The sequence below is a fragment of the Peromyscus maniculatus genome, chromosome 5 (assembly GCF_049852395.1).
Source record: "Peromyscus maniculatus bairdii isolate BWxNUB_F1_BW_parent chromosome 5, HU_Pman_BW_mat_3.1, whole genome shotgun sequence".
In the NCBI taxonomy this organism is placed as follows: Eukaryota; Metazoa; Chordata; class Mammalia; order Rodentia; family Cricetidae; genus Peromyscus; species Peromyscus maniculatus.
The window spans coordinates 61536874-61680532 of NC_134856.1; the positions used below are offsets into that span (position 1 = coordinate 61536874).

The window sequence follows — 143659 nt, forward strand, 5'->3', positions numbered from 1 at the left end:
GAACTCAGGAGGCCGAGGCAGGAGAATGCTGCATGCTTGAGAGCAGACTGGACTATTCAGGGCTTCCAGGGCAGCCAGGGCAGAGCGAGACTCTGTCTCGGAACAAAACAAAGAACAGATCAGCAAAACAGAAACAGAGACTGAGACTCAGTCAGAAAAGTGTTTGCCATGTAAGTATGAAGACCTAATTTGATTCTAGAACCCGTGTGAAAAGCCACGTGCGGTGGCCTTCTCTTGTAACCCAAAAGCTGGAGAGGCAGCTTCAGGATTCCTGGGGCTTGCTCACCAGCCAGCCTAGCCGACTTGGCGAGTTCCAGGCCGGTGAGGGATACTTCTCAAAACACAGCCAAGTCAGTACTCTCTGAGTGTGCCTGGGTGAGCTGGAGAAGGAGGGAGCTGTGGGGGAAAAAGGCTTCCTGAGCTTAGTGTTAGTGGAGTTCATCTCTGCTCTTTAGTCTGTTCTGATAAACGACTGCTGTTAGGGTTCTCTGTGAACAGGAACAGGGAAATCAGAGCCCAGGACTCTTCTCCCCAATTGCCCGCCCCCCACAGTGACCCACACTCAGAAAGAGAAGCGGGGCAGCATCCCCCTCCACGAATCATTTCAAAGGGATGATGCCATGCAAAACTCAAAGAATCAGAGCTTCTGAAAACAGAGAGGAGATGTCACCAGAAGGAGTGGGTTGCAAAGAGCTTTCCACGAAGCACTCGGCTGCCAGTGGATGTCTGCTCCGCCATAGGTTGTCCGTTCAGACTCACCCCACTGGCGTCTACTTGGAATCCCTGCCATATGGGTGTATGACAGGATGCGAGGGAACCAAGCCAGCCTCCTGGAAATAACGATCTAGAGGGGAAATGGAAAATGACAGTCATTCCAGAGAACGGCTCTGCAGACCGGATGAATAAAGAGCTCAGTGGAAGAATGTTCAGTTCTGCTCACCAACAGGGCTCCTCATCAATGCTCAAAGCACCACAGGTGTTCTGCTCCAGGCCAGCCAGCTCAGCCCGGAATGTCTTCCCTCACAGCCCCCAGTGTTGACGTCTCCTCTACCCTTGGCATACCGTAGCAATGCCCCTGCTCCAAGAAGCCCTCTGTCTTCGCTGTGCTTCATGCTCTTAGCTAGTAGCTCCTCCCTGGCACCTTTGATTTCACCACAGTTACTTCCACACTACCTGCCTTGCACGGCCCCTCACGTGAGAGTGAGCGGTATGTCCCATACCCAGTAAGTGCTGTGCGGATTCGATCTGCAGGCTTTAATTAAATCCAACTGGAAAATGTTATCAGACAGAATAATGAAAGTATGCACTTGTATTTGCTGGCATGGAAGGAAGGAGTCCTAGAGGAATCACAGCTACTCAGGAAGCTGACAAAGGATCAAAAGTTTGAGACCAGCCTGGGTAACTTAGACCTAATCTCTAAACAAAAATTATAAAAAAGGGGGGGAGACAGATGGCTAGGTGGGTAAAAGCCAAGGCTGGTGAGTTGAGTCTCATCCCCAGGTCCCACATGGTGAAGGGAGAGAACTGACTCCTGCAAGTCGTCCTCTGACCTCCACAAGTGCGTGTCCGCACATACAGAAAATAAATTTTCAAAACGGAAATAATAGTACGGAGGAGTGTAGCTCAGCAGTAGAACGCTCGCTGAGGACAGAAGGGCAAGTCAGTTCTCAGCGCTGAAAACTACAAAGATCTTGTAATGGAAACTCTTCATGTCAAAAAGCAGGCTATGAACTAGAATATTCAGGAAGGACTATTTGTGTCCCTGCGGATGTGTCTGTCCTAGTGACAGTCTGGCCAGGAAGTACAACTCATCAAAACAGTCCATTTAAAGGTGTTTAGGTGAAAAGGGGGCCACTTGACGCCCAGTGGCAGAGGTCCCATGTGCAAAAAGAACAAAAGGCAGGAGTGTTTCCAGGCCTCGCATAGGTTTGCATCCTCCAGTGGAGACGGAAGCCAGGGCGAGCTATCCCTGGGGCAGAAACTCAGGGAGGGCTCTGCTGAACTCCTGACCTTCATCCCATGCTGGACATACCGAAAGGCAGGCGGTGGTACCACAGAGGGGTCACCTCTTGGGAGACCAGAGCGGGTGGAACGTGGTTCCAAGCGGGAAGTAGGGACCTCAGAAGGACGTATTCTACAAGGTCATGGAGAGGTGACTGGGAGAGACGCTCAGCTCTTGTCTTCGTCCTTATCACCTCGTTTTAGTTTCACAGTGAGTGGGTGTTATTTCTATAACCAGGGAGAGGGAAGGTGGGCGTTTCACTTAGTTCTCTGACCCCCCAGAAGTCCACGCAAAGGGAAACACAGAAACGGCGTGCCTAACAAACAGTGCCCCTGCTCTTTAATGACTTCTTGTGTTTCTGTCTGCAGCCTGCACGATCAGCCAACAGTTCTGTTCACTGAACACTTCTGGGTGTGTTCTAGGCAAGGCCCAGGATGTGAAGCCGTTCGCTAACGAGGTAGTTGCAGGCTTGGACCCAAAAAGCCTAAAATCTTGCGGAAAGCTCAGGCACAGGGCAGAACATCACATGACAGAGAAAAAAGGTTTCCTGTGTCAGGGAGGTGGAGCAAGGGGGGTGTCCTAATACCCAGCATGTGTGGCCTCTTCCCTCTGCTGAGAATGCTGGGGCTGCTTTCCAGCATTAGAAGAGGGGTGCCACCTTTCTCACTGGACAGGCAGACCCACAAACGAGCCAACACCCCCATTTAGCTCCCCAACTGGGAAACTGAAGATGGGACTCAGTGGTAGGACACTTGTCTACATGCTTGAGGCCCTAGGTTCAATCCCCAGCACCACAAAGCAAAAACAAAAACAAAAACAACAACAACAAACAAACAGAAAAGAAAAAGAAAACTATCAGGACTAAATTAACATAAACATGAATTTTGGTTATGTTTCAGTCTAAAGACTCAGTCAACTGAATGAGCGTTTCATAGTATGCTATGGTTCTGAGTCCTTATATGTGAATCAGCTGAGTTACTACTGTACCCTTGACGACAACGCCGCTTGGAGATGTGCCTTGAATTCTGCATAGTATCAACTGTGGCTTTCTTCTCTATAAATGGCTCTCATATTTCCAAATATGGGGGATCCTTTTATTACCCCCCCCCCAATAGGTCAGACTCCCAGGTGTCAGTGGTTATTGCTGTAATATTCCTCTAGATCGAGCTGAGGAGATGAGAGCACAGATACCGCAGGGCACCAATGATAACAGGGAAGCCTTCCTGGCCTGAAATGAGGCCACTATTTTATACAGAACTGCAGTCTTCAGAGTGTATTTTGACACAGGTAAACATGTAAACTGTTTCTTGATTCAAAAATGTCTGCTGCAGGAAGAAGAAGACCAAATGTATTCAAGGCTGGGGAGCCTTCTGCTTCCGAGGAAAAATTGGCTTTCTGGAAGTGCGCCAGGTTGGATGGAGTGTGGACACAGCCTTGTCTGTGACTGGGAGGATTTGAATCAACACAACCAGAACTAACGGATTCAGCAGACCCCACCAAGAGTCACCCCCTCCCCAGACCCCAGGAAGATGTTAGTTTGGATTCTGAACATGAGCCAAGTACGCTCTGCATGGGTTTTCTGTATCCATCAGGGCAGTTAGGTGCTGGCTCCTTCTTCTGTAAAAGAAGGCAGCCGGGGCAAAGGACCTGACTCGGTGGGGGATAGTGCTTGTTGTGCAAGTAGGAGGACCTGAGTTTGAACCCCTGGTACCCGTGTATGAGTAAAAAGTCAGGTGTGGCCACACGCACGCCTGTAATAGCAGTGATGTTGGGGGCAGAGATACGAGGATTGCTGGGACTTGCCGGCTGCCAGCCCAGACCTGGGTTCAGGAAGAGACCCAGTCTGGTGGGAATAAGAGGGTGATAGAACAGGACAGTTGACACCCTTCTCTGGCCTCTGTGTGCACTGAGGCTCATGAACCTGCACCTATACATGCCCACGCACTCACACGGCATAATAAATAAAGGGATAAATAAAAATAAGGAAGGCAGCAAGTATTGGTCCACAGCCTTCACGGTTATAAGATCTGGAAGGACAGCACCTTGCCTGGCTGTGCCTCCAAGTTCACATTCTCTTCGTTTTTGTGTGAGAACACAATGTAAGCCACCACCGCCTGCTGCAGTGTTGGCCTCAGCTTCCCAATGGAGTCAAAGGGAAAAGATGCTGAAACACCCATAAAGGTGTGCTCTGGACCAGCAAGAGAGAATGGTGGGTAAGGTGCTTGCCAGCAAGCCTGGTGACCTGAGTTCAGTCCCAGGAATCCACATGCTGGAAAAAGAGAAATAATTCCTATGAGTTGTCCTCTGACCACTACACATGCATTGTGGTGCGTGCATACACTTGTGTGTGTGCAAGGGCATGCTGTGTGTGTGTGTGTGTGTGTGTGTGTGTGTGTGTGATTGCATGCACACCCCTTCCTCCTACACACACACACACACACACACACACACACACACACACACACACAACAAATAAAATTGTAAAGTACATTCTGGATCTAAGATGAATAGCAATGCTTGAAGGTGTAGCCAAGAAGGAGGATACACTGGGGTAAAGACTGTTGACCCAAGATGGAAATGTGGCCCAGTGGGATCCAGTAACACAGTCCTCCATCTTCCACCCACCAAGATGCTAAGTGTCAGCTTCTCCTCAAAACTAATTGCAGAGCCACCAAGATCCCCAAATTTTCACTATGACTGCCAAGGACGCCAAATGCATATCCAAGTACTTCTGGATCCATCTCAGATAATCTGTCCTCTGCTGCCCAAGCCAAAAAGGAAACCTGTTCACAGACCTAGCAGGGATTTTTAGAAACTAGGTAACTATTCACCAAGGAGACATTGAGTGCATTCGGCCTGCCTGCGAAGTAACTGTGACAGAAAGGAATCAATTATGGCCCATCTGCAGTTCGTTAATACGATCTGTTGAAAAAGAGGCCAAATTCACCAAGTCAACCCAAAAGTCTAAAAATAGGCCCGATGTGAGCCTGGCCCGGAGCATATTAGGCAATAAAAAGATCCCTACATCTGCAGGAGGGAGAGTCCCCGGATACTTCCTTGGTCTTTACTACTCCACAGAGGTAATTGGGAATGGAGACATTTTATTTTCTTTCCAGAAAAAGAGAAAAACATTCCAAGAGGATCACTGTGGCCAAAAATAGCATCCTATGTGCATGAAGACTCGGCTCAGAGGCAGAGTTCACTCACACACATCGTACACGTTCCAGAGATTGCTAGTGTCGCCTCTTAAATCATGCACAGCGCGTATGTCCTCAAAGAGAAGTAGAAGGTTCTAGGACAGCAATTCTGTTCTGGGACAGAAGTACTGACTGTAGGAGTTCCATCCACGGACATCTTCCCCCTCCCGGGGCGGGGGGGGGATGTTGCATGTCTTGTCAAGAGTACCCGAATAAAGCCTAACTAACTAGCTCTGCACCTGTGACTCCAAGACACTATTCAGGGTGAGGACAGACCCAAGACACACTGTGTTTTCATATGTGCAAGTAACTCTCATTTTGTGTGTGTGTGGTGTGTGTGTGTGTGTGTGTGTGTGTGTGTGTGTGTGTGTGTGTGTGTGAAAGTGGGGAGGGAAGAGGGAGAGAGAGCTAGTGCACACACAGGAGGAGAATGTCAGGTGTCCCACTCTGTCACTCTCCACTTTATTCTCTAGAGACAGGGTCTCTCACTGATCTAGATTTCAGGACGGCAGCCAGCAAGCTCTAAGGTCCTCCCATCTCCCCCCCCACACACACACACACACTCACACAGACAGACCTGGGGTTACAGACATGTGCACAGCCGTGCCTCGCTTTTTACGTGGATGCTAGAGACTTGACCTCAGATCTTCATTCTTGGTCAGCAAGTACTCTTACCAATGAGCCATCTCCTTGTAAGTGCACTGAGCCTCCCCCTCCCCCCCCTTTTTTTTTTTCGAGACAGGGTTTCTCTGTTTAGCTTTGGTGCCTGTCCTGGATCTCGCCCTGTGGACCAGGCTGGCCTCCAACTCACTAAGATCTGCCTGGCTCTGCCTCCTGAGCGCTGGGATTAGAGACATGAGCCACCACCACCCGGCACACTGAGCCCCTTTTGAGTGCAGTTCTCCAAACAAACCGATAGATGTTTAGGTGGTGGGCAGAGATACTAAACAGAGTATCGGAAGGTGGCCCACAAATAGTTAAGAATTGGAAAACTGTATTCTAGATCTGAAATCAGCTGGTTCCCGTGGCTTGGAAACAGTGATGCTGTTCACAAATTCACTTTGGCGGCCCCAATGCCCCCATGACAAGGAGTTGTTGAGGACATACACATGAGGTAACTGAGGAAAACCACCGCGGCATCTTGGTAGCTGTGTCTCCTGCAATCCAAATGCACCTTCATGGTTAAGGTGAAGCCTTGGATAGGTTCTTCTTGCTACATCTAAGACTGAAACATCAGGGACACGTGTACAATAAGGGTCTGCATCTTCAGAAGTCCTGACATCAGTATAATATCACTTGCATTGTGGTCTTGACACCCCTTTTTGTGGGATTCATGAGGGAAAAACCTACTCTAAAAAAGGCACTTGGTCTAGCCTGATTTGGGAAGGAAATCACCTTGTCATGAATATGGCACCATCTCTTATAATATTCATTAAAAACTTCCTTTAGGTCCATGAGACAGAAGGAGGTGCCACCCTCTATCTTGGGGCAGCCCCCCCTCTTTCTCTGTCCCCTCCCCCCTTCCCCTCTACCTCTGAAGTGTTTGGAGTAAACTTCTTAAACTGATTATGTCACTTGACCAAAGTCTTAGTCTTTGTTCTATTGCTGTGAAGAGACACCATGACCAAGGCAACCCTTATAAAGAAAACCGCTTAATTGGGGACTGGCTTACAGTTTCAAAGGTTTTTCTTCCATTATCATTATAGTGGGGAGCGTGGCAGCATGCATGGCAGGTGTGGTACTGGAGGAGTAGCTGAGAGCTACATCCTGATCTGCAGGCAGAGAGAGAGAGAGAGAGAGAGAGAGAGAGAGAGAGAGAGAGAGAGAAGGAAGGAGGGAAGAAAGGAGGAAGAGAAAAAGCTCAAGCATCTGGGCCGGGCATGGGCTTTTGAAACCTCAAAGCCCACCCCCAGGAACACACTTCCTCCAACAAGGACACACCTCCTAATCCTTCTAATCCTTTCAAATAATTCAACTCCCTGATAACTAAGCACTCAGATATATGAACCTATGGCAGGCCATTCTTATTCAAACCATCACAACTGAATTATTTCCTTCAAGAAGACAGGAGAGAGTCCCCCTCACCACCACCATCGCAAAATAGTAATTGTATCTGTCCAAAGTCTCTTGATGTTGCATAAGCCATTGATATTTGCCATGTTGGGAGTCTAAACCTGAATGGACTGCAGCCCCCAAAAGGGACTGCAGCCACGCCCTCGAAGGGGGACCAAGTATCTTTGATGCCCTGTTTCTCTAGGGAGCTGAGGCTACAGGCACACGATAGGGCTGTGTGACCCCTTGTTTCCACCCATGACCTCATCTTCTGTGGAACATGCAGGGGCTTTGGGGCCAAGCTTGTCTACTTCTTCAAACCACAACAGGGGTCTAATGAGAGGCAAGTGAGCTCTTCACATGGGTCTGTGATTTGAAGGTACCTGCGATAGGGTAGGAGCAGGTTTAGGGAGCACACATTTGGCTCACAGAAAAAAAAAGAGAATTCTGGTACCTTGGTAATGATCCTTAAATGTCCTCGTCTCTGGGGAGAAAGAGTGCAGCCGTCCCCACTGTGGGCTTCTGCGTGGCTGTTAAAAATACTAAATTAGACCAGACACCAAAATAGTGGAAAAGAAAAAGGAGTCACAAAATAACATTTCAGTGTGATTTGCTTTTGTGCAAAGTAGAAGCATTTATATAGCTTGTGTCTGAGCATGGAATATTTCTGGAAAGATTTAGCCAGACTGTTCACAATGGTTCCTTATCCAAGCAGGGTGGAGGGCAGTAAAGTGGCTTCTAAGTCCCACTTTATTGTTGTCTGTGTGTTGACCATTTTTGCAATGACCTATATTACTTTTATAACAAAAGATATTTTGAACAATGGCAAACAATGAGGGCACTATTTAAAAGCTTGTGTCAATGCCCCAGCAAGACTGAATCTATGAGACATATGTCTGAGTGAGCTATTCATTTGCATATACATAATAATCACAATAGATAATACATATCACACTGTAATCACTATGAAATAGGCTTGTATTAGCATAATAATCAAAACACAGAATGCATATTGCATAATGGTCATTATGAGGCCTATTTAGGCAGAAGCGAGGCATGGACAGAGAACTGAAAGCAGTTGGGGTGGGATGTATCTGGATTCCCCTGACTCCAGATGGTGAGAGAGCCCCCCTCTCTCTCTCTGGCACCGGTCACAGCCTTGAATGTAGTGCCTACAGCATTGACAGTGGATCAGCAGTGCCTCCATGCTGGTCCTGGTGCTCCCAGTAACCCTCAGAAGCAGGCTCCATGTCTTCCATTTGACAGATGCAGAGACTAAGGCTATGGAGGTTCATGCCATTGTCATAGCAATGAGACTGACTGCCCATGCACACCCACATAGCCCTTTATATAGTGCAAAAATGCATGGGGTTATATTTCCCTATTACTCTGAGATAAGATGGCAACATGTACCGTCTCTATCAAGTTCCACCTCTAGGCAGAGGTCTCTAAAAGTATAGGGGATACAGAGCCACAGTGTAGAAGGAGCCTGGGTTCTTGAGCCATCCACCTACCTAGACAAGGCATACACACCGTGCCATGGCTCTGATGTGATGGCTGGAAACTGCTGCTAGTTTCCCTAAACAATGCAATAGGCACAACATTGTACTATTAGAGTTGTTAGATTTTAAGGGCTGGGAAGTACCACTGGGACAGAGGGGTCATTATTTGTATTGTGGAAGCTCCTGTTTACAAACCATACCACAAATCTGTTGTTTACTTATGGTCCCATTCAGCTATCAGCTCTGTGTGGGACCCTGGAGCACAGCCAAGTGTAGAAACAAACAAAACATGGGCACACATGGCACCCGTCCACCATGCTACCTCCTCAGACCCTTCTTTTTATAGGACATGCTCTGAGAGTGAGGAGGGTTCCCAGCCAACCCAATCTGTCATAGGAGCAGTGGCCAATAGTGTCGCCAGGCATCTTTGGGCCAGGAGGTACTCTGAGTGCCCTGGTTCCACCAGCGGCCCTCCTCCACCACCCACCTGGGCTGACCTCACCCAACCAAACACAAACCTTACTGTACCTAAACTACTTCCATGAACTTTTGGCTTACTGGTGGCTTCCTGCCTGCCTGACACAGTGGCCAAGGTTAGCCAAGCTCTATCCCATAGAGATGCTTACCTCATGGACCTTGCTCTAGTTACATGGCCACCAATAAGGGATGTGAGGAGAATCTTGATAACCCAAGATGGTGACTGTCTATTAGAAAGGAGCTGGAGATGGGTGGCCAGGGGCCAGGGCTGTAAAAATGGCCCACACCTTCAAACAAATGGGGAGTCCCAGTTCAGTGAGAGATGTTGTCTTAAAAAAATAGAGAGCAATAGAAGAAGGTGCTCAGACATGATGTGGACCTCTGACCTCTATAGCACACTCATTAGGCACCTTCGATGACCTGTACTGTTCCCAGTGTCTCATACCTGTGACCCTGTCAGATGGATAGATTGGAGCTGACAAAAGATCAGCTAACCCAGTGTACCATGATCCATCTTTAATCCCCTGTGGGCACAGGGTGTGTAGAAATATTCACTGTGGGGCTGAGGAGATGACTCAGGAGACGAGGAACTTGCTGCAGAAGAAACAGAAAGACCAGAGGTAGGATCCCCAGCACCTACATAATACAAGGGGGTATGGCCTCCCACCTGTAATCCCAAACCCAGGGGCCCAGTGTTAACCTCTGCTCTCCACGTGCATGCAACACATGCACACACACACACACACACACACACACACACACACACACACACACACACACACGAAAAGAAATGCTGAGTCTGCTATCTAGTGAGTGTTGGCTCTGTGAGAGCGGATGTGGGGTCTGTTTGTTCATTCTGCTGACCCTAGACCCCAGCACCTTCCTAAAATTTTGTAGTATGGAAATCTCGTACAGAGACAGGAAGAAGTGGGCAGCCATCACCTTATAGATTAGGTACCTAGAATAGCAAAATTCACAGAGAAAGCAGAAAGGTGATTGCCAGACGCAAGGAAGGAGAGCACAAAACTCTTTTAGAACCATAGGCACAGGCTTTGAATTATCGGATCAGGCACAGACTCTGAGAATTAAAGGATTTATTCATTATGCTTGCAAATACTCAGAAAGATACCAGGAGTAAGACTTCAAGCATCCTGGAAGAGGAAGCCTCAATCTTTGGGCTTTCTCTATTGATCCCTGGTCTGCTAATCTTCACAGCATCCCAGCACCTTCTCTAAGGAGTAACATGTACTTGTGGTAGGTATCACATCTGTGTGAGGCCCCCAAAGGGTCAAAAAGAACCATGTCATCTCCCACTGATGGCTTTGGTGAAGATAGTGAGACTGGCAAGTGTCAAAATACAGAAGTGAGCCTGAGCCCCAGGGTAAATGAGGAACTGGCTGGTTGGCGCCAAGCATGGGCCGTTGGAGGATGAAAACCATGTACTTATGTGGTAAGCCTGAAGAGAAGCCTTTGCTGATGTTTTTTCCATGACCAAATTCCTACACTAGAGAGCGTTACATAGAGGCCTCCAACAGCAGTGCTTCACCAAGTTCTGACAGTTTGTGGAGAAATATCTGTTGATGCGAACCAGTGAGCTCAAGAATCAGGGAGTGGGGGTGGATCAAGTGATCCATTTCCTTTCAATTGCAACTTCTTGGTTGATACATACATGAGACTATATGAGACACACCAATGCCTGCAGAAGAAAGGTTTTCAGTGATGTTACTTTGAGACAAAACTATGAATTAAATTTGCTGAGGGAAAAAGATGGAAGTGGAATCCTGAGGGACATGTCTTATTAAGTGGAATGAGGAACTTCATTAGTGGCATCAGCTTTTGGTTTCCAGCATGACTTTGTTCTACTCATTTATCCAAAAGCTATTGGTATGCTCATTTCTCTGCCAGCTGCAGATGTTTGCCCTTGGTCCTGGACTCTCTTCCCGATCCTGGGGATATAATGATGAACATATAGTATTCATGCAGCTTACACTCTAACGAGATGGGAGTGAACCAAAGGCACAGAGCTCCCTCGTTCACAACTCAGTGTAAGACGCTTATTTGTTAAACCACGCAGCCTGTAATCTACACCTTAGAGTGCAGAAATGCAGTCAGAGACCTCTTTCTGACTTCAAACTTTTCCTTAATCCCAGTAGAATAAGTCAAGGCATTCACCTCCCAGCCCAAGAGACTTGAAAGTTACTGGTAATGCATTGGCCTTTGGGGGTGAGAAGCTGGGCAGCCCGGAAGAAAGGTTTTTGCCAGTACAGGTCAGTGCACATGTCTGGAAAGGATTCTTTTGGGCCTGGGCTTCTTGAAGCACAGGACTGCAGGAAGAGCAGGGCTTTGTGGGTACCTATAGAAATAGTTCATGCTTTCCACAGCCCCACAGTTAATCTCATCTGTGAGTCTCCTATTTCATCTAACTGCCATATGCCACGGGAGCAGGGGAGGGTCCTCAAAGAACAGCTTCTACTATCACGGTCACATAGTTGATGAACATCACAGGACCAGGGCAGAGCCTTCCAAGACAGCCTCCAGAAGGGGTGCACTGTTGCCAAGCTGAAAGCTAAGGAGAGTCAACCAGGTTTCCCCGGGCCAAGCCAAGAGGTGAATCTGTCCGAGTGTGCAAGGATCAGGGCTGCAAAAGTGCCCTACTGCTTGCCAGTGCTGGGGAGGCAGAACTGGATCTGCGGGGCATGCTGGCCAGCCAGTCTAGCCAATTGGTGAGTCCCAGTTTAGTGAGAGATGCTGTCTTAAAAATAAGGTAGAGAGCAATAGAGGAAGATACTCAGACATGATGTGATCCTCTGACCTCTACCTGCATCGTCATTAGTGAGTGTATACAACACACACACATACACACACACACACACACACACACACACACACACACACACACACACACCCTTCACTTCACTCTCCCAAGAAAAAGGGATTTAAAAAAAAACACACTGCAGATGAACCTCTTCAGTCATGTCTATGGGCTTAGATGTCCCCTATCTGGAACACAGAAGCAGTCTGCACAAGGAGGTCTTGCAGTCCCTGGAGGGGAACAGGAACCATCTACAGTGGTTACAGCTCTAACGTCCTTTTCCTGGGTACCTCCTTCCTGCAGGGTGAGGCAGGAAGTGGCCACCAGCTGCCATCCCTGCCGACTCAGCTGTGCAGCCCTCCGCAGTCCCATGTCCTCACTTCCCCACAGGCCCTCTGGCTGAAGGAAGGTGTTCTCCTTTCCTGGTAAAGCAGACATTTAAGGGGCAGGAAACTCAACAGCAGAAGAGAGGAACAGAAGAGTGGTCTGTGGGCAAGGTTGGAGGCAGAGTGAGGGCAAGGTACAGGGAACTGAAATGTCTCTCCTTCTGTTTTCTCATCATTGATGAGCAACACCCTCTGTGTCCACAAACCCCTAAGTGTTTGTTTTTTGTAACATCTCACATTTTGCGCTAAATCAGTACAGCCACTGCGCTCCAACCATAGCAAGGCTACACTGGCTGTTTTCTTTGCAGAACAGAACCCGAGTTTCATCATATAGAAAGTTCCATACAAACAGAGGTGACATTTCCTGATCAGTCCAACAGGCCTGCCATGAGTTTAGACAGGACCCCTGGCTGACTTCCTAAGAAGTCTGAAACAGCTAGGCAGATCTCAAAATACCCAGTCACAGTGGGATCAGACATGCAGGATGACAGGAACTCCCGTTTGTGGAAGTGCCGTGGAAGAATAGAAACCTCTGGCTGTGAAATACCTAGCTCTAGTGCATCAGGATAACAAACATGGCCCTAAAGGCATAGTTGGCATGGAAGATGTCCCTGAGGGTAGTGAGCATAGATCATGGTGAGTACCAGAGAAAATACCAGCCCTTTGGGCTTTGGGGCTTGGCTGGAAGTGTTGAAGGGAAAGGTCACCTCCAGATGCCTAAATCCAGGCCATGCTCCACACAGTTTAAAGATTAAATTTACTCATTTGTACAGTTTAGAAACCCCAAATCAGTTAAGGAAGAGTCTCAATCTGGTAACATCCCAAGGCACTTGGTAGCAAATGGAAAAACTCCCTATAGAAACCGATTCTCAACCTCTGCACATAAGAAACCCAAGGTGAGCCATTTCTGAAATATTAGCTCACAACCCAAATCTACAGAACATGAGTCCACTCTAAATGAGTCAGCAGACACAAGGGTGTAGCTCAGTGGGAGAGCACCTACCCAGCTTGTGCAAAGCTCTGGGTTCAACCTTAAGTCAAATACAGCAGCAGGTCTAGAATAAATCCCCAAAGGCATAAAATACATCCTATGAAAAGCCAGCTATCAGAAAGAGGTTATGAATTGTGGTCAAAATAATTAGAATTGTAAAGGAAGGGAATTAAAATTATGAGAAACGAGGGCTGAGTCAGTAAAGTGTCTACCACTCAGCATGAGGACTTGAGTTTGGATCCCAAGAAGCCACAAAAAAGTTGGATGAGGTCACTCATGTAGGTAACACCAGTGCTGGGGTCAGGGAAGGCAATAAGTAGATCACTGGAGCTCATTGGCCAGCCAAACTAGCTGAAAGGATGAGCGCCAGATTCAGTGAGATACCCTGACTCAAAACGTAAGGCAGAGATCAGTCAAGGAGGGCTCCTAACACAGACTGCTGGCCTCCACAAGCACACGCACATAACACATACATGTGTAGACACCCATACACACCCCCACATGATCATGTACCTACAATACATACAAAAGAAAAAAAACAACAGAATAAAACAAAAAAATGAAAAAGTTATAAGAAAAGGAATTCATTTTAAAAGACCAGAAGTGTTTTTAAGGGGACCATATATAACTCCTAGAAGTGAAATATGCACCAATTAAAAACTTAATATGTAGGTGAAAGTTCAGACTAGAACACTTAAGCGAATTTAAGCTGGTGTGGGAGAGGACAGAAAGACAGCGAGATCACCGAGACAGAGGGGAACCTTGGTGTGCTTCACACAGGAGCTCAAGAAAGGACGGGGGTGGGGGGTGGGGGGGGGTGTCAGTGCTTCCAAAGATAATGCCTGGGACTTTTCTAGAACAGGGGAAAAAAGAAATTAGGGAAGCATTGTTATCAAAGGAAAAACATGAAAATCTGGACACATTGTAAGAAAAAGCTGCCAAAGGCAAAAATCAAAACAGAAAAGCAGAGGAGAAAGACAGATGAAAAGAAACAGCGGTTCACTCAACGGCAGACTTTTCAACCCCAACAATAGAAGTCAGAAGTCAGTGGAACATGGAGGCTTGCAGGATGACCTCATTTACTTTGCCAGCTAAAAATAGTGAGGAAACAAATAAAGGCTCAGCCACAGAGCATGCCTAGGGGCTAGTCCTAAGTTACAGAGACAGGAAGAGCTGGGCTCGCGGGGCTGTGACCCAGGCAGTCACTTGGAGCCAATCCTAAACCAAGACTCTGATGTCACTGACTTGAGACTTTTTTGAACAGGAGGTTCCATGGCTGCTTTTCACGGGGTCTTCCAAATCATGTAGACAGTCCTATAAGTAGGGTCTGAGAAACCGGTACAAGTCAGAAGCAAGTGAGCAAGCAGCCTTCTGCGCAATGTGGGGATTGGTTCAGTAAACAAAGCCATCATGCAGAAGCATTAAAGACAAACATCCTTGATGGACTTTTCCAGCCGATAGTGTTCTGATTCTTTGTCGTAGGAAAGGGAGAGCAGACCAAACACCTTTAGGGACAATGCCTGGAAGAAGGGAGCGTCACCCAGAGCTCACATCTGTTAAGCCAGATGTCATGAACAGTGCTCCCAAGACCTGAGCATAAAAGAGAAGGCAGAGAAATGGATGGTGTCACCAGAAAGAAAAACCTCTTTCTCGGGCATGTTGACACACACACTCAGTACTGGTGTCACCGTGGTGTCTGAATGTTAGCGTCCACCAGGCAGCCAGAGACACAAAATCACCAGTAGAAAAGGAATCCCTAGGAAATCACCCTTGTGCTACTTCAAATGGGACAAGGAGCAGGCAAGAGAAAGCTGCAGTCAAAACGTCAATGATGGGCCCTGGGGAGACGGCTCAGTATGTAGAATGCTGACTGTGCAGCAGATCCCCAGCACCCAGGTGCAGGAGGTGGGTACCTGCCACCCCAGTAGTGGGAGAAAGAGACAGGAGAATCTGGGGCTCAGTGGCCAGTAAGTCAAGGCGATCAGTGAGTTCCAGGTTGGGTGTTACCAAAAGAATCTGGTAATACCGAGAAGGTGTCTTTAAAAACAGTATTAGTATGAAGCTCTCTGATTTATTATTTTTTCTAAAGACTTAACCTGGCCTCGAATGATGATGGGGCCCATCCATTCACTTAAATTTTTTCTCACTATAATCCTAGCTTATAACGGGTAGTTAATTGGTCTAATTGTATTATATTTGCAGGTGTCTTGGTCCATCGGGCAGAAAGAAGTGTTCACACAGCAGTGAGTGAGTGAGTGAGTGAGTGAGTGAGTGAGTGAGTTAGTTAGTTAATTAGGGAGTGAAAGTTATTTTTTGGACACACCATTCTGAGCCGTATAGTAGCCTTGAAATATCAAAGCTAAAACAGAAACCTCTCACCTTCAGTTTCTGTGACTATGGGGGGGATGTGTGTGATAAAAGCGGGTGACGAATTAAGACAGAGTGGGAGAGAAAGACAGACAGAAACTATGAGGGTCTCTGGGTTGTAGTTGGTGTCAGGGTCCACTATGTTGGAGCTCTGCAAACCGCTGTTTTTAGAACAACCCACGAGAGCCGCATTGAGGGGGAAAGTGGAGACTTCCTAGTGAAGTTAAGGGAAACTAAGTGAGAATTTATAAACAAATGAATTGGTGGGCTGGAGACATAGCTTCCTTGGTAACATGCTTGCTTTATAAGCACGAGGGCCTGAGTCTGAGCCTCAGAACCTATGAGAAGGAGCTGGGGATGATAATGTGGGGTGTTTGCAACCCAGCACTGGGGAGCTGGCAGTGTGCTGAGGCTCTTGGCAAGCTGATCTAGCCTAGACGAGTTATAGGCCGGTGAGAGACCGACCCTTTCTCAAACAGCAGAGTGAATGGTGCCTTTGGAACAACACCCCAGGTTAACGCCTGGTCTTCACATGCACGTGTACACACAAGCACATGCACACACACATGCGCGTGCGCACACACACAACTGTCAATAAGTAATGTGAGTCAGTTTTGCACATGTAAGCAGGACCTCTTCTTTGAAAATCTATCAAAATCAATTTCCCCAGTGGACCCGGGCTGCCTTTTCTCATGAGGCAGGACGTGAGGAACAAACAATGTTGTAGACAGAAAGGAGATGGTCAGACAGAAAACCATCTTCAAGCTAGCTTCGCGTGAGCATGGCCTAAGCCCTCTTCTTCTTCCTCTGCTTCTTCCTCTCATCCCTGTGGTGAGATCCGCTGACCGCCTCTCTCCTGCTGGAACCAGCTGTGGTTCTCAGAGGTGAAGATACACGAAATGTTTCAGTAAGGGACAGAGGAGTGGAGCTTGCTAAGACGGAAGAACGGCCTTTGCCTCCTGCACATCCCCCTGGATCCCTCAAGTCCTCCTCCTTGGAAGACTCCTTTGGATGGGCTCTCACGGCCAAACGCCCGCTCTCTCTTCCTCCAGGCTCTGCTCAGCACCTTGAGTGAGCCATGACGGTCCTTCCCAGCGCTGTTTCTCCCAGTGCTTTAGAGATGCACATTTCGGGGAAATAAAAAGGAGAACAAACCCCTTTCTTTCCTCTGCTTCCCAGGAGAGGAGGCTGACCACAGAGGCTGACTTGTTGGCCGATACCCAGTGCTCCAGATGAACCACATGGATGACTGTTCCTTCCACTTCCAGGAAACTGAGCCCCATGAAACAAGAGTCACGCTGCAGACATGCTAGGCAAGCAATGGACCGTGAGGACTCTGGAGAGAAAGGGGACAAGGGGAGACCATTGGAGCACTGGCTGCTGGGAGTGACAAAGACGCGCCTCTCATTTTCTCCACACAGGGTCCAATCATTCCGAGGGAAGACCTTCGTATTCAGCTGGGAGACGGTCTCACTGGACAGGGAGGTCATTTCTCCAGCTGTGACAGATGTTGGATAGGCTGGGACATCTCCAGGTGATTGCAGGTAAACAAATCAGAAAGCAATTTTCCTTTTGCACCTACTGCTTGCTTCTGCTCTGGGCACACCTGACTAGGAATACACAAATCCCAGGGCCCTGTCTGCAGGAAGAATGGTCATTTGTTTGTATCATTTACTTATTTCGAGTCAGAGTCTCATGTAACTCAGGGTGGCCTCAAACTCACTCCGTAGCCGATAATAAGCTCGGCCTTCTGATTCTCCTATCTCTGAGAGCTGAGATTACAGATAAGGTCCACTGAGCCTGGCTTACTGGTGCTGGGAATGGGGCCCAGGGCTTCCTGTATGGTGGGCAAGCGCGCTACCAACTGAGCTATACCCCAGCCTGTTTTTTTTTTTTTTTTTTTAAGTAGAAGAAAGTTCTTGATACTTGGATCTGAAATCCACCCCAGGTTGTTTCAGGAGATGGTAAAATGTAGACACAAAAGCACAGAATTAACCCCGGTCCGGGCCCTCCTGAGTGAGGATGTGTGACTAGAGAGGTGCTCAGAGCTACAACCAGCGCCGCCTTCAGGATCTGGTGGAAGAGACTCCAAGAACACTGCCTCTGTCTGCTCCAGCTCTCCCACTCTCTGAGAAGGCTCCTTGGAGAAGCTTTTCCTTGAGAAATCCGCACATGACTCCTTACCCCAAAGTGGCTACTGAGGGCTGGATTTCAAACAAGACTGAGGACATGCCGCCTCTGAAGCTTCTTCATACCTGAGCCTCCGGCACTTGTAAGATTGGAGCTGTTGGGGGATTCCAGGGTGAGACAACGTGCAAAGGGTTTAGTGTCCTAAACCCAGCATGTACAATAGTTAGCAAATACTGATCAGTACCTTCTTACAGTCTCCAGACATTGAATATTGCCGCAGCCTGAAGGCCGACAATAGGGTTCAGTGGTAGAGTGTACAAGGCTCTGAGTTCGATTCCAAGCTCTGTCAATGAGAGGGGCATGAAGAGAAGGGGAAGGGAAGACAAGTAAGTGGGGAGAGGAGCTCACCTAGTTATAATCTGAAACTCACATTCACGTGTGGGAGTGGCCTTCAAGATCAGTCAAGTCATGTGCTACCACTGGCCAGTGTCCCTCTGATGATGGGCATACTCAACTCTAGCTTGGAGTAGCTGCAGAACCTGTGAAGACTTCACCATATGGGGAGGTATTCTTCCCCCAGTCCCTGATCAAACTGTGAAAACCAGTTCACCAACATTCAAAAGAGGAGCCGAGCTGGTGGGGAGACACAGTACACACTCAGCAGAGAAAGAGTCACCAGCAGGCCATCCATCTTCATTTAAAAGTTTAGTGTGACCTCAATGTTAATATAAACTCATTTTTAAGGGCTGAAGAGGATGCTCAGTAGATAAAGCCCTTGCCATGCAAACATAAGGACCAGAGTTCAGATCTCAGAACCCATGGATAGGCCCAGTAGGTATGGAAACTCTTCTATATTTCTAGTACTTGGAAAGGTCCAGTTGGCATGCCAATTCTTCTATATTCCTAGTACTTGGAAAGGTCCAGTTGGCATGCCAATTCTTCTATATTCCTAGTACTTGGAAAGGTCCAGTGGGTATGGCAACTCTTCTATATTCCTAGTACTTGGAAAGGTCTGGTTGGCATGCCAACTCTTCTATATTCCTAGTACATGGAAAGGCCCAGTGGGCATGGCAATCTTCTGTATTCCTACTACATAGGAGGTAGAGGTGGAGATACGTGATCCCACAAAGAAGCTAGCCAGCCAAACTTGACAAAATCGGAGCTCTGGGTTCAGCCAGAGACCCTGACTCAATAAATAATGTAGAAAGCAATCAAAGAAGACTCCTCATGTCAACACGCGTGCAGGCACACACACACACACACACACACACACACACACACACACACACACACAGCTCAATCTTACTGAAGAAGAGTAATGCAAACTTAAGCTGTGATGAGTCTGAGGTGAGAAAGTGGACCGTGCATCGCATACAACTCCTCCTGGGGTGACTGGAAACCTTATCAAAAGTATAAATACACTTACCCTTTGTCCTAATTATCCTGATTATTGGAATTTGTCCTTCAGTTGCAGCTGAAACATGGAGGAAGTGCCCTGGTTTACAGTTTGCAGTAGCAAAAGATAGGAAGTAAACCAAACACCTACGAGTAACCGGCGAATTTATTGTGTGGCCATAAATAAGATACTCTAAGGCTGTAAAGATGAGTGAGGACATCTTTATGTGCTGTGCTGATTTGAAAGATGTCCAAATTAGGCAGCTCAGTGAAAAGAGCAAAGTCCCCCAGCATTCTTCACGGAACACTCACTGGTGTCAGCCTTGACAATGGTGACTCCATTCTGGTCTTCACTTACACTCCTCTGAGTACAGCGAGACTGAGCCTCCTTCCATCATCCTAAGAGCCAGTGAGTCTCTCCATTCCTGTCAAAGAGAGGAAAAGAGAAGAAAAGATTTGTGTGTGTGTACACACCACACACACACACACACACACACACACACACACACACACACACACACACACAGTCTTGCTTGTATTTAATAAAGACATCCAAAAACCTAACACAAGTAACCCCATTGGATCAGAGCCGATAGGAGCAAAGATAAAATCCATGTGTCCTATCTTTCTGAGCTATGAGACTAGAAAGTGAGTTATTGGTTCAAAAACCAAACCGAACTAAAGTAAGCCTTTCTCCACCAGTTTCTTCTCGTGGTAAGCAGATCACCATCACCCTTGCCCAGCACCAGTCCCTGGACTCCACTCCTGGAGGAAGGAGGCATAAGTCAAGGAGGAGTTCGTAGACAGGGAGGCCCAGAGGTCCAGAAGGATCTCTGCACACGGACCAACTTCTGCTTGTTTGCAAGACCTGAGGCCAGAGAGGGATTGCTGTGCTTCTGCAAGCGTGGCCCCTGCCCGCTTCCTAATGACACCAGCCAGCCACTAGCAGGGACATCTATTCAAACCAGCTTCAACAGACAGCAGGTCCCTGTGATTGGCTGAGGAAAGAAAAGACTAGCCGCCCTAGAATATTCCTCTCCGACCGCCAGTGTGACAGCTGAATCCGCCCTGACCTGCTGCCTTCCTTGTGGGCTGAACTTTCCCTGGGGTTTTAACTGCTTCCTTCCATCCCCTGTGGCTCTCTCAGCCTCAGGCCTCAGATGTTTCACCCCAAGGGCCCTCTGGTCACAGCTTTGCTTCTCCGTCTACAGAAGAGCAATGCTTTTCACAAGATGAGATGATGCTCTCTCTGAAACCCACAGAAAGAAAACAGCTGCCCCTCCCCACCCCCACCCCCCACCCCCGCCCCAAGCAGGTCGGAGCGCTTATAGCTTCTCCCTAGGATTCTTCCAAAGCTACCCACTCAGAACACCTGTTGGAAGTTAGCAAGCCACTGCCTCGGGGAAGAACGTGGGGACCATTGTAGCTGACTTAAAGGGAGAGATCTGAACAGCACAGGTATGGGCAGGGAGGGAACAGGCACCAGGCCTCTCCAGAGCCTCCAGTTTGCACCAGCCTGAGTTCTCCAGGAGGAAGCAAGCTGAGTCGGTTTGCTGACACTCCAGGTCCAGGGCTCTTGCAGTGATCTGGAGAGAGTGAATTTGTGGCAGCTGACGGAGGCCTTGGGTTCAGCCTCCAGTCCCAGCCTGCACTGCAGAAGCGAAGCAAGGGCCACCATCCCAGGGACCCCGGCAGCATGGCTACCCCCTTGGAAAGGTTTCTATGACAAAGAGCTACAGGTTGAACATGACTGTGACATCACAGCCATCACCTCTGTCCTCTCCCAACCTATCTGCCCAAGGGACATCTGAATTCCTTCTGTGACAGTGTCTTAGCTTGCGCTTCTGCAAGGCCACTTTTTTTTTTTTTTTTTTTTACAATTAAGAACTTCAGAAGAAATGACTCGGGGTGTGACTCACAAGATCAATGACCAAGAAAAGGACACAAGGACCTCTGGTACCAGTGACTCACACGCTTCCCAGGAGTGGCAGGGCTCTGTGATATTTTTCCTGATCTTTCAAAAATGTTAAATGTCCATTATATCAAGTAAGACATTGCCATTTAGAGTAGGCAGACCACACACAGAACAGTCACAGTGAGCTTCCTGGAGGACAGGATAGTCCCTCACCCAACACACTTGACCTTCCACTCCAGGGCCACCGCAGAATACAGCCTCTGCAGGGCTCCTGTGCATGTGGCTCATGGACCAGAGCCACGGCCACTCCAAGAGGAACGATTGGTTCCACACATGAGCCCCTATTTCACATGGCTGAGACTGAAGAGCTCCCGAGACAGGCAGCACATGCCCTCCCAAGCACCATGACCTGCCCTAAAGCTAACAATATCCTCCTCCGGGTGGAGTTCACATGTGTTCACCCAAGTCCCTCCTCCCTCCTCAGCACCTTGAACCAAAGAAGGGGAGCTAAACCATTCTAAGCCAGGAAGACCCTGCTGGTGACATCAGGCAGGACATGCCTGCAAGTCCCCACTGCAGAGTATCAGTCCCAGCTCCTTCACCTCATCTCACAAGTCAAAAGTCCCTCGTTAGCCCTGGCACTCACCCCTGAGGCCTGCTCCAGTTTCCCTGTGCAACCGAGTCAGAATCACAGGGAAGCCCTCCCCTTGAGTTCCTCCAATCAGAGCAGAAGGTAAGAGATGCCTACCCTTCAGGCATCATGTGTTCAACTGATGCTCACACAGCACTGGCTGCCTGCAGATCGTGCTTTCACTGTGGCCACTCAGTAGCTCTCAAGCACAGTAAAGCTCTGCTGGTTCTCAAGGGTGACTAGTCCCATCTCTCTGACCGGAAAGCCTGTAAGTCAAGGACCCTCATTAGCGACTGTGGAGACCTGCCCCTCATAGGTTAGATGAGACCCAGAGAGCTCCCCCCAAAAAATCCTTAGCAAAGGGGAGCCCCATGCCACCGTTTCAGTCTGAGATGCCCTTGAAGGATCTTAGGGGCTTGGTGGCCAGCAGTGAAAGTTAATGTTGGTTGTCAATATGGTAGAGCTAGACTCACTTAGGAGACAAGCTCTGGGCATGCCTGTGAGGGATTATCTAGAGTATGTTAGCTGCGGTAGGAAGAGCCTCCCTAATTATGAGTGGCACCCTGCAAGGGCTGATGTCCTGGACTGCTCAAAAAGAAAAAGCGAGGGGTGGTGATATGGCCCAGTGGGGAAAGGTGCTTCCTGTGCCATCCTGACAACCGAGTTCGAGCCCCAGAACTCAGGTGAAGCTGACAGGAGAGAAACTGCTCCAGGAGTTGATCCTCAAACCTCCACATATGTACCGTGGAGTGCGCATGTGTGTCACGTGTGAGCATGCGTGGGAGTGGGCACACACAATGACAATTATAATGATAATAATAACAACAACAACGATACATGTTGGAAGGGGGAAAGAGAGCTGAGCACCAGCGTTCATCTCTCTCAGCTTCCTGACTACAGATGTGGTGTGACCAGCTGATTCAAGCTCCTACTCCTTCCCCTCCACGATGCCCTTGAACCGTGAGCCAAAATAAATCCTTCCTGCTTAGGTTGGTTTTTTTGGTTTGTTTGTTTTTTAAAGTATTTTGTTGCAGCAATGAGAAGTAACTAATACACCAGCTGATGGACTCTGGGGAAGTGACTAAGGACTCTGGCCTAATCAATGATTGATCCCTTCATGGATTCATAATTTTTTTTTTCTTTTTTTTGGTTTTTCGAGACAGGGTTTCTCTGTATAGCTTTGTGCCTTTCCTGAAACTCACTCCGTAGCCCAGGCTGGCCTCAAACTCACAAAGATCCGCCTGGCTCTGCCTCCTGAGTGCTGGGATTAAAGGCGTGTGCCACCACCACCCGGCCATAATTTGATGATACTATTGGATGGTGGTAGAAAGCAGAAGGTGGGATATATTGGAAAACATACATCACTGACAGGTGTCTCCTCTCCTGCCCCATTTTCTCTGCTTCCTGGCTGCCACAAGGTGAGCAATGTCCCTCCACTGCATCCTTCCGACACTATGCCTGCCCTAAACACACCGCTGAAAGTGATGGATCTGGCTGTGGACTTTCAACCATGAAACCATGACTCAAAATAAACTTTCTCTCCTTTCTAATTGTTTGTCTCGGGCGCTGGTCACAGAGTCAAAGGCTAATACTTCAGATAGCGGTGACAAGACTCCAGGAGCTGTGTGCTAATGTAATCCTCCTGACAGTGTGCTGCCCCCCTCTGCCAAGTCCCACAGTGAATATCCACTGCCAGAGGGTTCCGGTGCTGCACCAGCTCCTATTCTACTCCGGTGGGAACTTCAGAGCCTGGGAAAGAACTCCCCAGGTCCCTGCAACGACTCAGGTGGAAGGGATGGCCAGGCACTGAGGGCCTCTGTGAACCTGCGTGCCAACACCAGCATCACGGGGTAGGGGTGGGGGCAGCGAATACAACACACATAGCATGAAAACACCAGAAGTGAGAACCGTAGGTGAGTCCAGGCTGAGCTGTACCTCCTGGAGCAGCTTTGCCTGGCAGGTCAGACTCAGACTCTTCTGTGTGCTGCTGTGAGTCCAGGGTACCATCATCTCAAGGTTTGGCTGGGACTGGAGGATCCACACCTAAGATGGCTTCATGGTTGCCCATCTGACAGGTTGGTGCTAGCCACTGGCAAGGGGCCTTAAGTCCTTCCTACATTGGACTGTCCATGTGGCTGACGGAGCGTCCTTCTAAGGTAGCAGCTAGCTTCCTCCACAGTGACCCAAGCAAACAGAATAGAAGACACCATGTATATGTGACTCAGCCTCAGAGGTCACACATGGTCATTTCCACAGTATCCTGGTGGTTACCAGGGTCAGCCCTCCTCCATGGGAGAGTGGGCTCACAATCTGAGTACTAAGAAGCAAGAACCTCTGGGGCCATCTCAGAAGTACTAGCTACCATGGAATGTGCCAGAACAAAGACCTTAGCCCAGATATCAATTATTCCATGGGGACCTTGTAGTCCCCACACTGCTCTGCTTTCTTATCTGTGGGTTTTCTTGCATAACTCACAAGTTATCGAATGGTTGTCAAGGGACACAAAAGTCTGCTCAGGAGGGGAGTGGAGGCTGCTGAGTATTAAAGAATAATAGGTCCAATGTTCAATTCACTTCTTCAAATGGATCAAATAGCACCACAGAGGGCCAAAGGTCACCTGCAGCCCAGCCTCTCTCCTTCCCTCTCCAAGGGCCCATTGAAATGTTTGAGCTTAATACAGACGTGATGGCCAAATATCGAAGAGATGGGACAGCTTAGGATATAAAAATGCTGAGGACTTCACTACATAGTCTCCCAACCTGATGGCTTAGTCCTGAGTCTGGGGAGCCCCAGGAGAATTGAAAGAAACAGAAAGAGAGTGGATGACAATAACTAACCCGTGTGCTAACCCTGCAGAAGCAGCCTAGAGTCCACAGGTCCCAGGCCCTCATTATGTATGGTGCTGTAACAAAATGCCTGGCAAAAGCAACTCACGGAGGAGTTTACTTGGCTCACAGTTCCAGGGGACACAGTCCATCATGGAGGAGAAGGCAGTCAGGGTAGGGGGGCTGGGGGAGCAGGAGGGGATTGGTCACATGGCAACCACAGTCAGGAAGCAGAGACGGATGGATGCTGGCACTTGCTTTCTCCTTTTATTTAGTCTGGGACCCCTGCCCCAACCCAATGGTGCCACCAACATTCAGAGTGGGTCTTCACACCTCAGTAAACCTAATCTAGATAATCCTTCACAGACACGCTTGGAGTCTTGTTTCCATGGTGACTCTAGATCCTGTCAATTTGACAATCAAGATTCATCATCACAGATGGACTGAGTAGCTGGCTGCCCATGGTCCAGGGTGAGGAGTTCTGGCTGGGTGTCAAAAGACCAAACCTCATAGAGGCTTCATATCTATCAATAGTGAAGGGACTCCCAGCTGAGAAGGGAAACTGAACGTTTTACAGAGTTTCTTAGTGCCAAGACTGCTGTTGACTCACCCAACACCATAGACCTTCCTTCCTGGATCCCCATGTCCCCCAAAGGCCCTTTACACCGGCCGCCACTGCCCAAGCTGCCCAGCTGACCCCAGCAGCCCGTCTCTCCAGCTCTCTTGGCCTCTTAGGCTGCTGGCTGACACCTATAGACATCTTTCTGGCTGCTTCATCAGGGTGCTAGTCATTGTCCAGCCTTCCAGAGTCTCTGATCGTATGACTATGCCCTCCACCTCGACTCTGCTCATCTCTTTGCTCCCCTCTCTCCAAGGAACTGAGAAACACACTCACCCCTGAAAGGACTTCTAAAGCTCCACCTCAGTCCCACCTGGCTTGCAAGTGCCAGGTCCTGACCCCAGCTCTGACGTCCATGAACCCAGCTTCCCCCATGCCTCTGAAAGGACCCCAGTGCGCTCTCCACATCAGCCTCTGCCTGTTCCTCCCTGTACCCCTGACCCCAGCCAACCGTCTACCAGGCTTTTCCTACACAGGGGACACAGTCCATCATGGAGGAGAAGGTAGTGAGGGAGAAGGCAGGGAGAGCAGGAGGGGATTGGTCACATGGCAACCACAGTCAGGAAGTCACAACCAAACTCTAATATTGGAGTTTAAATCTAAAATGTCTGCCATGGGCTCCTGTTTTGAACACCTGGTCCCCAGCTGGTAGCGTGGTTGTGGGAAGGGTATAGAACCTTTAAGAGGGGGGTCTGGCTGATGGAAGTAAGTCACCAGGGGACTGCTTCCCATCTCATGTCTGTCTCCTGGTCAGCTGCCTTCATCTCCCTCTAAGCCTCCTGCTACCACGTCTTCCCCATCCTGGTGGCCTGAAATCCCCCAAAACCCTGAGCTAAAATAAACCTGCCATCGTTTCAGCCGTGAGAAATACCATTAGGACATTGAGACAGCCTTTTCCACAGTCCTTCCCTGTCTGGGGCAGGGTTCCATGATTCACACACCCCAAATCATGTGACACAGGCACCCAGCACCACGCCAACAGTTCACAGCCCTATAGATTCATTACCCAACTCCACAGATAAGGAGACTGAAGCACAGGGTGGCTGTGTAAGTGACCTGAGTCATACAGCCAGGAGTGGAGTTCACATTCAACCCAAGGCTATCGGACTCTAAGGACGGTAGGCCTAAGTGGACAAACAAGGCTGTTTGTATAATTGCTTGCCCACTATGGTTCAGAATGTTAGCATTCCCAAACCGGTACATTGTGAAGATTTTGTAATATAATTCCTGGGGGGAAAAAGTTTTCTGACTGACCTTGGAGCCTGAAGAGGGAAGATGAAACATTAAGTCATCCTGCCATTAAAATTAAGTTCAATCACCCCTAATGGAATGTCACCTCCAAGATAGCCATTAAAGCCACCGGCCTAACCAACTGGCAGGCCCTGCGTATATCACCATTATCCTGTCGCTGTAACAGCCATTTGTCCGAGGCCGAGAGAGCCCCAGGAGACGCTGAGTGCTGCTGTCAATGTCGTGTGGAGGAGAGACAGCTGCTGCTTTCTCCCATGCTCCATCAGTGCGGTCAGGGACGTGGCAGGAAGGCACAGTGCACAGACACAGATGTCACAGGCTCTGACCTTGGGCCTCCAGGATAGAGCAATCAGGATGAGAGAGGTTACGTCATAGTGTGGACTGGTGTGGCTGTCACAAGATGCTACACCTGCCACTCAGCTACCAGCACCTGCCGCTCTCCAGAGGCGGAGGCTCCTGCCCGCCTGCCGTTGCCCAGCCAAGAATCTGGGCTTGAGGTGGGGTCCTTACTAACCAGCTTCCTCTGAGAAGCTCTTGTCCCTGCCTTCCTTCTGAGGCTGAAATTACAGGCAGGCCACCATGTCAACCTGGCGTTTACGTGGGTTCTGGGGATTCAAACCCCGGTCTTGGATGAGCCATCTCCTCAGCACCTAGGGTTGGCTTTTTCTAAGCTAGAATGCAAGAAATGACTTTCCCTGTGACATTTTGATGTGTTTACATCGTTATACTGTGTTCTTTTGTTTATTGTTTTGGGGTATGTAGCTCATGGTGAACTCTTTGTAGAAGGGGATGACCTCGAACTTGTGATCCTCCTGGTCTCATGCCCTGAGTGTTGGGATGGAAGGTGCATGCTGCCACGTCCAGCTCATATTTTGTTCCTGTTTGCACCTCCACTGTCCCCCCATCTCTCAGGTGCCTTTCTTCCCCCAAAGAGCCCCTCCTTCTGCTCTCGTGCCATACAAATTCCATTACCCTCTCTCGTCTCCCCTTGCCCTCCCTTATCTCTCCTCCACAGCCTCCTTTCTACTCCCAATCCTGCAAATCTAGAGTCTGCACGTGAGAAAACCCATGCCACACAGCTTCCTGGTTTCCTTTGCAGGCCCTACACCTTTGAAGTCTGGCCTTTGCCCTGTAACATAAATAGATGGGGAAACTGAGACCCTTCTAGGCCAAAGGAAATGCTGTAAGCACACCTGTCAGCCACCCGAGGCAGGGCTAGGGGAAGTTGGCTTTCTCCTCAGCATGGTGTCCTTGGACAGTAACTCTTCAGCAGACTGCTTTCCCTCACTGGAACCCCCTCACCCACTAGCTAGAAACACTGTGTCCCTAACACCACAAAAGTAGGGTTTGTAAGAATTTAAGAGAGAAATGTTGGACCGTGGACGTGTCTCAGCAGATAAAGGTGCTTGCCCCTAAGCCTGACAACCTGAGTTCAGTCCCTGAGACTCATATGGGGTAAGGAGAGAAACAGCTCCTGAAGGCTGACCCCTGACCGTCACATGTGGGCAGTGGTACACACACACTCACCTCTATGTCTGAAGTGTGAGCACTTCTTTCTTTCTTTCCTGCTTTCTTTCTTTCTTTCTTTCTTTCTTTCTTTCTTTCTTTCTTTCTTTCTTTCTTTCTTTCTTTCTTTCTTTCTTTCTTTCTTTCTTTCGAGAGACAGGGTTTCCCTGTGTAGTTTTGGTGTCTGTCCTGGATCTTGCTCTGTAGACCAGGCTGGCCTCGACCTCACAGAGATCCTCCTGGCTCGAACTCCCGAGTGCTGGGACTAAAGGCGTGCGCCACCACCACACATGTGAGCATTTCTTTATAGTGGAAACTGAATGTTACCCTGGGCCCAGAACAAGGTGAGGATGCTGGGTGTCTCCCCAGAGAGTCTATGATGATCACTCTACAGCCTTCATGTTGGACAGATTACCTAACTTCCATGGAGCATTATTTTATAAAAATCACATGTGGGGTATGTTACCTGACCTGTCTCTGGGGATGTAGGGGCCAGGCTCTTCCCTCTTCTTCCAGAAAATTCCTATGTACTTTTCAAGATACAGGGTACAGGCCACCTCTTATGGGCAGCACCCTAGCACCCTAGCTGTGTGAGATGGGTGCCCTTCTGTCCCCTGTAACAGGATGTTCTCCCATCATGGTACTAATGGTGTGTCTCTGTAATTCAGTGGTGATCTTCTGGCCACAGGGTGGATCTTGGACTCTTAGATCTTAGGCAGGGTCTAAACCAGGGTAGAGTCTCAAAAAAAAAAAATCATTGAACAAATAAGCCACAAAGCCAAATTTTGCTTGCCCAGGCTGTTTCCCCACCCCTTCATAACGTAACCTATAGATGACACCTCTGAAAACAAACTCAGAGGGGGCAAGATTGAGTGAGAAAGCAAGACAAGGGGCAGGAGCTGTGCCACCCTGGTGCCCTGCCCTGCTTCAACTGCCACACTCGTCGACACGTCAAACTGGAGAGAGGAGGGTGCTGCCCTCCGGCTCCAGCCAAGTCATAAAATGTAACGGCTAGAAACTGTGCCCCACTTCCACGCCATATAAATCCCCACTGGATGATGCCTGTTGGTGGACTTCGACCTGAACTATCAATAAGCCTAGGGGGAAAAAAATGGAGGGCAAAGTCAACGTCTACCGTAAGCCAGGTCCTGAGTGTCCAAACTGCAGCGTCATGGTGAATGTCAAAGGTCACCTGGTCTATCCTCTGCCCTGTACCCAAATGCCTCCAGTCCCAGCAGTGACTTCCAGGCCCCAAGGGCTCAAACGCTTAAGAACTAAGGTTTTAAACGGCAGAGGCGAAATTTGCTCTGGGATCCCTCTAAGAAGTCATGTTGTCAGGCTCAGAAGCAGGGTATGCCACCTTGGAGACCACAGAGGTTCTGCTTGCTTCAGAAAGCCCATGCTCCATTCCAGAGAAGACAAACCTATGCCACAGTGGGCAAAATCGAGGGCACTTATAATAAAACACTCTTCTGGCCAACAAAGTAGTTCTCAACCATCTTTGGACTCCCAGATGTTAGGCGAGGCCTAGCTCTGGGTAGAGTCTCAAAAAAATGGCTTGCAGAACAAATAAACCATAAAGCTGAATTATAAGGGCATCCATGAGAGGCCAGAGCCATGTACAAGGAGTGGCCCAGGAAAACTGACCCCAAGCCTTCAGTGGAATCTGACCATGAACTTGCTTTCAAATAAACAGTCGTTAGAACGATAGGAACAATTGGGTTTTGTTCTGTTCTGTTTTGTGACGCATAGTCATCTGCCTGTGTTCAATGGGTGCCCTACCACTGAGCTACATCCCAAGCCTTTGTTTGTTTTGTGTGTGTGTGATAGGGTCAAACAATACAGCCCAGGCCAGGCTCAAACACTTATCTCCATCTCCTGAGAGTTTCACAATCACAGCCACCTGAGGGTCTTCAGTGCGTACTGAGCATTGGATAATAGTAAGGAATTATGGTAACTTGGGGGACCTAATGACTATCAAACCACTATGTCTGTGGAATACGGAATATAGAGACTGCCATGATGTTGTCAAAGGATCTGGGGGAGGCAGACAAATGCAGGGGATGCAGGTGCCATGACATGGGGGCATGCTATGGACAGGTCACACTGCTTTCTACTTCTGAGAACCTCTGGGACGTCCATTCAGTAGAAAAGCTGAATGGTGGTGTGGCCGATGGAGGAGGAGGCATTTCTATCTGGACTTGGAAGCAAGCAAGATCTCAAGACATTAAAAGCCATGATTGCCATGGCGGTCCCTAGGCCCACAGAGGCAAGATGGGCCAGTTGTGGCTCAGGAACCCCAGTCAGATATCTGAACAGGTGGCCCGTGGAGATTGAGAGCCACCTGTGTGGCTGACCTGTTTCTCAGGGATGTGGAAAGTCTTATCAGCCAAGATCCTGGCAGAAGACTTGTGGGCACTGGGTACGTCGTGCAGGCCATGGGCAGGTGCCCCACAACTTTCCAAAACAATCTATTTGCTCTTCTTGTTCCAGCCCTGACTCAAGGACAGTCCCTTGTCCACTTCTGGCCTTGCACACAGTCTTCTTCAAGCTACACCTTCCCCCAGAGAAGCCACAGCCCAGGTGGGGCTGCACTTGCCCCCTCTGGGGGCACTATGGTCGCCTTGGGATGAAATTCCTATTGTCCCCTTCCAGACCCTCCGCATATCTGGATAGGGTAGGTCAGAGGCTAGCCCAGAGTAGACCATGAGGTCCCCTGCCCAGTGGATAATCTACCTGCCTCTCCCCCCGCTCCTCCTGCCCACAGTCTGAACCTCTCTTCTCCTAGCACTGTCTATGGAATAAACTGGGGTTCCTGGGGGCTAGCCCATTGCTACTACCTTCTCAGTGTGAGTGCCCCACCCCTGTTCATCTTCCCAGAGGCCACCAGGGCCCTCTGCTGGGAAAGGGTAGGGCCTGAGGGCCTGCCACACCACACAATCACTTCATCTCTACGACTTGTTTGCCTCTGGTTTCTTATTTACCTCTGAGATCATGGAAAAAAAAATGAACCTGGTCTAATCGACAGCACAGCCTTGACCTTCACCTCTGGCGTATGACCATTGAAGCTCTAGAGTCACTCAGAAATTGCCCATGGCAACATTGCGTGAGGTGGGCGGTTCCCCTCCCACAAACTTATCTCCACTCTGCAGTCCTGGTAACGAACTGCCCAGCATTGCACAATCAGATAGAAAATATTTACAATGAGAGTTGACCCAAAAAAAGACTTCCATGAGATCAACTTGACCTGACCTCCTTCAGGTGAGATGACTTCAGACAGGGGATATGATCTCTCTCTCCACATCAGGGCGGAGTGGAGTGACACTGAGAAGGTACAAAGAGCGGCAGCCTTGGAGTCATACCTAGGCCTGAGTTCAAATCCTCCTACGCCCAACCCCACCCCTCTTGCCTGGATGCTGGAACACAGAGTTCATCTCAGCTTGTGTTTTCCACATCAGACCATTCTGCAGACTGTATGGGAACACCTGGACAGTGCTTCTCCAACTTCAGGCTGGGGGCAGGGTCTCTCCCGATGTGAACATGATTTGGGAGGTAAGAACCCTTGGACAGATACGGGGTACAATGTTGACTCCAAGTCAGACTTCTAGGAAGTGCCCTGGTCAGTTAGCTCCTGTTGTCCTCTTGAGGCACCCCAGGTAGATGGCCCTCTTCAGGCACTGTCCCAGCTCACCAAATTGCCAGCTTGACACAGCTTGGAGTGATCCAAGAGGAAAAGCCTTGGTGCTCGGATTACATTGGTCTATGAGAGATCGTCTTGAGTACAAATTGATGTAAGAGGGCCTAGCCCACTGTGGGTGAGAACATTCCTCAGGCAGATGGGACAAGGCTGCATGAGAAAGCTAGCTAAGTGTGAGCCAGTGAGAGACCCAGAAAGCCGTGTTCCCCCATGGTGGCCGTTCCAAAGCTCCTGCTTGAGTTCCTGCTCTGGCTTTCCCCGAGGGTGAACTGTGACCCGGAAGTGAAAGTATCCCTTAAGTTGCTTTTGGTTATCATATTTGTCCCAGCAACAGAATAAAACTAAACTGGTCACAAAGGCTAGGATTTTTTTTTTCAACTGGGAGATAAAAACCTAGCAAAGTGGCCAGCTACCTTTCTACGGGGAACCAGTACATCTTCTGTCCCCTGTCACACTCTCATGGCCTCTAAGTGGGTGTCCTCATGTCCCCTTGACCCGGTTTACCAGGCTGAAGGCCATGAAGAGAGCTCAGCCTTCCTCCATTCTCAAGTGCATCCTGCACAAGGGTACTTGTGGTCGGTGTGTGCCTAGGCCGAGCGGCCCCACTGCTGACCTGCTAGCTGGCGACGCGGCATCGTTATGCATGGAGGATTTTTCGAGAGGGGTGGGACCCTTTGGACATCAGCTAATTTGAGCAGGTGCGACCCTCTATTTCAGGCCATGAAGTGGGGACAGCTTTCAAGATGACAGCTAGGACACAGGGAGGTGCTGCCCAGTGCGCTGGTCAGTCCCCCTTCCGAGGGAACACAGTCCACGGCAGTCCTGGTAGACCACTTTTCCTGGCTCGTCAACTTTGGACCAGACTAATCCTTTTGTTTGTGTATGGGGAGGTGTTTTACTGCTGGTGGTGTATGTGAGATGAGGTTTCAGTGTATAGCCCAGCCCGTGCTGGCCTTGAACTCGTGGCAATCCTTCTGCATCAGGGTCCTAAGTGCTGGGTGTGAGCCACCACTTGGGAAACTGACACCTGGCAGTATCTGAATGGGCTCTATGGGCTGCCAGGCTGGCTGCAGCTCCTAAGTTCACAGAAACCATGAGGAAACCAAACAAACTGAAATACAGTCCCCCGGCAGAGAGCCAGGGAGATGAGGAGGGCCTGTTCACACTGGCCGTGGATTTTGACCTGTTTTTCTTCCCCAGTGGCCATCTCCTAATTTCCTAGCAGGGTCTCAGAAAGGACAAGTGTGTCCTCAGATGCTCAAGTTCACCAAGATTCTTCACCAAGCTGCTTGGTTAACTGGGGACTTCTGTTCACAAGGCTGAGAGCATGGTCCCATTTCACAGTTGGGCCAACTGAGTTCAAATAAGGAAAGGAAATGTAGTCTTTAACTAGACAGAGCATCAGGCTTCCTTCCAAAGACACCCAAGCCTTTGAACATGTCTCACTTGCACACTCTGGCTCTTCAGGGGTCCTCTTTGGTCCCTGCTAGAGTCTTCCTCATGACACAGTCTATTTACACCAATATTAAACACGGCTCTAGATTTCATTCATCAGGCAGGGCAATAGCTGCTCAGAAGAGCCAGTGAAGGATAAAGTAGCCATTATCTTGGGTTTCTTGCCTTTTGGAAACAGCGGGCAGAACACTGTCCCCTGAGCCTGGCCCTGCCACCTTGAAGACTTTTCCTGCTCCTTGTATCTGGAGGTAGTCAAGCCAGAATGCACCTTCTTCTGGACCCTGACTATCCCTCATAAGCTGACCAATGTGAGGGCCCCATAGCCACCCCCACATGACTATGGAAAGCGAACTTGCAAAGGCCTAGAGAAGTCGCCTCTGCTGATCACCCTGTTCTTCCCTCACTCTTGGAGGAGATTCATTCTCCATTCTCCATTACATGTAGTCCAAATCCTCTTTATTATTGTATTTTGTTTTCCACATGTGTACATATTTGTGTGTGTGTGTGTGTGTGTGTGTGTGTGTGTGTGTGTGTGTGTGAGTGAGAGAGAGAGCTAGAGAGACTGACATCAAATCAGATGCCTTCCCCAATGTCTCTCCACTTTATTTATTTATTTATTTATTCATTCATTCATTTATTTATTTGACAGAATCACTAAACATGGAGCTCTATTATCCGGCTAGACTAGCTGGCCAGCAACCCAGGGATCCTCCCCTCTCCACCTCCCCAGGGCCAGGATTTCAGGCACATGCCGTTGCACTAGGCTTCTGTTTGCATTGGTGCTGGGAACCAAGCTCAGGCCTTCATGCTTGCACAGGAACAGATGCTTACCCTCAGCGCCGTCTTCCTAGCCCCAGTTACGGCTGTTCTTAATTAAGACATACCTACACTCACCATGGCTGCACCGGCCTCTCATCCTAGTTACTCAGAAGACTGAAGCAAGAGGATTGTTAAGTTCACAGCCAGCCTGGACAACCTAATGAGACCCTGGATCAAAAATAAAGAGTAAAGAAGGGTTCTGAGGATACAGCACAGGGGTAGAGTGCTTGTCTAAAATGTGCACGGCCTAGGTGTAACCCTAGTTCAACAGAAGGGGGGAAAGATGTAACAGTATTATATACAGTGACATTAAGATGTCACATGATAAAAAAAAAAAGATGTCACATGATGCCTTCTTCACAGATCTACACTGAGATAAATTCAGAGAAGTCCACTGTGAGGAAGCTGTGACCCAGAAGGCTGGGGACAGGGTGGCAGCCAAGGTCACAGAGCTGTTCCCAATTATTGTCTGCTGTGACACTGTGTCTGTTCAGCTCTGTCACAGCCAAAGAGGCCAACACATTGCACATGGAGCATGACTGCCAAGAGGGGCTGACATGACAGTCTCCACTGGCCCAAAGTGATGGAGATGGAGGTCCTGGATCGAACAAGTTCAACAAGACTGAGTGGCAGCGGGTTTCAAGCTTTTTGACGTCAGGAGCTCTGTTCATCCTTAAAAATAATCAAGTTCCCCGAGAGCATTTGTTTGTCAGCATTTACTGCCAGACACCTTAAACTCAAAGTTTAAAGAAAAATTTGCTAATCCAGCCCAAAGCCTGTAACCTCATCACTTGAGAAGCTAAGGAGGAAGATGAGGAGTTCGAGGCCAGCCTTTGGGTACATAGCAAGTTCGAGGCTAACCTGGAATACATGAGACCTTGTTTCAAACCCCTTCACCCTGATTCCTTTCTTGTCTTTCTTTTTTTCCTCTAAATCATTTAAAAAATAGCAATAATAAACCTGCAACTTGTTAACATATATTAGCGATTTGGGAAGACGAGAACCATCTCCCAAAATAAAAGCACTTAGTAAAAAAATGTGGCCTTGTTTTGCACATTGGAAAATGGCTTCTGCTTCTAGCCCCACTCTACTGAACTACCACATTACTTCTGGAAAATTCCACTGTGTGATCATGAGAGTGAGGAGAAGACACTCAAGCATTACGGCCGAAGTTCTCGGTCTGGACAGCTTACACCTCCGGCCCTCTATAGCCCTCGTGATCTCAAGGGCTCTAGAGAGAGGCACCCTTGAGCTGCCTCTACAGCAGGCTGTGACGTCATGGGGGGCGGCCATGTGCACAGGGAACTCAAGGACCAGGCACTCGTCCCAGAGACACAGCACAGAGTGCATTGGACAGAGTAAGATGGTGGCGGGTGAAGAGGGCCAGGAGTATGTGGGGGGCACATCCTCCAGGACAGGGACGGAGGCAAAGGCCCTGAGGAAAGGTGAGGAAGTATGGCGGCTCAAGTGGGAGGGCGGTGTCGACTCTGCTGAGGAGGAGAGCAAGGGAGATGGAGCAGGGCCTCGAGGGTCACCCTGAGCATGGGGAGTTTGTTTTCCTGGTGTGGTGAGAAGCCCCGAAGTGGCGGGGAGCAGCACAGGCTGAGTTTCCTTCTGAAAAGGCCTGGACAGGCGTGCAAAGAGTGGTGCCTGAAAGCGGCAGCCCACGGAATGGAGATGTCTCTACCAATTACACATCTGATACAATGTCTAAGTTATATACAAAGAACTAAAAAAAAACCCCAGACAAATAAACAAACCAACCAAAAAAAAAAAAAAAAAAAAAAAAAAAAACTAAATAACCCGATTTAAAAATAGTGTTCAGAGCTAGGTAGAGAGTGCTCAAAAGATGAAATACAAATGGCTGAGAAACCTTTAAAGAAAAAGTTTTAACATCCTTATTCATCAGGGAAGTGCAAATCAAAAATACTGAGATTTCATCAAACACAGAGAGGTTGAGCTGGTTTCTAACTAGACTGGCATTCGTGGTACTAGAAGGTAGTCTGAATACTACCAGGGGAGAAAAGCAATCATATGTTTTCCAGTTACAATCCCTGTGACCTATGACGATGACCTGCCTGCAAGGTATGCTGATGCATTAGTGGCACAAATGTAGGAGTAACCAACCCACCTTCCACTCGGCTTTAAGGACGCTCTATGAAATGGAACCCATACCTGACATTGCTAACATGGTCAAGAACCTGAGACTAGATAGGTCAGGAGCTTAAAGGGAAACCTACTACTATTCTTCTGATAAAGGAATACAGCAATAAAACAACTCCTAATGGCATACCGCTATAACCGTAAATCAGGGCCTTGCTCAGCCCTCATCAGAGAAGCTTCTTCTTGCAGAAGGTGGAAACTAACACAGATCCACAACTGGACAATGTGAAGAGAATGGGAGACTTCGGAGCACTCAGTCCTAAATGGGGTGTCTTCATCAAAGCCCTCCCCTCATGACTCAGGGGTTTATGGGGAAGAGGAGGCAGAAAAATTTTAAGAGCCGAAGATGATGGATGACGCCAAGGAAACAGTCCTCCAGATGCAACAGATGCAACAGGGCAGATGCCCAAACGAATTCACAGAGACTGCGGCAATGCACGCAAGGCCTGCACAGGTTCAAGCAAGATGGAGTCACAGCACTGAGAGGGGGTGTGGACGTGGGCTCCAACCCCTCACCAACAAGGTATCTACAAGAAACACCTCGGCAAAGAAAAAACAATTGGTTTTCTGTAAGGGAGTCTCACCGGGTGTATCAAGCACACTCTGAGGCAGGCCCCATGCAAGAGTAACTAGCCAATGCAGAATACAGTCAGTGGTATTTTTGTAGAATTTTTGACTCACTTTGTTTGGACATTTTGGTCTTGTTGGTCTTTTGCTTGTTTATTTTGGTTTTGGGGGGAGTGAGGGGTGTGTGTCTCTTACTTTTTTTGTTGTTTTGCTTTTGTTTATTTTAAAGACAGAGGGGACACATGAAGCTGAGTGGGTATGGATGTGGGAAGGATCAGGAAGGAATTAAGAAGGGGAAAAACGTGATCAAAAAATATTGTATGAAAAAAATTTTTTTTCAATTTTTTTTGAGGGTGTTTCTTTGAGACAGGGTTTCTCTGTGTAGCCCTGGCTATCCTGGAACTTGATCTATAGATCAGGCTAGCCTCGAACTCAGACATCTGCTTTGCCTCTATCTATCTATTTATCCCAAATAGTGGGATTAAAGTCCTGAGCCACCACACATGGCAAAAATCTTGGTTGCTGCTGTTTTGTTGTTTTGTTTTTTTTCCTTTTAAAAAAAATGGCACCTGGATGTGTGACAAGCTGAGTAATTATTCTGGAACATTCTGAATATGTGGCATCATTGAGCCTAAGGGAAGACACTATGGAGACACTGTGTACAAGCCTCTCGGGCCCTACAAAGGGGAAGCCTCTTGTGCATGCTCAGAGGGGCCCAGTACTGGCAAAGATGCCAGAGTAAACAGGTCTGCTCTACACTACACCCAAGGCTGGGGGCATAGTCAGCCCGCATGGAAGAGAACGGCAGGAGCAGGTCCAACAGGGTCCTTTCCACTTCCTCCACAGAGCCCTGGAGAGCCCTGGCTAGCAAGGTCAGACATGTCCTTTCACTCCCCTTGAATGCTAGAGTTAGCAGTTTGTACACACAGAAGACCCCAAGGGACAGAGACCCCACCAGAGAGAGAGCCCCACTTCCTAGCCCAAGAAACTAATTCTTCCCTAACCTGAAGCCTCCTGCTGCTCCACCAAAGCACTCACCCCTGACTCTTAGGCCACCCGCCCTGAGCACTTTACCTGGCCCCAGGGAAGCACTCACATCTTCAGTGACATGTGGCTGATTCCAAGTCCACCCCTCCCTCTAGTTTTCAAGCTTCCTGCAAAGAATGCTCTCCTACCCTTTGGCTCCTTACTCGACTCTACGCAGAGCTTGGCTGTGTGATGTCATCGGCCCCAGGTATGTAGACAAAGGGCCAGCATGTCCACTCCAAGCCAAAGCTTGACTAGTCTTACATGTTCCTCTTTCTTTCTTTCTTTCTTTCTTTCTTTCTTTCTTTCTTTCTTTCTTTCTTTCTTTCTTTCTTTCTTTCTTTCTTTCTTTCTTTCTTTCTTTCTTTCTTTCTCTCTCTCTCTCTCTCTCTCTCTCTTTCTTTCTTTCTTTCTTTCTCTCTCTCTCTTTCTTTTTTCTTTCTTTCTTTCTTTTCTCTCTCTCTCTCTCTCTCTCTCTCTCTCTCTCCTTCCCTCCCTCCCTCCCTCCCTCCCTCCCTCTCTCTCTCTTTCTTCCTTTCTTTCTTTCTTTTTTTTCTTTCTTTCAGAGTAGGGGCAGGTGGTGTACTTCTGTGTGTGAGAACACATACATGTGTATGCAAGTGCACACACACACGTGTGCACATGTATTTGTAACCCAGAAGACAGCCATGGGTGTCATTGCTTGGGTGGTGCCCACTTTCGGTGTGTGTGTGAGATGGGGTTCGAACATGCCGAGTAGGCTAGGCTGTCCAGCCAGTGGGCTTGGGGACCTTCCTGTCTCCCTCTCCAGTGCTGGCGTTACAAGCTGCACCACCCCTGGCTTTGTGCATAGGCTCTGAGACTCAGACTTCGTGTGCTTGTCCTTGCCAAGGCAGGCACTTTACCAACTCAGCTACCTCCTCCGCCACTTATCTTCTTTGCAAAGAGCCCAACTCAGGGCGCTCACCTGAGATGTTTTTTCCTGAACATTTGAAGAATGCACACACGTGGCTGGTGCATAATTCAACAACCCCAGGAACCAGATCAGCTTCCAGGGCCTCCAACTCCAGGACGGTCACAGACACTGAAGATGCCTCCTGACACCCCAAGCATCGGTACATTCCAGGGTTTGGCCAGCCCTCCAGATACGCAGGCCAGGCAATGTGCTGAGGACTGCGTAGCCATCTTTCTCGTGACCTTATGTCTTTAGCATCCCTCCCAGGTTTCAGAGACAAGCAGCCTCTCTCAGAGACTGAGCATGATCATCAGCCGGCCGTTCTGCACCCCCAAATTGTTTTGAGTCTCTGAGATTGGCCTTGAAAGAGAGGCCTCATCTACACATACTTTCTAGCAGAGTGGCAAGTGTGCCAAGAGAGAGCAGCGTTGGTCAAAAGCAACAGGGAGCAAGAAAACGAGCCGAGCAACAAAATTGCTGACCAGCCATGCATTTGACATCTGGGCATACCCAGACTTGATACCTCTTGGGGTGGGGAGAAGCTGAAGACTCCCTGCCTAGGGACTCTTCAGTCAGGGGGTCTATAGTACAGAACATGTGGTCCCTAAAAGGGACTAGCTAAAGGTGGAAAGGTGGAGCCTGCTGATGGCCAAACCTTAGCTAGGTGTTCAGCCCCAGAGCAAGGTGGGCAGGCACTGGTTGGGGTAGAGGACAGCGGGGGCTTCCTTCTTCCTGTGACCTTCCCGGTGCCCATCCACAATGAGAGGCACAGGAGAGCATAGTCCCTGCCTCACAGCTGGTGCTCTTACGGGACTCATGGCCACTTCTCTAGAGAATCACAAGAGCTGTGATGCCCTGAGTCATCCGGTCCCTGGGTCCCTACTCAGGGAGAGCACCATGTCCTGAAACTCGGGCAGACCTCAGAAGTAAGAAGACCTTGACTCCTGGAGATAGTCCCAATATTTTGGAAACTAGTTTAAGAAGAGTGCTCATAAATTATCTTTGACAATTGAAGGGCCTCTCTAGACCTTTCCAAGGAAGCTATGAAATAAACCTTGGCAGTGACCTCCTGGTTGGTTGGGGACTCCCGTCTGATTTTAGGGCTCTGTCTTTCTCTCTGGATGTGTGTATGTGTGCAGTTGTGCGTGTATGTGTATGTACATGTGTGAGGAGCATGTGTATAGAGTCCAGAGATCAAAGTCAGATGTCCTCCTCAATCGCTTTCCACTTTCTTTTTTGAGACACGGCCTCTCACTGAGCCTGGGCCTTACTGGTTTGGTTAGACTCGCTGGCCAAAAGCCACAGGGATGCTTCTATCTCAGTCCACACCCATTCTATTACCAAAACTGGTCTTACAGACAGGCAGTCATTCTCTCCAGCTTTTGTGTAGGTGCCGGGATTGAACTTGGGTCCTCGTGTTTGTGTGGCCATCTGCCCAGCCCCTGTGTGTGTTTTCTAAGCCAAGGAACAGTACGGCATCCAGCGTGTAGAAGGATGGCCTGGGCTTGTCTTCAGTTATGAACTAAGCAGGCGGTTCTGTGCAGTATGGTTACCCAGGCCTTCAGGCAGCTGGATGCTGAATACACACACCGTCTTGTTAGGTAACACAAAAGGCTGATGGCCTACACGGACCGCCTCCCACAGACTGAATAGAAGTGGAGGCACAACCCCAGCCTGCAGAGAAACAGAACCCGGAATTGAGTCTTACTGCAAGGGTGACGTCCTTCCACCCCCCTGGCTTCTCCACTGAAACATACTTGCTTGGCTGTGGGTTTCGGAGAACATGCCCTGAGGGTGAGGCTCCTGGGCATCTGGTTCTTCCCATTCACCACGAACCCTGAGGCCACCCCAAGCCTGGAGAGACACGTTCCTTTTTGTTTTGGTTGTGTTTTGATGCCGAGTTCCAGGCGCTGGGAACCAAATGACATCATGTGAGGACAAGATCCAAGCCCTTCTTACCCGCTGGCCCGTGCTGTGCGGCAGATGTTAGGCGGATGAAGTCATCCACAGGAGAGTTATGAGAAGGCTATCATCCCTTGTAACCACAGGACAATCTGTCCCGAGGGGGTACACACAGCAAGTGCAAACGAAAAGCCGGGTGACATTTCGATTTAAAGCTCCAGTAACTTGCAGGTGATGTTTGAAGGATGTTTGGCACACGTAGAGGCCAAAGCTAAGACAGGATGGAAATTAACCCCTCAGCCTCCATGCTCGGTTAGCCATGACCTTCTCTGTTACAACCGACAGCAGAAGGCACCCAAAAAGGGACTGGAAGGCAGGCCTTCCTTGCTCTGCGATCCAAGATGAGGTTCAGTCTTGCATCACATACATTTAAGAACATCTTGTGTGGTGGGCCTCTTCTTCCAATCTTCTATGCAATAAATATGGAGATGTTAATTTGAAAAAAATCATAAAACAAAAACAAGCATGGCATTCTCATGCAGGGCTTATTCGAGGTCCTTGAAAAGATTTCTGGTGGGTCAGGACAAAAGTAGACACATTCGGGGCAGAGCAACAAGGACAGTGGGAACAATAACAGCATCTCTCCCTGGGGAGCCTGGGGTGGTCATGAAGCCTAGCTTCTTGCCCTCAAGCTGTCCCTCCTCCCATTAAGAAGACTAAGCCACATCCAGCCACATCATGCTTCTGACTGTCCTAAGATGCTCATGTGTACAGGTGGTCCAGCCTCAGCACACTGTGACATCCAGGGACACTTCACACTGAACTGGAATGTTCTAGAAGGTCCTCCCCATACAGAATCCTAAAAGGGAACCTTGGGTTTAGGAGAGCCGGGGGTAAGGGCACATTCCCATTCCCCCTCATCTACAAGGCTTATGGTTTTTTTTTCTTGTCACTATGACAATGTGCCTAACAGTGACATTTTACAGGAGAGGCTAGTCTAGGCTCACGGTTCGGAGGGACTTCAGTTCATCATGGTGGTGGAGACATGGCAGAGGGAGCGTCCCAGTCTGTCTATATGTGTTCACATGGCAGCTTGCCCATGAAAGAGAAAACACTGGGACCAGGGCAGGTTTGAACTCAGAGAGGCCGACTTCTGTCAGCTAGGCCCCACTTCCTGAAGGCGCCACAGCTGTCCAAACACTACCACAAGCTGGGGGCCAAGCACTTAGGATCTGAGCCTGTCAGGGGACATTGCAGAGTCAAAGCATAGAAAGGGCCCGTGTCTCAAATTTCCCAGCGAACACTTGAAACTCTGACTCATACTAAACCTGTATAGAATGGGCCCTTTTCTTATAGACACATCCCTGCCAATGTAGGGAATTAACAACAATCACTAATAACAAGACAAAAAAATATAACAGTGCTCACTTTCAAAATGCCTCCATGTACTACGCTCTTCTTTCGTCTTGTGCAGAAAGGGGACAAGTCCACAGATGAATGACACAAGATAGGCGACACAGGTACTTTGCTCCAGAGTTGGGCTACTATCCAAAAGCACCTTGAGCACAAACACTGTAAAACTGCAGCCATTGACCTGATACCCAAGATGGCTACTGAATGGATAATGGGTAGGCAATGTCCTGTGTGGATACACTGTGTGAAGGAATGACCTGTGTGTGCCAAGTGGGGCGGTGTGGGACAGCTCAGGATTTCATCATGCCATTCAGAACACCATGCAACTTAAAAACATATGAACTGTTTGCTTCTGGAATTTTCCACTGGGCGTTTGTGAACTGCAGCTGATCTTGGGTCGGTGAAACCACAAAGATCAAAAGTACAAGGGAAGGAAACAAGGAGAAAAACCTGGGTGGAACAGGAGTTAGGGGAAAATCAATGTGTTGGGGGTGGTGAGGGGGAGCTTTGAAGGAGATCGAGGAAAGCCCCTGAAGGACTGGTTCTAACCAAACCGGGAAACTAGACCCAAAGGCAGCTGAGTCTCCAGCTGGCCCCTCTCTAAACCCGGTTCACCTGACCACGGCAAGGATCAACTGTGGCAGTCAATGCCTTCTCGTGGGCTGCGTTTTATGTGGTGATCATGACAGTTGTCAGGTCGAAGTGGGGTGTGTTCACCCTCTTTCCATAAGTGCTGGAGAGATGGCTCAGCCGTTAAGAGCACTGACTCTTTCCCCAGAGGACTGAGGCTGAATTCCCAGAACCCACAGGGTAGCTCTTAACAGTCTTTAACTTGAGTTCCAGGAGAGTTGATGCCCTCTTCTGGCTTCCACAGGCACAGCATCCATACACATTTAAAAAGAAAGAATATATTTTTCCTAAAAGAAAGAACAGAGAAAGAAACAAAGTTGGTGTTAGCATTAAAAAAAAAAAAAAAAAGAAGAAGAAAGAAAATGGTCAATGGTGGTGCAGACACACGTGGCCTCAGTCAGAACTGCATGTCAGCCTTCCTGTCATGACTCTAAGACCTTGTGTTGACTAATTCAAAAGCACAGTTCTCTCTGAGTCTTCAACTTTTCTAAAATGACTGACCCAACACATCAAAATACTTCCAAATCAAATACTTCCATCCAATTCTAGGACCTTCTCCCGCCACTGTTTCCTCCGGGAGCCATGTTCTCTCAGAAGCTGCAAGTATGAATCTACAGAAAGGCCCAGACTCAGAGTAGGGGCTAGAGGGGACCCTAGAGAATCCAGTCTAGGCTGGGAAGATGGGTCAGCCAGCTGGCAAGAGGACCTGCGGTTGGTCCACTGATCGTGGTAATACATGTTTGTGGTTGTAGCTCTGAGACCAGAGATAGACAGATCCCTGGAGGGGGTGGGAATCACTGGCCAGACAGTCCACTTAAAACAGTGAACTGAAGCCTAATGAGAGACCTGTCTCAAACAAACAAACAAGACGAATGTCACCTTAGGAATAACATCTTCAAGACAGTGTGTGTGTGTGTGTGTGTGTGTGTGTGTGTGTGAGAGAGAGAGAGAGAGAGAGAGAGAGAGAGAGAGAGAGAGAGAGAGAGAGAGATCCAAAAGGCTTTCAAGGAGGCAGCAGTCTATGGGTATGCATGGCTTCTGAGGCCGTCTGCCCAGGTTGGTCTCTCCCCGGTTTCTCTGGGGGACTAGATGTTATGTAGATAGTCCCCTCCTCTGTGCGGACTTGCTTATTTAAATACAACTCACATGTCCCTCACCATTCTCACTGCAGCAAAACCAGTTGGTCAAATGTCCTTGTTCTGAAGGGAGAGCCATCAGTTCCGTCACTCAGTTCGGTGACATCAGTAAACATGCCTTCAAAGAAGTCAGCGCCAAGGTTGCTGGGTCCGGAATCATCCTGCCAAGGACCTCTCCGCCAGGATGCTGAGGCGGAAGAACTCACAAAGAACAAACGTGGCCACAGCAATAAATCAAGAAACAGAAGCAACTCAGACACCAACGTCCTTCCAGGAGGCTCTCTGAAACCTGGTTCCATGGGGCTGCAAAGGAGGGATGCTCAGATTGCCCAGGTAGGAGCAAGAAAGCCAAGACACAGCCCAGTGAGTTCAGATGACAGAAACCAAAGGAAAGTTAGTTGTGCCGTGAACATGGGCTATAGAATGTAGCCAGAGGCATGAACATGAATACTGCACACCGAGGGCCTGATTCCCCAGAAGCTACCATTCTAGCACCTTTCTAGGCTCCCTCATAATGTGGTAAGCATATCTCTGTTGCTGGATGCGTATGTATTTGGTGCTTGAGGTGACCTTCAGGAAACTCCCACGTCCACCAGCCACTTGAAATCGGAAGAAACTGAGACCCTGGGAGATCACACAGCACAGGTCACATAGCCGGTGGTCATTATGCCTGCTAGTTGCCATCTGTCCTTCTGGGCAATGGTGGCTGATGGTGTTCGTGCCCCCCGTGGAGTACCTGGTGTAAACGGTGATAGCCCCTGGGGGAAAAGTAACATGAATAGGAGATGCCACCTCACCACCAGAAGCTTAGGTGGTCCCAACCATTCACATTCCCACTGCCACGGCACCCCACCAGAGGCTGGGTCTTAACCCATTCAAGGACCCACCCCCAAGGGACACCACAAGACCAGCCACACGCCAAATGGAAAGCACCTCTGACTTGTAAGTCACTTTCCATCCATTTTCTCACTTGGGCTTAGCAGCCAGGCCAGGAGCGATTAACCCTGTCTTACTGGTGGACAAAATGGAGACACGCAGTGGTGACACAGCAGGGCTGGCTGGCAGCCTCGGTCACCTCAGGGGAACAACACGTCATGCTTCAAGGAAGGGCATTGCCGCCAATTCTAAAGGGAAAAGATGGATGTCGTGAACATGCGCCTACCCTTCCAGGGTGGCCACTTTCTGTTTCTCTGAAGTAGCCCGTGTCCCCTCACTGTCTCACCCCACTGAGTCCTCGTGGAAATCTGCAGGCTGGTGGCCACAGTCTGGGTTTTGAGAAAACGGGTATTCTACCTGAGGGGCTTCCTGCTCCTCACAGCACCAGCCTGTGAGTGAAGCCGTTGTCCCTGAAGACATCACACAGGGACATAAAGGAGCGGTGGCCAGCCCTGGCTGCCTTGCGGTACTTCCCAGACCCCCACACAGCTGTGTCAACAGCAGCCTGGGAAGAAGCAAGAGCCTGGGTGAGGGGGACCCGCAGCGATGAGCCTCCCTCAGCCGCCTTGGAAGGGAGCCACTTCTCACATTCACGATGAAGAGTGCTGCCATATTTCTTTCTTTCCGTGGAGGTTTCCAGGGAATAACAGCTGTCAGCGACTCAGGAGGACCCCAAAGCCCCATCCAAGGCTTTCTTCTTCACAAGTGTTCTTTTATAAACATCATATTGCTTATTTCACCAAGGTCAAAAATCAAGGCATGAAGGAATATTCCAAAGATATTTCCACATGGGCCTCTGTGCTATACTTACGTCTGAAAGGACAAACAGAGGTCTTATATCAAGAAAATAGCATTCGCCAATGATAATATATTGTTGGAGTGGGGAAGCATAGGAAAGACTTCTGTTACCAGATGCTTCAGAAGGAAGAGGAGGTAGTATTTCATAGGGGCTGAAAATGTGCCCCTGAGGCTAATGTATTTAAACATTGAGTCTCCAGCAGGGGGAGCTGTCTTTGGAGGCTGTAGAAACTTTCTGAGATATGGCTTGAGGAAGTGGGCCGCTGTGGGGAGGGTGGGGCTTGAGGGCGGGGCTTGAGAGCGTATTATAGCCCCACTTCCTGGTCTGAGCTCTCTCTTTCCAGGTTGGCGGCATGTAACAAGGAGATTTGCTTTCCCACATCACTGCTTCCCCACTGTGATGAACTGTGTCCCTTGAACTGTGAGCCACAGTCAACCCTTCCTCCCTTAGGTCACCTCGGTCAGGTATGCTGTCGTAGCAACAAGAAACATCAGCACACAGTTTCTGAGTTTCAGCATGGACAGATAAAGAGGTTCATTGGTGAGGATACAGAGCTATAGGGTGTGCACTTCCATCATAAAACTGTACCCCTAAAAAAGGTAAAAGGGAAGTTTTCACAATGTATGTACTTTCCCATAATCACAGACATGCAAAGAAGCTTCAATGGTTACTTTTTAATCTCATCAGCATGTTTTAAAGAACCTAAAAATTATTGTAAATTTATCGTGTTTTTCTGTTTAATACTGAGGTCTACCAGGAATATTAACTCTATTCAGAGGACCTGGTTTGCTGCCCCCTCCCTGCCTCAGGAACATCAGGCATCTGGATTGCTGTGGCTCACTTACCTGCTAAGGCAGGTCTCATATTTGAATCATCCTCTCTCTGCTCCCTCCTGCTCTTCTTGGACTGTGCACAGCACTCTACGGCACTCTCTCTGCTCAGTGTCCTGCCTTCTCGCAACTGTATAGCCAGCACAAAGTATTCTAGTGACCCACCTATGACATCATATGGAAACGTCAAGACTGGCTCTGAGTCTTGACTCATGGGCCAAATCTCTTGGTACTGTCAGTCAGCTGGTTCCAGACAAATGGTTCTTAAGTAAAAACATTTGGCGGGCTGGGTGGTGGTGGTGGTGGTGGTGGTGGCGGCAGCGGCGGCGGCGGTGGCGCACGCCTTTAATCCTAGCATTCGGGAGGCAGATGCAGGCGGATCTCTGTGAGTTTGAAGCCAGCCTGGGCTACAAAGTGAGTTCCAGGAAAAGCACCAAAGCTACACAGAGAAACCCTGCCTGGAAAAAAAAAAAACACAAAACAAAAACAAACAAACAAAAACATTTGGTACAGTGCTGCAACATCCTGAGCACTCCTATGGGCTGGATGGAAGGGCTGAGCAATAGCTCCAGGACACCATAGCTAGGCCTCACATCTCTCACTCACCTTCTGAGACTCACTGGTATATAACTCAGGATGGAGAATGAAACCAAAGTCGCAGGCAGTTGCTGGAAGGACCTCTGTTTTCTATTTCTGGAAGGTTCCATTAACAAGTGTGAATCACTCCTCCAGCTACTCTCATGAGACCTTTGCGATGTGTTGTCTTTCCAACTTCTTACTCAGAGGCAAACCCCAAAACAGTAACGAGATAATGGATTGCTTGTCACATGCCAGACACCCAGCTATCCCATCTCTCATCCCAAGAGCCCTGCAGAATTTCCTTGGTCCCCTTGAGAGAGGAAGGAACTGAGGTTCATCCGTGTTAAGCAGTTTTGCCCAGACCACAGTGAGCATCAGAGCCAGCCCATGGTCTCCTAACTCCAACATCTCACTTTCTCCAGAGATGGGAAATGGAGATGCCTCATGTCGGCACTGAAGATACTGTTTGCAGCCACCCTCTAACTGCTCTGAGTCTCAGGTTCAGAATGGATTATGAAAACTTCTGGTCCAGGGGATGGAGTGATGGCTCAGCTGTTAAGAGAACTTGCTGCTCTTCCAGAAGACACAGGTTAGATTTCCTGCACTCATAATCATCTGGAACTCCAGTTCCAGGGTTATCCGATGGCCTCTGAGGACGCTGCACACGTATGGTACACTGACCAACACGCAGGCAAAACACCCATACACATTAAATATGTTTCTTTTTCAAAAAGAACCTTCAGGACCCACAGTGTGTCTGCCCAGTGAATAACAGCCAGCCCAAACTCAAGACTCCATCCTTTAGGGGTCAGTAGGAGATCGACCCGGTGGGTAGAAACTCCACCTGTGCCTCTCTCCTAAAAGTCTCTCTCTTGCACACAAGATCCTTAAAATCATCCCACCAATGAGAAGTTTATAAAGGATAAGACTATTACCTAATTTATATGGCTTGAGGTAGCTGTGACCAGAGACAGATAAAAGACTCCCACCCTCTCCCACCTGCTCCCCTTGCTGAACCCCAGCAGGTGCTTTGCAGCTGAAAAGCCAGATCCCAGAAGCACCTGCCAGGTAACCTGAGATGGAACACCGCTTCACATAACTTGTAAGGCCAATGAAGGCCAATGAGCTCTGAGTCGACACAAAGCCTGATCCAGGTGTAGCGCCTGCAAACATGTCTGCCTGAGCCCCAACCCCAGACACACCTTCATCTGCAGTTCTTAAGTCCCTGGGAGAGACTGCCTTCCTGGTACAAAAGCGAGTGCCAGCCTGTACAGACAGCCCTGGCTTCTGGATCTCTCTCTACCACCCTGTCTCAGGCAAATCTCTTCACAGGTGGGGCTTGAAAGCTGTTCCCAGCACTTCATCTTTGTAATATACTTGTCATCAAAGCTCTGTCTGTGTGTGTGCGTGTGTGCATGTGCATGTGTATGTGTGCGTGTGTGCGTGTGTGCGTGTGTGTGTGCGCGCATGCACATGTATTCATCATCAGATAGCATTCCCTTTGTTTTTTTGTTTTTTATTATTTTTGCGACAGGTCTCTCCTTAGGACCTTGTTGATGCTCACCAAATTGGCTAGGCTGGCCAGCCAGCGAGACCCAGGGATCTGCTTGCTTTCACCTCTGAAATGCTGGGATTACAATTCTGTGCCACCAAGTCTGGCTTTCACCTCAGAGACGCTCTTGAGGGTGCATCTGTGAGAACTTCAACCCCTACCTGAGAAAGAACATGGCCACGTACCAGAAAGCCAAATATTCGACTGCCATGATGCAGTAAGAGCCTCCTCCTAAATCCTGCAGTGGTCCATTGGTCCAGGATGCAAGGCATTGTCTTATTCCCCACAATGACCTTCTGGTAGGAATGTCTGCGAGACTAAATAACGGACAACAACGCACGGCTGGAGAAGACATTGGCCTCCCGGAGGCTGCCATCTCCCGCAGTCAAGTGTTGTGTCTGGCCTCTTCTGATAACAAGATGTCGTGTGTCTCCACGTAAATGCAATCTCAGGCAGCAGATGGCTTACAAAGCACCATTTCCGACTGTTAATGTGCATCAGCCTCTCGCTCCACCAGGGTGCAGTCGTGGGGGTCCACCTTCCCTCACCCTCAATCTGTCTGCCTCGGCTGCCACTGTCGCTAATGGAAGCAAATCGTGTGCACCCAGGGAGATGGAGTCCCAGCATGCAGTGCTGCACAGACTTGCGCAATCACCCACAGTAAAACATGGGATGGAAATAAACCTGCTGTCTCCGGGAGATGTTTTTGGCTAAGGCCGTTTCAAAGTCAAATCCAATCAAAACATCTGCAAAACCAGAGGTGCGGATGTCCTTGGGAACAATCCTACCCCAGAGCAATTTAAATACATTCTGGAGGTGATTTTAGGCTCACCTAGTCCTCCTGGGTAGCAGGCTCTATTTATGGAGATCAGTGAACTGTGTCATGGCCACACTCATACAGAGGGACCTTGGGACAGACCTCCTTCCCCCGTAGGTGGCATATAATGCCTTCTGGTGACCCCCCAGTGACAATGGACAACCACTTGATGTATGTATGCTTCACCATCAACCACATTTTCTGTGTGTGTGTGTGTGTGTGTGTGTGTGTGTGTGTGTGTTTAGTGTTTGTATGTGTCTACACATTCGAGTGGGAGTGCATGCCTGTGCATGTGCTTGTAGAGGCCAGAGGTCGATGCTAAGTATAATCTTTTCTCATTTTTTTTTTTTAAGTATAGTCTCTCACTGAACTTGCTGCTTTCTGATCGGCTAGGCTGGATTAGTCGGCAAGCTCCAAGAATCGACCTGCCTCCACCCCTCCAAGACAGGGGTTGCAGGTGTGCACCATCATGCCCAGCTTTTCACATAGGTGCCAGAGATCTGAAATCGGACCCTCATGCTTGCACATCAAACACTTTACCCGATTTTTTAAAATTACGTGTACGTGATGCGTCATGCACACATGCGTGTGAGTGCAGGTGCAGAGGTCAGAAAGTGCCAGATCCCTTGGAGCTGGAGTTATAGGTGGCTGTAAACTGCCCAGTGTGGGTGCTAGGAACTGAACTAAGCCGTCTCTACATCAGCCTTTTTTAAAATGTTATTTTAAATTTTGAGTGTGCACACGTTGTATATGAGAATCTATCTCATCATGTCAGATTCGTAGGAACCAGAGTCCAGGGCCTCAGATCTATGTCCCTTGCCCCAAGTTGCCATTGGGCAAAGGCAAAAAGCTCCTGTGCCCACCACAATTACAAGAGAGTGTCCAGGGGAAGTCATCTGGTGAGTACAGGAGTACAGGATCTAGAGACGAGACGGAACAGGAAGTCAGGGCAGGGACACAGGCTGGAAGGCAAGTTCAGCATGGCTCAGACTCCACCAGGACCAGACCAGCCTCCAGATAAAGGCAGCTCCCTCCCAGAGGGATGAGTGACCATCAATCAGCAGGGGGCTTGCATCCGAGGCCTTAGCTGGCTACCAAACTGCTTCTGGGCCGACTGCACAACCTTCAATTCACTTCTGCATGACCCAAGAACCAGACAGGACAGAATGAGCTGTGGAACAGATCCTTCTGGACCAAGGAGAGTTACTGGTTCAGACCCAAGCCCTGGCTGAGCTGGGACAAATCAGCTGCCAGGAGCTCTAAAAAGAGTCACCTAGTGGGAAGTCTTCACTGGGACATGGTTCCTGACACTGTCAGCATATCAGAAGACCTGGACTGAAGGGACTATCACCATGCACCCTGTGGTTCGGACAACTCCACCTTTTCATTTCAAAAAAAATGAAACTTTATCAGTGTCCACAGAACCCTATAGTCACGTGGGATCCAAGGTTTGGCGCAGGTAAAACATGGACACCCACTTCACTGAACACCACCACCCATGCCCAAGGAAACACTTCTCTGTATTCTGCTCTATGTTTTTCATTGTGGGGGAGGGGCAGGGGTGATTCCAAAAAGCCATGGAAAGTCTGAGCACTGTCCTACGTCTAATGTCGGAGGAACTGGCATTCCAGGATGAGAGAAGGCTGGACCAATACAAGAGGAAGGCCAAGTTAGCCTGATGGAGCTTTTGTTCCATGCCGTAAGTGAATAGATGAGTCTTGCGTGGCACGTGCCAGCAGACCTGCCCCTCCGCCTGCGTGCCTCCCTGCCCCTTCAGATTTCTGCTCATGGAGATGCCCAGCGAGCAATGTGGCTTCTGCAGCCGTTCTACGTGGCAGCATGGAACAGTGGGTGGCATTCATGGAACCCGTTGTCCTTGAACTGGTCTCCATGAGGATCTAAATGCAACTCATAGGTTGTAGATCCAGGTCCTGCAATGGCAGCCAGGTGGGAGAGGAACACTGGAAGTGTGAACTGATTGCAGGGTATTTAGCAAGACTTATTTAATTCTCACAAAACTAAATTTAAAACTCAGGTGCGCCTAAGCAGTTTTCATTTACCACTTGACATCTACAAATTCTGATTTGTACTTCTGCCTCCCACTTTAACTTCATATTTTATAATTTAAAGATTTGCATTGAAAAAATGCATATATATACATATATATGTATGTGTGTATATATATATATATATCTGAAATTTTTTATTATTTATGTGTGTGTGCATGATGGGAGGGGGAAGGTCATATGCACTATGGTGTGTGTGTGTGTGTGAGTGCCAGAGGACAATTTTGTGAAATTGGCCCTCCTCTCACCTTTGTGTGGGTCCCAGGGATTAAGATTAAGTGTCCAGGCTTGGGCAGCAGGGACATTTACCCATTGAGCCACCTGCCACCCCGGTGTATACATTTCTAACAGTGCTAGAAACTGAATACCAGGGCTTCACACACACACCAGACAAGCACTCTACCCTGAGCTTAACAGCCCCAGCCCGCCCAGAGCTTTTTGATGTTTTTATGTCTTTTTACGCCTTTTTTGATGAAAATATATTCCAAATTTGCATAGTTCAAAGGCATTTACATTTTAAAAAATCCTTTAGATCATTTCTATAAATACAATAAAATCCTGTGGAAATGTTCATTATCGTGACAGATGAAGAAATAAAGGAAAAATTAATTTAGTGAAATATAAAATAATTATAAATTTAATGTGTCTTTATTTTGTTAGTCGTTCAAGCAGAATCAAAATAATCTATGTAAACATATCCCGTAATGATTAATTCAGTCATCTCTGTTATCTGCCAATTTTTGGTCTACATTTTTCAATTTTGCTTTACAATATAGGAATATATAAAAATATGAGCGTGTGTTTTTTTTAAAGTAAGGGAACAGGGTATATTTTGTTTAACTGTCTGCATGCTTGAATACACCCCCAGATACATGAAGAGCATTCTCTTGTCCTCCCACCCAGGCCCTCAGATGTGAAGGGCAGACATCTGCCCCCCAGAGAGTCTGGCCATTCGCCTGTTGTCGTGTGAGTCTGAACTGCCCTCCACCATCGCCAGCCTCTGCTGTTCTGAATGCTGTGGAGCCTTTAGAAGGTGAGTCCTGGTAACTGAAGTGGGTCACTGGGGATGGACCTGTGAGGGTGATACCAGCCTTTCCCTCATGAGAGCCACTCTCGGCTTCCCGTCTGCCAGCACATGAACAGCTGCTTCCTGTCTTCCTCCCACTGTCTTGGAAAAAACTGTTCCCCCATGCCTTCCTGGCTATGAAATCCCAAAAAAAACGTGAGCCAAAATAATTCTTTGCTCCCTTATGCTCTTTCTGTCAGATATTTGGTCACAGATTATGGTGATATATTCTGTACCCTAATAAAATTTATCTGAATATCAAAGAAGCAGACCTCTCACCTCACCCACTCCTCGGCCTGAAAGAGCTCCGGCCGAAAGGGCTTCCTCAGCCTGACAGGGATGCTTCTGCCGAAGAGCCTTAACCAAAGGCTTCAGTTCCTGTCTCCTCGCGCCTTATATACCTTTCTCTGCCCAGCTGTGTTATTTCCTGTCTCAACCTTCCTAGTGCTGGGATTAAAGGCTTGTGACTCCCAAGTAACTGGGATTAAAGGCGTGTGCCACCACTGTCTGGCTCTGCTTCTCTCCTAGACTGAGTCAATCTCATGTAGTACAGGAGGCTTTGAAGTCCCAGAGATGCAGACCGATCTCTGACTCTCGAGTGCTAGGATTACAGGTGTGTGCCACCACTGTCTGGCCTCTGTGTTTAATCTAGTGGTTTGTTCTGTCCTCTGATCTTCAGGCAAATTTTATTAGGGTACACAACATATCACCACAACAGATACATAACAGTAACTAAAACTTCATCCTTGTAGACATGGCACTATCACACCATACCTAAACAGTTTCTAATCTCCATCAGGTCTTGTTTATAGAAGTTTCTCCTGGACGTGGTAGAAACCTTTCTTGTCTTTCAATTCCTGTGCCCGGAACCCCAAAACAGAAGCAACTGAGTCAGGATTTGTTGATGAACTTTACCTTAAGGGGAAAAAAAAAACGCAGTTTGTGCCGAGCACAGCCCATAACCACACACACACACACACACACACACACACACACACACACACACACTCACATTGCCGGCTTAGCACTTCTCTTATCTGGCATAGGAAGAGAACACAGACCCTTAGCATCATATCAGACACTGTGAGCAGGTACTCACATCCATGTGGGAGTCACACCGCCATCAGTTACACAAGCTACTCTTTGGATATGTTTTTTGTTTTTTTTTGTTGTTGTTTTTTTAACTTGGAACTGACCAATTGATGATTTAGAGAAAAATAAAATGGCAATGTTAAAAAATACTGCTCAGATGTAGTAAAAATATGTCATTTGAGAACCAAAAAATTGTAGACAATGGCACTGGACCTCAAAATTCATACTGCCTCACGGAATTCCCAAGCGGTAGCAGCATAGAAGGATGGAATGGAAGGACTGTGTCCCCCTTTTCAGGTTTGTCCTCAGGTGACGCTTACAGAGCTGCTTAACTGTTCCTTTTAGAGATACTCTGCTCATGTATGAAGCAGGTCTGTGTGTACTCACCACATACACACACATGCACATGTGGGTTACCTCTTAAAATACTTTAAGCGACCCGGCGTGGTGGCGCACACCTTTAATCCCAGCACTCAGGAGGCATAGGCAGGCAGATCTCTGTAAATTCCAGGCCAGCCTAAGTCTACATAGTGAGTTCTATGACAGCCAGAACTACATAGAGAGACCCTGCCTCAAAACAACAACAAAAATTTTGAGTGCTTATTGCCTTGTTTGGCGTTATTAGACTGTGTGCTGTGTGTTATGTTATAGCTCACGTTAACACATGTTGAGCCTCCTTAGTCTTGTTCACAGTTGTATAATGTTCCATTCCATTGCCACACCTTTTTATCTTTTGCATGCATGCATGATGTGTGCATGTGGGGTTTGTGTGTGAGGGGTGGAGCACACTCACCGCCGCACACGTGTGGCAATCACAGGACAACCTCCGGTGTCACCCCTCACCTTCTACCTTGCTTGAGTCAGATTTCTTGCTGTTTGTTGCTGTGAAAGCCAGGCTAGAAAGCACTTCATTCACTCAGTGAGCCAACTCCCAGTCCCAGGACAACCTTTTTAAAAGTCACACGTTGCGCAGGGGTGTATAGATATGACCTACCTCCAAGGTGAGGGGAATTTCGATCCACTCTGAATTTACTCTCAAAAGGAAAGGACAGGGTGGACCAACCACAGGACAGAGTTCTTCCCAACTATTGAAAGATCAGTAATAAGAGGGTGCTTGGAAGCTAACCTGCTTCATTAAAACTCAACAGGCTCCAGTGGTGTGTTTGCCGGGAGAGGACCATTTTACCACAGACGTCGTCTGTGTCCTGTGATGATAACTAGTAGGTTCAGTGTTTGGTTGATTTTATTCTTGTTTTTAAATTCTCTGCACCTATGGTTCCCTGACCTTGCCCCACCTCGGCACATCACCACCCATGTCAGAATCCACAGCACAGGCTCCAACTCTGCCTTGGTATTGTGGGCCAAGAGAAGTGTGGATGATTTCACCTGAAACAAGCCCACATCTTCACTCTGCTTCCTCTGCTCCAGCCCCTATGGGTATGTTCTAGAAGTCAAAAAGAAAACATGTTGTGTTAGTCAGTCTCTGACAAAAGAAACTTTAAAGAGGAAGGATTTGTTTTGGCTCACGGTTTGAGGGTGCACAGTCCACCGTGGGTGGGAAAGGCGTGGTGACAGGGTCCTGGACACAGATACAAAGCTGTCCACATTCCCATTTTCCCAGCAAGAAAGTTGAGACTCAGAGAGATGAAATAAATTGCCCCTGATTGAGACCCAGTGCTGGCACTGATCCTCCAGCCCAGGCATCTGAGGGCCAGGACGAAGCATGAAATCTCAACATCCTGGAATACATATGTTCACTGACACCACTGTATTTCCTTTCTTACTTGAGAGATCGGAGGGGCCAACAGCAAAGCCCTATCAGGAAAGGGGATTTTCTTTCATCGCCTCCGACCACGACCACCAAGAATGAGTCAGAGGGCTGGGAAGCTGGTTCCGTCAGTAAAGAGCTTGTGTACAGGCAAAAAGTCCTCAGTGCAATCCCCAGAACCGTCTAAAAACAGACGTGATGACGCATGCTTGTGATCCCAGCACTGGGGAAGGAGAGCCAGACAGATCCCTGGGGGTTCCTAGGTGGCAGCAGCCTTGCTTACTGGGTGAGCTCCAGGCCAGTGAGAGAGACCTTGTGCCAAGAAAAAGTCGATGGTGCCTGAGGAACAACATCTGACTTTGTCCTCTGACCTCTACTCCATGCTCACACACACACACACACACACACACACACACACACACACACACACACACACGCATGCACACACACAGAATGAGTCAGACAGAGGACCCAGGAAGTGACAAGAGCCAACGTGGCTTCTTCATCCGGGACTGAACATGACACACGCCTCTATTAGATGTCGAACATCATCTTTGCACCAAACGACCCTCCAGGAAACTTCTTGTTTCCACTCTGGAAGGCACTGCCAAGGAAAATGTCCCCACAGGAAGCCTGGGACATGGCTGGCAAAGCCTGGGTCTTTAAGGACTAGGAGTCTACATGGAAAAACATCTGGCTCTTCCTACCAGCTGAGGGAGCATAAGGAACTTGCTCCGATGACATGGTTCCTCCCTGAGAATTCATTTTCCATCAAGGGTATGCTTGGCCCTGGTGTTGGACTGCTGTGTCCAATGTTAGCCTGGTGGTTATCATTCAGCAAGGTGTTGGCCCTGACCTAACACGTTTATTTCCTGAATTGTTCTTACCCCCAAAGCGTAGCCTCTTCCAGCAAACCTGGAAGTTTCCCAAACAGACAATCAAGGCTCTAACTCTCTTCTGGACCAGGTTCTCAAGTTTCCCAGACTGGCCGTGTGCGGCCGCTGCTTTCATTGGCCCCCGGAACGCCCCTTTATCCCAGCCATCGCAATCTTGAGTTTTGGAGCCCAGACCTGTTCCCCTTCCTGACTGGTCTCTGGCTTCACTTCTCACCACAGTGCCCTTGGCAGAAGTGGTCCGCATCTTTTATGAGCAGATCATTGGATGGAAAGTTACACTGAAAACCAAGGCAACCAGTTACCTGGGTAAGCCAAACACCCACTTTGGTCTGAGGTACTGGAAAGTGGAGACTGTAAAGCAGTTTGGGGACTTTTTACTTTTTTTCTTCCCCTGTGTGTGCTGGGTAGTTTTATGTCAACTTGACACAAGCTAAAATCATCTGAGAGGAGGGAACCTCAATTAAGAAAATGCCTCCACAAGATCAGGTTGTAGGCAATCCAACATGTAGACACCCTCCCATGATCCATGCTATGGCCATGACTGCCCCTGACTGTCCCTCAGATAAGCCTGGCCTGGACTGCTAAGCTACATTTCCTGGATCTCCGGGAACCATGTAAAATTGGGGTCAGCTGCATATATCTGCATTCACAGTGCTTCTGTGGAGAGATGGGAGACGGAGGTAGAATTCCAAGAAGTTCACAGCCAGGGAGCCTGGAGTCCACAGTGGCAAATAACAAAGAGACTCTGCCTCGAGCAAGGCAGAAGAAGGTAAAGACCAACACACAAGATTGTCCTCTGACCTCCACACAAGTGTCAGGGCACACATATGCTTTGAGTAGATGGAAACGTGGTACTGGCAAAGAGTCAGGACCTCATACTAGGCTCGGTGAGTGGTGTCTAGCTGTCAGGGGACCTCAGCAATGGCTCAGTAACTGGGAAGTCTGAATAGCAGTCAGCATACAAGGTAGGCACACATTGCCAGGAAAGGCCCTTCCTCTCGGGTGCTGGGCCTTGTTCCCTACTGTGGCTGGACCATGCCCTGCTCCTGGGTCACACTCTACCCTAGATGCCCAGGTCTGTCTCACCCATCATTTATTCCCTGCTGCAGGTTTCCCGGCATTTCAATTGTAAAGGGAGACCTCAGCATCCCTGGGCACCACTGGACTCACTCCTACTGAGCACACCACTCTAACAGGCATGGAGCCTGCTCCTCTCGAATCTCTCTTCCCCTAACTACCCCAGCTGTGCTACTTTGGGGGACTTTGGAGCCTTTAGAAAGTGGGGCTTAACTAACAGAAGTAGTTCACTAGGGGTGGCATTTCAAGATACAGCCCTGCTCCTGGTCTGGTGCATTCTCACAGCCCACGGAAATATGAGGAGCAGCCACAGGGACCTGTCACTAAGAAGGTCACCAAAAACTTTCCCACCGTAGTGAACCAGAAGCCTATGGAGCTAAATCCAACCATTCCTCCCTGAAGTTTTTCTGCCGGATATTTTGGTCACAGTGACACAGAAGTAACTAACACACAAGCTAAAGAGGCCACTTGCTGAAGTCATGAAGGTGTGGAAACGGCGTTTTATCATTCCGTTTTTTCAAAGCATGCTGCACGGGTGCTACTCCAGCAGAGGAGTTGAGCTCCATGGCTCCCCTCTCCAGAACTTGGCAGGAGAGAAGATGTGCACAACACAGCAGGCAGATCAAAGTGATCAGGGATGAAACAGCGGCACAGATCAAGGACGGACTGTGGCGGCGCATGAAGGAAACGGTACTGTAGAGTTGATCCTCCCAGGAAAACGGCGCTCATCTTCAGCCAGTCACTGTGCCTGCTTCTAGAGACCACCGCTGTAGGTGGATTGCTAACTGGCTCATCGGAGGTGGGGTGGGGAAGGTCACAGGACCCTCACCTGAGATCCCAGCCACTCCTCCTAGGCTCATGCATACCAGGGACATTTGACAGCATCCATGGCCATAACAGGAAGAGTCTGCACCCCGTGATCATCAGATCACTTAAAAAAATGCAAGCGCTTCATTTTCAAGGGCCGAGACACATTTACTAAGTAGCATCTGTGTCTCCCCCACCTCCTTTGTGCTACCCTAGCACTGGCCACTGGAGTCTGGGGTAATTCACCAGAGTCCAGAGACAGCAGGGCAATGAACAGCCTGAAGGATCTTTGTACTGTCCTCTTGGTTAGCCCTACTCAGGCCAAGTCTCCTGGCTGTATCTTCAGGTCTCGGCTGGCCATTCTTTAATAAACACAGTAGCTTTGAAACGGCTCTCTGGAGAGCCATTACCTGCCTTAGACATGCTCCCATGAGACTCGTGCTTCGGAGGGGAGACTTTCAATTCCCACCCTCGAGTAAATGCAATCTTCAATCACTCTGTAACTGACACGGCCCAAGGGCTGTCATGATGGACCCATGCATGGTTCAGCTGGATAAATGCACTATGGTCTCTCCATTCTAACCTCGGCCTTTGGATGACTTGGCTTTTGTTGGTTTGCTCAGTTTTGCATTGTTGTTCTTTTTTCCCCATTAAGTGCAGCCTGTGCCTAGACTCTCACGTTGGCATGGAGGACAGCCTCGTGTCATTCAGTCCTAACAAAGAGTCACTCTGCACTGCCTCCTCCTTGCCCCATTTCTAGAAGGAGCTATAGTGGGCACCAACCTCATCCTGAGAGAGGACGGGACCAGAGGGTTCTGACCATCTTCCCATTCCACAGAAGGAGGGTGCTATGGTTTGAATACATAATGTCCCCCCAGGCTCAGGGGTTGAAAACCTGTGCAACAGCTTATACTGCCGTTTGGGGAGGTTCTGGAAACTTAGGGGGTGGGGGGGAGTAAGTCACTAGGTGTGGGCAATCAGGAGTTCTCTCTCTCTCTCTCTCTCTCTCTCTCTCTCTCTCTCTCTCTCTCTCTCTCTCTCCCTCTCCCCTTCCTGGTCAGCCACAAACAGCTCTCTTCTGCCACACGCTCTCCCATCACCATGATGTTCTCTTCAAGTCCCTTGTGGCATCAAGAGGCCAGAAAGTGAACCTTCTGAAACCGTGAGCAAAGCAGATCTGTCCTTCCTTGAGTCTCCCTGTCAGATATATCAGTCACAGGGACGAGAAAAGCAACCAATACAGAGGCAGTGAAGAGAACACAAGCCCCCCCCCCATCCTCCTGCTACCCCGAGTCAGTCCATTGTTCTCCATGGTAGCAGCATGTTCATCTGGGCACTTGGCTGTGTAGAATGGCGATGGCGTTCTCATCCTCCTTTGCAGCCGTGTAGAAGGTTCTAGGTAGTGGAGAGGCACTGGGGCAGTCCTGTGACTCATCGTTCCTTCCTCTGCCTGAACTACTGGTGCTACCATCTTGGAATACTAGGATGAGACCTCTCCTACGGTGGGTGGAACAGTGTGTTGGAGGAGACTGACGCTCCAGAGGACCGAGTCACTTCCTTCCAGTCTCTACAAGAGATGTAAACTTCCATGCTGCCTTTTTTTTTTTTTTTAACTATGTTGAGTTATCTATTCTTTGGACCTTCATCACAATAGCTCTGTCCCAAAATAAGGTTACCTGGAAGATGGCTGGATTCAAGCAGCTCAAAGTCACCAAGGTTCATCTACACAGACACCATCAAAGCCAAATCCTGGAAGCCCATGTCATCATGGCTATTAGATGGTTCTCTGGAAAGCCAAGGTACCCATTCCCCACATCTGTCAACACTGTCCTGCGTGGAAGGTACTGAGAAGGACCCTAGAGATGCATCCATAAATAGGCTTCCTAGGCACTGCACTGCCCTCCCTAGGAGCAGCCTCATCCTCATAGTCCAAGATGGCGGTACCCACAACTAAGGCAGAGGAAGTAGGAAGGCCAAAGAGGAAACTTGAAATGTAGCCACAGGCCTTTAATGGACCTTCACTACCTTGAGCCTTCTTACATGGGCTCATCCTTCAGGGGGACGCTCAGACCCACAGGAAGAAACACGGCACAGGTAGAGACAATGAGGTGGGGGTGGGGCGGTATAGAGACTGTAGAAGGACGGTGTGGAGATACAGTCTGGCGCTCTTGCATGTCTGTGCCAGCCAATTCCCAAAGGAAAGCTTCCAAGTACACCTGCCGACCAGACTTTCTCTCACAGGAAGGTAGACATGTCTATAGAGGACACAAATCGCTAAGACCGACTGGAGAGGACACGGTGCATGAGACTGGGAAGGCAGGGGCGGAACAACTTGCAGGAAAGCCTCTCCACGACCTACCCACTGTTGTTGCCCTTGTTGTAGGTGGTGGCTGGACCCGGAGCCTCCTTTCCAGATCTCCTTCCTCAGCTTCTCCAAGCACGTGACATCTGTGTGGTGGAGGCCGCCAGTGTCTCCCATCAATGAGATGAAATAGGGACAGACACAACCACTGTGTCTCCACTTTGGCACCACTTTGCCCTTAAATGCTCACCCAGCTGCTGCCCGCTGACCTGCAGATGCTCCAGCCTTGCAGACAAACAAGGCCCTAACCCTGCACAGCCATCTTCACCAGCAACCTTTGTATAGGGCCCAAGTTAACACTTCGCCCTGAACCCCAGCAGTGTCCTTCTGAACTTGGCTTGCGGATCCCCCATGAGCCCCTCACATCCATCCATCCCTTCCTGCTTTGGATTCAAGAATATTCTTTCTGTCCTTCAAGATCCCAACAAATCCCAGCATCCATGCTGTGACATTTCAAGACCTGTTATAGATCATTCTAGATTTTAAAAGACTAAGGAAACTGATGAAGGAAATGAAACAGATGACCTTGCACATCTGGCCAGATGTGAAGATGGGTCTCCTATTAGACCCTGTTACTAAGGCTTCTCACGCTGCAGCGCTATGATGTTCCCACCTAACCTCAACCTATTCAGTCAAAATTATGAGTCACATCCACACCAGAGACAGGAAGGGGAATGCCACTTACACATCACAATGGATTGGACATGGTCACCCTTCACTATTCTTGCAACTTTTCTGAGATATGCTTCTTAAATTTTTTTTTCACAAAAAAAAGGAAGAAGGTAGCAAGTGTATCTCAGTTGGTAGAGAGGTTGCTTAGCATGCAAGAAGCTCTGGGTTCGATCCTCTCACTCCATGAACCTGGAGCAAGACTGTGCCAGTACCAGGGAGTCAAGTCAGAAGAATCGGAAGTTCAAGGCCAGCCTAGGCTACATAAGTCACTGTCTCGCAAAAGAATACAGGAAGAAAAAGAAAGTGTACAAAACTCTGGAAGACTAAGAAGGTGCCCAGCACAGGCAAGGGCATAGGAGATGCAGCTGTGAGAAAAGTGTGGACTCCTGAGGGCCCTCAAGAAAGGTCAGGGCAGTGGAGGCGCACGCCTTTAATCCCAGCACTCAGGAGGCAGAGGCAGGCAGATCTCTGTGAGTTCGAGGTCAATATAGTCTACAGAGCTAGTTCTAGGACAGCTAGGGCTGTTACACAGAGAAACCCAGTCATGAAAAAAAGAAAAGAGAGAAAAAAAAGAAAGGAAAGGAAAGAGAATCACTGTAGGGAAGTGGCCAGGGTTGGTTATCCCCAAAGCAGGGGACAGAGCCTCCATGGGTTCCTCAGACCGCGGTGACAAGCTGCTCACTGACTTGGTCGATTGTCTACAGGACTGTCACTTCCCCACGAAAAGCCCCGGTGCCTTCCAGGAACTGCACAGAGCGCCGGTTTCCACTTCCCTTTGCCGCCAACACCGCAGCCCGGCTTATCTGAGGTGAGCCGCGGTTCTCTTGCAGGCAAATGGGATCCCATGTGTAGCCAGTTGACTTCTCCCTGCTGTTGACTTGCTGAAGAGCCACACCGGGCAAAGTGACAGGCTGCAGAAGGGGCTAACACTGGCTTTAGCCTGTAGTGAAGGGATCCCAGGTGAAGATACAGAGGAGGGGAGGACCCAGGCTCCCCCTACTTCTGCGAGCCACCCTGGAAGTCGGTACAAGAAGCCAACAGGACCAACAAGCTCTCAGGATGTTCCGTGTGGCCTTGAAAGAACAGTCACTATCAACTGGACTGCCATGCTTCTGACGCCTTCAGGGTTGAATGGCCCTGGAGACTTCCCAACACTGCCCTTTTAATATTTATCGAATTGACATACTCACTGTATGTATTTATGCTGTACCTATGTGCACAGTGTAATGATTACACCAGGGCAATGGGCCTACCTATCACACAAAATATTTATCATTTCTGTGCAAAGGACCCTTCAAAAATGCTCTTTTTTAGCTATTTTGAAATGCCGGACACATTGTTTTCAACCATGGCCACTCTACCACGCTATAAACCATTAGAAGAGATTTTTCCCACCAACTGTACCCCAGCCTGATTAACCACTCTCCCTCACCCTGACTCCACTCCCATTTTCCCAGCCCATAACAAGGACCATTCTATTCTCTATTTCCTTGAGCTCAGCTTTTCAGCTCCAACATGTGAGAAGATGCAGTATTCCTGACTCTAATCTTTTAGACCGGATGGATAACATGCCAGTCTGCTAAGCAGGCTATAACAAAAATATCTGAAACTGGAGAGCTTAAACAACACGAGGAACTTACTCTTCATAGTCTGAGACTCCAAGCCCAAGAGCACAGTGCTGGCTGATGCTATCCCTAGCAAAGGTTCTCTCCCCGGTTTGCAGAGGAGCACCTGGTTGTGTGTCCTTGTGTCTTGGCCTGCTCCTTGGGTGAGGACCTACATGTGCAGGATGGGGCTTCTGTCCTGGGAGCCCGTCACTGCCACCCGAAGATCCCGAGGGCCTGGCCCGGGCTCCCCACCCTCCCATGTGAATGCCATTCAGGTTTTTTTTGTTCATTGTTGCCTGCTGGACAACGGGGAGTGTTTTCTTTGGAAAGCCCAGCGATCCGGCACGCTGCCCTTCCTCTGTACTGAACAAGTGTTGTTTAATGGGCGGCCTCGATTGTTTTGGAGATAGGCGCCTTTTCGAAAGAGGAGGAGGAGGCTGTGAGCCTTGATTACTTTGGCCGCCTTCCTTTATTTTTTCTGGAAACCCCGCTCCGTGTGTGAAGATGGTAGGTTTCACGGACCTGTAACAAACAACCATTCAGCGTGCAAGACCCTGGCCCTGGGCAGTCTAGTAAGGCTTCATCTCAGGGTCCGGAGGGGGCCCAGAGAGGGAGAGGGGGAGGCAGCGGGGCCTGGGAAAGTCACACCCCTGGAGTGTGAGCTGAGCTAGCGGGGCTGTTTGGGGACCTCCAGACAGGGGTCTGTAAATTCCAAACACAGTCCACAGGCCTTTGGCTTTCCTCGGGCCCCTTCCTTCCTGTCCCTCAGCCTGACCCTCCCCTCCTGGCAGGCCCTTCCTGTTTCGGGGAAGGTCAGCTTGTGGTGGAAGAATGGCCATTGTTCCTCCCTCCCCTGGTCCCTGCTCACATCCGGTCCCTAGTCTCTAAGTTCCCCTTCAGAACAGCCAGACTTTCCTTCTCCTGCAACCTGAGAGACTAGGGCATTTCCTGCCTGGCCACCCTGGTTCCCACCCTCCACTGCCCGAAGGCCTGCCAGGCCATCAGACTCCCTGCTCCTCTGCGTCCCACGGCCCTAACCTGTGACTTAACATGACGGCTCGGGTGTCCTCTCTCCTCATCTCCATGCTCCACCCATTCCAGGACATGTTTACCTGGGACCCCATGTGAAAAGACACAGGGTGAAGTCTGTCACCAACACCCTCATCCTTCCAGCCAGGCGTCATCCTATTCACAGACCAGAGATGCCTCATCTGTGGCCTGGGGGCTCTCTCCCATGACTTCTAGGCCAAGCGAGCTCCAGGCCTTTCCGGCTGGGTGCTTTCGATTCCACCTACTTGCTCCCGGCTGCTTCTGCCTTGGGGGAACCCTTTCTTTTGTCTCCTTACACTAGGGACAGATCCAGGTCCCCTCCACACTGCCGGGACATCCTCTCTTGGTACTCTCTTGGCTGCTCAGCCCTCTCCCTCCACTCATTTCTGCCACTGGCCACGCATCCAAAACTCACACAGAGCCAGGGTCCTCTCTAGAGTAGTCAGAGTGACCACAGTCCCAGGAGCTGTCTCTGAACCCCTCCCCCATTCCACAATTTATTCAGAAATAGTCCCCCTGAGCCGCTCATTTAGGAGGTATTCACCCGTGGATCTGTGTGAGTCCCTTTACATATTGGGGTCTGGCTAGCTGACACCATCTCCCCATGATGGAGTGACCCTGGAAGACTGAAGAAACGGGGCAGGAGTCACAGGGGGCACCTGAAGCTGGGGACAAGATTTATTTGTGGCAGATCAGTGAGTCCCCTCTGCTGCTATTAGGGGCACACACATGATTACATATGCCATCCATGTACCCACAGAGGTCAGGATAGCAGGTCTGCATTCAGCTTTCTGCCCGGTCTGTGGGTGCTGGACCCACCCGGGACAACACTCAGCAGGGATGACACCCAACTCGGCCGCACCGTGAAACTTCACCAGTACACATGTAAGTCAACTTTCCCTCTGGCCCAAGGTCTAACAGAAACACAGTCTCTCCGGCGGCGGCAAGGGTTAAGTCGAAAGATGTGTTGACTGTCCACGGAGCAGCTGGCAGGTGCTCACCAGGAGCACCGAGGCCGGTCGTCATCGTTTGTCCTCCGTGGCGTGACAGTGCACACAGATGTACTGCGAACACAGCCACTTCCAAGTCCAAAGTGCCCCATTGCTATTATTAGCAATGCGACTAGCTGCAGAGCCAGGAAAAGTGACCTGGCTCAGAGGACTTCAACCTCTGAACAAATGGCGTCATCTCTCTGAGTTCCTGAATCCACGGCCACTAGATTGGGACATTCTCTTCAAGAGCCAACTCCAGAGTCAGATTGTAGGGAGTTGTGCAATCAGTGAGGTTCGCTGGAAGGGATGAGTTGCATCTTCTGCACATTGACCCTCAAGTTCCTGGAAGCCAAAAGAGATGAACGTTCTGTTCTTCCCCCCTCCCCCACCCCACACCATTCTGTCCTCTGTCCTTCAATCAGACTGTGTGTATGCATGTTCCCAGAGGACCTGGCCAGAACGCTAGTTAGCGCTCACATGTCCCTAGAGCACGCACACATATATCTTGGGGGTGCTTTCCTTTGAAAACCTTATGCATGACTATTCCCTGTCAGATCTACAGAAGCCAGAAGCCTAGGGGAAAACAAACAAACAAAAAAAAAATTGGCTGAAACAAATGAACCAGTGTCCTCTGAGAGGGGCCATGGTCCAAGGCAGGGAGGGAATGGGGACCATCCTTCCATTACCTTTGGAAGATGCTGATGCATAGCTAGAGATGCTTCTCTGTAGGTCCTGGGCAAAGTGGGCCGGATACACACAAACCTGCACCAGATGTAGGGTTCACAGGACCAGGGTGGGCAGCAGTAACAGCCCAAAGGTGGCATTTGTCAAACAGGGGTGGGTGGAGGAGAAAAGGTCTGGAGAACAGCTCTGTGATGAAGGCCACTCGGGACTGTTGTGACTTGTGGCTTCCTCAGTAAAATATGTTTGAAAAATGGAGCTGCACTTTCAAAATGGCCCCACTTCATCCCCTCTAGTTCCTCTCCTTTGGCTAAAACCTTTGTCAGCTTAGCTTTCTGCCCCCTAAATGAGAAACTAGCCTGATATTTTTTTCACTTTGTTTTGAGGCTCTGCTGTGCCTACATCCACTTGCCAAAGCCTCTGATGATAAACTTCATCAAAACAGCATGCATGTGTTACAACCTCTGTCCTAGAAACAGGCATTCACTAGGGCCTGCGTGTGTTTGCAGAATGGTTTCCAAACTTGACCTGTGTCCCCAAAGCTGAGATCACCATGGAGAGCTGGCACTACATTTCTGTCCTGCCTCAGGCGATGCACAGAGGCCAGAACGCTCTGTGCTTGGGAGCTCTGCCATCCCGAGGCTCCTTTTGCCCTTAGGATCGATGCACCCCCAAAATATGTGGTCACTGGACATCAGAAAACACAACATCCTTGTGCATTACTGCTTGAGAGAAAATAAGAAGCCGGGGAGGGTCACTGCTGAGATCTGCCTCTAGTCCCTGTCCACAGAGCCCTTCCTCTGTCAGGGGACTGACCGGGCACTTTCTGTTGCAGGTGACCTTCAAGTGTCCTTGCCTTCCTGCCACACCTGCACCATTTACCAGCCTAAGATGGCTTCCTTGGCCTCGTTTAATTCTCTAGTCCACCTTTGTATGAATCTATTTTCCATTGTTATAACAAAATACCAGAGCCAGGGTGCTTTATTTTTTAAAAAAGAAAAAGTTTATTTCACACAGTGTTGCAAGTTGAAGAAGATGGTGCCAGCTCTGGAAAAGGCTTCCCTGAATGTGTCAGATCACATCAGATGGCATCATGGGAAGATCACGGGGAAGACAGACAGAAAGAAGTGGGAGAGGGACAAGTCTTTCTCTTTTATTTAAAAACTGTCTCTCAAGAACCAAGCAGGTTCTCAGGAGAAGTACTCCATCTCCTCCCCCAGGTGAGACCTCCACTGACCACTCACCTCCCATTATGTCAGGTCTGCAGACTTGGGCGGTGTCCTAGTCTGGGGTGAGGGAGAGAAGACTATAAGAACTGTGGAGTTAGGAAGGGGGTGGATAATTAGTCCGCACTGAAAAACAAACTTCTGATGCATGAACTTATGTGGACACCTTCCGGCCATCATCAGACCAAAGCACCCCACCATGCTTGGCTTTTCTGTACTGTCCACTTTGTTCCCTAGTCTACGCTCTTCAATGGCTCTCCATGTGAGCCTCATCTTCATCCTCTTCTTCTCTCCCAGGCCCACCCTGCTCTGTGTGTCAGGGTCAGGAGGGGTGCTGGCCTTCTTTAATTCAAGCCTCTGTCCACAGCTAGAAGATCACTTGGCCCCTGCTGCTGAGGCTCACTGTGAGTCACACCAGGCCTAGGCAGAGCAAAATGAGCAAGAAATGCATTCCCGCCCTGCAAAAGCTCAGAGGGAAAATCTAGGCGGTGAAAACATGGACCAAATGCGGCCATCATCTGTTTTTGTACACAAAGTTTCACTGGAACACAGGCATGCCATCCACCCATGGCTATGTCACCACACAGGGGACACACTGAACAGCTGGGACCAGGCATGTGATCTGCAGATCAGGAAACATTTACCACGTGGTCCTGTGCAAAAAACCGTCTGTAACGAGTCTTTCTCTGTCTCACCAGCCAGCTCCCAAATAATGACATGGAGACTTATTAATTATGAAAGCTCTGTCTATAGCTTAGGCTTGTTCCTTACTAGTTCTTATACCTTAAATTAACCCATTTCTATTCATCTACGCGCTGCCATGTAGCTCGTGACTGTTACCTCTCCTGCATGTCTTTGCTGGTTCTGCATCTCCTAGCATCTCTCTCCTGTGTCTCGATTTCTCTTCCTACTTCCTCTCTGCCTATACCTCCTGCCTAGTGATTGGCCATTCAGCTCTTTATTAAACCAATCACAGTAATATGCTTTCACACAGTGTACAAATATCCTATAACAACCATCTGTCTGCTCTGCCCCAGTTAGGGAGCCCCAAAAGATGGGCCCTTTTTCCTACCTGTGTCCCGGGTACTGCCACCCACGCATCCTCAGCAGACAAACCCTCAAGGCCCGGAAGTGCCTGAAGCCAGGTTCTCTGGAGGGCAAACACAAGGAACCTTAAGAAGAGAGTGGAGCCAGGCTGAAATTCAGTTGGTAGAGTGTTTGCCTAGCATGCTTGAAGCCCTGGGTTCCACCCCCAGCCTTGCATAAACCAGGTATGGTGGCTCATGCTTCTAATCCCAGCACTCAGGAGGTAAAGGCAGGAACATGGGAAGTTCAAGGCCATCCTTGGTTACATAGCGAAGCCAGCCTGGGCTACCTGAGACTATGTCTCAAATGAACAACAACAAAAAAAAAAATTGGAATGAGGCAGGTTGCATGGTGTCTGCAGCATCCTGACAGCATGGGACTCTGTTGCTGCCTTACCTTATATCAAAACTTCCATCAGAAACAGCATCACCTTCCCCTGGACCGTGAAAGCCTCCTGTGTTGGCAGTGGTCAGCATTGTCTCAAGATGAACAGGATAGTCCTAGACAGTCACTCAGCTGTGCAGGACACAGGCTCATACCTTCCAGAACTCTGCCTGACGGCCTCATTCCCTCCAAGCCCATGTCATGTCCCGCCTGCCCCTCTCTAAAACAAGGCAGTCGCTCCCAGGACTACACGCACATTGAGCCCAACCACACTCCGCTTCACTGGCGGTTTTCATTGTTCCCACAAGGGACGTGACTGGTCTCTTGGCAGAGAAGAAGCGGCAGGGAAGGCAAAGAGGCCTTCAGGCTCGGTGCCTTCCTGCTCCTCAGAAAGTTGTTGGTTTCCACTGTACTTCTTATGTTCGTGAAGGCTCCTTAAAAACCAAAGCCTGCACTGAGAACCCCCAGCCCACCCCAGCCGTGACACAGGAGCAGGGATGTACCTGTATCGGCTTGACCTCTGAATGATACTTCTGTGCTGCCCTGGTGCGCTTCTCCTGGACCCCTCTGCAAATGCCTCTCCACCCCAGAGAAGCCACCCACCTGCAGCCTCCCCTGGCCAGGGTCACTCTGCACAGACAACCCCTTTCTACGCACCCCAGTCTGACCCTTCTGCTGTCTCCAGATGCCCTGGGGCCACCTGTCCATCGGCTGACATCACCCCCCAAGTCCCACTCAAGCTACTCAGCAGGGTCCCCCAAGCCTCCTGTGTCTGTTGCTACCCGGTCAGCCTCCATCCAACTGACTCAGGACCTTGATGACTCTGAGACGTCTGTAGGTCCATCTGTTCACCTTCAGAATACCTCCTCCCACAAGAGGGGATTGTTTATCCATTGCCAGTGGGAATGTGGAATTGTCCAGCCACTATGAAAGTCAGTGTGGAGGTTTCTCGAAAGCCAAGAAACAGATCTACCGTATGTCCAGTCACTCTCGAAGACTCACCCAGAGAGCTCTAAGTTAACACATCACAGAGACATCTGCACATCCATGTTTACTGCACTACAGCTTCACCATGGCTAAGCTATGGCGCCAACTTAGACATCCAACAATAGAGGAATGAATAAGAAAAATGTCGTATAGACACAAGAGAACTTTTTTTTCAGCCATGAAGAAGAGCAAAGTCATATCATTTGTGGAGAAAGTGATGAAACCTGGCACGATAAAATAAAGTCAGTCTCTGAAATGCAGATACTATTTTTTCCTCTCATGTGTGATTGCTACATCTTATATAACCACATCAAATCATGTATGTATATATTAAATGACAGTAGATATGCAATTGTCTAGTGGAACAGAGGGTACTAATGAGGGAGGAGCTAATGAAGGGAAAACAGGGGAGCAGGGTGAGGCAGAATATGCCCAACATGTCATATGTAGCTGCAAGAAAATTTAAGATAATTAAACAGGAGGCTGGAGAGACAGCTCAGTGGTTAAGAGCACTGGTTGCTCTTGCAGAGGACCCGGGTTCAGTTCCCAGCACCACATGGTGGCTCACAACTGTAACTCCAGTTCCAGGGGATCTTACACCCTCTTCTGGCCTCCGCAGACACTGCGTGCATGTGATACACAGTCATGCATGCAGGCAAAACACTCACACACACAACATACAATAAATAAATATTCTAATAAACAAACAGAAAACGTCTTCCCATTCAGACCTCTTCTCTCCCATGCCCAGTGTCGTCCCCCCCCCCCCGCCCCAGCATCTATCCCTGTCCTCCCATGCCTCACCTGCCCTCTTCTTCCTTCTGGAAGGTAGCTCCACCTTACTGAGCCCATCACCACCTCTGGACCATGCCCTGCCTGGCCTTCCAGGACTCTACCTACCCAATCACCTTCCAGCCTTCCTTTTTGTCACGCTCCACCAGGAAGCCTGGATGCCCGCAGACTGTCCCCACCACTGTGAACGTTTCTCTCCACACCTCCATGCCAGCTCTACTCCACTCGCCTGTCCCTCTAATCTGCCCAGTCAGCACCTCATCTCAGCCAATCCCAGGCCAGGTCCTGCTGTCACCTTTCCAGACTCACCAACAAGGCTCTCTGCCCCCCGCATCCTGTCAGCCCATCGCTCTGTACACTACCGTGATGACATCTTCGGGCATAAAGATGTGGCCGTTTCCTGGACTTCTGGTACCCATCCCCAAAGCCTCCCCGCCAGCTCACATGCTAACTCAGAACAAGTTTCTCTTTCTTCCAAACACCACCTCTCTGATTAGTGTCACACTAGATGTGCACATTTGTCAAGCTTGGGGTGAATGTGACCTCCAGAATGGAGAATGCCAACCTGGCTGGATCTTGCCCCCAAGATTTAAGTGACAGCATTGTTTTCTACACCAGCTCTCCGGGAGGCCATGGGCCTGGCATTTGTACTCTAGGCTGTCGCCCTGACTCTGAGCCAGTCAGCTGCCTCTCTGTGCGTCCCTCCCCCTCTCCGGGCCACTTTCTTCATCTGCAAAAGAGGAAGAGTAGTACTACCTCAGCAGCCAGTTTCTGTGAAACGAGTGATGTGGCAGAGATGTGTCTCCCAGATGTGACCATTGGTGTCCCTTCTGCTGTGGGTTGAATTTGAGAGTGTCTTCCAAATGCCTGTATTGAGAATCAAACCCCCAAGGTGATGGGAGGAAGATGAGGCCTTTGGGCATGATCAGATCATGAGGGTGAGGCCCTAATAAATGAGGTGAGTGTCCTTACGAAAGGAGTCCTGGAAGAGAGGAAATGGGGAGGAGCCCACTCCATTTCCGCCACGTGGGGCCACAGCTAGACAGGTTACCATATAGAAGAGGCCCTCACAGAACTAATCTGTGCTGACACACTGGTCCTTAGATGTTTAGTTTCCGAAACTGTGGGAAATAATGTCTTTTCTTCGCACTTCGAGGTCCCCAGCACTTCGTTACAATTGGGCTGAGACTGTCCTCCTGCTTGAACAGGGACGGGCGAAACTGAAAACTCAGGAGATTGGTAAGAGCCAACCTTTAATACACTACATTCCCAGGTGCTAGATTGGGGGTTCCCACAGCTCTTTGGGTGTCTAGCAAATGGTTCTTCCCTAGTGTCTTGCCGGGTGATTGATGTCTCATGTTCTCACATAGCATGACTCTCTAGCCTGACCCCCACAGTACATGAGACTATAGTGGCTCCAGGCCAGAGTCTGCTGCTATGCCTACCTGCTCGCTCCTTCCACACAGTTTCATGTAAAAAGAGCCAAGAGTCAGGATGCTGACTCAGAGCTATTCCAGCTCCCACTGGGGGGAAGGAAGTGTCCCACGCATATCAGGTCCCAGGGGTTGGGGCATGATCTCAAAGCGTGACTCCAGCAGTCCACACTGTTCCTCCAATCACAGTCCTCCTTCAGGCAGGACTTCCTCCTCAAGGTCCTCTGCTCCTGTGTTTGTGCCAGCAGAGTGGGGGTGACAGCATCCTACTCTCCTTTGAGGTGGCTTTCACATCAGTGGGCTGAGACCCCTGGTAGACAGCCAGAAGGAAGAAACAGGAGAACCCTACAAGCTTGCAGGTCAGCCAGCTTAGTATATGCAGCACCAAGGAGCCCCTGTTCCAAACACTGACACCCAAAGTTGTCCTATGACCTCCACAAGAGCACCGTGGCATGCAGCCCACCCACATACACACATGTATTAAGATAAAGAGAAAGAATGAAAGAGAGAGGGGAAGAGAGGAGAGCCCCCTTTCTCTGTCTCTGTCTGTCTATCTATCTCTCTCTCTCTCTCTCTCTCTCTCTCTCTCTCTCTCACACACACACACACACACACACACACACACACACACACACACACATATGCACGCACAGAACCGTCACCTCTTAGAGAAGCTTGTGTTCATTAACATTAACCCTCAACTAAATGGAATCGCATGCGAGTTGAGTCAGTCTTGGCAACTAAACCCTGCTTTGGACAATAGGAAACAGAAGGTTATGTGCACATGGCGTCCAAAAGGAGTTCCAAAGAGGAAGAATGAGTCCGGAGACTCCCACACACCTAGAGAGCAGGAGCCAGCCTTTAAAATCTGGGCCTCCTGGCCACTGAGCCGGACCCACCACCCTTAACCAATGATCATCCCCAGGCCTCTCAAAGCTAGCGATATGTTCCCACCACTTCTGTTTTTAACTCATGAAACCAAATGATGGTTTTGAAGTCTCCCCCTCTACAGCAGGGCTGTGTAAGAAGGTGCCAGAGTGTGAGGGACACGCAAGCCTCCTTGGGACTCATGCTTTCGCCCGCAGTGGCCTGAGGATGGCTTCAATGTTCTGATCTTCAGTCTACATTGCATAGCTTGCATGCACAGGGGAACACTGGCTGGGGACAAGAAGGGCAATACTCTGAATGGTGAGCCCGACAGGGCACGAGTGCACCCGAAAAGTCCTCTCCAGGCTGTCTTCACTAGGACCCGAATTTCTAGGACTTTACAGAAGTAAGGAGGCCGTGCGGTGAGGCAGGCCTGTAATCCTAGTACTGGAGAAGCAGAGGCAGGAGGATCACAAGTTTGAGGCTAGCCTGGGGCTCTCAGAGAGCTGCATACTGCCACCCTGTCTCAAAGCTAACCAAAACATAAAACTGAAAGATATTGATAGTTATACATGAATTTGACTTTTTTTCTTATTAGTAAAATTTGTAAAAATGCAATTATCATAATGTAGTTTTTGAGAAAAACAAAAATCTCTTGACTACTGGGAACAAAATACCAAAAATTATTATGAAGGCATGGTAGTTCTCATACCTGTAATCCAATACTCTGAGAACTGTCACAAACAGTTCAGGGTAGACCTGTCTCAAAAAAAAAAAAAAAAAAAAGATTACAACAGGCCAGTTTAAGTGTAAGATATAAAGATTCTTAATGCCAGGAAAATAAAAGGAGATATGCCTGGTTTTCTTTTATTATGAAATTAAAAAATATCATGTACACTGAAAGTCACATTTTTATGTAGTTGTAATGTGTATCAGATTGGTAAATTGTCACGTGCTGTTTGGGCTCACTGAGGAACTACCTCGGGAAGCAGGGTAGACACCTCCCCGTTTCAGACCCAAGTGTATTTGTCTCAAAGTGTCCTCTGAGGCCCTTGTCTAGATAGAACTGGTCCCCTCACTCTGTGAGAGAAGAGATCAACAAAACAGCCCCCAGAGGGAAAACACTGCGTCCTTGAGAACTGCCAGAAAGAAGACATTCTCAGTGAAGGTAACTCATCCCACACTATAAAAACGCCCACAGTGGGAAGGAGAAGTCGGAAACTCAGCCATCAAGAGGAAGTGTGTCCAGGGATCTAGCTGTCGGCCTCAACTTCTCTAGTTTGTTTCTGCTGGATTTTTTGAGCTTTAAATCTGAAGATGTTTTCCTGTCTATTTGTCTCCCTAACTATTGATTGAGGCTAGGCATTTTAATCAGCTCTTGGGAGGCAGAGGCAAGAGGATCTCTGTGAGTTCAAGTCCAGCCTGGTCTACATATCAAAGTTCCAGAACAGCCAGAGCTACATAATAGGGAAGTCTGTCTCAAAACAAAACAAACAAAAAGCCCCCAAAACAAAAATAGCAACAACAACAAAAACTATTGGTGGCTAGTTATTGCTTTTCTTTGTTTTTCTATCTACTTAATAAGCTCATTCATTCAAAACTGAAAGTATGGCTACTATAGACGATTCTCTAGACCCTACAGATCAGTCATGCTTCAGCTTAGTGGAATGTGTCATTCAAGTAAGGGAAAAGCCAAAGGTTGTGAATATTCTAGAGATTTCACAGAAAGAAACTCTCGGGGGGGGGGGGGGGGGAAAAACCATAATCTAGAAATGCTGTTTTACTCAAAATCACTTTTTTATTGAAACAGGGTCTCATGTAGTTCAGGTTGACTTCAAACTCACTGTGTAGGTCAGGATGACCTTGAACTCTTGCCCCTTTCAGGTGCTGGGACTGTTGCCACACCCTGCTCAAAATCATACCTAAGAAGGAAAGCATGATTCTGGTCCCTGGAAAGTTTTAAGAGACGTTAGATGAGGCTGGGGCTGTGGTCCTATGACGAGGACTGCCTAGTGTACACCATGCCTTGGCTTTGCTATCCAGTGCCACATGGAAGATTACATGGAGGCTCTCCCTAAAAGTAGGAGAAACTGACCTCAGGAACACTCATCAGATCCAGGTCCCCGTCTTAGCTTCTCCAACGCCAATTTGTGTTTTTCTATGTATGTATATATGTATATACGTATGTATGTATGTGTACGTGCATGTGGAAGGCAAAAGACAACCTTGAGTGTCATTCCTCAGGTTCTATCCTCCCATACTTTTTTTTGAGGCAAGGTCTCTCACTGATCTACCTATAAACTAGAATGGCCACTGACATCAGTGATCTCTGTTTCCATCCTTTTTTACAAGGGTTCTAGGGCTCAAACTTAGGTCCTTGTGCTTGCAAGACAAGTATTCAACTAACTGAGTGATTCTCCCAGTCCTACCTTTCAATTTCTTCTTTAATAGTCTTATTTTGGGGTGGGTGGGAGGCTTTCTCAAGACAGGGCTTCTCTGTGTAACAGTCCTGGCTGTCTTGAAACTCTTTGTAGACCAGGCTGGTCTCAAACTCACAGAGCTCTGCCTGCCTCTGCCTCCCAAGTGCTGGGATTAAAGACCACCATACCCTGCTGAATAGTCCTATTTTTAAGGATTGATACTACTTAACTTCTATTTTTCCTTCAAAATTTTCCAAAGACGGAAAAAGGAAATCATTGTTTTTATTACAGTAGGGCTTGCTCTACGTCATTAGCATGGCATGCATCTATTAGACCCTTTTATATATCCCAGCTACTGGTGAGGTCTTGGGGCTCTTATTTTCCCTACACCTTGAGACAGTTTTGCTATTTCATCTTGGATTAATTATATCATGATTATTGCTGATTAGACTAAAGGAAAGAATGGCAGAATGACTTAGACTTGGATGCAATAGTGAACTTTAGTTCAGCACCACGGCCACATTATTCTTTATTTCCTTATTGCCTTGGCAGAAGTGGGGCTTCATCATTAAGGGGTGTGAATGAAGACTGATGAGCCCACCTCCATCCTCACCTTTAGCTTAGATGATGTAGACAGTCATTCAGAACCTTTGTTTTTAGTCTACTGTGGTAAAGACAAAAAAAAATAGAAGATGTTTCAAAGTCTTAGATGAATCAGAAAACTGACTCAAAGAGACAGCATGCCTCTATACCTACCTCAAAATAATATTTGAGTTCTCGCAACTCTTCAATGGGATGCTACTTCATGTATTCATTCCTCGCCTCCATTCATTCTTCCCCAAAAGGACTTTCCTAATGGAGGACAGTGGAGAAGTAGGGAAAGAGGAAACATACTGTGGATGCCAGACACTGTCTTCCAAGAGAACTAGGAAGTGGGTGAGCCAAGGTATGGCCAGGTGGTCTGCGCTCAGCTGAGAGCAGAAAATGAATAACCAAATTGCCAGAGCACCAGCCGAACGTATTCAGCTGTGTCTGATGGGCCAAGAGGGAGACAAGCGCTTGGCATGTCCATGCTAGCAGACAGGTGTGCTGAGCCTGCTGCCTGCTCGGAGAAGGGCTGCTTTCCAGCTGAGCGCCACTAGTTTTTCAGGACAACAACAGCCAGCATCCCCCACCTTTAAGAGCAAAGAGGAGGAAGTAGGTCAAAGCAGAAAATGAGTGCAGGGGTGTAGACCAGATGGCTGCCCGGAACCCAAGAGACTCTTCAGTAAAGATCAGGAGAAGTAAAGGGATGAAGCAGTTGCCTAGATAAATTAAGCAAAAATAAAAAGAGGTGATGGTAGCTGGTGACCCAGGACAGTTAGTTGTCTACACCATTAAACTACTAGACAGTTAACCAGATGGCCCAGCTTGTGGGAAAGCAACAGCAAGCTAAGGCTGAGTGGGTTTAGAAGTTCATGATTACTTCTCCCTTCTTAGCAGCCCTTGGCTATGAAGTCAAGCCATTCAACCAGACAAAAAGAAAGCACGAGTATCAAGTCAGTGGCCACTTGTAATCAGTAGGCATTAAATAGGACAAGATTGACTAGGCTTGATCTTTTCCTTAGTGAATCCAGTGCTGGCATTGGACATGGAGTTAAGAAAATGATGCTGTATTCATTTATTCATTTGATCGCTAATCTGTGAGTACTTGGGGCTATATTGATTAACTAGAACTGAGCCTTGCTCTTAAGGAACTTACATTCTGAAACAACATTTTCATTAATGAGTTGGACATGGTGGATCATGCCTGAAATCCCAGTACTCAGGAGACTGAGGAAAACAAAATATAGCAATTACTGTGAACTTGAGGCTAGCCTGTGCCATATAGAAGACACTATCTCCAATATGTATTGTATATATTTGTAAATCATTTACTCCCATCAATAAACTAGAGAGTTAGTAAGTGTTGCTCCCACTTTATGGCTAAGAAAAACCAAATTCAAGATATGTAAACATTGTGCGTAGTGTCCTAGACAGAACCTACATTTGACCCACGTCTCTCACTACTGAAATACACGTTTCTAAAATATACCCTTTTTTAAGGTTTTGTTTTGTTTGTTTTTTAGGAAGGAGACATTTGAATGAGTCCTGCAAAGTCTATGGGAATGAAGAAACAGAGATGAAAGGAAAAGGACCTAGTATGAGAGACAAAACAGATGCAGGGATGCAGTGTGATATTCTGGAGGGGAGGGTTACAAGAAAGAGGAAGTTTGTGGGTGGAAACTATGAACTCAACTTTAAGAATAATTTTGAATGGCTTCTAGGACACACGGAAGAAATAAACAGTGGTCACTGAGAAATGCAAACGTGGAATCCTACTGAGTGGCCTTAGCCAGAAAGCTGGTTCTGGGTATCAACAGGAGTGATGGGAATCACCATTAGAGGGCAAGGAGTCCATAAAGAGAAATGGGAAGAGAGACCAAAAGGAGGCCAAGGAACTTCGGGAAGCCCCCCTTTTAGGAAAGAAGCAGAAAGTGAAATGGAATGAATGAGTAGTCGGGCGGCCCTACAGTCTCAAACTTCCCAACAATTCAGAAAGAGAGAGGTAAAGCTACTGCAAAGTCTTCAAAAGACTGGACAGGAAATGGACCAAGAGAAGCCTGTTGTAGGGCTGGGAGTGGCTTAGATAGAGCCCCAGGTTCAATCCCCAGCACCTCATAAACCAGGCATGGTGGAGAATGCCTGTACTCCCAATACTTGGAAGGTAGAGGCAGAAGGATCAGAAGTTCAAGGTCATCCTCAGCTGCATAAGGAGCTTGAAGGCCACCCTGAGCTACATGAGACCCTGTTCTGTTCTGTTTTGTTTTTTAAAGGCCTGTGTGGGCAAGTAGGGTGGTTCTCACACCCTTTAAAGCCAAGTGTGTGCTTGAGCAATGGAAACAGCGAGGCTGGCTTGCCCGGTCAGATACGCTGGCAATTAAGGCAGGAAAGAGGAGGAGCCAGGAGAAAGTTTTTATGGAACGTTCCGGGCTGGGCTGCATAATTTCAAACATTATAAACCTCTTCCTGCATCTCTATTTTTTCCATCCGCACGCCCTCTTCACACTTCTCCAGTAATGTGTAAACTTGTCCTGGCCAAGCTAATCCATCAAGACAGGGACACTTAGAAGCACTGGTCTAGGCAGGCTTGTCACTGTGGATCTGGAGGGAGAGAAAGAAACCCAGAAGTTGATAAACTGTTCTAGCAAGAACTTTCACCAAAAATAGCACCATCTAGGTTAGTGATTACAAAAGGTGGAAGGCCGTAGCGTGAAAAAAAAAAAAAAAAAAAAAAAAAAAAAAAAAAAAAGAGGTGGTTGTGTTTGTGTAGAAGACAGCTGAATGTGTTTGTAGGGAAGGTTCTAGTGTCCAGGGATAAATGGGATGATTTACAATTCCAGACAACTATGAAGAGCAAGATGACCAGGCCATGCCAGGAAGGGCCTGCTTGAGAGAGAAGCAGAGGTCTTCTCTCCCCTGAGAACTAAAGAAGGCGAGAAGTCTGTCGAGGAGAAAGTAGAGAGAGAGGAAAACAGAGGACTAGGTAGCTCATACCAAACATACACGTTCCACAAGATATACACAACATCTCTCCAGGACTGTAAAGCTGGTTCCATGAGTAAGAGAGTTTGCCACACAAGCATGAGGATCTGAGTTTGAATCCCCAGCCCCCATGTAAGAAGCCTGGCATAGCTCCACTCACCTATAACCCCAGCACTGCAGGAGGAAGAGAGAGGAAGATCACTAGGGCCTGCTAGCTGCCAGCCTAGCTTCAGGTTCTGTGAGAAAGCCTATCTCAAGGTCAAAAGATAGAAAGTGATAGAGCAGGACTCCTGGCGTCCTCTGGCCACTACACTCACACACAGGGGTGTGCACATCCATGGGTGCTGACACCCACCCACCCACCCTACCCCTACCCCCCTCCACCTACTCCCACCCCCACCCCCATCTCATCTCTCTGAATGCATTAAATGACTAACATAAGAGTGAAGATTTAACAAGCTTGAATCTGGGGGATGGAGGCCCAGGAGGTAAGCCCAAAGTATGAAGTCACACTTCCTCCCAGGTGGCAGTCAAGTTGTCTTCGTTAGGGTTTCTATTGCTGTGACAAAACACCATGACCAAAATGCAAAGAGTTTATTCGGCTTATGCTTCCACAGCACGGTTCATTATTGACAGGAGCCAGGACAGGAACTCAAAGAGGACAGATACCTGGAGACAGAAGCTGATCCAGAAGCCATGGAAGGGTGCTGCTTCCTGGCTTGTTTGACCTGGCTTGCTCAGCCTGCTTTCTTCTAGAACCACCATCCACAATGGGCTGGGCCCTCCCGCACTGATCACTGATTAAGAAAATGCTTTACAGCCGGACCTTATGAAGACATCTTCTCAACTGGGGTTCCCTCCTTTTAGATAACTCTAGCTTGTGTGTCAAGGTGACACAAGACTGGCCAGCACACTGAGGCTGGGCAGTACTTCTTGAAGCATCTGTGACATGAGGGACAGGTACTGGAGTCTAGGACTCACCAAAATGATTGTCCCAAGAAAATCAGGCTGTGAATTTGAATGAGAAAGAGGCAGATTTTTTATGACAATGACCTTCGAATCGCCTCAACCCATGAAACTGGTTTAAATTAATCTCAGGGAGCTAGTGTCCCCTGCCTCTTGGTAAAAAACAAAGCAAATCTTTCTAGAGGACAGTGGACTCTTCTAAGGCCTCAAATTATTCTCACTATTAGCTTTGTGCGCATGTCCAAACCAGGAAAAAAGGGTAGCAAGAACTGTCAGAACAATGGCCAACAGAACAACAGTAGACTCTGTACGCTCCAGACACAACGTTATCAGAGGTACACTTTAAATGCATGCAATTTCTAGTGCAAGGAGATTTGGGGTGGGGTCAAGGCTGAGAAATTCAGAAAGTATCTGGAGGACTGGAGAGATGTCTCAGCACTTGCTGCTATTTCAGAGGTCCCAGGTTCGGGTCTCAGCACCCACATAGTGGCTCATAACTAGTTCCAAGGGACCCGACGCCTCCTCTGACCTCTGTGGGCCCTGCTTGCCTGTGGTGCGCCTACTCAAACACACAGGCACACACACACAAAATAAAGCAAATGAATATTTTGAAAGAGAGGGTAAAGGAAAAGGAACCAAGTGGAGATTTTCCTAACCAAAAACTAATAAATTTAATGTCATAGATGGTTTCCGTAAGCTAGGAATTCAGGGTGAAGTAAGCCCATGATGGAGCACAGAGAAACGAAAGGATGGGAAAGACAGAGAGATGGGAAGAGAGAGGAGGGAGGGAACTGATTGGAGATGGAGAGGTGGATCAAGGGTTAAGAGACTCACTGCTCTTCCAAGGGACTTGAGTTCGGATCCCCAGCAACCACACCAGCTGGCTCACAGCCTCTGTAACTCCAGCCCCAGGGGTTCTGACACACTCCTCTGGTCTTCATTGACATTGCCCTTACATGTGCATACTCACACAGAGACACATACGGGCATAAAAGAATAACTCTTTTAAAAATAAAACAAAATAACAATTCAATGAATATAAAGCAAAGGCATGCCCAGCGATAAAGAACATTTCTTAGTCACAAAAGGTCAATGTAACATTATAAACTTGAACAGATTTACCTTGAAAATATTAAAAAAAAAAAAAAAAAACAAACAAATAGCAACAAATCTACCTATAGATAACCCCACAGTCACAGCGGGAGACACTGGCATATCTCTTTCAATATATACCATGACACACAGTCAAGTCAGCGTGACATGAAGGTTTCCAAGATGGTGAGCAGCCGGAAGCTAGTGGGCCATCGAGGCTCCCAAGCGGCGCTTAGGAATAAACTGCAAGGAACATCTATTTGTGTCCATATTTTGATGGCAGAACAATATAGAAAATCAAGGGCATTTTCCTCTTGAGTCAGGGTGGTGATGTCTGCTGGGAGGACAGACGGGATCCTTGGGGAGGACAGTCCTCATTCTCGACCCCGCTGAGAAGGACATGAGCAGTCATTATCTTGAGAGAGATCTTGGAGGAGGAAAAGAAGGAAGCCGAGGCACCGAGCTGGCCTCAGTCTTTTAAATCATGCATGAGGCAAGGCCTCCTGGAGAGACAAAGAACTTGAGAGCCCTGGGCAAGCTATAGAATGAGAAACATGGCAGGCTACGAGTCCACTAGAGGTGGGAGATGATTGCAGGGGGGAAAAATCCAACTTACCCAGGGCACAAACTAAAATGTCTGGAAGGAAGGATCAGGTCAGACACTCCACCTGTGAGGTAGTTTAGAGGGTGAGGAGGGATAAGCCCATTCATCAGTAGTGGCTGATCCCCAGTCCCAAAGTCTAGACAGTCATATTGGATGTAGTGATGGTGCAGCGTGGACAGTGTTCCGTGCAGGGGCAGCTGCCTCTTCGTTCCAGCCAATGAACACCCCAGGCAAGCAATTACCCAGTGGTGCTGTAAGGCAAGCTAACAATCTGGGCCTTTAAAAATAATTTTTGGGGGGTGGGGTGGCTGGAGGAGGGAAAAGAAGGGGATCTGTGGTTGGTATGTAAAATGAATAAAAAAAATTCTTAATAAAGAAAAAATAAATAAATAAAAGTAATTTTCTGTTTCTTAAATGTTAAAAACTACATCAAATTATTATAAATATGCTTCAGGGAAATTGAGGCCCACTCTATGGCCCAGGTGAGTTTTATGGTGTGAGTATGCTAGCTAGATAAGATAATAGGACTGAGGTAGAATGTGTCCCCTTAGACTGGACCTTCTCAGCAGCCACACCAGCACTCAGTATCAAATTTGGGGTGTGACAGAGGAAAAGAGGGTCCATAACTATAGGAGAGATGACCCCAAAGTCTATAAGGGCCTAAGGACCCAAGGACCAGAGATGTGGTTTCTATGGAAACACAGAGAAGCCGAGAGAGACAGAAAAGATAAGATAGAAAGTTGGGGGCTGGTAAGATGACTCAGCCAGCAAAGGTGTCTGCTGCCGAACCAGATGACCTGAGTTCAATCCTTGGGACTCAGATAGTAGGTGGAGAGAACTGATTCCTACAGTTGTCCTTACACACACACACACACACACACACACACACACAGTGCACATGGCATATACACAAATAGATAAATGTAATAAAAGTTAAAAGAAAGAGAAGGAAATGAAGGAAAAGAAAGAAGAGAAAGAGGAAGAAGAGGAGGAAGAAGGAAAAGAAGAGAAGAAAGATGAAGAGAGGAAGAGGAGGAGAGAATGAGAAAGAGGAGAAGGAGGAACAAGAGGAAATGGAGGATGAAAAGTCTGAAGAATGAGTTTCAGAACACAGGGTCTCCAGAAATAAGCCGTTCTTTATTACCACTGGTCTTTGCTTTCATCCTTGTCCTCTCTCTCTCTCTCTCTCTCTCTCTCTCTCTCTCTCTCTCTCTCTCTCTCTCTCTCAATCTCTCTCTCTCTCTCTCTCTCTCTCTCTCTCTCTCTCTCTCTCTCTCTCTCTCTCTCTCTCTCTCTCGCCTTCTGCAAGGAACTTCAAGTGTGAGTCAGGCAAAGCTACCCTAGGGCCCTGGAGCCATGCTGCTCACGCATGCTTGCCCCAGTGGCCTCAAAAGTACCAAGCTCATCCATTGTGTCTTTCTGGGTACCTTGGTGGTGGTCAAGCCCAGCAGGTCATGGCCAGCACAGGGCCTGTATTCCATCTGCTGGGCCCCATATGGCCACCTTCCAAGAAGTAGGTGCTGGAGCTGAGGAAGCAGAGAGCAGTGTGAGAGAGGTTGGTCAACAGTCGAGCAGCTGGAGGGAGGGAGGCTGGGGAACAAACAGCAGACCTCAGGGAAATTGGGCTCTGACTGAACAAAGTTCAGCCTTGTTTTCTCAGAAAGCGGAGCTGGGGTGAGCCACCCCCAAAGAACAGGCAAAAGAGCAACCCAGCTGAATATTGGCTCCCAAGCTTCCCAGGCATGACAGGCTTGGCCACCCAACAGTGACCAGGGTTGCTGTTGCTGTGCCCCTCAGGGAAGAAGAGAGGCAGCAGCAGCTCTGGGTGAAAGGGAAGAGGGACGGGCAATCAAACCAAGACTGAGCTGGCAAACAGCTCAGTGAATCAAGTGCTCGCCATAAAAGCATGAGGACCTAAGTTCTGTTCCCCGAGATCAGCGTGGTGGTGTGTGTCAGTAACAACAGCCCCAGCAGGGAGAGAGTAGGCGAACCCCGAGAACTCAAGGGCCAGCCCATGTAGCCGGTCCGGGAACTTCAGATACAGCAAGACACCCTGTTTCAAAAACCGAGATGGAGATCCTGACAAATGGCTGAATAAAGACACGGGAAGCCTGACAACCTGAGCCTGATTCCTGGGGCCCACATGGTGGGAGAGGGCTGATTTCCACAGCCTGATTGGCAGTTCCCTCACCCCACCCCCCAAGAGGCTCTGGGGTCCCTCTGCTCTCCTCTCCCGTGCTGGGATTACAGGTTGTGTTCTACTGCGGCTAGTTTCTTATGTGAGTACTGGAGACCCAAACTCAGGTCCTCATGTTTTCCCAGCAAGGGCTTTACCCACTCAGCTGCCAGCCGTGGCCCCGACCCCCGGGGCCATCTATTTTCAAGTGCTGTGTGGAGTAGGTTCGGCAGATGAAAACTCCAGTGAGATGGGACAGCGTGGCCTGTTCCCCATTGGGTGCCTACAGCTCACCTCCACAGCTGCCTCGGTTACTAGCCCAGGCCTTAGACTCCACAGCCTCCCCTCCCCCAGGCCCTAAATCACTCCCAGACCCTTTGTTCTTCTCCACAGCTGCTCAGCAAATTCCTTGATTTGAAATTATGATCACAGGTTGGAGAGCTACTTAAAATAATTTTGCCAAATGCTCCGTCTCTGCATTGATGAATATAATGGAGGAGAAATTTCAAGAGGGAAAAAAATTTAAGAATTCACTTTGTTCAGGGAAAAAAAAAAAAAAAAGGAAAGTCACAGCTTACAGCACAGTATTAGCTTACATCTAAGGATTCTTTCCCCTAGGAAGTTGACTGTATGCTGCCCTTCAGTGAGCCAGTGAGCCCTGTGCCAGCCAGGTGAGAGAGGGAGCTGCTGTTGGTGAGAAATCCTGCCTGCAGATGCAGGGAGCAAGGGTCGGGGGTGGGGTGGGTTTGTTTAAGCATGAGTCAGAGGAGCTGGGGGTCGATCCCAGGTCTCCGATTTCCAATTTCCTGTGTAAGCCACTGAACACAGAGTGCCCCGTCCCAGCAGGTTTTTATGCTACCGCTCTGTGGAACAAAGGCAGATACTGTATGAGGCCACACGCATAAATAACCCAGTCAGGCCGCCGCTTCCTTCTCTAAGGGAGACATCTGTGGAATCCGGAATCTGTAAGAAACCGAACTCTAAGGGAGGCAGGGGGGGGAAAGCCGACCACTGTCTGGCTTCTTGGTCATCAGAGGCCTTAAGCATTGCTATTCCATAGGAGACCTGGGCCCTTGTCCAGCCCCAGCCGGCCTGTGGTCAGGGGCTAGCTATTCCTTCCTTCGGGACAGCCCTGCAGCTCAGGATCCAGGCTAGAGAGCACAAGGGACTGACCACGAGTCAGAACAAGGCTCCTATGTCACTCCACATTCTCCTTCAGCAGGCTGGCCCCGAGAAGGACCTTCCTCCCATTTTCCTGGGATTTCCTCAAGGCTTGGGACTAGAGAAGAATATGGGAGGCATAAACCCCGAGTGAGGGAGGGTGGCTCCACACCTAAGTAGCTCCCTGGGAGTGAGGAGGCCCTTGGTAGAGTGGGCGTCAGGGTTTGGCCAGCCTCTAGCAGGATCCAGGAACCAATAAGGGGCACGTGTCTGCTGGTCACCTTCCACAGATACTGCACTAGGAAGCTCTGTCTGCTACAGCACACAGCGAAGCCCCACCCTCTGAGAAGGGCATTGTCTCTAAAGGGTCTGGAGTGGCATACTTTGACGCTTCTCACAGAGTCAGGCAGGGTTGTGCTGAATACACTAAGCTGGTCCACTGAGTCTGGGAGGGGGACCCTGTGCACCCCCTAACATAGCAGCTGAAATGACCCCTGCTACCTCCCTCAGTAGGCATCACCCAGAAATTCCAGGGCCTTTGAGGTGCAGTGACAACGGACATCAGGGCTGAATGAGTCCGCAACTCTTCTCTTCTGCTTCCAAAGCAGAAAAGGTCCTTGACCTTTGTCTGAGCCTCTGTTTTCTCGTCTGTTGAATGGGCACAGCTCTCTTCCCCTCACTAGTTGAGCTGGAGAACGAGACAAATCTGCCTCGTGGGTAAGCAGCAGTCTGCAGGACAATGGCCCTGGAAGAGGCCAAAGAATACCGGGTAGGGGTGGTGTGGGCAGAAGAAATGCTCTGAGCATCTAGATGGGAGGAGACGGCATCTTTCTATGCCGGGGTCTGTTGGTCCTAGTTTACAGGGCTGTCTGCTACAGGTCTACTAACCTGTTTCTCTCCCAGGGGACCTGATCTCAGGCTCCACTCCAAACCCACTCCCCCTCCCTCTTCCTCTTTCCCAGGGGACTCTTTGACCCCTGGAACCCTTGAGTACCTGTCCCCTCCAGTCACCGCTGCCGGAGACAGGAAACAGCTCCGATTCCTTTGTCTCTGGGTCTTTGCTCTGTTCCCCGAGTGCCCTGAGAAGGGCGGAAGGGCCAGCTGCCCAGAGGAGGAGATTTTATCACTAACACTGTTTGGAATTACTACTGGTTGGCAGTTTAAAGTGTAAAATGCAGCATGGCCTCGCGCCGGGGTTGTTACAGTCTTCTAAACTCTGGGGGACAGCACGCTTCTCATGGGCACGTAAGGCAGACCCAGCATGCTCACTTCTGTGGTTCACCTAGACGACCCTACGCCCTCCCCTCTTATGCCCTAGGCACAGGAGGTGATTGACTGTCGCTCATGTCTCTGTGGGTCACCCTTAGGGTATGGCGAGGGTCCTCCGGCGGCCTCCGCTTTCCTCTCACAGTTTGTTCCGTCTTTGTGGATGACTGGATCTGATGAGGAAGTGCTGTCAGCAGAAGAGCAAGGAAAGCCTTAGCCAACACCCCCGCCCGCCCGGGAGCCAGTCCCAAGTCCTTTCCCTGCGGGGTGTGAGGCCAGGTAGCTCAGACCTGTCACCCTAGCTATTCCAGAAGAGCTGAGGTAAGAGGATGATGAGTTCAAAGCCAGCTTGGTCCATTTAACAAGATAAGGTATTGTCTCAGGTTTCTCAAAAAAAATAAATAAACAATAGCAAAAGGGGGGCCAGGGATACAGCTTAATGTTTAGAGCACGTTCTAGCAAGTTCCCAGGTCCTGGATTTAATCAATCCCCAGTAATACACACAGACACAGACAGACAGACAGACAGACACACACACACACACACACATACACACAGTTCTTTAACTCTGGTTCTTTGTTTGTTTGTTTGTTTGTTTGTTTTTCAAGACAGGGTTTCTCTGTGTAGCTTTCTGCCTTTCCTGGAACCCACTCTGTAGCCCAGGCTAGCCTCGAACTCACAGAGATCCACCAGCCTCCGCCTCCCGAGTGCTGGAATTAAAGGCGTGCACCACCACCGCCCAGCTTTGACTCTGGTTCTAGAAGGGAGAGACTCTGGAGAAATTTCTGGAAAGAAAAGACAGAAGCTCTATTCCACACCACGTGACTCGGTGACTTCTGACAGCAATCCTGATGGCGTGCTGCCCCTGGGTTTGTTACACACCACATTCACCTCTCATCTGTTCCCTTCTGGGATCCCAAAGCAGCCTAGGAGCTTGGTTGGTTGGTTTGTCTACTCTTATTTCACAGCTGAGGAAGCTGAGGCCAGAGGTGTCTGAAGTCAGCCATTCATCTCCCACCCTCCACAGCGGTGACCACTATGCCCTGTGCCAGTCAGGGTGCCCTTCTGCCGAGGATGCCGCCACACCTGGTTGATGGAGAACCCCCACCTGCTCCAACACCGGGAGACCAGCCCTTTGAAAGCAAGCCCGGATCCAAACTCGGGGTTAGTTAATGATAAAGCTGAATAACGTAAGGACCGGCCTGCCCTCCCACTTTATCAACATGTGACTTAGATTTGAGTGCCAAGCTAACCCTCTCCAGAGCCACATCCTTGGCGGTGACTTATTAAAGAGTAAATCAAAGTTTGCTGGACGAGAAGAGTCAATACCCACACTCCGCATGCCAGGCTGGTCCTGAGCCCACTTCCCGGTTCCACTGTTGACTTGGGCTGTAATCCTAGATAAGTGAATACACTCACTGCCCTGGGCCCAAAGGGCAAGCCTGGGGAGAGAGGCCAGGACTAAGCCTGCCCCCACCCTTTACACACACACACACACACACACACACACACACCTGGCAAGATGCCGGCTCTCGTGGCTTGCTTCAGAGGGGGAAACCTCAGACAAAAGGAAGGCAGGTACAGAGCTCCACATACAGCCTCTCGTCCTTGTGTCTGTGACTGTGAAGAAGTGGGTCAGCCGCATGTCGCATCCCCAATAGGAACTCTACCATCCTTTGGCTCTAAGCTCACCCATAATTAGCGGGACCGAGGAGAGGAGAGCTGCACTTTGGGCCTCAGATGGCAGGGCGGAAGAATCAGAGCAAAGTTGACAAGAGTCAACTGTAATCACACAGTGAGCATTTTCAAAGAAACAAATAAAAATAGCCAGAAGTGGGTCAGCACTTACAGTAAGGTTGGAGGCAGGAAACTGGGACAGACTTCAGTCCTGCGTGGAGGGGCAGAAGTTGTGTTGTGTGAGTGTGGACTTGTGCTATCTTTGGGTTCCCACCCCTGCCGCTGCTGTCCCCTTCTGGGGACACAGGGCCTCAATTCCAGTACTCTCAGTCCCAAAACCTCTTCCCTGAGGCTGAAGACAAGAGGTGCCTAAAAAGAATTTACCAGGATCCAGGCATGGTAGCACATGCCTGTAACCCAGAGGTGATACAGGAGGATCAGGAGTTCGAGGTCTTCCTCGGGTACATAGCAAGCTCCAGAACAGCTTGGCTATGTAAGAACTTGTCTTAAGAAAAGAAAAAGAAATAAAAGAAGAAGAAAGGGAGGAGAAAGGGAGGGAGGAAGGGAGGAAGGGAGGGAGGGAGGGAGGGAGGGAGGGAGGGAGGGAGGGAGGGAGGGAGGGAGGGGGGAGGGAGGGAGGGAGGGAGGGAGGGAGGGAGGGAGGGAGGGAGGGAGGAAAAAGGAAATTAACTCACAGGAGAGGCTGGTAGGAAGAAATACAGCAAGAGATTGCTTGTAGTCTCGGGTATGGCACTTACTGTTAACAGACAGAAAACAGAAGAGTCACATCCTGAGTGATCGACCTGGGTCCCAGCAGGTGGATCTCTTCAGAGCACTGTTTGTACCAAGTGCCATGAAGTACACATATTCGTGCATGCACACACATACGGGCTACCAGTACGTGCTTCTGTCATTGCTTCTCAGATCTGTGGCATCCAGGGCACTACACACACAGGAAACATGCAAGAATGCATAGATGCATATGATGCACACATAGTACACACACACACACAAAGCACATACATATAGCACACCTTCCTACATGTTCTGAATACTTGCTCATATGTGCATACCAGGGTACCCAGTGGGCACACACAGTCACAGAAGTAGGCGTAGTATCTATTCACACATGTGATAACTGCATTCACACATTGTAACCACATGAAGCCCATGTATACATACCCAGCACAGTTGGGACTCTGTATCTGAAAGTTCTTCAGCCATAGAATTAATCAACTTTAAATGGGGGAAGATTTGTGTCTTTATTATAAGCTTTTTTTCCCTTCCTGCACTCCCTAAAAGGATACAGAAAAATAGCCATTACTTGGTGTTTACACTGTCAGGCATGGTAAGTCCAGAGGTGATTGGTGTGCAAAGTAATATGACTGTGATATGTAAATACATCATTTTATATTGGAGACAAAAATCTGCAGATCCCAGAACTGGTCTCCCATGGGTCCCAGGAAGCCCTGTACTCCTGAACATGCACATTGTGCATCATGGGCCCTGTGTGCACACACAGTAGGCCTGCATCTCTCTTGCTCTCTCTGTCACCTTAAGACTTTGGCAGCTGTCAACTTTCATTCTTGGCAGGGTTGCACTTCCTGGTGGCCTTTGTGACGCGCTTGGGTCAGATTTATCAGGCTTATGTGGGAGGGGCATGCAATCGTCCCAGGTCTGGGTTTCAGGTTCCAGGTCCCCAGGACCAGCACAGAGGAGCTGGCAACGTGGCATGTTTTGGTGAGAGTTAGGCATGCTTGCTAATTTCCTGGAGTCTTGAAATACACACTGCTTCCAAATGTTGTCTTTCAAAGAAGTTCTGGAGCAATGCCCAGGGACTTAAAGAACACATATGTGCATGAAAACAAGCATGTTCAACACGTGGGGCAAAGCACGTGGGCACCATGAACGTAGAGGGTTTGGAGTGTAGACATGCTCCCTGCAGTTCTGCCCTTCCACCCTGTCTCTTCTTCACGCAGGAAAGAGAGGCAGTCACCCAGACGAGGGTCGCAGGGCCTCTCTAGTTCAAGAACTCAGAAGCGGCCTCTCTCTGGGGGTTAAATGAGCTGCAGAATGTTTGGGGTGCTCAACCAGGCCCACACCTCCACCCAGCAGAGCCTTCCCTGCTGTGGTGAGTGTGAGTTACAGCACAGGAATAGAGTCTGTTTCCACTTAGGCCAGAACTTGAGAGCTCCTGGAGCGTTTACCCTCAGAGCCTCCCATAGGCAGAGACGGCGAAGATTCCAGAAGGAAATGATGGACTCTCCCTGTGCTCTCAGCCTCTGCCCCCAACGGTGGTGTGTGGAGGTGTCGGGCGGAGTGTGTCTTTAAAATATTACATCGTTTACAAAGATTTACTTGTTTATACGTCTAGCCTGAAGGGCAGATTAACCAAACGCAGACCCATGGTGGGGGGTGGGGGCGGGGGGGAGAAGTGTCTACAAGAATTTGTGTTCTTGTCTTCAAGTTTGGCTTTTCAGAGGGTGGGATTTGGGGGGAGGGGGTGAAAAGGAAGCCGCTCAGGCCAGATAAACTTAAAACCGTAAGCAAAATTCCCTTTTAGCTTTTCAAAAAATGACAAAGTCACACCAGAGAGGAAATGAAAAGGGAAATTTTTAGACTTCTCATCTGTCCAGAAAGCCCCGGCTGTGTCTCAGAACCCAGTAGGGTAACTGTCGGGCCTGCGGTCACACAGCAATCCCAGGAGGCCTTGCGTCAGCAGCCATTATATCAATAAGGAAATACAATCGCCAAACCACAGCCCCGCTTTTTTTTTTTTTTTCCCTAAGCCCACATGTTGCTTTAGGAGGGTTTTAAAACAAGAGACTTTCCTGTTGTCGAAACCTGTGAACCCACAGCTCTTCCAGGTTACTTACGTTATCCCACCTCTTACAGCCACCACAGAGTGGATTTCAAAACTTTCTCCTCCCCTCCCCTGGCTGACAGGGCATTTGACTCCCCGGAACCCTTATTTACCAGACTGTGCGGCTCACTGCTGACACAGGAGGAAAACACTAGTTGCACATTAAGCTCCGCAGCAAAGCAACCTGGCCAGATGCTGTCCTGATGCGTCGTTTATCCACTGACCTGAACGGGGACGGCCACAGGAAAGAGAATTCTGCAGAAGTGGCCCTGGGTGGTCATGGCAACGTTGCTCAGCACAACCAGGCTATTTTTCCACGCACATGCACACGCTCGCTTGCAAATGTAAGATATCACAGGAGGCCGTTGTTTATCATAGGATGTGCAATCAATCTGCTGGAAATTTTTAACTACAACCTACAGGCAGCCCCAACCACTTTATGAGGGTGCTTGTCTGAATTGCTGGAAAGGGCCAAGTAGGAAAGCGTAGGTGGAAGGCTCTGCAGGGGCACGGGCGAATGAAGTCAGCTCTCCAGGACAGCTCCTTTGTGCTGCAAGATTTGTTTTTCCCTTGAGCCCATAGGAAGATGCAGATGAAAGACAGCATTGTGGAACCATGAGCCAAATCCACAGAGAAATATCCCTCTTTTCTGCTCAGCTCAGCAAAAAATAGCTGTACCAGATTTGATAACCATCTTCCAACTTAACTTCTGGCCTGGACAGGGGCCACTTGACACAGTTCAAGCAACGCCTGTAGACTTCATCCGTGATCCCTCGCCTTGCCTGAAGCATCCGCCCCTGCAAGTCAGGCCTGAAGTTAACAGAGGCCTTCTGGAAGGAAACTCATTCACTTCCGTGGCCAATTGCACTGAGGATAACTGAGGGTGAACTTTACTTTGCAGCCACAGCCAGTGATCTTCCTGCCCACTTCGGTCCCCACGCTGCAGTCTTGAATATCCACCCGACACTTAGCTAACCTCACACTTTCAGCCTTTTTGGGTTAGAATCAACACTTAGCTCATCAGAAAAACACACATCTTCCAAAAGAGAATCTGCTCTCAGCTTGAGCACATGGGTGTTTTGTTTGTTTTCTTTTATTTATATATTTATTTATTTTTCTACGTCCCAATAAATCTGCCAGTGCTGAAATGCTGGGACAGATACTCTGAAGCCACTGTGTGGATATGTTTTCCTTTTTTCTCGTTTGAGGGCTGACTTTTTCAAAACAACTCTGATCCTCTTTCTTAGGAATTGTGGGACATGAATGGGGCCATACCCCATACCAAAAAAAAAAAAAACGGTCAGAAGTAAATCGATCCCAGATTATGATCAGCCTATTGCGTCATAGTGTAATGCACCCTTAGGGGAAACTTTTTTTTTTTCCCTACTAATAATTCCAGAGAATTCTAGACTTCCCACACAGGCCCAGTAGACATTTTTAATCTTAGTACTACTCCATGACAAATGACCTGCTGTCCTGTATGGAAAGGATTCTGTCCTTCCACCATGTCTTTGAGATAACAACCTTGGGAAAGCCATTGCATCAGAATGAATACAAAGTAAATGTGGGGTTGTTTTTCGGCCCTTCCCATGTGGTTGTCAGACTCCAAGGCCTGAGTCGTCCTGCCTGACTAAGGCTGAGTTTGCTGGACAGATGCTCAAACCCTCTTTTGCTTTGGCTGTGTAGACCACAGCTGTCTCCTCACCAAGGGGACAACTTTGATTCTTCCCTTGAATGCCACCACCAAGGACACTTACCCACCAGGCATGCCTCTAGGCCTGTGGGGCTACACACACTCTGCCTTCCTAGGCTGGCCAGCTGCATAGGACATAGGACATAGTGTCATAGGACACTAGGGAATGCGTGCTTCTCTGGAAACACAGAGCATGAAGCAGGTTTTCCCATCGCTTCCGGAAGTTTCTCCGCCGAGGGTTGTTACCAACCCTGTTGACTAAGATCACAAAACAAGAGGAAAAGGTGGGGGGGGGCGGTAATTCCAAGGCCTTTCCTTAGGCTTGTATCCACAAACATGAGTTACCTCATGGAGTTATAGTGAGTTCTCTCATGATATAAAATGCTCTCTCAATTGAGGCAGTGGTGGTGTACGCCTTTAATCCCAGCACTCAGGAGGCAGAGCCAGGCGGATCTCTCTGAGTTTGAGGCCAGCCTGGGCTACAGAGCAAGTTCCAGGACAGGCTCCAGGCTCCAAAAGAAAGAAAAGAAAAAGAAACAACAACAAAAAGAGAAACGTTCTCTTAATTTATTTTATTTAGAAAATATATATATATCCTAACCGGAACTTTCTGCTACTTTGGGATATTTATAAAGTTTACCTGGAAGAATTGTTTTTTAAATTTTAATTTAATTTAATTTTTTTTTATTGGGGCGGCAAATGTGCCAAAAGGCATGGGAGAACAGAGGTCATCTTTCAGGAGTCGTTTCTCTCATCCCACCGTGTGTGAGGCTTATGCTCAGGTTTGCAGCCTCAGCGGCAATTGTCTTCATTCACTGACCCATCTTGCCAGCTTTTTTTTGTTGGTTTCTGTTATGTTAAAAAAAAAAAGCATAAAAGTGTTTGCAGATATTCTTCTTGAAAGCATGGCCTCCATTGCTTTGCAAGATGAGTCTTTGCAAACTCGTTTTAAGTTTTCAATATGGAAATTTTCGAGTCTGTCAAAAGAAAGAAACACAGTACAGCCTCACAGCTGAGATCTTCTCTCCGTGGCTCAGATGAACAGCCTCAGAACTTCTCCAAATCTGCTTTCTGTTTTCTTTCTCACATTTGTCTCTGTTTTGAAATTGTTTTAAGAGAACTCCACGTGGAAAAAAAGACATTTTTAAGGAGACGGCAAGGTAACTCGGTGGGTAAAGGCGCTTGCCACCAAACTTGACTGCTTGAGTCTGAGCCACAAGAACCACATGGTGAAAGGGCCGAACCTATGCCCACCAGGTGTTCTCTGACCTCCACACCTAGGATCCACGCGTGATGAGATCAGAGGGCCATGCTGAGCCGGCCCCACCCTTCGATGGCCCTGGGAAAGCTGACCCTGCCCCTCAATGGACACTGCAGCAAGAGAGCTGGTGAGGGGAGAGCTGCCTCTGCCCGCCCCCCGCGCGCCGCCCCACACCACCCCACACCATGAGAGGGCCCCACCCCTCACCCGAATGACCTGCCACCCAGGCCCACATCCAGGGCATTGGCTTGGCCCACCCTAACATCTACCCCATCTGTGCCTTGCTGGAGCCCGTGAAGGAAGGACACTGGCAGGATTTCCCTGACTCGGAGCAGCCATGAGATGTCTGAGAGGAGTTTCCGTGAGGGTCCAGTGGTGATGATGTGCCAGAGGCCTTGAACCAGACCAAGGGATGACCCATGGCAGCGAACATTTTCAAGGAAAGCTGATAGGACAAAAGGGTGTACTGTGTGACACACCACAGCTCCCAATGCCACTAAGACGAATGAAGAGGTGTTGGAGAGGTGGGAAAGATGGAGGATCGAAGAAGGTTTTTGTTATTGTTGTTGTTTGGGTTTTTTTATTATGGGGGGGTACTTGGAGATAAGTGGAATCGGGGTACATGATATCAAATTCCCAAAGAATCAATAAAGAAATAATGCTTTTAAAAAAAAAAGCAGTATACTCTCTCAACTGGTGATCCATTTCTACACTCTTGATTTAAAAAGAAAGAAAGAAAGAAAGAAAACCCCTAGATATGATGGTTAATTTTCCATCGTCACCTTGACTTGGTTTTAGAACCACCTCAGAGACACATCTCTTCGTGTATCTATGGGGTGTTTCCAGAGATGTTCAGCTGGAAGGGAACCCACTCTAAGTGTGGGTGGTCCCACCCAAATGGGTTGGGAGTCCTCAGAAAGAATGAAAAGGAAAAAGTTAGCTGGGCCCCAGCATTCCTCTCTCTCTGCTCTCTGGCGGCAGACTCAATACAAGCATCCACCTCACACTGCTCCTGCCCAAGCCGGAGCCACAGTCACCACCCCACCCTTCCCATCGTGACGGACTGTACCCCTTACACCGTGAGCCAAGACAAACCCTCCCTTCCGTACGTTTCTTCGATCAGGACCTTCTTTTGCAGCAACAAGAAAAGAACTCACCAGGTCCCATGCCATTTTATGCCTTCACACTTGTCCATACAACCTTAACACAAGTGAGCATTTCCTGGGGCAGCCACACCCCACAAAGGTCCCTTTCAAAAGTAGTGCAGGAAGATGCCACTGTGGAAATCCCAAAGAGATCGTGGCTTGTGAGGCCTGAGACAACCCTTCTCGCTGCCACGATGCACAGCCCCCCAAAAGTGCTACATCGCAAAGATGGTGGGCAGAAGTATGAAGATGTGGTCTGGAAGACTGTGCTAGGTCATTTAAAAGGAAGCTGGAAAGATTGGGGATTCACTTGTGGCAGAGTATTTGCCTGGCACATAAGAGACCCTGCATTTGGTCCCTTAACAGCACACATACAAGGAGCTAGAGTAATAGAGGGTCTGAATAACAAGTGGAAACTGAGGCAGTGTTTCTAAATAAGCATGTTTGCACATGTAAGTCTAAACATACGTGTAAAATACACTTGATAGTAAAAAATTGAACTATGTCACTTACATCATTAAAAATGCATACATTCAGGGGTCACTGAGATGACTCTGTGGGTAAAGGGCTAACTGCCATGCTGGAAGACCTGTTTGATCCCTGAGACCCACCTAGCAGAGGAGAGCTGACTCCTGAAAGTTGTTCTCTGATCTCCACACAGGAGCTGTGGCACACAAACACAGACATACATACACACACACACACACACACACACACACACACACACACACACACACACACGCACGAATAAAACTTTTTAAAGTTTATATATTCATGTTAGCCCAAAAACAGACAGGGCTTTCCTAACTACCCATTGGGAAACGGGACATTGCCTCATAGGTGGGGTTTCATGCGGCACCTTCAGCCCCTGCCTACTGGCCCCAGCCAAGACTGCTCTTCCTACCCAACAAGAAACTCTTGTGAGGGGCCCACTAGACGCCAGGCAGACGGCTGGTCCTGCGAATAGACATCCTTAGGCACCTGTGAACTTCAGGAAGGACACACCACCCGCCTAGTGTTTCTCGGGGGAGAAATCTGGGGTTGGAAGAAAGTCAATTCTCTTCCCAAGGAGATAAAGACAGAGCACAATCTGGGCTGATCTTGCCAGGTGCCCCTGCAGCCCTCTCACGCCCCCTCCCCCAGAGGAACTGCTTAGCTCTGTCCTCGATCATGTGGCAACAGCGGCTTCTATTATGTACCTCAATTAAGGAGCACCGAGAGGCTGGAGAACGGTTTAGTACCTCCACAATTGTACACAGCCATTGTTCTGTTTCAGCATGGCCAAATGGTGTCCCTGGCTGGAGCAATTTAGTGATAAACAATAGTTGACACTGTCAGTAGGGTCTCTAAGCCTGCCGAGAACAAAACCACCTGAGGTACTTGCAAAAAAAGGGGGGGAAAGGCGGCGGGGGGGGGGGGGGGGGCTGAGCTATGGGACCAATGAATGCCCTTGAGTCCAATCATGGGCTTGGTGCGGTCTGACGGGAACATCTTTCTGGTCAAAATTCCTATCCCCACCTGACGGCTGTTCTCACCACCTCCTCTAATATCAGCCCAACCATAAAACGAGGGGAAGACGCACAGCAGATCCATGCCTACCCAGAGAAGGTGATCTAACGCCTGCAGGTTGGGACCCCTTATAAAAGTGGAGAACTAAAATAAAATCCTTGTTGCTCCGTTCAGCCGCAGCACGGGTCTCGGTGTTGCCCGGTGACCCCCAGCAAGTCCTGTAGCTTTACTGCACGGTCTTTATCATTCAGATGTGCTGTTTGAAGGCCACAGCACAGGGAGCCAAATGGCATTGTGCAATTAAGGTGGAAAGCATCACATAAATGCGGCTGAGGCCAAGGCTTAAATAGCCACATATGGTTTCACCAAACGTACTCTGGATCATCAGCCAGCAGTAAAAACACACAGGAGGGAGATGGTCTGGCTGGAAATGAACTGCAAATTGATAAACATGTAGTTGTTAATGCCGTGTTTATTATTTTTTACTGGGATAAAAATTAACTTGTGCAGCCTTGGCCAGCCAGCAGCTTGAACTCTACCATCTGGGTGGCGGAGTAAGCTTGTTTCTGGAGCTCCAGGTTATAAGTTGCTATCGCCAGACTGTATGTGTGAACAGGCCCTGTATGTCCAGACAGGAGAACTGAGGGAGGCCTCAGCTAAGCACCATAGAACCTGCCAGGGCAGCAAAGAGGACTCCCAGAAGGGAGCCACTCTTGGTATACTCCGCCTTCTGAATTGGCACCTGAATGTGTGTATGGCAGTGTATGGGGAGAGCAGAGGCCAACCTCAGCTGTCACTCCTCAGACACCATCCACCTTGTTTTTTGAGACAGGGTCTCTCCCTGATCATAGCTCACCAGTTAGGCGAGGCCAGCTGGCCAGCAAGCCCCAGCGATCTGCCTGTCTCCAGCTCCCAAGCACCGGGATTACAAGCACATGTCCCTACATCTACCTTTTTAAATGTCGGTTCTGGGTTCCTGAACTCAGGCTCTCAAGCTTGTGAGAGCAGCACTTGACCAACTCAGCCCTCTCCCCAAGACTCATTCCACATTTCAAGTCGAGAAAAGGGCTGCCAGCTCCCTGGAAAATCACCTTTACCCTGTGAAAACAGACAGGCTGCAACATGGTCCTTCTAGAGGCAAAGAAAAGATGGCAAGGGATGCACCGTGGAGGGTATGGGAGAGGATGCAGAGATCAGGAGGGCACTGGGGGCAAGCCTAAGCGAGCACAGCCAGTCACATGACAACCCCAGCAGCTGCCCCAGCTGCAGAGCCGACCTCTCTGTCCCCAGAGGCCCTTTTCCATCAGCTGGATCAATAACTACAGTGCCCTACACAAGCAGGGACTGAATTATGACTCGTGGAAATCCCCCCTGTTCAGGGAACCAGGTAGCTTTCAAACTCCCAACAATTAATGTCCCCCTTGGTCAAAGGAGAATGGAGGGCGGGCAGGGAGCAGGCCTGTTCAGCAGGCAAAGCTGTGGGTTTCCAAACAGGCTGTTTGGTTTCTAGTAAATTAGGAGTGGGTGGTGGAGGGACCAGTAATGTTACCCTGTAGAATGCGGTCTTCTTTGACGTCAGCGAGATGTTTCTCTCCCTTTCTCCTCGGGCCTTCCTTTCTCTCTCCTTTCCCTTCCCGAGTCCCTTCCCTCCTCCCAGCCTCTTTCCACCAGCTCAGAGTTTTGCAACACAGCCCCCAAGCTCAGAAGATCCCCTACATTGACAACAGAGCAGTGCAGAACGCAGACTGTAGTGGGAGGCAGGCAAGCCAGAAAGGCAAAAAATAAAAATAAAAAAGTTCAGTGACTCAGAGCAGGAAACAGGACATGCTGCTGGGAGGAGGCGGTCACCACCACAGGCTGTACATTCCTGCCTCGCTTGGCCAGGTCAGCCACCCCCTCCGAGGGAGCATTCCTCTGTGGCAAGCACACACTCTGGTCTCAGGCAGTCCTGAAATAGTATCTTGAAGAACATGTGCTCTGTTCTGTGGCCACTCAGCCTGGCACCCGGCCTGGTTTCCTGGCTCCTCCTGTTTCTGCCACCAAGATATGTTCTCTGCTCATCAAAGACAGTAACAGCTGCCCCCCATGGCAGTCCAGAACCAGTGAGAGTAGGACCGATAGTCTAGCCAAGCACCTGAGGCCCGGCCCAGAAATGCTATTGTTTTCGTGTAAATTACACATGTGTGCACTCATACACATACATATATGCACACATATACATATATACATACATGCCTGCACTCACACACATGTACACATGCATGATTGCTTCAACAGAGACACACTGCAGGTATTGAAGTGGGCCGCTTCCTGGTGGCGAATCTTAGCAAGGCTACTTGGTCTCTGGAGTAAAATGACTGTGTGACGTTTTTCTGCAAGCAGCTATATACGTACACGGCACACACACACACACACACACACACACACACACACACACACATGAGTATGACATGGGTCTTTGAAGGCAGAATATATATGGTGTGAAGGTAGAAGTGAGACTATATGGGGAAGGAGATCCTGAAGGAGATGGGGGAGGAAGAAGAAAACAGGGTAAAGGGTAGTGAGGTGGAGAAAGATAAAATATCACACATCTTCTCTCATATACAGAACTAGATTTAGCTATAGTCACATATATACACAGCATGAAAGCAGGATGCCTTATTTAGAGGGAGGGGAGGGGACCAGTGAAGGAGGAAGCAGGACAGGGTAGTAGGGGGACAAATACAAAATAGATGTGTGAAAACGTCATCATGAGATCCATTATTTCACAGACTAAAAAATAATGTAATTTCTTTAAATACTTAGTTTTAAAGAAGGACAGATGTATGGGACGAGACATTGACCCCATGGGTTTGTCCTGCTAGTTACAAATGAGGTCCCGAGTGGGGGAGGGGACAAAAGCAGAGACCAGGCCTGGATGTGCTGCTGGTCCCTCATCCATCCTCTGAGCTGGAAAGCAAGGGCATTGAGGACTCGGAACAGGGAGACTTTGTAAGCCAGTGTCCCAAACTCTACAGGCACGAGGTCGTGGGAAAAGACACATGCACAGAAAGAAGATGAAGATCTATTCCAAAATTAGATGGGGAACATGACGAAACGTGTGTGCATACACCCTTGGTCTCAGGGACCCGGGACTGCATGGAATTGTCACGGCAAGATAAAGCCATTCAGTAAGAGCTCAGGCCAAACTCACACCGAAGAGGTATTTCATATAGGGGATGAATGGCTGGCTGGCTGGCTGGCTGGCTGATGGGCAGCTGAACAAAGAAGAATGGATTGTTCTAGAAAACAAAGAAAGTAAACGTGGCTCTAAGCTTTCTGGAGGGGCTGGACAGGTTGGGAAACAAAAAGTGCGAATTAACAATGGAGAACAATCTAGACCCTGCGTCGTAACGGGGGTGGAAGTGGCTGTGTCTACCCAAGGCAAATCTGTACGCCTTCCACGTGGGTACAGTGGGCTCTTATGTGGTCCTGGGCCAGAGTCCCACCCCGGCTGTCATCTCACCCGTTGGCCACTGTTGAGAGAGCATGACTACCGTCACCTACAATGTAAAGACGCCGGGAGGACCGTAAGAGGCAGAGATCTGGTGCAAGAAGTTAAAGCCAGCCTTCTCCCTTCCTTAACTGGAAAAGAGGGGACACAGAAGGGAGCTAGGATGAGAAGAAAGGGTGGCCACACGCTTTGAGGGTCGGTCTACCACCTGTGTTCGCCCCTCCCGTACCGCCTGGGAGCTCTGAGTCCCTGGGGCACCCATGGATGTTTCAACTGACAGCACAGGAGGAGGTGTCCTGGCAGAAGGCAACCTGCTGGAGGTTCTGATTTCATCACTGTATCCTCATGGGGCCTTCTTCTTCACTGGGGACACATCTAACTGTTTTAGGACCACTCCAGAGGTACTTCTCATTCTGCCAGGTTGCTCTATGGAGCTCTTTTGCTTCCTTCCAAATACATTTGCTGTGTTTTTTCTCTAAATTGAACCATTCCATCTTGGAGGGGAGTTAAAACTCAAAAAGTAAATGAAGCCTTCAAGGATCCAGAAAAAAACAAACAAACAAACAAAAAAAAACAACTTACAAATCTCATGAAGCTCCTAAAACTTACAAGATCCACAAGACTCCTCCCAAAGGTTCTATGAGCAGGAACATTTACTAGGGGGGAAGAGACTCTCTCACCAGCCAAGCAAGTGGTATGGGAAGTTCCAGAGATAGCGTTTTTGGGAACTATGACCCACACTGGGATGGATTTCCAGTGCTGTAGCTGCCTTCAAGTCATCTATGATCCTATAAGTAACTCTTCCACACTTGCTCATTGCTTCACTAAGTTACTTTGGTCTGTCATTAGTACCCTACCCAGGGTGAATTTGTTCACATCTCTCCAGCAAAAGTTAGCATAACATACTGATGTCCTGACCCACAGATGTGTGCTGGGCAGCATGTTCCTGCCAAGGCACATGTTCCTAACTCAAGTCTCATGTTAGACATTTTCCTGAGGGAGGCAGTGAATGAGAGGAGGACACAGTGAGGGACCCAAGCAGAGACCCTGGATGGACAGCCTGTTCCTCGAATCACCAGGATGGAAGGAATCTTGATTCTTCCCACATCCCACGCAGCTCAACACACTGACTCTGCCCACCCACGCATCCCAGTAAGAATATGGACTCTCAGCAGAGTCACAAAATCCAACCTGAGCTTCACAGACACGCCAGTCCCTGAGGAAGGGGACAGATGTGCAGCTGCTGCAGGCGTTCACGTGAGGGTTCCACAAGGCTGTCCGCTAACAGCACAAGCACCAGCCTGTGTATTTGTGATAAGGTAGAGATGAAAAGCAGATGTTTTCACGGTCACCTGACCCGGCTCATTGTCAACCTCCCCTCATACAGAGCCATGACTGCCAGTGTCTCCACAAAGCAAAACCAAGGACAGCCTACGCATGCAGAGCTATATGGCTCTGGTCCTAGATGGAAAGAGTTGGGACGCTGAGCTTGTCCTCTGTCCAGTGAGGGTGATCATAGCTCTCTGACAGGCTAAGGCAACACATGGAGAGCTCATTGGCGCAGACCCTCAATAACTGGAGTCCGTTTTTATCGCTAACAGCCATGGTGTTCTCTGCAGTTTGGTCCTGAATCACTAACTATACTCACTGAACAGATTTTATGAGCCAAGTATATTGTGTACGTGCTCTCTACCCACACTGACCCTCAAGGTGGGTGTTATGGTCTCCACTTCACAAATGAAAAGCCTGAAACTCAAAGCAGGTAAGCAGTGCGCCCAAAGTCACACAGGCAACTGGTGACAAAGAGAAGCTCATGGTAAAGTTAAGACAGTCTGCTTCCTAAAAAGACAGGCCAGCATAAGCAGAGGAAGGTGTATACTGCAGAGGACACAAAGTGACTGTGCCCTGGCTGCCCGTGTGTGTGTGTGTGTGTGTGTGTGTGTGTGTGTGTGTGTGTGTGTGTTCACCTTCAGCCTGGAACTGTGCTTTTGGCTTGCACATTCATCTACCCAAGGCCCACAATCAAAACCCATCTACTAAAATGCTCTTTTCTTGAGGGATGTGATGACATGTCATTAACCCCAGCACTCAGAAGACAGAGGCGAGTGGATCTTTATGAGTTTGAAGCCAGCTTGGTCTGCATGGAGAGTTCCTGGCCAGAAGAGGACATAACCCAGGGCCAGTCCAGGCGTGAGCACTGTGATTCATGTTTAAGTTACTTCAAAGAAAAAGTTCAACCAACAGCCAAGGCCATCGGAAAGCACCAGCAGATATGTCTGGGTAATGACAAATTCATTTTGAGTCATTACACAGGGAGAACCAGGGGCTGTGGAGGCAGCTCCATTGGTGAAGTGATTGTCTTGCATATTTGAGGACCTGAGTTTGACTCCCGGAGTCCACATTTAAAGAGCCAAGTGCAGCATGCTTGTAATCTCGGTGCCGGGGAGGCAAAGCTGGCAGACCCCTGGGGCTCGCTGGTTAGCCGGGCTTGCCTATTTGCTGAGTTCCACACTAGTGAAGAATGCTGTCTCATGAAAAGCAAGGTAGAGAGAGCTGAGGGAGTCAGCCAAAGTTGTCCTCAGCCCTTCACATGCACACCAGCACACAAATGCACACCAACACACAAACACACACCAGCACACGAATGCACACCAGCACATGAATGCACACCAGCACACGAACGCACACCAACACACAAATGCACACCAGCACACAAATGCACACATACTCATGAAAAGGAAAGGAAGGGAGGGAGGGGAGAAAGGGAAGAAGGAAGGAAGAAAGGAGGGAGTGAGGGAAGACAGGAAATCAGGAAGAGGCATGCATCCAAGAGGCAGGAGGCCTTCCTCTCCTTTCTCTGAGGTAAGATGGAAAGCCCAAAAGCCTTCACTGAAGAGAAAGAAGTCAGCCCAGGTGGACCCCCAGCGATCGTAGTGGAGCTGCAGTCGAAATGGCCTTTGGGAATTGTGCCTTCTGATGTGCAGGCTCGGGGTGGCCATCAATGCTGCTTTGAGTTACATCTTTCGAGAACTCTCTGCTCTCTGAATGGAGACTCCCCATGGCTTTCCCTTCTTGGCAGAGCCATGTCTGTGAAAGTCAGTATCTTAGAAACCAGATACCATCATTAGAGCAGACCCAACTTCCCATCAGATAATCAGCTGTGAGTCACACACAAGTGACCCAGCCCCTGGAAGGAAGCGAGACCATGGGGTGGTGTTGACTGGTGGCGTGATCCTAGCAAATGCAGAGCATTTCCTGACCGCTGGTCATGTTCACATGCAGCACCTTCCAGACCACTGCTGAGGCTCTCTCAGAATGGTTTCTAAGCATCATTGTTTACAGGAACCCGGCCCATAGCAACCCCGGCAAGTGGACCGGTTGTCTTTAAGGCTGACTCCTGCCAAACAACAAAGCCTTTCAGCGAAGAGTTACTTCCCTGAGTCTTCTTCAGACAGGAGAAGCTTGTGTGACACCAACATCAAATGAAGAAGTGCCACCAGACCTCGAGAAAACCATGCTTAGTAGAAGGGAAAGGGGACTGTGCTGTTCAAACCCCACCCCAAGCATGCACACTGAGGCTGCTCACAGCCCCACTGACAGGCCTGTCCCTCTGGGAACCCAGAACTACACAGGCCAGGACTGCTTAGTCAAGTGAGCGCCTGGGATCTCAGTTCCCTTTAAAATCAATGAGCTAAGCTAGTGTTGTAGAAGGAGCCCCTGAGAAGTCACCATCATGACCCAAGGGTGTGATGAAACTATCTGGAGTCCAAGGTTGTAGATAGTACGGAAGGAAAAAGCCTATCAGGACTTCCATAGTAAGCAGGCTTCCAACTGGGCCAGCCTCTTCACAGGCAGGGCAGGTCTGAAGTTGAAAAGTGTCCACAGAGACGGCCCCATGATGAAATGACCTCACGGTTCCCATAGACAGAGAGACCGGAGCTGTGCACCAAGGGGCAACTTCACGACACAAAGCGTTGTTTTGACACGGCCCTTATGTGTGCACTCTGCCAACGGCAGCGTGGTGCAGCTGAGGCTCCTTTCCTGGACTTCCGGGCAGCATACACACTTGGTCCCTCTGAGGGGCCATGCATATCTTCTGGCTCTGTACATGTCTGCCTGTGAGCTGAGGAGCTTGTGGGGAGAAGACAGAAAGGCCCCCAACTCTGCTTAAGAGTTTGCATCTTACTCCAGAACGTCTGTGGGGTGTCCTCAGTGGGGAGCCTTGGGTTTCATTTCCTACCCACAACCCCCTAGTTTCTGCTTTCTGTTGGGGATGGGGTGAGGAGAAGCTAACCAAGGAGGGGCTTGGGGGGAGAGATCGGAAAAAGGAAGATCGGCCTATTTCTGTTTCACTTGCCCTGTGCTTCTCTTGTCTCTAAATGTTCTAGAACACCTGACACCTGGTCGGTCACATATTGGTGACCTGTTGAGAGATGATGCCCTGGACTCTTCTCTCTCTTTTTTAAGTATTGATTTTGTTTTTAAGTGTGTGTGTGTGTCTGTCTGTGTATGTGTGTGTCTGTGTGTGTGTATACACATGAGTACAGGTGCCCAAAGAAGCATCAGATCTCCCCAAAGCTGAAGTTACAGGCTCTTGTGAGCAGCCTGTCATCCGGTGCTGGGAATTGAACTCGGATCCTCTGCAAGAGCAGTGCTTGCTCTTAGCTGCTGAGTCAGCTTCTCCAGCCCAGTCTCTTCTTACAAAGACACCAGTTGGATTGCACGGGGGCTCCCTCCAATGACCCCATTTTACCTTGATCACCTATTCCAAGACCCAGTAAGGCCACACTCTGAGGTCCTGGGGTCAGGACTTGCACCCCTACAAAAGAAAAGCAGGAAGACAAGTTCTTAACCGTGTGCAGAGCCCCTACTCCAGGTTTAGCTCTGTGCTGGGCAGCAGAGACAAAATGAGCGGCCAGCCCTCCCCGTGACTGAGGAAGGGAGGGACAGCGATGGAGGGGGTACATGACAAGCCGGATGGGTCGATCCCGAAAGGCTTGAAGCTGCCTCCCCGCTTGAGAGAGCTCGGCACACTCGACACATAGGAGCCAGGCATGGCAGTGCACACTTGCAATCCCGGCACTAAGAGGTGGAGGCAGGAGGATAGGAGTTGAAGGTCAGCTTTGGCTATTTCGTGTGTCTGAGGCCTTGTTTAAACACACACACACACCCATACACACACACACACACACACACACACACACACACACACACACACACACCATGGATTCCTGGTCGCTCAAAGCCACAGAGCAGAACTGAAATCTCCCACACACTCCGTGCCAGGTAACCATGCAGGCAGAGCTGCCAGCCACAGGCCACACACAGCTGCTGAGGGTGAGAGCCGAGCGCCATCCCTGGGATGCTGTCACCTCCTGAAACAAGAGTGAAAGTCACCACATCCTCAACTCCATCCCCTCAAGCAGTCCCTGAACCATGCCCCAAACTGCGCCCCTCAGCGAAGAAGCCCGTGAGGGGAACAGAAAGTCCGACGCCGGTCCCTCCTCTACCTGTGCTCACTCTTCATGCCTCAGACAACCGAGTGACATCACCCAGCTATATGCACTGGGAGTTCTTACTTAATCTTCAAAGAGAGTTCCAAACTGGTGTCTGGTGACTCAGTGGGGGTCAGAGTTCCTCTGACATCAGGCATACCCAGCAGGGGCAGGCCCGGTGGCGATTGCCAGCTCTCAGTGACCATGTGCAAATGCAAACTTTCTGGCGGTTGTGGCTCACGCCTTTAATCCACAAATGCAAACTTTGCTCCTTCCTGCCCAGTGCCTCTCTCAGGCTCCACACAAGCCCTGGCCATGAGACGGTTTCCCGATCGCCACCAGTCACCATGCAAGCACATATACACATGGGTGCTGCCTTTTATTGTTTTCTAGAACATCCTCTCTCAAGTCCAAACATTGCCACATCACTACCACCTCTTGGTGAGGCTGCCCTTTATGACCCAGCCCAAGGCACAAAAGGCATCAGGCTGGTATTTCCTCTGCCCTGTAGGGATTTTTATGGGGTTTTTATTTGGTTTCATTTTTGCTATGCTTCTGAGAATTGTTCTTTTGTTCTTCCGTTCCGTTGTGACATCCACTCTCCAAGGAATTCTGCTCAGAAAAATCACACAGCTGTTACCTGAAGCGTATACCTCCAGAAAGAGAGCTGCACCCACCACCAACACCAACACCACATCCTCCCAGGAAATAATGGCTCAAAGGACAGAATAAGTTCATTCTCATTGCTGGGCTTGGGTAAGCCAAACAGAGGCAGGAAGGCCACATCTTCAAGATGCTGGGACTCAGGGAGAGCTTCATTGTCTGGATTAGCAGCCCCAGCAATTGCTCGCCTGAGACACGGACCTGCTCATCACACAGCCGGAATGCAAGCAGCTGTTAGATTGGCAGGCTCCATACCACCACCATGGAGGGGCCACCAACACTTGCCTGGCCCTAGCAAAGGCCATCAAGGCCATGTCTGGGACTTTGAACTCTCAGTCACTCCTGGTAATAAGGCCATGGGTGATATCAAAAGCCGCCATCTTGTGCGTCATCTACCTAGGTGGAGGAAGTCTCTCAAAGACAAGTGATTGAAGTCAAAGTTCAGAGGAAGCTGGAATGAGAGAAAAAGGAGCCCCTGACCGGCCTGTCGCTGCAGGTGGCCTGGGTCACACCAAGTCCCCATTAGAACCACCAGCTGCATCAACTCACATCATTCTTACATGTGGCTCCATGTCCCCACTCACTGTGGGGTGACCAGTACTAGTCCGAGATGGGCCAACTGGCCATCTGCCCTGGTCACGCAATGTGTGCATATGGTAGGAAGAAAGAAGTGAGGAGAATGTGCTAGAAGAACACAACATGATCTAAGATGATGGTGGGCAGGCACCCAAGCCCAAAGCCACAGAAGCATTTTGTAGAGGGCTTCCAGGTCTCTACCGGGTGGGTAATCTCAGCACCAGGGACTATTGGGCAGAGGCAATTGGTCCCTGGACACGTGGGATGCTCTTAGAACAGGTTTCAGATGGCAAAGGTGACAGGCCCCGATGGTCCGCTCTGGATCATCGATGGCGATCCCTTGTCTGAGACTGTCCTAACCATGCATTTAATCCTCCTAGTCCTGCAACATCAACCTAAGGGTTAAGTGAAGCCCAAAGGGGTGGCTTCAACTACAACCTCCATCACTCAGAAGGGGTCCTCAAACCTAGCTGCCCCTCCAGAGCATGAGGCTGCCCTGAACTGGGCACAGCCCCAGAAGCCCCAGAAACCTAGCCCTGTACTCTGTCTGTCCACTGACCACAGGAAGAGCTCCAGTTGAGTCAGAGAGGAGTCTGGCTAGAGGTACAGCGGCTAGAGGATCCAGCTTAATCCCCTTACTCATCCCCAAGGTCACAAGAGGGCCAGCAGCCTTAGGGAGTAGAGCCTAGTGTTGACTGCAAGTTCAAAGAATCCACAGAAGGCCACACAGTGCCCCCTGGCTCCAACCTCAGAAACGGAGCTGGTCCTGACTCAGAGAGGAAACAAATGCTGAATCACCCTCCACTTCCTCCTCCAGGCCAGCTCAGCCAAGACAGCGGCTTCCAGGACTGACAGGTGACCACTACTTGGAAAGCTGTAAGGGGCTCCCAAGGCCCACAGACCACCAGACCTAGTTTTACTATGTCCCTCGCCCTCTGTATTTTCTAAACACTGAATAGCCTCTAACAGCCCTGTCCTGTCCTGCCGTGACCTTGGCTGTGTTATTTTTCACTTCCCTGTTCAAGCACAGCCACACTTTCCAAACATCATGAATCATCAGCGCGAAGCAACGGCCACTTAGTAAGGCAGGAAACCGCTGCACGCCAGGCCTGGACAGAGCAGTTCCCTGCTCTGGCCTCTCCTGCCCCCTTGCTCACTGGGACCCAAGGCCACAGGGGAGGTCCTGGGGACTGTGGCACCCCTGCCGACTCAACCTCTCCACCATCAACCCTTCCACTAGGCTGCACTGGGCAGCATCTTCGGAGTTCAGCCTCCTCCCCTGTCCGAGCTGTCTAAAGTGAAGCTGGTATCTCCCAGTCCCAGAGGGAGGGAAGCAGGTCAGCTCATTCAAAACCCAGGTTGTTAGAACGACTGGATCCAGCAGACAACAGAGCCATCAAGTGGACATGGGGCTTCCTCTTGTAGCTTTTGCAATTATGAACAGAAGTCACATCTGTCATCCAAGCCCCTGTAGACCAGACCATGTGCCCTCTGGATAACATTCAGCGAGTTCCCAAGAAGTGGTCACTAGTGAAGCCCACAAATCAATCAACAATGGGGACTGGGGAAATGGCTTGCTTGGTTGGTAAAAGTGCTGACAAGCGTAAGGACTTGAGTTCCAATCCCCAGAACCCACGTAAGAACCAAGGGTAGCACAGCGTTCAGTCCTGGGTAGGTAGAGACTGAAGATGTTTGCCGACATCTAGTCTCTCCAATCTGTGAGCTCCAAGTGCAGTGAGAGACCCTGCCTCAAAAAATAAGATGGAGAAGTGATCAGGGAAGACACCAACATTGGGCCCCGTCTTCCTCATACATATGCACACACCAATCATGTCAAAAACAAAAGCGACATGAAATTTCCCTGACAGGTTATAACTGTCCAAGATAGGCCTTGTGTGTTCTCTGTCCCTGTGGTCTAGGCACTGGTTAGCTTTCCTGAGTTCTAACGGGTGAATCGCACATGTCTACACTCTCTTAAGCAGCCCTCTTGTGGCAGCTGGATGGATCAGGACAGACAAGCAGGGTCAAGAGTGTAGACAGGCATGACAGAGCTTTCTCTTCAAATGCCAAATATCCAATATGGTAATCAAATCCCAGATTCCAGACACTGGAGAATTAATTAAATTAAGCACCACAGACCACTGTTCTGAGTAGCCAAACCGATCCAAATGTCTTGAAAACATATAAATCATGACACTCTAGCTCTTCAAGTCCGGAAACAAACTTTAGAGCCTTAGAGATAATAGAAGTATCTCCTGAAAACAAAACAAAACAACCGCCCCTGGGGCTGGAGAGATAATTCAGTGGTTAAGAGTACTGACTGCTCTTGTAGAAGACCCAAATTTCGTTCCCAGGACCTACAGAGAGACTCACAACCATCTATAATTCCAGTTCCAGGGAGTCCAATGTTTTCTTCTGACTTCTAAGGGCACCAGGCATGCACATGGTACACATACACACATGCAGACCAAAAAACAAAAACAACAACAACAACAAAAAAAACTTCATCCACAAAAGATAAAATAAATCTTTAAAAAAAAATAAACAAGAACTATTCTCATCAGACATCTGGGAGAACCAAGTTCCAGAGAATCGAAACGGCTTGCTGAGGTCACACAACAGAGCCAAGAGAGATCACATCCTCTGGCTTGTAATTCAAGGTTATTTTTATTTATCATAACTGTCATTGCAGTAGGTAGGTGTGGGAGTCAAATCAGAAGTCCTTCATGCCCTCTGAAGCTATTCTCATGATGCTCCAGAATATTCTACATCAGCCCAAGCCTATGGGAGAGTCCACATAGTACCTGACATTCTTAGGAGGTCATGAATTTCTTTGACAGGAGTTTTGAATATAGCTACCACCATATTTTCAAAGGACTCCCTTACACAGGAAAAACTAGGAATCAGTGAATTAGAGAATGGCTGTTACTACCCACTAACCCCCAACCCCCCACCACCACCAGGGAGCAAACTGGGGAGAAGGGTGACTTTGGATGCACAGTTTGTACCCAGCTACTCAATTCTGCCCTTGTACTGTAAAAACAGTATTGAATATACACAAGCAGACACAGTCTGTACCAGTAAAACTTTATTAACAACATATTATAGGTTCAACCTAGCCCAGCCAATTGTTTGACCTCAACCAAAGTGTGTGATTGGCTTCCTTCCCATCACAGCAGATCCTGTAGATATCAGGGAATGAATGGCCCCTATGTTCCTGCTGTGGATCCAGCCCTCATGCAGGAACAATCCAGGATGAGAGGCACGACAAAGAGTTTGTTTCACTTTGCCATTAAACAATGACAGGTTCTTTGAATTTCTAATTGGAAACTTTCACACATCACTTGAGGTTGCTGCAACTCACTTCCTGCCACCCGCTTACTGTGTATTTTGAGCAAAACTGTGGTGAAGGCCGAGTCTGCCCTTTGGCCTCCGGCGGTTGTCTGGAGCGCACCGTCCTGACTCACGGGTACACAGGAGAGCGGCTCGCACATTCCTCCCTGGTGGCAGAAAGTTCTGACTGCGTTCATAACCGGGGTCTAAACTAAGATCCAGAGACCAAACACAGCCAGGAAGGAAGTGCAGCTCTCCCTCCTCTGTGAGTTAGAACTGTGAACCTAGCAGTGGGGCATCTGTCCTTATCTGGCCCTCTTTCTTGTGGGAATCCCTACCCCAAAAAGTTGCTCCATTCTCCCATGTCTGTCCATTCCTGATGAAGAGAGAGAAAGTGACAGACGGGGCAGATCCCTTGAGCTCCGCCCAGCTGCAGTCAGGGGCAGAGGGGCCACTGTCAGTGCTCACACTGAGAGCTGGTGGAATGTGAGCTCCTCTGCGGCTGGCATCCTAACCTTCCCTGCAGAAACCCCACTTTCTGAGACGGCTGCTTCTCTGTGTCGCTGCACACCGGTGTTCACATTTAAGCACGGGGGCATTATAGACACACATCTCTTAGTGTCCTCCCGGTGAAATGGGGTGCAAAGAGATGAAGCAGGGTGCTGAGGCTGTGGGCTACATCTTCTGCCAGGCACAGTCCCATCTCCAGAACGTCTGGGGAGCTGGAGCTAACCCTCTCTGCCTTTTTCTTGTTCCACCACAAGGCTTTTCTCAGCCTTCCCATGGAAAATCTCAGAGCTGGCCACTTCCTGTTTTTGTTTTGTTTTCCTGCCCTACTGGTGTACCCTTTGACCTTCTGTCCTGTGTCAAAATCCTTGTCCCGAACTGAGAACAAGGCACAGGCATGTGTCCCAGCACCGAGGAGCTGGCTCAGCAACTGGAAAAGGAAAGACCCAGCAGGCCCAGCTCGGTCCTGCCTGCATGCCTGTGGGTTGAGACAATGGCTTCCCTCAAGTCCTGAGTCACTGCCTCATCTAAAAAAAAAAGGCTCATGGGGAGGGGTGTAGGAACCCAGAAGGATCTGTAGGCAGTTAGTGGTTGTTTCAGTGGTACAGCTACTGGCTAGTAGCCTCGGCTCCTGCAAGCAACACTAATGAAAATCCACCTCCCACCAAATGAAAAGATGGGAAAGAAAGAAGGGGCCTACTTGGGCAGAGGAAGGGACTCCGTGGGAAGGGAAGGGAAGGGGATGAGAGAGGGTCATGGAGGTGACTGTGATCAAAATAACACATATACATGAAAATATTTATATGAGGCTAGAGAGATGGACCCAACGTTAAGCATACTGCTCTTGCAGAGGACCTGAGTTCAGTGCCCAGCACCCACACAGCCATTGACAACCCTCTGTTCCAGGGAACCCGGCGCCCTCTTCTGGCCTCTTGAGGCACTGCACTCACACGTGCACCTAAACTCACAAAGGCTCATACCCGTGTAAATTAAAAATAAAATATCCTTAAAAGGTAAACCAAGAAAATGTCATAATGAAACTCATTAATGTATAAAATTAATATATGCTAATTTTAGATGTTTTTAAAAAGCAGATGAGAATACAAAGCTTTAGTTTTGGGATTACTCGCTCACACTAGATGCAAATTTAAGTAAACATTTGTTTTTGAATCCTGACACTGCTTGACTCACTCACATTTGGTGCTTCGCAATCTCTTTTCCTTTGCTTTCCCAATTGCCTCCTCCAGGAGCATGTACGTTCCTTCTTTTCTATGACACTTGTCCCCTTAGCCTGGCCCTACATTTTTAGCATGTTTAGAACCCGCAGGCGCTGGCTAGGGATCACTTCTGGTGACTGCTTCAGCTGCAGAATGGATTCTTTGCCTTATTTCTTCCACACCTGCCCCAGGCACAGACCAGAAGCAGATAGGACTGCAGAAAACACACCAGCAGAGCAGAGGACAACCCCCCCACCCCTACGCATGCCCCCCCCACCCCCATCCCCCAACACACAGGCAGAAACTCTTGCTAAACTGGCCGGGGAAACCCCAGAGGGAGCATGTAAAACAGCCCGTGAAGGGTTATACAGGGAGTTTCCACCATTTACACCAACCAAGAACGAGAGCAGACAGGCCGCCCAACTCTGAAGTCCCGAAGTTTGAGAAGGGTCCGCCGAGGGAAGCAGCTGAGGGAGGCCAAGCTTTGCTGTTGGCGGTGCCTGTCTGCCATGCATTTTTCCTGCTGGAAACAGCCTGTCTGGGTCTTCCCTTTTCATGGGAAGTTCCAAACACAGTTTTTGCTCATCATCTCCTGAGGCGCCCCTCAATAACGCACTAATGTCTCGGGGAAGGGAGGATACCCTTGGGAGGTGCCAGAATCAGCTACAGAGGAGGACGGACGCGTCTGGCCTCAGAAACCATGGTGACACCCTGTGCTGAGTGACCTGTGCGTACCTCTCAGAGGGGCAATGTTAGGTTCCCATTGGGGAAAAGAGACTGATTTATTCTGTTAATAACAGCAAAGGCCTTCAACTGTATAAACGTCACCGAGAAGAAAACCAAAAACAAAACAAAGCATTATCTTTGGTTGAAAACATTGTCAGCCCTTTTAAAAAGCCAACTGGAGATAAAACAGACAGTCCTCTGGAAAAGTTTCTACAGGCGCCACACCTTGAGATATCTGAAGCTGGCCTTCCTCTACAAACACCTCCCCAGCATTTGCTTGCCTTAAAGAAAATCTAAGAACAGAAAGCGTAAGAGGAATGACCTCAGCTCTGCTAGGCTTCTTGTACTGGTGACCAGATCAAAGTTCTGCACCGGGAAGAGGAGAGAATTCATTTAAGGTGGGCCGGGGAGATGGCTCAGTGGTTAAGCGCACTGATGGCCCATGTAGAAAACCAGGGCTTGATTCCCAGCATCCGTATGGCAGCCCACAACCATTTGTAACTCCAGTTCCAGGGGATCTGATACCCTCTTCTGGCCTCCATGAGCACTGCACACAGGTGGTGCACAAACCTAGATGCAGGCAAAACACCCAAACATGTAAAATACAAATGATAGATAGATGATAGATAGATAGATAGTTAGATAGATAGATAGATAGATAGATAGATAGATAGATAGATAGATAGATAGATGATAGATAGATGATAGGTAGATAGATAGATAGATAGATAGATAGATAGATAGATAGATAGATAGATAGATAGATAGATAGATAAAATTGTTGCTGTAGAATGTTGTCTTAAGGTGTATTACTTTTGTCTGTGCTGCATTTGTTTAACTCTGCGAAGCTGTGTTACTGTACCCGTCTAAAACACTTAATGGTCTCATAAAGATCTGAACAGTCAATATTGAGGCAGGAGAAAGGATAGGCAGGGCTGGCAGGCAGAGAGAATATATAGAAGGAGAAATCTGGGGCGAAAAAGATCAAGGAACGAGAGAGGAAGGAGGAGGACTCCAGGGGCCAGCCACCCAGCTACACAGCCAGCCATGGAGTAGGAGTAAGCATAAGATTTACAGAAATAAGAGAATGAGAAAATCCCAGAAGCAAAAGGTAGGATAATTTAAGTTAAGGAAAGCTGGCAAGAGACAAGCCAAGCTAAGGCTGGGCATTTATAATTAAGAAGAAGCCTTTGAGTGTGACTTATTTGGGAGCTGGGTGGCGGGCCCCCCAAAAGAGCAAAAACATCAATGACAAATTATTTTTTTTAAAGAATGCATTTAAGAATAAAATTCATACAGTATAAAATTCTGGGCTCTGGTTTCTTTCAAAGAAGCCTTGGTCGAATAGTGCAGATGTGGAAGCAACTCAGTGTCCATCTTTGGAGGAATGGGCAAATGAAGATAGGTGGACTGCTGACAGAGTCTTGTTTGGTCCTCAAAAGGAAAGATGTCTGGCACCTGCTGCTGTATAGATGACCGAAGACATTGTCCCGAGTGAAATAAGCCAGACACAAAGGGAAAGAGCAATGTGATTCTGCTTACACAAGGGACCAAAAATAGTCAGATTCGTAGAGACAGAGAGTAGAAAGGTGGTTTCCTGGACTGGCGGGGGCCGGGGGAGGTTGTTTCACGGGTACGGTTTCTCAGTTTTGCAAAATGAAAAGGTTCTAGAGATGATTGGTAGGGTCGAATGTGAATGTTTTTAACCCCTCCTGCCTGTACCCTGAGAAATGCTGACCGTGGTAAAATTTGTGTCCTGTGCATCTTACCACAATTAAGAAGGACTGTAGATTAAAATTTTTTGAACACTGTTGGGATAAAGAATGATGGAGGGGTAGGCCTTGCCCTTCTGGAGTCACAGGGGCTCAGTGCTGAGACTTGCTTGCATTTAGAGCCCAACCGTGGTCTTGAAGCCACACACCTGCTTTTCTGCTTCAGCACGATGCTGGGGCTTCCTTCACCTCCATGGGGGTTGGGAGACAGCTCTCTGTGTTGGGGGAGCAACTCTCTACATTGTCTGACTGTCCCAACAGCTCAAAGATGCAGGGTTTATGGAGTCTGCTCTCTGTCAAAAGCTCCTAGTGGACTTGGACATTTTGACCACTGCATGTAGATGAGGCTGGAGGCACTCTGTTTATCCTCTCTGGAAGTGATCTCACAGACGAGACGGGGTAAGCTTCACTGATCTCCTTTGACTTCCGATTGGAGGTCCTGCAGATGCTGTTCTCTGAGCATGCACCAGATGATCAAGGTCTTGGTCCCGCCCCTTCACAAGAAACAATGCCATTCACCCAGGTGAATACCTGGGTAGAAGGGCTATGCCAGCCAGATCCGAAGTTTAGGGCTTTCTAGTCATTTGTGATGAGGTGGGCTTGACTTAAACCTCTCTGAGGCTTGAGGCAAGCAAGCAGGCTTCGGTGGTGGCAGCCACAGCATTGGTTCCTACTGCAGGGTCTTCATGCACGCTCTTCCCCTCAGCTGCAATCGCCTAGGCCTCGGAAGCAATCAAGCCTTTCCACACTCAGCTCTCGGACTTTCAGTCTCCAGGCCTGGGACAGCAGATGTCTGTTTTTTAAACTCCGTGGTCTCAGTACCTTCCTTCAGCCCCATGAGGAAATAAACACTGTGAGGTGACTGAGGCTCCTGGCGGGCATGGTGGCTAACTTCCACTAGGGAGACACTTTGAGGCTAAAAGGGGCCTGCGCTGCAGAGGTCTGTGGGTGGTGGCCGGGGCACTGCCGGTGCCTTGCTAACACCAGCGAGAGACTCCACTTGACTTGACAAGGCTTGGAATTTAATGGAGGTGAGGCTCAAGAGCTTTCCCCCAGAACCAGAGTGAATGGCATTGTTGCTTGTGAAGGGGAGAGACAATGGCCTTGGTTGTCTGGCTGCATGCTGAGAGAACAGCTCCTGCAGGACCCCCAGCAGGAGGTCAAAAGAGACCAGTGAAGCTCACCTCTGCGAGTGCCTGTGAGGACACTTCCAGAAAGGATTAACGGAGTGGAGGACAACCCCCCCCCCAAGTGATGGATGGCACCATGCCACAAACTGGGGGCCTGGGGGTCCTGAGTGGAACAGAGGGAAGAGGAAGCCGTTTCACAAATGTTCATCTCCCCCGCCCCCTCTCTTTCTCTGATTCCTAGTCACCACAATGTCCCTGTCACCATGATGCATTGAGTTCTCTGGATCCATGGAGTCAAACGACTCCTTCCTCCCTTCAGTTGTCCAGTCAGGTCATCTTGTCACAGTGGCAAAGTCTGACTTAATGTGGCCCTAGAATCCAGGACTAAGATGCCTTAAACAAGAGCCTAACAAAGGACTCTCGGTGTACCCAAAGGATGCAGGGTTTTTTTTAAAAAAAAAAAAAAAAAAGCAGCAAAACAGAGTTAGAGAGGTGGCCCAGTCAGTAAGTGCTAGCCTTCCAAAAGTGAGGACCTCAGCTTGCCTCACAGAACCCACGTAAAAATCTGGGCATCGCAGCACACATTGGGTCTACTCCCTTGGTCAGCCCAGAAGACCCCCTGCATCCCCTCTAATTCCTCTCTGTGGTGGTTTGAATGAAAATGGCCCCTGTAGATTCATGGTGAGTGGCACTATTAGGAGACACGGCCTTATTGGAGAAAGCGTGTCACTGGGGATGGGCTTTAAGGTTTCAGATGACCAGGCCAGGCCCAGTCCCTCTTCCTGCTGCCTGCTGATCCAGTTGTAGACTCTTACCTCCTTCTCCAGCACCATGTCTGCCTGTGCACCACCATGCTTCCCAGCCTCATGATAATGGACTGAACCTCTGAACTGTAAGCCAGCCCCAATTAAATGTTTTCCTTTAGAAGAGTTGCCCTGGTCATGGAGTTTCTTCACAGCAATAAAACCCTAACTAAGACACACAACCTTGGGTTAACTCAGCTTCACCAAATCTGTGTCATTGTCCCTTGCTGCCACTGGCCTCAGGCAGCCTGGGGGACATCTCTAAACAGGTCTGACTCCCAGGGAATGTGTGCCAGCAGGTTCCAGAAAGAACATCGCTTGGGATCTAGCTCAGCTGGTTGAGTTCTCATCTGAGACACATGAAGCCCTGGACGTGATCTCTAGTACCACATAAACCAGGCATAGCATACATGGGAAGCCAGCCCTGGCTTTGTGAGACACTGTATTTTCTTTAAAATTAGAAAGAAGAGAAACATTCTATCTTCAGTCACCTGTCACCGCATCCTGAGTATGAGATCAATCCACCTTTCCTTATGGCTGCCCAGATGAAGGCCAAGAGACCAGCGGGGACCCCTCTTCCCTCTTCCCACATGGCACTCGCTCCTGCTGTCCTCGGTGGTGACATCTGTGACATTTCTGTCTCTTCATTTGTCCTCCACACTGTCTCTGCAATCTAGAGCAATGAAGGCAGACTGTGACCTCTGCTCAAGGACCCTAGGACACATGCCCTGCTCTTATTCATAAGGTGGCTGAAGGGACAACATGTCACCCATATAGAGTAAAACTTTTAGTGGGCAAGTGGGCGGACACCTTGCGGGAACTCACATGTTGGGGGACCTAGTAGAGTGGCTGCATGGGGGAGGAGACTACCTGAGAGACTGAAATATCAACATCCCCCTCAGGCCAACATGACTGACATTCCAAAGATGATCAGGGTACAGCTGTCCTTCTGCAGTTGTCCCTACAGGAGTGACACTGTAGGAATCAGCTGTCTCAAAGTCTGTATATATCTAGATCTTCAGAACCAAGAGGCCCCAGACCCTGCAGGCTGGCGCCTGGCTGCCCTGTGTTGTGTCCTGGGTCTCATGCCCTGCTTCCTCCACTTCCTGGGTATTGCCCAGTCAAGGGCTCTCTAGGGAAGGCCAGGAACTGAAGATGCCTCAGATATTGTCACCATGTATCAGCCTTTATTTGCACCATATAACATCATGGCCTGTTGCATTTTTCTCCCCAACATTTCTAATTCCCCACCAAAGTGAAGTGAACTGCCATGGAGAAGTCCCTGCAGCTCCCAATGCCCATAAATCACAGCTTCCTCCCACTCAAAGTGGTACCTGCTAACCTTGCCTTTGATCCCAGGCTGCTGGGTCTTGGGAGAGTCTCTGAGGCTCACCTTGGCTTCCAAGGTGAAGGAACTTTGCACTATAAATGGTAAAGTTGAAACCTCTGGGTCCCTTCCTGGGTCTACTCCCTTGGGCCTTGGTTCTTCATGTGGAAGTCCGGCCTTACAGCTCCCCCACCTACCTTCCAAATCACCTTTTCTGAGAAGCCAGGTAACACATGCCTGTCACCTCAGTATTCAGGACACTAAGGCAGAAGAATCATCTCAGGTTCAAGACTAGTGTGGCCTGTTGAATGAAAAGGGTCCCACAGGCCTACAGGGACTGGCATTAGGAGATGTGGCCTTGTTAGAGGAGGTGTGGCCTTGTTGGAGGAAGTGTGTCACTGGGGGGGAGGGGCTTTGAGGTTTCAGAAGCCCAAGCCAGGCCCAGTGTCACTCTCTCTACCTGTTGCCTGCTGATCCAGATGTAGAACTCTTGGCTCCTTCTCCAGCACCATGTCTGCCTGTGTATTGCCATGCTTCCTTCCCGCCATGGTGACAATGGACTGAACCTCTGAACTGGAAGCCAGGCCCAGTTAAATGTTTTCCTTTAGAAGAGTTGCTGTGGTCATGGTGTCTCTTCACAGCCATAGTAACCCTAACTGAGACAAACTAGCCTGGGCTTCATAGTGAAACCCTGTTCCAAAAACAGCAACAGCAACAACAAAAACAATCATATAGAAAGTAACCTGAAGTAACCAGTATTAACCAATTAGCTTATAAGGTCTTTTTAATTACTAATTTGGAGAGTGTGTGTGACATGAGCGTGGACAACTAGCAGGAGTCAGTTCTCTCCTTCCCCCATACGAATCCCAGCAATCAGACTCAAGTCGTTAGCCTCGTGGCAAGTGTCTTATCCACAAAACCATCTCTTTGACACCCTACTAGTTTTTAGGCTGGTTAAGATGACTTGTGCCTATAATCCCAGCATTCTGGAGGCTGAGGCAGGAGGATCACTTCCAGTTAGGTCTAGCCTGAGCTTTATAGTATGTTCGAGGCCAGTTTAGGCTACAGAGTGAGATCTCCTTGTCCTGGAGTGGTTCAGTTCCTGGTCTGCAGAGTCTCCACAGGCCCCTCCCCCTGGAGCTGCAAGGGCCCAGGAGCACCTTTTACATGGCTCCCTTCCGTGAGCTCCATCCTCTTCTCTGCCCACCACAATTGTCTTCACAAGGTTTCCAGCAGATCTAACACACTCACAGCCTGTGCAATCTGCTGTCCTCATTGCCAGATGAGCTCTGGTCCTGCTTAGCCTTAACGTGAGGCCTCAGATGAAACTCCCTTGGAGGCAGCCTTCACGCTTTCCTAGTGGTCTCCAGTTCATGGCCACCCCCTCACTGGAGCCTCACCAGACCTTGATGACGTGGGTCACACCACAGGATAGTCAACCCTTGGGAGTGGGAAAGAGTGCCAGAAGCCACAGAGCTAATGGACAGCAGACCTGGGCCCAGAGCCTGGCCTCCCGACTCTGAGGCCATTCCTCTGTTCTACAGTTCATCTTCCACTGCGTGAGTCTACGGGGCTGTGGAGGATGCCTCTGCTCTGATTCTGGCTCACTGTGTATAAGCCGAGCAGTGGGAGGAAGGCCCTGGCTCACACCCTCACTTTGGCTTACGCTGTTATATGGCTTTGCTGCCTTTGGAGGTGGAGATGGGAGTGTGGGGAGGTGGTGTTAGGTCCCCTGTTGAATACTAAACTTTGCCAATCCGACCTGAATGGACAGTACCCTGCGGCCGTCAGATCCCTCGGGCTGAAATGAGAAAGGACAGAGGAGCATCGCATGGAGGTTACCGGAAGCCGCGCTGTCAGCTCCCCTTTCTGTCGCTGGGAGGGACAGGATGGAGGAAAGATTAGTTTTGGCTCCTGCGCTAAGGGTACATTCTATCCCAGCAGACAAAAAAATGGAGGCAGGAGCATCAGACTGCCTGCTCCCATCTCAGTGGACGAAAAGGCAGAGAGGGTGGATCCAGAGCAGGGAAGTAGGGTAGGGTTCCAAACCTCAAGGCCCACTCCCAGTGACCCACTCCCTCTGCTAGGCTCTGGCATGGGGTGGACCTGTGGATGCACCCCAAGAGTGAGAAAGACAGAAGAGCCTGTTCTTCGTCCAGTTGGCTAATGGAGTCAGCTGGATTACTGCATACCCAGCTGCTATGGCTTGAGTGACAGATGTCCCCCACAGGCTGGTGCATTTGAACACTTAGTCTGCTGCTCGTGGTGATGTTTAGTGAGCTTGTGGAGCCTTCAAGGGCCAGAGCTCTCAGAGGGCACAGGTTTTCTTTCCTTAGGAGGACCAAAAGAGGGCCCAGGTCAGTCACGGCCAATTAATGGGTCTTGCCAAGTATTTTTAAAGAGAGAAAAGAAATGGAGGAGAGGGGAGAATCACAAAGGACAGAGGGGAAAGGACAAGAAGAAGAATCATAGTTTTGTCCACTTGTGTTTCTCTGCTTTGGGAAACACTGTTCCTGTCTGTCTGAGTACTTAACTGGCGGCTTTCAACTGGAGCTTCCTGGAGAGACACAGAGGGTCTGCGGAGAAAGCTCCCTCAGTAGGTAAACTGATTGCTGTGCAAGGTTGAGGACCTGAGACTGATGCCAGAACCCACTTACAAAAGGCCGTGGTGGCAGCGTGCACCTGTCATCCCAGCACTAACGAGGTGGCCACGGGCAGCTCCCTGGGGCTTCCCGGCCAGGCAGCCGCATGTAATCAGTGAGTTCTAGGCCAGTGAGAGACACGGTGGACTGAGATTGCCCCAAAAACATGAGCCAAAATAAGTACTGCTCTTAAGTGTTTCTGTGAGTATTCTGGCGCAGGGACAAGAGTAACTAATACACCTTGCTTCAGGGTTTAAATCCTTGTGCACTGTTGGGGGGATGTGAGCTGATACAGTCACTATAGAAAACAGTATGAGCCAGAGTATGGTGGCCCATGCCTGTGATTCCAGCATTTGGGAGGCAGAGGCAGGAGGGACAGAGATTCAAGACCATCTTCAGCTATATTAGGGGCTTCAAGGCCAGCTTGGGCTACATGAGAGCCAATGGGGGATGTTTTATGTTGTGTATTTTACCACAATTTAATTTAATTTTTATTATTCTTGTGTGTGTGATGTGTATGTGTGTGGGCCCATGTGCCACGGCCTACACGTGGAGGTCAGGGGACAATTGTGGAGTCAGTTCTCTCCTTCCACCTGCACATGGATTCAGGGATCAAATTTAACCCACCAGGCTTGTGCAACAAGCACCTTTAACAGCTGAGCCATTTCACTCAAGTCAGGCCTTTCAACTTTTTCTTCAGCTCTTTACTTAACAACACCTAGAAAAAGTTTTCATGTAAGGTGACATTCATCACACACACACACACACACACACACACACACACACACACACACACACACACACACACGACCCTGAAAGAACACGCACTACTCTCCCTAGGCAAGCACAAGCTTTTTATTTCCAGTCTTGCTGATCTCCCCTGATCTCCACTCTGCCCTAAAACCTCACAGACCCCTGTGCAGACACCCACCAAAAGCAAAGGCAGGCCCTGATAGTCACACCCCACGCAGAGGTCTCAGATCCAAGTGGGCAGGATCTGGGACGTGCTCCAGAGCAACCAGTCATCTGGGGCCCTCACAGAGAGGTGGCTCTGGAGACAGCTGGACCTGGGAGGGCAGCCACCTGCCACCTCCCACTCTTCCTCTGTGGATCTGTTTGCTGATCTACCAAAGAGAAGCCACCAATTGGCCAGTGTAGCATGGACTCGTGGCCACACCTGCCATGAATTTTCACAAACACGGTGACGTCATCGGGGTGTGGTGGCACATGCCTTTAACCCTAGAACTCAGCAGTTCAAGGCCAGCCAGGGGTACATGGTGAGATCCTGTCTCATAACAAACAACCAAAATCCCCCAGAAAACTCTGAGCTGGGAAATCATTGTACTTCTTTGTATTTAGCCTGTGTGTGTGTGTGTGTGTGTGTGTGTGTGTGTGTGTGTGTGTATGTGTGTGTATGTGTGTGTGTGTGTGTTGTATATATTTGTGTACAGTATATATATATGTGTGTATAGTGCATGTGTATGTGTCTGTAGTGTATATGTGTAGTGTGTAGGTGTTGTGAGGTGTGTGTTGAGGGTGTTTGTATGTTTATATATGTGTCAGGACATACATGTCGAGGACAGCTTGCAGGAGTTAATTTTCTCCTTCCACTATTCCAGAGGTTCTCAACCTTCCTAACGCTGAGACCCTTTAATACAGTCACATGTTATGGTGACCGCGTCATAAAATTATATTGTTGCTACTTCACAACTGTCATTTTGATGCTGTTATGAATCATAATGAAAATATCTGAGATGTAGGTATCCAATATAGGACCCCCCAAAGGGGTCATGACCCACAGGTTGAGAACCATTGCACTTGTCCCTGGGCTGGAAGTCCAATAGCCAGGTTTGGCAGCAAGCACCTTTACTGACTAAGCCATGTCTCCAGCCCTGAGCTGAAGACTTTTAATTATCCACCCCCCCCCCATTTTATAGGTAAGAAAACCCAAAGTGCGTACACACACACACACACACACACACACACACACACACACACCCCACATCCTTTCCTGCAGTCATGTAGTCATACAGAGAAAAGCCTGGATTTGAACCTGGCACCCTAGCTCCTGTTGGCCAATATTCATGTTGCCTCTCCTGTTAACAAAACCCCCAACTCCAAAGCTGACAGCAAAGGTCCTAAAAACAACTTGTTGAGTAAGTTGTCTGCAGTGCTGGGCAGTAGGAAAGGGGCCAAGGAGAGCCGCCAAAACCCCTGAGACATGGAGCCCCAGGCACGCAGCTCCCCAAAACTGGTGGTTTATTACAGCTGACTGGTGAGAACACATGGGTAAAGGGCAGAGCACATCAGATAACATCACACATTTGCGGTGGTCTGATTCTGGACTTCCACAGGGACAGATCACCCCACAGGACAGCACCTATGGGCCATTGCCAGGGAAGCACCTGGGCAGCTCATCTGGGAGAACCAGCTAGAAACCAGTGAAGCAGAAGAAGGCGTAGAAGTCGGGAAAGCTGGAGCTTTGGGCCTAGAGAAGACACATGGGAGGTGAGGACCAAGAGGAGCCATGCCAAAAGGTAACCCAAAGTGCCCCAAAGAGGGTGAGATGCTGGCTCCCCTGGGTGGTGGTAGCCCAGGAAGACTCTAGACGCAGAGCCAAGATGGGATGCAAAGGATGAATTTCAGAGAGAGGTCTTTCATCCAAGCCCACCCTGTCTGTAAGAGGGCCTGGCCACCAGGCCTTAGGCATGAGGGAGTGCTGGAGAATGTGACTCCCCAGGGGCAGATCCAGCTATCACCATGCCCTGGAGGGAAAGGCCATCTTGAAATAGAATTTTAGAATAACACATATTGGATATCAAGCTGCAAACAGTGAAAAGAGATGGTGGTTTCTTAGCTGCCCCGGAGACGACGAGTTAGTGTTCTCTAGACTTCTATCCATGCCAAACTCAGCTGTGTCTTTCTTTTTGAACCTGTGTAGCTTATGTGTGTGTGTGCACATTCATGTGTGTGAACACATGTGAGGAGGAGCATTTGTCCTCACATGTGTGTGGAAGCCAGAGATTGACATTGGATGTCTTCCTCAGTGGCAGTCCACCTGATTATTCAAGACAGTCTTTCACTGATCCAGATCTCACCAGCTGGCCAGACTTAGCCCAGCTGGCCAGCAAGCCCCAGGTGCCTCTCTGCCTCAGCCTCCTCAGCATGCGGATTGCAGACAGGTGTGTGTCACCACACACGGCTCTTGTTCCGGTGACACTGGCGATCTAAACTCAGGCCCTCACGCTTGCACAGAGAACACTTCACTGAGCATCCTGCCAGCCCATCTTTACCAAGGTTTTTTACCGCATCAAAATGTCCATAAGAGAAAATGTACTGTCTCGGCCATTCTGGAGAAAACTGTCTTCAGCTGCAGGCAATACACATTGCCACAGCACTGTCTCCATGACAACCAGCCTCTCCCTTCAGCAGCTTTCATTGTGTTCCCAGCCACCCCCTCAACAATACCTGTCCCAACCCTGAAGTTTCTAACATCTTTTTTTCAGAACCCAAGATTTAATCAGGCAAGGTAGCTCACCCCTGCAATCTCATCTTCAGGGGGCAGAAAAACTGGGCCAAGTTTGGGCCAGCCTGAGCTACGTAGTGAAACTTCATCTCGAAAAAAACATCAAACAAAAAAACTACATTTCAGATAAAGGAGCTGAGGAGATAGCTCAGTCTACAAAGTGTTTGCTATGCAAGAAGGAGGACCCGAGTTGGATCCCCAGAACCCAGAGTTAAAAGCTGGGCATGGTAGCTCACAGTTAGGAGCTTCACACTGGGGAGGAGTCAACAACTGGACCCCTGGGACTCACTGAGCAGCCAGCCTAGCCTACTTGGTAAGTTCCAGACTAGTGAGAGACCCTATCTCAAGGTGGACAGCACCTGAGGAATGGCCTTCGAGACTGACTTCCGGCCCCCGACATGCACACACACACGTGTGTACACTCAGAAACATGAACAGTCATGCACATGGACACAAAAATGAGAATGAACAGAATATTTAAAGATGGCCTCAGCAAGGGCCTTCTACCCCGAAGAATGCTTACTATAGCATTTCCTATGCTTTTTTTTTTTTTCTTGAGTAAAGAGACAGAGGACGTCCAAAGCTTTGTTCCCCCAAACCAGAAAGACTGTGGGTGTCTCACAGAAAGCAGGAGGTTTTGGCGTAGTCCCATGAGCAACTGGGGTTCCCCCACCCCTGCCCTCTGCTTCTTCCTCTCTCGCCCCTCCACGTCCCTCCCTCAGTGAGCTGGGCGAAATGGGAGGCCTCTTTATTTTGCAGCCTGAAGGAAGGCCCCCGTTTCTCTGCACCTCAAGTCTAGAAAGAGCTCCTGGGGAGCCCACATGAGCCCACCGTCAGGGGTTCAGAGAGAAGGCTGCAGGACACCCCCTCACACACAGCAGCATCAACCCCTCTTTGAGTCCATGGCCCGGGGCCAGCACACATGATTCTGCTCAGGTCCCTCTGAAGCCCTTGTCCGCACCTGCCAGCTTCCCAGACAGAAGCTACAATGCACCGTGGAGCATAGAGAACAGAAAGCCGTTAGCCCCCAGTGAATGTTATTTTTAATGAAAGTGGTACGTTTTGAGTCATAGCATTGAAACCAGGTCAGGAATGAGTCATCAGAGAATCGACCACAAAGTCCCCTGGAGGTGATCTGCAGATGACTGCCATGTCACCAGCTCTGCACACGCCTCCCTGAGATGCTGTCACACTGAAGCCAGCATGGGGCCACTGGGTGCCATGTCAGCTCAAATGATGCTATGTTGTCACCAATGGGATTCCCCGGCCTGGTGATGTAGCGGTCCCACCCACACAAGGAAGCTGCCATCATCCAGCTATGCCCATGATTACATCATCCTCCTGGCTTCCAGGTAGTGAGTCTCAGATGCTGGAAAGACATCGAGGGACCGGCTTCTCCCTGACCTGGACTCTAACTAGTGCCCACACATCTTCCTGGCTTTGGAGAGGCAGCCCAGGGGCAGGGAGATGGCTCAGCCGGTAAATGGTTTGCTACACCAGCATGAGGACCTGAGTTTGATCCCTGTAGCCAGAAGTTTTCCTGTGTCCTGCCTGGTCTGCAGCCACTCAGACCCAAGTAAACACACAGAGGCTTATATTAATTAAAACTGCTAGGCCATTAGCTCAGGCTGATTACTGACTAGCTCTTACACTTAAACTCAGCCCATTTCTGTTCATCTATATGTCACCATGTTTCTCATGACTTTACCTGTGTGCCATTACATGTTGCTCCCTGGATGGCAGGATGGCGTCTCCTCACTCAGCCTTCCTCTTCCCAGAATTCTCCTTGTCCACTTATCCCATCTATACTTCCTGCCTGGCTACTGGCCAATCAGCATTTTATTAAACCAGTGTACAAAAGCATTATCCATTACAATTTAAATGAGTTACATAAACATATCTCAAATGAGAATAGAAATATATATATACAGTATAATAAAATTAACTTTAAACTTTTAATTTGTATCAATAACTAAAATCTATAGCAATGTAAAACATTTTAAGCAAGTTGTTCTTTAAAAGTAGGTTCAACAATCCATCATTTTATCCTTTCATATCTATATCCTATATTTTCATATCAGACCCCCAGCACCTACATAAAAAAGCCAGACACAGTGGCATGGGCTTGTAATGTTAGCACTGGAGAAGCAGAGATGGGCAGAAGCAGGGGCAGGCAGATCCCTGGGGTTCACCAGCTTAGCCTACTAGGCAAGCCCAAGCCTTTGAGAGACCCTGCCTCAATAAATAAGATGAGGGCTCCTAAGGAGCAACACTCAAGGTTGATCTCTGGCCTCGGAACACACCTGCACACATATGCATGGACATGTACTCATACAGGATACCCATGAACATGCATACACACACATGAACAAACACACACACACAGCAGCTCAGGGTGGGCTGCTGTGCTGGCTAATTTTATGTCAACTTGACACAGGCTAGAGGCATCCGAGAGGAAGGAACCCCAATTGAGAAAATGCCTCCATAAGATTGGGTTGTAAGCAAGCTGGAAAAGCATTTTCTTAATTAGTGATTGATGTGGGAGGGCCCAGCTCACTGTGGGCGGGATCTTCCTGGGCTGATGGTCATGGGTTCTACAAGAAAGCAGGCTAAGCCAGCTATGGGGAGCAAGCCAGTTGCACTCCCCCATGGCCTCTGCATCAGCTCCTGTCTCCTGGTTCTCACACTGTTTGAGTTCCTGTCCTGACTCCCTTCAATGATGGATGTGGAAGTGTCAGAATATGCAAGCTGTGTTCAGTGTCCAAGGTCATACCTTATGCTGGCGTCTAAATTTGATCATGTATAAGAGTCTCCCAGGTGGTACTGGTTTTGCAGGCATAGAGGGGTCATGGAGAGCAGCTGAGCTTGGCACTGTGGGAGGCCAGGAGAGGCCACTGGGGAAGGTGCAGCTGGAGTAGCAGTGGAAGCCCCAGGACTGGAAGGATCACAGAGAAAAGTTGAGGCTTGGCACCATGAAGAGAGCCCAGGAGAGGCTATGGGTGAAAGTGCAGCCCCGTTGCAGCAGAAGACCCCAGAATTTTGGAGAAGCCAGCCATGGGATGACCACCAAGAACAGCAGCAGCCGTGGAGTGGAGCCGACTGGAACCCAGAAGATAAACTGTGTGTGCTGCAGAGGCAGAGCCAGAGAAGGGACCCAAGCCCTTTGGAGGAGCCCAGAAGATCATGAGTGAATCCCATATTGGTCATTGAGTTATTTATACTGTTGGAGTCTGATTTTGTTTTGTTCAGATTGTGCCTGTGCTCTGGTTCTTCTCCTCTTGAAGTGAGAAAGTACTTAATTTTTTTTTTTTTTTTTTTTTGCAGGAGCTCGCAGTTGAGAGACTTTGAATTTTGAAGGATTTTGGATTTTAAAAGAGACTTTGGATTGTTACAGAGACTGAACATGCAAAGACATGTAGATCTCTGGGTTCAAGGCCAGACTGATCTACAGAGTGAATTCCAGGACAGCCAGGGCTACAAAGAGAAGCTGTCTCAAAACAACAACAACAAAAAGTATGTGTCAAGTTGACAAGGGGTCAGTTGTGCGGGATAATTTCATGTCAACTTGACACAAGCTAGAGTCATTTGAGAGGCGCGAACCCTCTTAGATTGAGAAAGCTCCTCCATACGATTGGGCTGTAGGCAAACCAATAGACTAGAGCATTTTCTTGATTAATGATTGATGGGGGAAGGCCCATCCCATGTTAGATGATGCCATTCCTAGGTGGTGGTCCTGAGTTCTATAAGAAAGCAGGCTGAGCAAGCCATAGGGAGCAAGCCAGTAAGCAGTACCCCTCCATGGCCTCTGCCTCAGCTCCTGCCTCCGGGTTCCTGCCCTATTTGAGCTCCTGTCCCAACTTCCTTCAGTGATGGACTATGATGTGGAAGTGTAGGTCAAACAAACCCTCTCCTCCCCGACTTGCTTGTGGTTATGATGCTTTGTCACAGGAAGAGCAACCCTCACGAAGAGCTACAGAAAAGAGCATGGCTGAAAGTTGGAAGACCTGGGCTGAGCCCAAGGAACCTGGCAAAGCATTGCTTCTTCTGCCTCCTCAGCCCGGGACAGAGACATCATTGCCTATCTGTCCCTGGGAATACTGGGATTACTGGATCAGCAGCAGTGGCCAGAGGGTTCATCCACACAAGTACACCTGTCTGTCAACCCTACGGAGAACTATCCTGCCGCTGAAGTATGGCTGTGGGATGCTTTAGGACCCTCGACTGGTAGCCTTGCTCTAACAACCTTGAGAGGCCAGCTGGTGAGGAGAGTGGGTCTCCTGGCTTCTGGGAAGTGTCCAAAGCTGAATCCACTGGATCAGGAACCAGAAGAAGAGAGGGGAAAAAAAAAACAAAAAACAAAAAACAAAAAACCCTGACAACACAGGACCAACCCAGCAGGATAATGACCCATTGGCCCATCTAGCAACCTAGTCACCTGGAAACTCTGGGCTTAGAGGGTGAGAATTGCTGGGAGGAAACCGTCTCGTGTGCAGGAAAGGCTCCACAATGTGGGCTAAGGCATGTGACAAAAAGAAATTCCCACAGAAGGCAATGAGCTCATGAAATCTGCAAAGGCCTTTTGCCAAGGCCTGGTGATGCAGGATTACCAACTACTTGGAAGGCTGAGGCAGAAAGATAGTAACTCCCAAGTCAGTCTGAGAATGTTAGTGTTCAAAAGTAAGAAGCAAGCCGGGCGGTGGTGGCGCACGCCTTTAATCCCAGCACTCGGGAGGCAGAGGCAGGCGGATCTCTGTGAGTTCGAGGCCAGCCTGGACTACCAAGTGAGTCCCAGGAAAGGCGCAAAGCTACACAGAGAAACCCTGTCTTGAAAAACCAAAAAAAAAAAAAAAAAGTAAGAGCAAAAAGAAGAGTGGGCATATGATGCAGTGGCAGCGAGCTTACCTGGCAGGTGTGAGGCCCCTGGGTTCAATGCCTAGAACCAAAGTGGGGGAGGGGCACTGTTTAGAAGAGTCACTAGGGCAGGTACAGCTTCCGTATGTCAGCGTTGTGACCAGGCACAGCAGTCAGAAGGAAAAGCAAAGCAAAAACGGAGCAGATACGCTTTCTTCCTGTGGGCTTAGCCACAGAAGAAGTTACTGTCTGATATTTTAACTATCAGCTGTGCCCCTCAGCACCCACCCCACCCCCCCGCCGCAGTCAGCACCCCTCTGCTCAACTGTGGCCTGGCACACGATTTCCAGTCCCTCTGGCACCTGGCTCGGCTGTGGCCACAAAATGTAGGTTTTAACTGAGTCTCTGTCATTCTACTTATCAATAAAGACTCGGGAGTCAGATGTTGGGGAGAAAACCTGCCAGCTCAGGGAGGCTGAGAAGCAACGAGACAACGACCTTTCTTTTGGCCAGCGACCCAGCAAGAGAAGCCTCTCTCCACTTGTCCCAAACCAAAAAGACCTCGAACTTCTAAGTCCCTCTCTACTCCTTCCTGGGCATCTCTCTGTCCGTAGTCATGGCTCCTCCTCAGTCCTCTCTATGGCTAATTCCTGTCAACTAGTTACTGGCTCCATCCCCTGATTTAAGGTTAATTTTATTAACACAGTCTCAGAGTTTCACCGTGCGATCAAATATCCCGCAACGTGAATAGGCTTGGGAATATGGCTCAGTGGTAAGGTACTTTCCACACAAGCATGGGAACCTATAAGTCAAACCAGAGACTTGGATTCAAATAAAGTAGAAGGTGAGAACTGGCACTCAAGGTCATCCTCTGGCCTCCATATATGAGCTGTGGCACAGATTTGCCAGCACTAAGGGGGGGGGGGGCGGGGAGCCTCTGCCCTCTGGTTTCAAGTCCTTAGACAGGCCGCTGTTGCTTCAAAGAGCTCCTCCTAGGACCACACTGAGGGTCAAGTGGAATCCGCCACACTGAAAACCTAAGAGTTAGTTCCCTTCCGTGGGAGCCGCCACAGATCACTCCTTTTTGGTGAGCTCTCTGTTGGCACTCTCGGCAAGGACTGAAGGCTCTTTTCCGGACCTCTTGGAATTGGAGCCAGCCTGTGAGTTGCTGTGGCCGATAAAATTCCATCGAGGTCACACCTCCTAGCAGCACCTGCCTGTAATCTCAACATTCAGGAAGCTGAGGAGGAGGACTACATATTTGAGAGCAGTGTAGGTTACTCAGTAAGACCTCCTCTCAAAAGAATCAATAAAGAATAAGGCGGTGGCAGCAGCATGTGACTTCTACGCCCTTGCAGCTTCTGTTTGTGCCCTCCTGGAATGTTGCCCCGGGCCACCAAAAGGAAGCTAGGCAGGAAGCTGGTCGGGCTGTGGAGAAGTGGGTGCCCTCAACCCTGCCTGCCAACACCAGCTTCCAACACAGATCTGCCAGCCCCCAAATCTCCACCTTGCCACGGCCCCAAGTGAGTGCTAAGAGAACAAGAAGTACCCCAAACAGCAGTTCTCAACCTGTGGGTCTCGACCCTTTCACAGGGGTCGCATATCAGATATCCTGCATATCGGATATTTACATTGTAATTCACAACAGTAGCAAAATTCCAGTTATGAAGTAGCAATGAACACAGTTTTATGGTCGGGGGTCCCCACACATGAGGAACTGTGTTACAGGGTCACAGCATTAGGAAGCTTGAGAACCACTGACCTGGAGGAAGCATGGAATCACAGTGAACAATAAAGCACCTTTGGTTGATCTAACAGGCAGCAAATTCTTCCCGGGACCCACAGGAAACACCCTGTCCAGTCTGGGGTGCTGCACAGTCCTAGGGTACCTGCCCGGGCTGTGAAAGGCTCTAGGTTTCCTCCCTGGCACTGCAAACCATGATAAAGAGAAAGCCAAATGTCCTCTAAACAATTGAGTTTCCCCCTCGCCATACATGCCTGCAGGTCAGCTATCGGAAAGGAAAAGCAAATGAGGGTGGACGGGGCAGGAGCAAGGGCGCGCTGTGAGAGGCGCCGTCCATCAGCCAAACCGGCACTGTCTTCCAGCCTGGGCTGCTACTTACTCTCTGCCCCTGCTGCCTCCCTGCCTCCGTAGTGCTCACACGTTCTGCCACTGAGCACACAGTTCCAGTACGCGCTCTAGATGATGTTTCTCTATTTTCCTGCTCCGTTTCCATCCCACCACCATTCTCCTTAGTAAATGAGGGGATTTTAGAATACGTGCCTCCTGAAGTGTACATTCTGATTCGCATTTGAGACATCAGTCATTAGAATATGTGATAAAAGTCAAGAGAAACAGGAAAAGTAGGGGTGGGAAATGAACACAAGGGGAGGGGGCAACCCGAGAAGGTTCTAGAGACGGCAGCACTCACGCCACCATTTGTGGGCTATAGGTGATAATTCCCTGAGACAGAGCCTCTCCTAGAGGACTTCATGAGAGTGTGGAGGCCAGTGGGCTAAGACATGATAAGCCGGGGGGGGGGGGGGGGCGGGGGGCGGGGACATGATATAAAATGAGCTAAGCAGGAATCAGGGATGGGGAGACATGCAAAGGACATGCAGAGCCCTTCATAAAACTACGTGAGGAAATGTGCTTTTGCCTAGACGTATAAAGCCACTGAGAATCACAGGAAGAGCATCACGGGATCTGATGCGGGCTTTTAAAGGACCATTCTACCTAACACATTGAATACAGACTGGAGAATATTCTGGGATGATTGTCTATAGCATCTTTTTAACACCTCCAAATTCCAACAAAGATAAATAAGTAATACAAGTAACAGAGAACAGCAAGAGCAAAACTTCATAGATGATATGCCCCACATAAACAGCAGACAAGGGCAGACGAAAGGGCTGAGATGGGTGGAGGCACTTGCCACCAAGCCTGATGACCCAAGTTCAATCCCCAGCAGCCACATGGCAAAAGGAAAGAATGACCTCCTGAAAATTGTCCTCTGACCTCCACGTGTAAAACGTGGCACACTCACCTGTATGTATCCAAATAAACAAATAAATAAATGTAAATAGTTAAAAGGTTCTTTACATTAAAAAAAAAAAAATAACCAACAAGGGATGGCCATGGTGGCACACACCTGTAGTCCCATCACTTGCCACGCAGAGGCAGAATGGCAAGCTCAAGTCCAGCCTGGGCTACCTAGCAAAACTTCAAAACCCCAAGGCCTAGGGATCTGGATGGGGCTCGGAGGTAACCACACTTGACTTTCATGAGCGACGCCCCAAGGAGGGGAGGGTGGAGACCACAAATGACAGCTAGAAAAACTCAGAAGTAAATTTATAGAATTCAAGAAAGTTTTAAGAAGAAAGGGATAAAAACATCCAGAAATAAGGATTAAGTTTTGGAAAAGCGGAACAAATCCAGAAGATATTGACTTAAGATAAGCAGAAAGTATAAATGGGGGAAAAAACACAGCAAATGACAGGAAGAGAAATAACTGAGAGGGATTTGAGAGAAAGAGCCAAATATAGATGATGGGCTGAGAAGAGCCAAGAGTCCCCCAAACAGAAAACCAAGCAGAGAGCAGGACAAAGTGAAAATCAACCGCTCTGGAAAACCTTTCGGAAGAAATGTCACGAATGTATGAAACTGCAGAGAGTAAAAATAAACACACCAGAATATTTTCTGGTAAAAAATTTAGATTTCAGAGAAAAGCATGAAACCACTTACATATGCAGGGATGTTTGAAGGACAGATCTGGGTTAGAAATTTATAATAAGAAATGACCTGGGGAGGCAGAAACAGGTGGATCCCCAGGGAACTGGCCAGCCAGACTAGCCTACTTGGTGAGTTCTAGGCCAGTGAGAGACCCTGTCTCAGAAAAACCAACAAGATGGATGGAGTATTAAAACTGACGCCTGAGGGTGATCTCTGGCCTCCACACACACGTGTACATGAACATACATATATTCACACATGGATTCAGATAGGACGTAGCAAGGAGGGCTGTTATCTGACCCACATATCTGGGATTCAGCAGGGTAGCCTCAAAAGCCTGGGTGACTCCATAGCTAGGGTTTGGAGTCAACTGGATGCCTGACCTCTCGGGCATCTGGAACCTGGACTCCGCTGACTCAGAGGCGAAGCCGCTGGCCAGAGCCCTCATGTGGCTTCTCCATGTGCCTCTGCTTCCTCCCAGCACAGCCACCACAGGGTGGTCAAACTTCCCTAGTTACAGAAGCAAGAGGCCCCCAAAACAAAACAGAAGCCATACAGCCTCATGAGGCCTTGTTTCAGATACCACATAATGTCACAGCCCCTTTATCTACTGACCAAAGTCATCTCCAGTAGATGAGAAGGGGCGTACACTTCATCTCTTAGTGGGAAAAGAAGCACGAAGTCCCGAGACCGTGTCCTGTGTGTGGCCAGGGACACATTCTCGGTGCGGTGATGTTCTTGTCAACCCTGCCTGTTGCGGAGATCGCCTACTCCCTTCGTGTCCCACTGCTGACCCATGCACAACTTGTGCTCACAGTCTCCTGCTTCTCTACAGAGGGCTCTGGATTCGCAATTGCCGGGGTACATTTGGAGCCTTTAATGGATACGTTTAATGGCTGCTCTTTATTGCCAAACTGATGGAAATTCTGAATCACCCTAGGAGGCACATCTCTGGGTATGTTTATGAGGACATTTCCAGAGAGGCTTACCTTAGAATGGAAGGACCCCCCCACCCCGAATGGGGATGGTCACCAGCCCATGGGCTAGGACCCCAGCTCAATAAAAACAGGAAGGGAGAAAGCAAGCTGAGCCACAAACAGCATTGTCTCTCTCTGACTCCTGACTACGGGTGCAGTGCAAACAGCGCTCTCCTCACACACGCCCGTCCACCATGAAGGACTGTGCCCTTCCTGCCCTTCCTTGAGTTGCCTTTGATGGGTACTTTGTCACGGCGATGGGAACAGCGGCTAAGACAGTTTCTAAACCTGTCAGCCATCCCTCCGCCATGATGGATGGTCTACCTCTGTTTTGCAATCTGGTTCCTGTTAAGCCTCTACAGCTTCTTGTCAGGGCTCTTAAAAGGTTTAAATATATATTTCTGAATATTGGGGGGGTGGGGACACAAACACACAAGTCGAGAGTTATTAAACAAGTCCACAGTAGCTGCCTCACAATACTGCTTGATTGAAAATAATTGGACAAAGAAAATGAATTCCAGACCAAACTGAGTAGTTGTTTTCCTACATGGAAAGAAATTCTTCTCCTCCCACCATCAAAGCCCCTAAAAATGCCACTAAGGGGTATTGACTAATACTCGCTTGGGACAGGAATTGCATGACTTTAATCCATAGACTTACACCTTTGGTCTGAGCTTGCTGGACACAGAGGATAACAAGCTCCTGAGGGGTGATAATCAAATTCTAGAAGCTTCGTGTGTCACTGGCAACAAGAAATTTTCTTGGGTCAACCCTGAGGCGGGGCACGGAATTATATGAAAAAAATGAAAGAGGCAGCCCCACCTCCCAGAGGGAGACCAAACCAAGCTAAACAAAGCCCGAGAAAGGCCAGACCCAAACCCAGATCCCACCCACAAGCTCAAATGTGATTCCGGCTGTCTGGAAGCAGCTCTCAGACAGAACCTCAGGCGATGAATCAGTTTCCTCGGACACTGAGGGGATAAAGCCACTGCTGTGGAGATGGAGTGCGCTCGTCAGGGAAAGGCTGTGAGAATCCAGCACAGCAGGCGGGGGGGTGGAGTGTACAGTGAGAAAAGCCACCGTGAATCCCCCGTCTAGACAGTGAGCCCAGAATGCCCAAGGAAAAGCAAAGGATAAGAATGAAAAGGACAGGTTCAGAGGAACCAGCTGGATGCGCCTCCAAAATGGGGTGGGGGCTGGGGGGGACCTCACAAGACAGCTGTGCAGTCAAGTCGCTCAAAAACACAGAGAAGGGGCTGAGGAGATGGTGGGCTTCTAACGCGCTTGCCTTGCAAACTTGAGGATCTGAGTTAGACACCCCAGAACCCACATAAAACAAAAGCCATGGGTGGCAGCATGTGCTTCTAATACCAGCCCTGGGGAGGTGGGGACAGGGGACTCCCTGCAGCTCTCTGGCCAGCCAGCCTAATCTGATCAGCTCCAGGCTCAAAGGAGAGACCCCCACCTAGAAAAAAATATGAAAAGATGGTCCCACACCCATAAATGTGGGAGAGGAAGTATCAGTGGGATCCAGGAGGAGGAGAAGCAAGGCTTTGGGTTGGATATGATAGAGATACATTGTATACTCGTATGAAATTGTCAAAGACTACATTTTAAAATTCTGAAAAATTAAAATTAGGTCCTGGAGAGATTAGCTGTTAAGAGCACTGGCTGCTCTTCCAGAGGACACAGGTTCTATTCCTAGCACCCACAAAGTAGCTCACAACTGTCTGTAACTCCAGTTCCAGGGGCTCTGATGCCCTCTTCTGGCCTCTGCGAGCACCAGGCATGCCAGTGGTATACAGACATGCAGGCGGGCAAATCACCCATACACATAAAATAAAAATAAATAAATAAATAAATCTTTTTAAAAGATTGAAGTTAAAAAACAAGGTGGACAGCATTTGAGGAATAACATCAAAGTTGTCCTGTGGCATATACACACATGCACATACACAGAGACACACAAAAAGACTATATGACAAAATCGAGACAATAAAAAAAAGAGAGAGAGACAGAAGCACACATCTCCTTTTCCATTCTGAAATCAAATCACTTTATAAACATAAACAGTGTCTGTCTACGTTCCTACATGGGGGAGATTTCCAAGCAAGTCTTCCATATCAGCCATACGCTGTTGTCAAGGCACCAAAGCAATACTTAGACATACTTTGTCTAACTCAGGGAGATGGTTTGGGGATTTATAGAACTCAGAGCTAAGAGGTTAAGGGCTGGTTCTGATGCCTCACTGTGTGCTTCCAGGGTCGGAGGGGAATGCCTGTCGACAGATAGAAGACCTCCCAGCCCATGAGCACGGATGCTGCAGCTTCTCTGTCCTTCTCCCCAGGGAACTGGTGAATGGCCCTTCAGAGGAAAGCACTGAAGAAGATTCATGAGCTAGAGAAGCAGGTGGCAGCCTTGTGGGGAGCATCCTAGCGACGGGGGTACAGTCCATGGACTCCATGTGGGTGAGCGGGTATAGCCCACGGCAAGATGGGCTGTTCCGCTGGGCCAGAGAATGTTAGTACGGTGGCAGAAATGGGTAGAAATGGAAAGAAAGGGGTGTGAGCTGAATATCAGAAGCAGATGCTGGGCTGGGGGATGCTCAGCATGCAAAGCACTTGCTGCACAAGTATGAGGACCCAAGTTGAGATCTCCAGCACCCACATAGAAGCCAGATGCGGCAGCTTGTATCTGTAATCCAAGTACTTGGGATGCAGACAGGAGGATCCCTGGGGCTCATTGGCCATCCAGTCTGGCTACATCAGTAAGCTCCCAGGTTCAGTGAGAAATCCTGTCTGGAACTATAAGGTGAAGGGTGATACACGATAGCCAGTATCAACCTCCTCACAAGAACAGACTGCACTCGGGGCTTCAGGATTAGGAAAAACACCGTGCTATGTCCTGAAGGCCTTGGAACAGCAAGTAAGAGCAGCAGACTGCTGAGAAGAGTCCCCTGGGCAATGGGGTAATTACCACCCCAGAACAGCAGGATCATTGGTCAGGCTGGCTGCTACCCAAGTTCTAAAGGCTCCTGAGTCAGCTGCCCCTTCCTCCAGGAAGCGCCTGTGGCCTATGACCCCTCAGGCACTGGGGTTTACGTAACAGCCCTCTTGACATATTACGTAACAGCCCTCTTGACATAATGGGAAACAAGCCTTTTCTTGGTGCTCTGAAGTCATCGGGAAGGTTTCATGGGTGACCTATGTCAGAATCGTAGCCATGCATGGTAGCTCGGGCAGGAATGGTTAAGGGAGTTTGCTTTCCCTGCCCTGAGACTATGAGGTACATGTGTAAACACAGTCCTGAAAGGCCCCTGTTCCTACTGTTCTGCGCACCCCATCTCCCAGCTCTACCTCCTCATGAGTGCTGCTAACACCCAGAGTTCCCGTTGTGGTTCCTTACAGTATGAAATGGCCCTGGGGACTGAGGCCAGGGCAGGAGGCCACTGCCAAATCTAGAAGGCTGACCCTGGGCCCGGATGCAGGTTATTTTTACCACAGCCTCTGCCCCCAGATACCCTGCCAACTCCTCTTACATGCCCCTCCTCCGTATACACTGCTCCCACCTGTGAGCTTTCTGTCTCTGTCAGCCTCGGCGTGTCTGGTGTCCTTCATGCTAGGCTCCCGGTCCCTCAGTCGGTCACTGCTGAAAGTCCGCTGGCAGGGTGAGCATGGAATGTTCTCTCAACCTCTGTGGAATCTCGGCAGTGAGCACCAAACCAGAAGTCCCCAGGGCCACTACCCAGAGACCCCAGAGTGATGGTTTCTGAGGGCCAAAATAAGAAGATATGTGCAAGTGTTTTAGACATTGGTCCTGAGCCTTAATTGTTCCATCAGCATCCAGGAGCCTGAATCACGGCTCTACAGAATTCCCAGTGTTGAGGTCATAGCCCAGCACCTCAGAGAGGGTCTATGTTTAGAGGAGGGGTCTTTAACTCAATGACTAGGTTAAAATGAGGTCGTTGAGGTGGGTTCCCTGTCTATGTGAATGAATGTACTAGGGACCCTTGTCTGGAGAGATTGTGGGGCTCGGGGTGTGGTTTAGGCTCTGTCCCATCCCCAGTATGGGGGAGGGGCATTATTAGGTAGTCACAAAGAGGGTCAACCATGTACAGGCACAGGAGCCAAGGAGAAAGGCCTCAGAAGAAACCAAACCTACCAAGATGTCTCAGCAGGCAAAAAGCACTTCAGGTGATGGAGCCCCAAGTGCAACCAGCCCCCAAGAGTTGTCCTCTGACCTCCACATGGGCACTGTGGCACACATGCCCACACTCATATACATATCATTCACCCAGTAATAATAAGTCCAATTAAAAATTCTTAGAAAAGAAACCACGCCTTCTGTTACAGTTTGGATATGGCAATGTCCCCCACAGACCCATGTGTTTGAACACCTGGTCCCCACTGCCGGCAGAGGTGGGAGGCAGTAGCACCTTTGGGACATGTGGTCTGGCTGGTAGGTGTAGGGCCAGAGGTAGCAGCCAAGATGACTGAAAGTTGCCCTCGCTTCCAGCCTCTCGCTGATCCCTGATCCTTCAAGACAGAGGAGGCAATCTCGCCATGCTCCTGCCGCAACTGACTGGAGCCAACTCTTTCTCCACTCAAACAAACTAGATTGTCCCTTATATTGTGAGTCAAAAACGTCGCCTCCCATCACTTGCTTCTGCCAGAGATGTGGACACAGTCATGGGAAAAGCAATGAATACGCCTGTGACACCTTGACCTGAGACGTCAGCTTCCAGGACGTAAGCCACACAGGGCTGTGACAGTCCTGGCAGACAAACACAGACATGCTCGCTGAGGGAAGAGTTAAGCCTGTGGGACCCTGACAACAGTGACAAATACCCACCCTGACTTCAAGTACCTGAGACTCTCGTTGAAAGGAATCCTGCTTTTGTTTGATGGTGAGGGGGGGGGGAGGGGGGCTTTGATAAGTGTCACCTCTATATTACCTAATACAGAACACACACACACACATACACACACACACACACACACATGCACACACACACATGCACACACACACACATGCACACATGCACACACACACACACACACACACACACACAGGGGTGGGGAGTAGGGACGGGGAAAGGGAGGGCCCTGTTGAAAGAAGCTAAAGAACCAAATGCCACCAGAAGTCTTAGTTGTCAAGGACAACAAGGAAAGGCAGATGTCAGGGCCTCAGGGTCGGGGACACATGGCCTGCTCTACCATTCCCTCCATCCACTCTGAGGACAAGGACCAAGACACAGGAATCCTTGGGGGTAGTTGTCTTAGAAACACCTTGTGTTAAGCCTGGCCTGGGGGAACAGGTTTGTCGGCTACCCGGGAAGCAGGCGAAGGTTAAAGACCACCTAAGCTACAGAGTGATTTCAAGGCCAGTCTGCACAATTTAGTGAGGATCTACCTCAAAAAAGAAAAACAAAACAAAAAGGACATTTTTAAAGAGCTGGGTAGCTCAGTCACAGAGTGCTTGCCAGCAGGGGTCTCTGCATCCTCCCCAGCCAGCAGGGAGATGATCTGCAGGAGGCCAGAAGGCAGTTAGTTCAGTTCCACACAACTCAGTGGCCAGTGCTGGTTCAAACTTCTGGAGTCTGACCCTGAGTAGTTTATTTTAGGCATATTTGAGCACAGCACAATTTGATGAAAACTTTCCTGGTGATAATCAGCTCAATACACTGTGCACAATAAAGCAAGCATAAATCTCCTGGAGGAACAAAGTAAGCTCAATAAAGATCAGACATGACTACATCAAAGCTCTTTGTAAAGTACACGTGGACACCTTCCAGAAAGATGGCTTCTATAGACTGACTGAGAAAAAACAAGCTTATGGTAAGTGTCTGAGGGAGAGTCTGGTGTGGTCTCCCTCCACACAGTGCAAACGTCACCAGGCTATTAACCATGTCTGTCCCCAGCCTACTGGGCAGAAAACAGGTTAGGCATTCCTTCCCTTGAAGGAACAACCTGTGTGTTTAACATTCTATGTTCCCAAAGCGCTTATCTGTGAGCACAAGGACCTCTGTGCCTCCTTACTTGCCTGGGATGTTTGAGGCCTTAGATCAATGCCCAATACATTAGGGATGAGGGGAATCCTGTTGAAAGATTCTAAAGGATCACAATGTGAGGCGCGATGTCATGAGCCTGCATTAGAAGACTCAATATTGCAAAAACTTTGGATTATCTCCAGATAAATCTGCACAGCCTAAGCATTAGTTTGGAACAACCATGAGGGGCTGAGATGCAGCCTTAGAGCTCAGGAGATATGGGTAAAGAGCTAGAGGGAACTCTGAGAAAAACCCAAGGAAAAGAGCATGACTCCTTTCTCATTTTCTCTGCAGGCATCCATTTCTTGGTGATTTCTCGGGTGCTTTCTGTCTCCGGGGTCCTGTGTTTTGTCAGTGTTTTTCTTTTCTTGGGCCTGTGTGGTTTCCGGCAGGTTTGGGCTTTCTCCAAGTGTCGCCTCTGTGTGACAGCGCAGCAGACTCTGGGACCAGACCAAGACTCCTACACTCAGGAAAGGCAGGAATTAGTTTACGTAGGAGAGGTCCTCTTCTGTTTGGGCTCGCATGCTTATCAGCAAAGATGTGCTTTCCCACAAATCCGGAGGCTGGAAGTCTGAGGTCAAAGTTTCTGCAAGGCTGCTTTCTCCTGAGGCATCTCCCTGATGGCTCTCTTCTCCTCCTGTTTGTGTCTTTGTCCTAGTCTCATGTGTATGTGGCAGGGAAGGTCATGTTGGTGTGGGTGTGTGTACCTGTGCATGCAAGTATCTGTGTACATGCGTATTCACATGTATGTGGTGGCCAGAGGACAATGTCAGATGTCTACCTCAATTGCTCGCTATCTCTTTTTTTAAGATGTATTTTTATTGTTTAAGTGTGTGTGTGTGTGTGTGTGTGTGTGTGTGTGTGTGTGTGGTGTGGTGTGTGTGTGTGTGTGTGTGTGTGTGTGTGTGTGGTGTGGTGTGTGTGTGTGTGTGTGTGTGTGTGTGTGTGTGTGTGTGTGTGTGTGTACTTTCACCAGTGCTCACAGCATCCAAAAGGCGGTGTCCAGGAAACCCGGAGCTGGAGTGTACAGGTGACTGTGAGCAGCCCGATGTGGGTGCTGGGAATCGAATTCAGGTCCTCTGCTGGAGCAGGAACCGTTCCTAAATGCTGAGCCAGCTCTCCAGCCCTGTTTTAATTTTTGAGACAAGGTCTCTCATTGAACCCAGAGCTCATCAGTCCAGCTAGACCGTGAGCTCCAGAGATCCACCCATTTCTGCCCACCTCTACCCCAAGTGCTGGAGTTATAAACACATGCTGCCTTCCCCAGTTTTTATATGGGTGCTGGAAATCCAAACTCAAGTCCTCATGCTTAAACAGCAGACACTCAGCCACCCAAGGCATCTCCTTGACTCTAAACTCATTTCCTCTAAGGGCAGCAGTCAGGCTGGGTTAGGAGGAACTTCTTCAAGACCCCATCTCAGTGCATGCACATATGTGCTGAGACAGCAGGCGTGGATTTAGACTCCTTACCCTCCTGTTGCTGTGGCCAAACACATCACAAAGCAACTTAAGCAATGAAGGGTTCATTGTGGCTCATGCCCCATGGGAAGGCGCACAGTCCATCATGACAAGGCAGGTATGGTAGTGGAAGCATAAGACTGGAACCCTCACATCCCATCAGAGTAGGAAACAGAGGATGGTCTGGAAGCAGGGTGGGGCTAGGACTGTCCAGTGACCCACTTTCTCCTGGTAGAGCCCACCTCCCAAAATAGTGCCACACATTAGGGACCAAGTATTCAAATGTATGAACCTATGGAGACATTTCATATTCGAATCAGAGCCGAGCTTATGAATTTCAAGGGTGGGATTGGGATCAATTTAGACCATAGATAGCCCTTGGGAGCCCTCAGTGTGAACATCTCTGCAGAACCAGCCCTGGCAGAGCTCTGGGGAAGGAGGTGGCACAGTGTCCTTCCCACTCAAGGGAATCTTGTTCTTCCGTGACCTTTGCTTCCCTGCCACTCTCCAGGCTGATTCCTGTGCCAGCTGGAGTCAGGAACCATGCTGCCCATTGCCCTGAGCCTCCTTCTGGACGCACCTCTGCTTCACCTTCTGTGGGAGAGTCTTTCCAGGGAGTGCCGGGGCCAACTCGGGGAAAAGGAGCCCCAACAGTGCACTGGACCAAGACTGGGAAGGGAAGTTTAGTTGACACTGCATGGACATATGACCCCGGGGCTTTATTTTTAGCTAGCTTGTGACATGCCACCTTTCTCTGCCTCCTACCCTCTCTCTACGCCTCACACGCCTCACACGGCGCAGTCATCTGGCTTCAGCAGACAGTGGGGTGGATGGGAAAAGTGCAGGCTGAGGGACTGGCCCTGGGGTGACTCACGTCTCTGCTCTTTGCTAGTGCATAGCCTTAATGAGCTTGCCTAATCTTTATGGTTTTATCGTGTGTGTGTGTGTGTGTGTGTGTGTGTGTGTGTGTGTGTGTGTGTGTGTGTGTGTGTACAATGTCCTCTATCTCAGTGTCACTGGAAGGAATACTTGAAATCACATATGCTAGGAGCATATCATGTTAGGAGCAGAATCATGTCCCCACCAAATTCCCATATTGATATCCTGGACAATATCTTTAGAGAGGTAATTAGGGTTCAGTGTGGATGGGCATGGTAGCACATGCCCATAATCCCAGCAGCATTCAGGAGACTGAGGCAGAAGGGTCATGAGTTTGAGGCCAGCCTGGGCTACATAGCAAGACGGTCTCAAAATGAGAAAAAAAATATATGAAAAGGTTTAACGTAGTGAATGGAATGAGGTCTCTTGCAATCTGACTGCGGTCCTTATAGGAAATGGGTACTAGGACACGGGTGGACACAGATGGGGACACAGGACACCACAGCTACTGGTGAGCCAAGAGGAGAGGACTCCAGAGAAACCTGCTCTGCTGCTCCTTTGATGGTGGATTTCTAGGGCCCACAAATCAGTATTTGTTCTTTGTTAAATGGTTTTGTTTTTATTTTTAATGATGTGTATATGTGTCTCTCTGTCTGTCTTGTGTACATCAATGCACTACCCAGGATGCCAATGGATGTCATATCCCATGGAGCTGGAATTATAGGCAGCTGTGAGACACCTGACCTGACACTAGGCTTCGAGATCAGGTGCTCCGCAGGAACGGCATGCATTGTTAAGATCTGAGACAGCCATGTTTGATTTCTAAGTCACCTGGTTTATTCAGTCTCTGCTATGGCAGCCTCAACATCTAATCCAGTCTGACCACACTGAAGGAAATCTTGCTCTCAGATTGTCCCCAAATCTTCCTCAGTTTCCCCCAGGATTATCCAAATAGAAGTGTGGGCCCACTCAGACCAGGCCCTCATTTAAGCCAATGATACAATGGTTCAAAGAATCAAGAAAAAGATGAGGGCTGGAGAGACGGCTTGGTTGGGAAGGTACTTGTCGGGAAAGACCTGAGTTCAATCCCCAGTACTCCTGTTAAAAAAAAAAAAAAAAAAAAAAAAAAGGCTGGGTACAGGGATGCATTCTTGTGATCCCAGTTCTGGAGAAGTGGAGATCAGCCTAACCCAGAGGCTCTCTGGTCAACCTGCTGGGTGATTTCCAGGCCAGTGAGAGACCCTGTCTCAAAACAAAAAGGTGGATGGGCCTGAGAAATAACACCTGGGCTCATCCTGTGGCCTGCACACACATGTGCGTGCACACACACACACACACACACACACATACAAACAGCAAAATGAGATTCGAGAGACTAGGAGAAGACTTGACATTCCTTTTCAAGTCATTGGTGGAAGGCTTGGGGTGATAGAAATAGCTCAAGAAAGTAATAATCTGGGCATACTGCGAGACCGTGGGCACGCTCAGCCTTTGGTGGCTGTCGTTCTGAACACCTTTGACGCTGCTCTGTCCCTCTCTATGCTGCGGTTTTTCTCACAGGACCCTGGGGACAGAGGGGCACCGTGTCCAGCAGTGTGCCCAAGCGTTTAGGAATTTAGCCCAAGGCTGGTGCTTTTTCATTCCCTCCCCTAGCTGGCCAGAGACTCATTTCCACTGCGAAGGTGGAAGAGGAGATAAAAGGATTTATTATCTGAACATTCCAGGGCCTTCCAAATAAATCTGTTCCTCCCTCTACCCATCCGCTCTCCCAGCACTCCCCCCCACCCCACCCCCAAAAAAAGCTGGACCGAATGCTAGAAGATAAGTGTATTTTGTTCCCAGGCCAGCTTGTCCATCTCTGCAGCACTCATACACGCAGTCTCCTTATCAAATGGCAGTCCGCTAGCTCACAGAGCAGGAGGGTTCCGCTTCGACACACCTCATGAACTGCAAGTCCCAAGAAGGAGGCCTGCGGCTGCCTCCCTTGTCACTAGCGTCTCGCGATCACATGGCAATGTCTGCGTCATCGAACTACTGGCAAAGAAAACAGAGTGAGGTCAGGCACCAGGCGGGTGAGAGAGAACAAGAGACAAGTCGCTCAAGGAGCCCCAGGTGCAAGCCTGTACACTTCAGGGGCCAGGCTGGCTGGGGAAGGTGTGGCTGATCACAGCCCTCAGTAGCCCCTGTCTGGGTTCTCGGGGGCTGGTCACAGTTTGAAGGCTACAAGCTTGGGCATCATCAGCCGCTAATATTCCCACCGTAAAGGTAACAGACTGGAGGCCACACCACTTGCAGCGCGGCAGGAAACAACCTAGAATCTCAAGCCTCCCCACACCTCCCCTCTCCCTTGTAGGATGCTGGCTGCTTGGGGATCCGAGTTTGCAGAGAGTCTTCTGAGCAATGTGTCTGTGGAGGAATCCAGGCTCCCTGGAGGCGAGCGGGGACCGTCCCTGCACATCAGACTGTGGCAGACCTTACCCTGGGATGCCCTTTAGCTGAGAGCAGAGAAGAGCAGACCTTTGCCAGTCAGGACTTCAGAGAGTCTAAATTGGGTTGCCGTAGGCCGGCAGAGGCCCCCAAAGATGCCAGGTTCCTCCCTGAGGCCTGTAAAGGAGAGGAGTTTTGGTGAGTGTGTGTGTGTGTGTGTGTGTGTGTGTGTGTGTGTGTATGTTTGGCTGGTTTTGTCTTTAGGAAAATGAGTCTTTGCAATATGATTAAGGACCATGAGAAGAAGCAGTTATCCCAGGTGACCCAAAGCTGAGAAGGCAAAAGCCCTAAATACAAGGACTGTCCTTAGAAGACAGAGACCTAGTGTATGATTGCTTCATTCACTGCTGTGACAAAACACCTCATGAAGGCCGCCTCAGAAGGAGAGGGGTTA

The 143659-nt window shown here is 49.1% G+C and overlaps 5 long non-coding RNA genes across 18 annotated transcripts in view; 1 reads left to right on the forward strand and 4 right to left on the reverse strand.

Annotated features, from left to right (window-relative positions):
- Positions 1–19517: 19517 nt before the first annotated feature.
- Positions 19518–21081, reverse strand: LOC143273352 (uncharacterized). The gene is made up of 2 exons (XR_013051393.1): positions 20675–21081; positions 19518–19736 (listed from the first exon to the last, which is right to left on the reverse strand). It is a non-coding gene; the product is annotated as an uncharacterized LOC143273352 (long non-coding RNA).
- Positions 21082–31244: 10163 nt separating this feature from the next.
- Positions 31245–35005, forward strand: LOC143273353 (uncharacterized). Its single transcript, XR_013051394.1, has 2 exons — positions 31245–31610; positions 34393–35005. It is a non-coding gene; the product is annotated as an uncharacterized LOC143273353 (long non-coding RNA).
- A 19757-nt stretch (positions 35006–54762) lies between these two features.
- On the reverse strand, positions 54763–63181 carry LOC143273354 (uncharacterized). The gene is made up of 3 exons (XR_013051407.1): positions 62760–63181; positions 60445–60533; positions 54763–54981 (listed from the first exon to the last, which is right to left on the reverse strand). It is a non-coding gene; the product is annotated as an uncharacterized LOC143273354 (long non-coding RNA).
- A 3248-nt stretch (positions 63182–66429) lies between these two features.
- On the reverse strand, positions 66430–91055 carry LOC107401887 (uncharacterized). 13 transcript variants are annotated; one of them, XR_013051403.1, is made up of 13 exons: positions 90127–91055; positions 88333–88445; positions 87909–88093; positions 87323–87361; positions 85202–87093; positions 75401–75496; positions 75258–75308; positions 72937–72983; positions 70681–71667; positions 68158–68277; positions 67748–67825; positions 66694–66735; positions 66430–66511 (listed from the first exon to the last, which is right to left on the reverse strand). It is a non-coding gene; the product is annotated as an uncharacterized LOC107401887 (long non-coding RNA). The 13 variants fall into 13 exon arrangements; XR_013051398.1 differs by having other exon boundaries at positions 87846–88093; XR_013051404.1 differs by lacking the exon at positions 87909–88093 and adding an exon at positions 87846–87907 and having other exon boundaries at positions 85202–87361; positions 90238–91055.
- Positions 91056–142463: 51408 nt separating this feature from the next.
- LOC107401888 (uncharacterized) overlaps positions 142464–143659 on the reverse strand; it is a 2753-nt gene continuing 1557 nt past the window's right edge. Inside the window, exons 2-3 of one of the 2 annotated variants that reach the window (XR_006072337.2) lie at positions 143257–143382; positions 142464–142812 (exon numbers count right to left, since the gene is read on the reverse strand). This is a non-coding gene — a long non-coding RNA (uncharacterized LOC107401888). The remainder of the gene's footprint in view (positions 142813–143256; positions 143383–143659) is intronic. The other variant, XR_006072338.2, reaches the window with a different exon arrangement.